This window comes from Homo sapiens, chromosome 7 (genome assembly GCF_000001405.40).
Source record: "Homo sapiens chromosome 7, GRCh38.p14 Primary Assembly".
NCBI lineage: Eukaryota > Metazoa > Chordata > Mammalia > Primates > Hominidae > Homo > Homo sapiens.
Window position 1 is genome coordinate 19,250,225 of NC_000007.14, and position 119,820 is coordinate 19,370,044.

General features: G+C 35.3%; 1 long non-coding RNA gene across 1 annotated transcript, besides 3 other annotated features; it reads left to right on the plus strand.

The window, feature by feature from the left end:
* The first annotated feature begins 49,499 nt into the window (after window positions 1-49,499).
* On the plus strand, window positions 49,500-84,049 carry LOC107986773 (uncharacterized). The gene is made up of 3 exons (XR_001745109.2): window positions 49,500-50,455; window positions 54,177-54,242; window positions 82,311-84,049. It is a non-coding gene; the product is annotated as an uncharacterized LOC107986773 (long non-coding RNA).
* Window positions 86,729-86,929: a silencer, noted in NCBI's record as "peak6419 fragment used in MPRA reporter construct". NCBI's record gives its function as "represses an SCP1 promoter by STARR-seq MPRAs in K562 erythroleukemia cells {active_cell/tissue: K562}" and the evidence as "EXISTENCE:reporter gene assay evidence [ECO:0000049][PMID:32103011]".
* Window positions 88,876-89,539: an enhancer, noted in NCBI's record as "H3K27ac-H3K4me1 hESC enhancer chr7:19378723-19379386 (GRCh37/hg19 assembly coordinates)". NCBI's record gives its function as "activates a minimal SCP1, AML or CMV promoter by ChIP-STARR-seq in naive H9 embryonic stem cells {active_cell/tissue: H9 hESC(naive)}" and the evidence as "EXISTENCE:reporter gene assay evidence [ECO:0000049][PMID:30033119]".
* Window positions 90,998-91,497: an enhancer, noted in NCBI's record as "H3K27ac hESC enhancer chr7:19380845-19381344 (GRCh37/hg19 assembly coordinates)". NCBI's record gives its function as "activates a minimal SCP1, AML or CMV promoter by ChIP-STARR-seq in primed H9 embryonic stem cells {active_cell/tissue: H9 hESC(primed)}" and the evidence as "EXISTENCE:reporter gene assay evidence [ECO:0000049][PMID:30033119]".

Here is a 119,820-nt window from a genome sequence, read left to right on the forward strand (position 1 = left end):
GTCTTTTATTCTCATTTCAAAGATTCATGTATTCTAGGCCTCTGAATTACTTATGTGAGAATTTTTGGAATCTTACAAAAGAGCATGGGATTTTTGTTAATATGTCTTATTCACAGACAACATCTCTGTGGTAAAAGCACTATGTACTACGTAGTAGTACCACATGATATGGTGGTAAGTAATTAGGTATATACCTTTTAAACAGCTATGTCATGAAATATAATATTTTAACTCTTTTTACCTAAACTACCTGTTGAGTGAGGTCTGAGTATTATCAGACTGTCACACCTTATAACAATGGACCTCACACATTACTATTTGCTGAATGGATAACCTTGTTTTATATATCTTATTACATTGATCAAGTTACAGAGCGTTTCTGCTTTCATCATGTCACCATCACAGAAAGCCACTTCATACACAATCCATGACATATGTGAAAAATGCACTTACATGATATTTTCTCTCTGTCTTTTCCTTTCTTGTCTCAGAAATATGATTCTTGTCCTTGCGATAGTTTGCTGAGAATGATGGTTTCCAGCTTCATCCATGTCCCTACAAACATGGCACATGTATACATATGTAACAAACCTGCACGTTGTGCACATGTACCCTAGAACTTAAAGTATAATAATAATTTAAAAAAGCAAACAAACAACAACAACAACAACAAACAAAACAAACAAAAAAGAAATATGATTCTTCTTCTGTTTTTCTACATATGGTGATCATGATTCCTGGGGTGAATTTTAATTTTCTTCGAGTTATCACAAATTTCACCTAAATTACACAAAATGATATAGGTGAAGATACCCCTTGGTATCAATCCCTTAGGTTGATAAAATATTATATGAGAATTACAAGGTTTGTCTTTCACAGATCTTGTTGATTGGCCTTTAGTAGGCTTTTTCTGTTGTAATAGTATGTTAACTTCCATAAGGAAGAGATTATAATATCTTCTAGATCTCATTTCAAATCACAATTAATGTTTTAATCAAATACTTTGTGGTAGTAGTTTGTGTTACTTATCTTAAATACACTAATGTACTTGTTCACATTGACATATATTTGTCATTATCTCTACTCATGCAGCATCAAAAAATCCTGCTTACATTTCTTTCCCCTTCTCTTATTTGGTTTTTTTAGTATATCATTTTATTTACAAAACTTGAAGGTTTTGCTATGTATTCTCACACTATTTCAAGATAATTATAAACATGTATAAGTACCTTAATTCCTCTCACCTCAGTTATATCATCAATGAAAGAGTTGGATGGACTAGTTAATGCCTAAGATCCCATCTAATTCTGAATGTGTGTGGTTTTCTTAAAATTGGAATTGACAGTTCTCTGAAGTTATTATTTCTCCGTTTTCATGGAGGTAAATTTTTATTTATTCTAAACTTTTATCTACCCTTCTAAAAACAATTCCATATATGCAACAAAGGGGTTTCTTATCAATAGTCTTTGGGTTGGCATATTTTCTAAGAATTTTTATAAGCATATTAACAGGTTAATTTGGTATGATTTCCAGTAACTAACGTTGTTTTCACATTATAAAGTATATCTAAGTTGTTTGAGTGGCAAGTCATTATAATAGATATTGTGCAATTCTTTCTATACTATAGCATAGTTGTGTCCTCTTAATGTGTGGTGATTATGGATGTCATCCGAGTGAAATTGTAGGGTTATACTACATCTACCTGATGAATGCCTGAAACTCAATATTCATGTCTTGTTCTTTACTATTATCTTTAGTGTCTAGGCTATTGACAGTATATTTTAGGTGTCAATGATGTTGGTTGAATTAAATAATACTTATGTTATTATTTTCTATTATACATTTTATCTGTGTGTGCAATATAGTATTCAGTACAAATACTGAGTTTTTTATTAGTAGCTATAATCTACTTTGTATTAGTAGCTGCATTCTAATTTGTATCAGTAGCTGCAGTCTTGGATAAGTTATTTCTCCCCTCTGTGATCAGGTATTTCAACTGCCAAAAAAGAAAGTTAGACTAAACCTAAGGTCTCTTTCTTATCTAAATTCATTTGTTTAGTTCAGCATTTCTGAAATATATTTTAATATAAAACTTTTCTTCTTTTTTTGCACTTTCTGATAACCTGATTTTGACACTGAAAGACAGCTCTTTGAGAAACCCACTTTGGAGAATATCGGTTCTAGTAGGAAAAAATATCAGCATGTTAGGTATGACCATGTGAACTGGTGCAAGTTTAATTCCTGGTAGTTCTTTTTGTTCCAGGACCTTTCCTCCATTTCCTCCATTCATTGCCACAGGAGAGACATAATAATGTCAAAAAACAAGACAAATAATTTTGAATTTCAGAAGTTAAAGCTTTTCAGATGAAGCACTTAGCCCTGAAAGCATCAGTGTTTCCAGCTTACACTGTGAATAGGAGACTAGAAAGGCTGGGCATTGATGTCTTACAGTAAGTTTTTCCTGCTCTGAGGAGAAGAGTCCTGACATGGAAAGCAAAATGATTTGAGGTAGTAGTATGTTTCTGAGTAGAGTCATGCCCCCTGATTGATTGTGATCAAGACATACAGCATTTGGGGGTTTGAAAGCAGAAGGAAAGTGTGTCACTTATGGAGAGAAGCTGGGAAATTACTAAACCCTGCAACAAGCAACAGGTCCAGCAAGGGTTGTAAGTAAGAGAGTAGGTATGGTGTTGTGTGGATTTCTAGGCATACAGTCTTGAAATGACTTCCCAATTTCCTTGTGTTGAATACAGTAAAGAGCTATGAGTTGAATTATGACCCCCTCCATTCATATGTGGAAGTCCTTGTGACTTTATTTGGATATAGAGTCTTTAAAGTTGTACTCAAGTTAAAAGGAGGTCATCAAGGGTGGGCCTTAATCTAATATATCTATGACTTAATCTAAGATGATTAAAAAGAAATATGGTGACAGATGGGTACACAGAAATAATGCCAGGTGAAGAGATCAGGGAGATGAGTCTTTAAGCTGAGGAGCACCAAAAATTGTCAGGAAACCGCCAGAAGAGGAGGAGACATGGAACCGATTTGTTCTCACAGCCCTCAGAAGAAACCAATATTTTGAATAATTATAAACTTATTAGTGAGCTTTCTAGCATTATCATTTATTATCATGCACTTATCATCATTTTGAATACTTCGTGAAACTTAATAGTGAGCTTTATATCATTCTGATTGTACAGCTTCTCACCTCTCCCAAACCCTTTGTGTTCCTTTCACTTCAGCCACCCAAGAAGATAGAAAAGCTTTTGCCAAGTTCATTTGTCCCTTTGGCAGGCCTACCTTTGAGCTGTGCTGCAGCTGCTCCTTCCTGCTGGAAGGTACCCAGGAATACTTCCTACCCCTGATTGTTTTCTCTATTGGTTCTCTGGACACTGGCTTATTCCTCAGCATTCAGTATTTGCTTTCGGTATCCTTAGTTTTAGCCATCTAAACTAAAACCCTCTAAACATTAACCATGAAAACATTAACCCATTCCTAGTTAATCAGCCTTCTCTCTGCTTTCTTGATGTTAGCATCCCCCTGAAGCTTCAGGTGAGAAGAATCTCTAAACTCAAGGGAATCCTTCTAATTTTACTAACTCTCTGACACCCTTGAGCAAGAGAAGGCCCAATCAAAATTCTAGACTTATAGTTACACCCTTTGAATTCTAAATGGCCCTCTCTGTTCTCAGTGTTCTGCCTTTTGCACTTTTATTTGTACACTTTGATCACAGATCTTTCAAGGCTTGATTCCACACACTCAACAATTTGGTCCATCACTCTTATTTTGTTTCCATGCGTTTTTCTGAGACCACATGATAGCAATTTTTATAAGGCTCTCATTAGTATTTGTGAATCCTTAATGACTGGCAGCACACCAATTCTAGAGTGTCAAGCATTTACAGAAGTCATTCTTGGAACCCTGTTAATTCAGAAGATAGACTCTTTCTGGCATGACCTTTCTCAGCCATTTTCCTCACCCCCTGAAGAAATTTGTGTATTTCTACCAACTATGAATATCTTTGACTTACCAGGAGACTAACTTTTAACCCAAGTTTTAGACTTAACTCAATCTACTAGAACATGCCATCACTTTTGTCTTCAACCTCAATCTCTTCTTTCCTTATGTTTTCCTTTGGTTTTATATTGTCCATTCCCTAAAAATAACTGGCTAGATAAAACACAACTCACTTAACCTTAACACTCATGCATGCTATTATTTTCTCTTAATGTTTCGTGGTCTGACAGGAGTTGGGAACGCACCAAATGGTAATACTTCTGCCGCAGGAGTTCATCACTCATTTCATATTTTCAATATATGATCTGGCTTCTTTCTCCAAACCCTCCACTGAAACCAAAATCTTAAAGATGAATAGTAACTGTATACAACAACCCTCACAACATTCCTTTATTATTCCCTGTCTTCTTTTATTCCATTATAGTCACTTTAACTCCTTTGTATTCTACCAGCTTTTTCTTCTTCTTTCAATTTACTACTCCTTTCTTCTGTCTGTAGGGGAGGAAAGCAAAAGAGTGAAGAGGGACCTAATAGTTATCAATGTTTTTCTATAATGTCAGGCATGGCGTTACAGGCTTTTATAGATCTTATCACTTGTATTGTTCAGAATGATTTTGTGAGAAAGATATTTTCCACTCAAGAAGTTCTAGAAACTTTTTCAAAGCCAAACAAACCTTGGTGGTACCCAAATCTGAACCTACATTCCATTCTTATTTCATAGTATCACATGACCTTATTGTATTAGTCTGTTTTCATGCTACTGATAAAGACATACCCAAGACTGGGGAATTTATAAAAAAAAAAAAAAAAAAAGAGGTTGAATGGACTCACAGTTTCACATGGCTGGGAAGGCCTCACAATCATGGCGGAAGGTAACAGGCACATCTTACATGGCGTCAGGCAAGAGAGAGAACGACAACCAAGCAAAAGGCGTTTCCCCTTATAAAATCATCAGATCTCATGAGACTTACTCACTTCCATGAGAACAGTATGAGGGAAACTGCCCCTATGATTCGATTATCTCCCACCGTGTCCCTTCCACAACACATGGGAATTATGGGAGCTACAATTCAAGACGAGATTTGGGTGGGGACACAGCCAAACAATATCACTTACATATCTTCCACCACAAAAGTTCTATCCTCTGCCCTGGTTAGCTTATGGTATTTGTCTTCATGTCTTAGGCCTATATGCTCATTGATACAAAATACATATCTTAAGCCTAAGTCTCTCAGAAATCTCTGACTTATTTTCCTGCCTTTCTTCTTCCCTCCCTCCTTCCCTCCTTCCTTTCCTTCCTCTCTTTCTTTTCTTTCTTCTCTCTCTTTCTCTCTCTCTTTCTTTCTTCCTTCCTTTCTCCCTCCCTCCCTCCCTATGTCTTTCCTTCTTTTCCTTCCTCCCTCTTTTTCTTCCTTTCTTACTCCTTCCCTGTCTTTCTTCTTCTTTGGCTTTAAACGTTTATTGAGTATTCCCTATATACTACTCATCATGATAGGTATTTCCCATGCATGATCTTACTCTGATAGCATACTTATTAGTGGCTCAGTTTTAAACAGAGGAAACAGAGGCTTAGAACAGTTACGTAACTTGCCAAAAGTCAAAAGCTAGCAAGTGTGGAACTAGGCTTGGAGCCTGATTTTCCTTTGAAATCTTTGCTCATCTCGTGCTGCTGAGGGGTTACTTGCTATTTTCTGGACTAAACAGTGTTTTCCCACATTTTGCCCCTGCTTTTACTGTTCCTTCCTATTCTTTGCATCGCATGCATTCAGTTTTCTGCATGCACATATATATTTTATTTCTGCAGTAGCATAAATATCTTGAGGTAGGAACGGCCTTTCACATACAGTAGGTGCTCTCAATAATTCTTGTTGAACTGAGATAAATTCCAACTTGGCAAGGCATTGTTTTCTTAAAGAAAAAAGATACAGCAGTCATATAATTCAAATGTAGCATTATTCGAACAACAATAAAAATTAGAATAAATTCTCAACATAATTTAGAGATTAATGGAATATGGGCTGCATCAGTATTTATTCATTTCATGACTCTGCAATTTGTTAAATCTCTTTTCCCCATTACTCAAATGATTATTCTGTCAACCACAGCACAGAAACTGCTAGAAAACCTCCCATTGCTAACATTTACAATGCATTGATTGGAGATAATTTCCAAATGGTAGTGAGCTCATTATATGTGATGGTATTTTAATGTCGTTATAATTTTTCTGGTAATTACCTCCAAATCTAATGAAAGAATTCCAAGCTTGTTGTCAAACTCCCCTAATATAATTCAGCAAGGGCCTGATCAAACATGGCCCTTTTGTATTTCCTTTTTGCTTTATCTCTGAATTCTTCAGTTTCCAGTTTTTGGGGTCAGATTTAAAGATTTACATGGAGGCAATTCCCACAGAAAGCCATGGGGGATTGAACGTGAGAGGGATTGTAGCCTGGCTGTACAGGAATCGTGTTTCACCTTTCCTTTTTTTATTCTCCAGCTGCTGTTCCTTAAATACAACTTTAAAAATAACTTATATAGGGTGGTTAATACATTCCTACCCTGTGGGGACAAGCTAGGTTCTCAGTTGCCCAAGATTTTAGGCACTCTCTAGCAATTTCAGTAAAGAAGCAGACTCTTGTCTTGAGTGTTGAAAAACTGCCACAGGGTCAAGATGAGAGCAACGGAGGGTGGCCCCAGTGAATCCCCATTGTATACATGCTTTTCTAGCTGTTGCAGGAGAAGGGAGGGGCAGAGAGACTAGGTAATGAGGAGTTCACAAGGTTGTAGGGGTAGTCTGAATTTTATGGGAGAAGAGGGAAAGTTATAGTTTAAATTCAGAAAGTTCTATGTCTTTCCCAAGTAGTTTGTTTTATTATTCTTGACCACTCTTTAGTGAGCCAAACTTGCATATTTGGCAAACTGTGGGAATGCGGCCAGTAGCCTATATCCTCACTATGACTCCATATAGAATCCATGTGTGTTTAAGGTTCCCAGTTTTCTTAGGGGAGAAATCCTGGCAGAGGTATATTGGGAGGACCTGAATTTCAGTGGTCCTTTATATAAGAATTACTATCTGCTGGGCACACGGGCACAGCAGCTCTGTGTGTTGTCTTCTTTATCCTCAAACCCTAGGCAGAGATAGTGTTTAATGTGTGAAGCCACTGATTTGGCCATTTGTATGGTATAATCCACTACCCTACTATGTGAAAGAGATTTGTCTTTCATGGAAAAATCCAAACCAAAAGGTGGAAAGCATTCTTGGATATCGTCTACCTACTTCTCACCAACTCTGTGCATTTATGTCTTACAAATTTTATAGATGAGGCAATAGGCATGATATAAGAAGATGGCAGACAGATAATTTACATTTGTTATATGCCTTCTATGCGCCAGGCACTAGTAGGTGTTCAATGTTGCCTCACATCAATTAGGTTTAACTCACAGAGGATCGAACAAGGAGGTTGTATTATCCCCATTTGTTAATTAAAAATAAAGTCCAAAGAAGACCAGAAACTACAGGAAATGAATAAATTTATAGAAATGCACAACCTTCCAAGATTGAATCAGGAAAAAATTAAAAACCCTGAACAGCCAAATTTTGAGTTCCAAAATGGAATCATTAATAAAAAATTCTATCTAACAAAATAGCCCTGGACCAGAAAGATTCTCAGACAGGTTCTACCAGACCTACAAAGTACAGCTGGTACCAGTTCTACTGAAATTATTTTTTCTAAAAAAATTAGGTAGAGAGGCTCCTCCCTAACTCATTTTATAAAGCCAAGATCTCCCTTACACTAAAATCTGGCAAAGACACAATGAAAAAAGAAAACAGCAAGCCAATACCCTGATGAATATGGACATAAAAATCATCACCAAAATACTAGCAAAGTGAATCCAACAGGACATCAAAAAGTTAATTAACCATGATCAAGCAGGCTTTCCTTGTGGGTTGAAAGTTTGGTTTAACATACAAAGATCAATAAATGTGATTCACCACATAAACAATTAGAAACAAAAACTATACGATTATCTCAATAGATAGAAAAAGCTTTCAACAAAATCCAACCTCCCTGTATGATAAAAACCTTCCAAGACTGAATCAGGAAAAAATTAAAAACCCTGAACAGCCAAATTTTGAGTTCCAAAATGGAATCGTTAATAAAAAATTCTATCTAACAAAATAGCCCCGGACCAGAAAGATTCTCAGACAGGTTCTACCAGACCTACAAAGTAGAGCTGGTACCAGTTCTACTGAAATTATTTTTTCTAAAAAAATTAGGTACAGAGGCTCCTTTTTCTATCTCAATAGATAGAAAAAGCTTTCAACAAAATCCAGCAATTTAGGCATTGAAGGAACATATCTCAAAATAATAATAGCATTGATATGGTTTGGCTGTGTCCCCACCCAAATCTCATCTTGCATTGTAATCCCCATAATCCCTACGTGTTATGGGAGGGACCCAGTGGAGGTAATTGAATCATGGGGGTGGTTTCCCCCATGCTGTTCTCATGATAGCGAGTGAGTTCTCAGGAGATCTGATGGCTTTATAAGTGTCTGACATTTCCCCTGCCGAAACTCATTCTCTCTCCTGCTGCCCTGTGAGGAGGTGACTTCCACCATAATTGTAAGTTTCCTGAGGCTTCTCCAGCCATGCAGAACTGTGAGTCAATTAAACCTCTTTCTTTTATAAATTACCCAGTCTTGAGTATTTCCTGATAGCAATGTGAGAATGGACTAATACAAGCATCTATGACAAAACCACAGTCAACATCACACTAAATGAGCAAAAGTTGGAAGCATTTCCCATAAGAACAGGAAGAAGATAAAAATGGCCATTCTCACCACTTGCATTCAACATAGACCTGGAATTCCTAGCTACAGCAATCAGGCAAGAGGAAGAAATAAAATAAATCCAAATAAAAAAGAAGACATCAAATTATCTCTCCTTGCTGACAATCTGATTCTGTATCTAGAAAACCCTAAAGACTCACCCAAAAGACTCCTAGAACTGATAAACAACTTCAGTAAAATTCAGGATACCAAATCAATGTTGAAAAATCAGTAGCATTCCTATACATCAATAATGTCCAAGCTGAGAGCTAAATCAAGAACACAATTCCATTTACAATGGCCACAAACAAATATAAGACATCTAGGAATACACCTAACCAAAAAGATGAATGATCTCCACAAAGATAGCTACAAAACACTGCTAAAAGAAATTATAGATGACACAAACAAATGGAAAAACATTGCATGTTTATGGACTGGAAAAACCAATATTGTTAAAATGACTGTACTGCCCAAAGCAATCTACATATTCAACATTATTCCTATCAAACTACCAATGTCATTTTTCACAGAATAAAAAAAAAGTATTCTAAACGTTTTATGGACTAAAAAAAAAAAAAAAAAAAAAAAGCCCAAATAGCCAGAGAGATCTGGAGCAAAAAGAACAAGCCATGGGCATCACATTTCCCAACTTCAAACTGTACTATACGGCTATAGTAACCAAAGCAACATGGTACTGGTACAAAAACAGACACATACCACTGGGACAGAAAAGAGAACCAAGAAATAACGCCTCACATCTAAAATCATCTGATCTTTAACAAAGTTGACAAAAGTAAGCAATGGGGAAAGAACTTTTTTTTTTCAGTAAATGGTGCTGGGATAATTGGCTAGCCATATGCAGAAAAATAAAACTAGACCCCTACCTTTCTTTTTCATTAATTTTATTTTATTTCAATAATTTCTGGGGGATAGATGGATTTTTGTTACATGGATAAGTTGTTTAGTGGTAATTTCTGTGATTTTGGTGCACCTGTCACCTAAGCAGTATACACTGTACCCAATGTGTAGTCTTTGATCCCTCCTTTCAAAATGTACAAAATTTAACTCAAGATAGATGAAAGATGTAAATATAATATGAATATCTCCAACTATAAAAATCCTAGAAGAAAACCTAGGCAATACCATTCTGGACATTGGTCTTGCAAGTAATTCATGACTAAGTCTTCAATAGCAATTGCAACAAAAACAAAAATTGACAAGTGGGACTTAATTAAATTGAAGAGCTTCTGCACATCAAAAAAGACTGTCAATAGAATAAGCTGACATGTACAGAATGGGAGAAAATATTTGCAAACTATGCATTCATCAAGGGTCTATTATTCAGAATTTATAGGTAACTTAAGCAACTTAACAAGCAAAAGACGAATAACCTCATGAAAAGCTGGCAAAAGTCATGAACAGACACTTCTCAGAAGAAGACATACATGTAGACAACAAATATGAAAAAATGCCCAATATCCCTAATCATTAGAGAAATTCAGATCAAAACCACAATGAGATATCAACCTCCAAATGTCAGAGTGGCTATTAGTAAAAAGTCAAATAATAACAGATGCTGGTTAGGCTGTGGAGAAAGGGGAACACTCATACACTGTTGGTAAATTAGTTCAGCTGCTGTGGAAAGCAGTTTGTAGATTTCTCAAGCAACTTAAAATGGAACTACCATTCAATGCAACAATCCCATTTCTAGGTATATATCCAAAAGGAAAACAAATCATTCAGCTAAAAAGACACATGTACTCACATGTCCATTACAGCACTAATTCACAATAGCAAAAACATGGAATCAACCCAGGTGCCCATCAATGGTGGAGTGGATAAAGAAAATGTGGTGCTTGTGCACAATGGAACACTACACAGTCATAAAAAATGTATAAAACTCTTTCCTTTGTTGCAATATGGCTGCAGCTGGAGGCCTTTACCATAAACAAATGAGGAACAGAAAACCAAATATTGCATGCTTTTATTCACAAGTGAGAGCTGATCAATGGGTAGACTTGGATGTCAAGATAGAACAATAGACACAGGGGATTGCTAGAGAGGGGAGAGGAGGAGAAGGTTAATAGCTGAAAAACTACCTATTGGGTACTCCACTCCCTGGATGACGGTATCATTAGTATCATTTGTATCCCAAACCTCAGTATCACACAATATACCCTTGTAACAAATCTGGACATGTGCACCCTGAATGTAAAGTAAAATGTGAAATTATTTTTTTAAAAATGATAATGTTATCACTTTTTACAGCACATTGTAATATTATCAATAAAGGTGCTTTTATTTATATTACATGACTTTCATAATATTCATATGAGATGCACAAAGAAGACATTCTTATTCCAATTTTTCTGATGTAGATACTAAAGTTTAAAGATTTCAAGTAATGTTCAGGTTTATAGTTAAGAGGTCAACTAGCACTCAGATATTTCATAACTTCAGGTTGCCTAAGCACAGTAGGTGTTGAGCATCTTAATAATTATCTACCAAATTCTTGCATTTTGAAACCATATAAGAGAGTTTTTATTTGTTAAGAACTAGTCATTGTCCATACAGAAAATACCCTAAATTCCACCACATTAGATTATCTTTATGGTCTATTTCCTTTCAGTTTTTTTTCTATACAAATGCAAATTGAATAAAACTGGGATCATACAATGTAATTAGATTTTTATCCTACCTTTTAATATACTGTTGTGTTTTTCCAGGGGCTGCAATATATATATATATTATATATATATCTATATTATATATATAATATATATATTTTATATATATAATGTGTATGTAATATATGTATAAATAATGTAAATAATATGGTGTTAATATTGATATTAATATGTGTATATATGTTAATATTGATATTAATATGTGTATATATACATATATAAATATAAATATAATAAACAGTTGACCCTTGAACAATGTGGGGGCTAGAGGTGCCACAGCTGAAAATGCACATATAACTTTTGACTCCTCAAAAACTTAACTGATAATTGCCTACTGTTTACCAGAAGACTTACCAATAGTATAAACAGTCAATCAATGCATATTTTACACGTTATATATATCATATGCTGTATTCTTACAATAATGTAAACTAAAGGAAAGAAGATATTATTAAGAAAATTATAAGGAAGATAAAATATATTTATATTCATTAAGTAGAAGTGGGTCATCCTCCTTGTCTTAAAGTTGAATAGGTTGAGGAGGGAGAGGAAGAGAAGGGATTGATTTTGCTGTCTTGGAGGTGGCAGAGGCAGAAGGAAATCCACGTATAAGTGGATCCATGCAGTTTGAACGTGTTATTCAAGGGCCAACTGTATGTGGTAAATATTATGAACATTATAAAACTGTATATAGTTTTAGTATTATGTTTCTATTATAGTTTATTTAACCATTTCCCTATCAATGTTTTCATTTTTTGTACTATAGGAAGAAATACAGCTGTTATTTAAATACTGTATACCATAATTTTTACTTCCTTTCCAATTGTTTTCTCAGACAAGATTCCTAAAAGTTAAAAGAGCGGGTAGGAGAGTATGGTGGACATTTATTATTTTTATGTGCACAGCATGCATTTTCCTTCTTCTGGAAACAGCACCTGAATTTTCGTTTGTGATCCATCTCCATCTACTGTCCATCACTTTGATTCAGGCAGTATGATTCTCATACCCTGCTCTTTGCTGAGGAGTTGAACTCATTCTCTGACTATAGTGATTGTTTCAGAGAGACACACGTGACCAAAGTTTTGCCAATAAGATATAATGAGGTATTATCTTGTGATTTTACAGAAAATCATTGAGAAGTTGAAGTCCACTTTTCAGTCAGCTTATTAAACTGGTAGAATGTAAGCCTAAAGTTTAGCTTGCCATCTTTCATCTTGAAGGAGAGCCATCTGCCTGTTGAAAACAGAAGTGACATGAAGAGAAAGAGCCATAATCACATATTGGAGCAGTGGTATCCAACACAAGCACTGCTGGAATTTTTCCCTATGAGTGAGCCAACCCATCGCTTTTCTCATTAGAGCATTTTGAGTTGGGTTTTTGCACTTGGAAGCAGGGGAGCTGTTTTAGTGCATTGACTCAAAAGGGTATTAATATGTTTGAAGATCTTTACACATGTTTTAACATTAATTTCCAGACAGCACTACCAGCCATGTAGTACTTAAATCTGCGCACCAATATTGACACAAGTAATATGTATTTTTATATGTGAAAATATTCCTTTACATTTATGGAATTCTTTTCACATGCTTAGGAACCTTTTATATTTCTTCTGTGATTTGTCTGTTCATGACCTTTGTCTGCTTTGAATTCGAAGGATGCTAGTATATTTCTTCATTTTTTAGAGATCTTTTTCCCTTAAACATGCAAATAAGTCTTATATGTATTTGTGTCATATTTGGTGCAGAAATATTTCCTGTTTGTCATTTGTTTATTTACTGGAGTAATGCTTCATGTGTGATATATTAAATAGGTCGTTTCTTTTTTATTGTCACACAGTTTTTACTATCAGGATGTTCTTTATGTTCCCAAAATGAACTAAAATATTTGCCAATATTTTTATAGTCACATTATGCTTCATTTTAAAATGTAACCTCTACTGCTTTTGGAATTTACAATTTCATTTTGGAATATTCTGCTTGCAAGTCACAGGAATTCTGGAGCTGTCAAAGGTGGGGGTATTCTTATGAAAAGGACAAAGAGTTTCACAGAACCCATGTTCTGGATGCAGCCACAGCTCAGGGAGATATAGGGAAACAGGGCAGGCATGCCATTCACTGGTACTCCGTGTCTCTGTATCTTTTTCTTTGGCTTGTGTTCTCAGTGTACTTCCTCAACCATCTCGCTTGTTTTCTCTACTTCCCTGTCCCAGTAGGTACCATCCAATCATCCAAAACAAGATTAAATCTGGCTTTCGCTCCCAATCCAAATTCTTAGCAAAGTGACTCTGTTTTTCTAATTTGGATACGGTGCTAAATATCACTCTGAAACAAGGTCACGTTGGATAAATCCTGGCTGCTAGGAGCCCATTCTCTGAGGATCATATTCCATATCCCAATGAATCAGGGAAGGATAGTTACCAGAGGAGGAAAAATCTTTTGAGCTGGGGAGATGATCAATAGGTGAGTGGTCATTAGAGATGCAGACCTAACCTGATTATTTTTCAAATAGCTTTCCTCACAAAAAGTATTGGTGCTCTATCATTTCTTTACTAATTTATAATATTTGCTTTGTCTTATGTTAAACTCATAAGTGTGTATATTGCTCCACTAAGATTTCCTAATACATTAGTCACTTTGTCAGTTATTAGAACAATTTTTATTACCATTATTATAGTAAGATAAATTTATATTTATTATTCTTCTCTTCAAATTTGTTATCTATCCTTTCATTTATTCTTCCAGGAAAATTTTGTTAAATATGGGAATGAAATATTTTTATAATTACTATTATAATTTATTTAGAAAATAAAGTACTTTACTTATTTATCTTATAGTTGACCACTTTTCTAGTCTAGGATAATTCAAATAAATTTGTAGTTCTCTTAAATTTTGGGTACATAAATCATATAATTGTCAATAATGATAGTCATTTAATCCATTCATTTCTCATCATACCTTTTATTTCCATTTGACATCTTATAGAATTGGTCAGAATGTCCAACACACAATGAATGTGCTGGTACCTGATACCTACTGACACCATGTGTCAGATGCTGTCAGAAATTAATGGAAATTATCTTATTTAATGTGCTGTTTTTATTTTTCTTGTTTTGCTGACAAAGAAACTGAGGCTTAGAGAAGTCCAATTACTTGATCAAAGTTGCACATCTTGCACATGGTGGAGCCAGCATGTAAACATGGGCCAGTCTGACACCAGTAACAGTATTCATAACGATTATCTACAATATAATATATTTTAAAAAATGGAAAATGGCTGGGCTTGGTGGCTCACACTTACAGTCCTAGAACTTTGATAGGCTGAGGTGGGCAGATCACTTGAGGCCAGGAGTTAGAGACCAGCCTAGTCAACATGGTGAAACCCCATCTCTACTAAAAATACAAAAATTAACCAGGTGTGTTGGTGCATGCTTGTAAACTCAGCTACTCAGGAGGCTGAGATATAAGAATAGCTTGAACCCAGGAGGTGGAGGTTGCAGTGAGCTGAGATTGTGCCACTGCACTCCAGCCTGGCAACAGAGTGAGAATGTCTCAAAAAAAAAAAAAAAAGGAAAAAACTAAAAAAAAAAAAAGGAAAACAAAGTTATCTTTATTTGCAGAGATACGGTTATACACTTAGAAACCTCAATAATTTTACAACAAATTATTAAATGTTTTCGCAGTTCTAAAAAGGTCACTGGTAAAGCTTTCTGTCTTTGAAAGCTTTGTGAAAATAATTAGTTGATTTTATTTGCAATCTTCTCTATGGTTAAGTGTTCTATTCAAGTTATTTGTTTTTCCTTGGGCTAATGTTGATAACTGCTGTTTCCCCCTAGAAAATTGTCAATACAATCAAGAATCTCATAATTACATTGAACAAACCTTCTGAATTTTAATTTCAAGAAAGTGTTATAATATTCTGGATAGATCTACTCTTAGAATGATGTGTTTGGGTGACAGATGGAATCTCAAAAATGCTCTTAAAATAAGAGAAAAGAAAAATAGTACGCAATTGTTCAATCATATGCCAAAAAGGATTTTCCTTTTTATTCTTTGTTTAAGAAGGCTAATGTATGTAAAAATCGTTCAAAGAATGTAAACCGTTACCTTTTTGGCATTTGTTCATGTTTTTACTTTACAAAATATTAAAACGTGATTTTTGAAAAATGAACAACCCCTATACTAATTGAGGCAGATTTATGTTGGCATATTATCTTCCAAATAAGTTAACGTAGTAACTGTGAAATTAATAGGCTCTATAAACATATGTGTATCTAATTTTAGGATGATGGGGAATGGAAAGATTAAGAGGGAACAGGAAAGCCAAGACGGGCGGATCACGAGGTCAGGAGATCAAGACCATCCTGGCTAACCCGGTGAAACCCCGTCTCTACTAAAAATACAAAAAAATTAGCCGGGCGTGGGGGCGGGCGCCTGTAGTGCCAGCTACTCGGGAGGCTGAGGCAGGAGAATGGCGTGAACCCGGGAGGCGGAGCTTGCAGTGAGCCGAGATGGCACCATTGCACTCCAGCCTGGACAACAGAGCGAGACTCCATCTCAAAAAAAAAAAAAAAAAAAAAAAAAAGAGAGAACATGAAATACAATGGGATATACCAAAAATACAATAGAGTGGACCTATGGCAGTCTAGTTTAGTAGATCTTGTGTGAAACAGACATGGAAGTAAATTTCTAGAGTGGCCTGCTGGCATCCTTCAGACATGAATCTGGCAAACATGGGCAAGCAGGATAGGCCTAGATCAATCGTATCATCAGTGTGACAGAAACAGAGTAATTACTGACCTTCTCAGTAACACAGATGTGAATTTGCAATCAGTTTTGTAGTCACTCTAGATATAGTTATTCTAGATACAACCATGTTGACTTTTGGTTTTTTGATTGAATAGGTTGTGCAGTTGAGAGTAGCACGCTTGGAGTTAAGTTCAGGTCTTAACTTTAATGCTGGTTTTTTTTTATTATAAACAAATACAATATCTCCTTGAATTTTTTTTGCTTCATCTCTAAAGAAGAAATATCTTCTCTGCAGTCAAAGAGAGAGAATACAACATCATTCAAGTATATAATTTTTTAAAAAAGACTTTTTACTGAGGATCAAAATAAAAGACCCAGGAATTTTAAATGTCTTTCTCAGGGCTATGTTGGAGACAGAGATCACAACAGAACTCAAGCCATCATCCTCTACTAGTAGATCCACCCACAGATTCCACACCCCTAGTAGCATTGCCATGCTTTCAACAAAACCTTCAGTAGCTGTATCAATCTCACCTGGGAGACATGTTAATAATGCTACTAACTTTGTAAAATAATGCATTTCTGTTTGTTTCACAAACTGTAAATATAGTGACTAAAAAGTCTACTTATAATAGCAATAAATGAAATAATAATACATTTATGCAAGTATTACTTTTGATGCTGTATGTTAAGAAGACTTGAGGGAAATATAGAATAGATAAATAAACATGTGTGATAGTTTGTATTTTCCAAAGACAGCCACAATGATATCTCCCATCCTGTATTTCCGTTACATTGTTACTTTGAGAAGTGAGTTTATGTTCTTTCATCTTGAACCTGGGTAGACTTGTAAAATTATTTTTAAACTTTAAGGAAAGTTTTCTGTGAAACTCATCTGTTTCCAAAAAACTTATCCCATCATTCCCAGTAAATAAAAAGTCTGAAAATATCACCATAGCTTATAAAGCCCTCAAGAAAAGCAGCAACATAAAACTGAAAAATATAAGGAAGCGCCTCAGATGCCTAATGATTCTATAAATAAAAGAGCTAAAGTCATTTATAAAAGCTATTACAATAAATGTCAGTAAAACACACTCTATGCTACATTACATCATTTCTGAGAAAACATTAACCATGAACTTACCTGAATATGCAAAATTAAAATACTAACTCTGAATGGTGTTGATGGATCATAGGTTAAGCACTGGAGGGATTCATGTAGGCAAAGACACTTTATTTTCACATGGGCTACTCCTGACTTTATGAAACAGCCTCCAATTTTTTACATTTCTAAAACATACCAGGGTCTGTGCCACCTGTTGCTTTATAGGATACTTATACAGGCTGGCTTTTTCCTGAATCACATTTCCATTTAGAATTATGTGTGGCCTATGTATAACGTCACACCACAAGTTTTCTTTTAAAGTTTTATCTCATTTAATGATCACTTTTGTACTGAAGGAAGTATTTGCCAAGGTAGTTTTCTTAGTTGGATTTTTGGTTTTTCTTCATAATGCATGGTGAAATCATTAATACAACCATCACATTTGATTTGTATGCTCTAATTTGTCTACATGTTTATTTTCTGCCTCAGGAATCATTGCTTTCTTAGACCGCTCTATTTTCTTTTCACTTTTATCAACAAGACTTGCTCTTGGCATTCTTTGGTATTTGCAACAGAGACAATGCTTTATTCATTGACAAGATTTATTAAAAATCTCAAGGGAAAAAGATAAAACTTTGAAATCAGTGCACTGAAGACATATATATATATATATATATATATATATATATATATATATATATATACACACACACACACACACACACTGTGGGTGAGCATTGAAGCTCACTCTACCACCTCAGCCTCTAAGCCCACAAAATTTAAATATTTTGCTCAGAAAAAATATATTGTAGTTTCAGAGACTTTTAGGAATGGTTAAAGTTTTCTTTTGAGTTTAAATTGGAAATATCAATTGTTGCTCAAATGCAATGGACCTACTATAATTTTAGTCAAGGCTCATACATCAAGGGATTTGACAATCACTGGGACTGGCAAGTAACTCTCTTGGAGCCATTGTCAATAGTCAATATCTAAGTTCTGTCCTAATTGAGAAGTTGTTTCTCTTTGCTGTCATTTTAAGAGGAAGAAAATGTTTGTGCCCTCTAATTTAATTCAAAACCTTGGAAGACACACTCTGACCACTTTCAAAAATCTGGTTTTGGAAGTAAAAAATGAAAGAATGTTAAATTTCACACTGTGCTAATTATAGGTGCAACTTTGTAATTTCTCCTCTTAGATTTGACAAATGTTACCTAGTGCTTTCATAATGACATAATAGTTCTTTGTAGTACACAATCAAAATGTTATTACTGCATATTACTCAACCACTGAACATGTCATTCTTTGCCAGCGAATCTTTTCTTAGTACATGTGTTTCAAAAGCACTTACCCTGTACATGAAAGATTAAGGCTTAGCTGAGCTAGATTGAGCTATGGGGATTTAAAACCCAAAGAACAATCATTGTGAGTCTACCTCCAGTCACTTTTTTTTTCAATTTTTTAGATGACTCGGTGGATTTATTTCAATTTTCTGAACAAAGAAAAGCTTCTATGCTTGCTTAAAAAAATAAAATGAAAATAAACAAAATGTGACGAAATAAGCATTCCCTTTTGAATACGATACCAAGAGTAACTTTCATTTTATATTCTGTTGCAAAAAACTAAAAATTCTATTGTTGTCTCTGAAGCTGCATTGGAGATTGACAGAGAAGTCCCAGAGAGATGAATAGTTTTATTTGTAAATAAAATTGTCTTCACAAAAACAGCTCCTTTAAGCTGTGAATTGTTTTTCATAGCATATAACCTCTCTTACTCTTAAACTGTGAGATGAATAGAAAATTATTTTAACCCTTATCTATAAATAACCAAGAACAGAGAGACCCAACATAGGCAGAGATGTTGCATTTGCCCTTCAAGTCCTGCCATAAATAAAATAACAAACATAAAAGCTTTGAAGAGTGCTCATGCTGAGTAGGCATGGAATTTCAAAAATGCAATCCTACATGGGGGAATTCTTTTTAAAAAGTGTCATAATTTCTAATTCTGCTTACATTTTAGGAAGATAAAATTATTGAAAATATCTTTAGAACTTTAAAATCTCAATTTCCACTAGAAAAGGAAAATAGAGTTGAATTTAAGAACACTTTTTGCTCTAAAAATCCCACTGTTATGTAGCAATTTGATTACATATTAAGACGTATGATTAAAATATACAATGAAAACAAAGTTTCAAATACACTTATTTTCCTGGAAGACTTTATTTGAAATTTTACTGTGCATTGACAAGATCTTTAAATAGAAATAAAATAATTAAATTTTAAGATATTTTTTGAACATTCAATAACACACTCACAAATAATATAGACTTTCTTTTTTCTCTATGGTAGAATAATGGGGCCAGATTTATTCTAAAACATTAAAAACAACTAGAAAACCAGACAAAACATGAAACATCAGTTTTTAGACATTGGCCAAAAAGAAGCATAGAACATTGATCCCTGAGAGAAGGAAAACAATGGAGATGAGTCCTACAGCTGTCCCAATTCATGGCCTGGAGCATCCAGGAGGAGACATAAGAAAGAGAGAAGTCTGAATGATATTCAAAGAGCTTGTGAAGCTGAGGAGATAGAAATTGAGGAGGCCAAGGCACCTAGGATTTTTAGAACAAAATGCTAGATATGAGGGAACAGCACCGATACAGGGTTCCAAATATTTGCAGGGATCCCTTTGAGGTTCTAGCTCAGTATCGCTGTGCACACACATGTGAGGCAGGGCAATCTCTGTAGCTCACACAGGGCCAGTAATAATCCATATTGCCCTGAGGAAAAGTGCAACTATCTAGTATACAAGACTTTGGGTAGAATCTGTTGAAGAGTATTGTCTTAGTGGTGAAACAAAATTATCTTCAATTAGAAGAATTTCTGGATCTGAGCTTAAAAAATGATTAAAAGGAAGCTTCAAAGGTTAAAATTGATCTATTTAAGTTATCTGCATCTTTGTGCAAATAAACTGAGAAATAGAATTCATGAGAACTAAAAAAAATTGTAAATAGAAGTAGACCAAGAAATGAGCTCAATTACATTATTAGCAAATAAGGATGTAAGAACTGTTTTTATAAATGCACTCCATATGTTCAAGAAGATAAAGAAAAAATGAACATTATTGGCATAGAAAAGAGATATAGAAAGACCCAAGTGAATTTCTAGAGATAAAAAGTATAATATTTGAAATGAGAAATACACTGTATTTGATTAATAACAGATTAAACATTGCAGAAAAGTTCATTGAAATTGAAGGAACAGCAATGAATACTATCCACAATGAACGTAAAAAAGAAGCCTAAAAAAGTTAAAAATTTGCTTGTGCGACCATACTAAGTGTTCTAACACGTGTAATAAGAACCCTGATAAAAATGTGGAGGAACAGAAATGATAATGGAAGAATTAATGACCATAATTTTTTCAAATTTGTTGACAACTGTATAAGCATAGATCCACAAAGCTCAATAAACACCAAGAAGTAAAAATGTGAAGAAAACGACACCAAGCCATATGATAGTAAAATAGCAAAAAACAGCGATAAAGAGAAAAACTTAGATAGGTAGAGATAAAAGGGTATTACATACAAAAAATAAATTTAAAAATAACAGCAGATTTGTCATCATGAATTAGGGAAGTAAGAAGACAGTGGAGAAACATGTTTAAAGTAATGAAGGTAAAACAAAAGTGCAATTTTCACCCTAGAATTGTATATGCAGCAAAACTGTCTCCCTAAAAATAAAAAAAAATAAGGACTTTTTCAGATAAACACACACAAAACTCATCAGCAAACCTATACTATAAAAAGTTGTAATATGCTAAATATTAAATTCAGGTAAAATATGACAATGGATGAAAATTCGTAACTTCACAAGGGACTGAAGAACACCGGAAATAATAAATATTCATTAAATATAAAATTTAAGTATAAAATACAAAATATTTCTCCTACTTTTAAAAAACTATAAATAAAACTGATGACTTAAAGCATAACTAATAAGAATGTATTTTGAAAATTATAAAATATGTAGCAGTGAAATACATGACAAAAATAGCATGAAGGATGGGAGGAAGTAAAAAGTATGTTCTAGAATTCTTTCAATATATGTAAGGTGGTATAATATAATTTAAAGGTAGACTGTGATAAGTTAAATAAGCAACCAATAAGAAAGCAAATTAAGTGTTTAGGTGATAAGCAGATAATGTTAATGATGTGGAATTCCACATTAAAAAATTTCAGTTAATTGCAAAAAGAACAGAAAAAGAGGGAAACAAAAGCAACAATTGGGATAAATGGAAAATCAGTTGTAAGATCCTAATCATTTCCAGAACTACACTAAATGCTAATGTTCTAATAACTCCATTTGAAAGACGAAGACTGCCAAATTGAATAAAAAAGCAAGAAAAGCTGTATGTATTTCTTAGAGAACCACTTTTCAAGATACTGGTCAAAGTTAGTGGCATTAGCTCAAATATGTAATTTTATCTTTTGGTATCCTCATTCTCTTACCAATTTAATTAGCTAAACTATTCCTTAATTACTAACTGGCTTATTCTTATTTTTCCTCTCAAAAGGATGTGAACCCAATGTCTAAATAATATTGAGATACATACTATAAAAATTAATGCTTTTATATTATTCCAGAAGTAATAACAGAAAAAGAGACAGTAAATGGTCACAGGAGAATAGAAAATTTCAGGCAACTGTTTTACATGACTAGCAAAAGAAAACTGTTGTAATAGCTGAAGAAGCCACAGGCTGATAAGAATCTGAATAACCAGAATGGAGAACAAGCTGGCTGAGACTAACTGGACCCAACATGTTACTGGATTTGACCTAGGTTTCACCTAGTACTTCATTATATGCTCATTAACATACCAAATAACACAACTGGCCGGGCGCGGTGGCTCATGCCTGTAATCCCAGCCCTTTGGGAGGCTGAGGCAGGTGGATCACTTGAGGTCAGGAGTTTGCGACCAGTCTGGCCAACATGGTGAAATCCCGTCTCTACTAAAAGTACAAAAATTAGCTTGGTGTGGTGGCGCATCCCTGTAATCCCAGCTACTTGGGAGGCTGAGGTAGGAGAATCACTTGAACCTGGGAGATGAAGTTTGCAGTGAGCCATGGTCACACCACTGCACTCCAGCCTGGATGACAGAGCAAAACTCTGTCTCAAAAACTTAAACTATAACTAAAATGAAATGACATACCCACCAGCAAAATGACAGTTCCAGAAACACCAACATTTGGTGTAAAAATGGGTGGCACCACAGTTCCCAGGAGTCTACATGAATATTCTACCCTTTGGTTAAAAAAACTCATAAAGGTAGAAGCTCCAAACTCCATTTTAGGACTTTCTCTTGAGTATGCCCAGTCTTCCCTTTCCTGAGTAAGGTATACTTCTTACTTTGCAATAAATCTCCATACTTTCACTATTTTGTAACTCATCCTTGAATTCTTTCTTGCAATGGTGTCAAGAGCCGGGATACTGGCTAAGGTAGAGGTTCTGTTGGTGTTTGAACACCTCCTCCAGCCTGCTGGCATTCAAACACTCTTTGTTTTTACACAGGTCTCACAGATCCTTGGTCACACTGCAAGAGGTGGGCTCCCATTGTCTCGGGCAGCTCCACCCCTGTGGCTTTGCAGGGTACAGCCCCCCTCCAAGCTGCTTTCATGGGCTGGCATTGAGTATCTGCAGCTTTTCTAGGTGCATAGTTCAAGCTGTCAGTGGATCTACCATTAAGGTGTCTGGAGAATGGTGGCTCTCTTTTCACAGCTCCATTAGGAAGTGCGCCCCAGTGGGGACTCTGCTGGGGGGGCTCCAACCCCACATTTCCCTTCCATACTGACCTAACAGAAGTTCTCCATGAGGCCCCTGCTCCTGCAGAAAACTTCTGCTTGAACAAGCAGGCATTTTCATACATCCTCTGAAATCTAGGTGGAGGTTCTCAAACCTCAATTCTTGACTTCTATCCACCTGCAGGCTCAACACCACATGGAAGCTGTCAAGGCATGGGGCTTGCACCCTCTGAAGCCATGGCCAGAGCTATACCTTGGCCCCTTTTAGCCATTGATGGAGCAGCTGGGATGCAGGGCACCAAGTCCCTAGGCTGCACACAGCAGGAGGGCCCTGGGCCCTTGCCAGTGAACCATTTTTCCTCCTAGGCTTCCAGGCCTGTGATGGGTGGGGCTGCTGCAAAGGTCTCTGACATGCCCTGGAGACATTTTCCTCATTGTCTTGGCAATTAACATTTGGCTTCTCATTACTTATGCAAATTTATGCAGGCAACTTGAATTCCTCCTCAGAAAATGGGTTTTTCTTTTCTACGCATTATCAAGCTGCAAATTTTCTGAACCTTTATGTTCTTTATGCTGTCAAATTTTGCATTTACTTTTGCTGTTATATAACATTGCATTGTATGAAGTAACCAAATATTTAATATTTTCTTGTATTGACAGACATTTTTAAACAGCTTTTTTGAGGTATAACTGATATACAATGGACTAAACATATTTAATGTCTACAAGTTGATGAATTTGGGCATATACAAATACCATTATACGTTTTATTGTAAGAGTACTTAACATGAAATCTACCCTCTTACAAAATTCTGTAGTGTATACTACCATATTGTTAACTATAAGCAGTATGTTATACAGCAGATCTTTAGAACTTACTCATCTAGCATAAATGAAACTTTTATACCCATTAAACAACTCTCCATGCCCATCTGCTAGCCCTCATAAACTGTTATTGTATTTTCTGCTTCTAAGAGTTTGGCTATTATAGATACCTCACACAAGAGGAATAATATAGTATAATTCCTTCTGTGACGTGCTTATTTCACTTAGAGTTCCAAATTTCAGGATCATCCATGTTGTTGCAAAAGGCAGGATTTTCTTCTTCTCTAAGTTTATATAATATTCCATGGTATGTATTAATATATAGCACATTTTTAATCCATTCATTGGTCTATGAATTCTTGGGTTGCTTCTGTGTCTTGGCTATTGTGATTAATGCTGCCATGACAATGAGAATGCAGGTATCTCTTCAATATCCTCTTTTCAATTCTTTTAAATATATATGTAGAAATGAGGTTGCTGGATCATCTAGTAGTTCTGTTTTCAAGTTTTTGAGCAATCACTACACTGTTTTTCATAGGTACAGAACTATTTTACATTCTTACGAAGAGTGTAGAAGGGTTCCAATAAATACACATTCTTGCCAATATTTGTTTTCATTTTTTAATAATACCCATCTTAACAGATATGAGGTGATATCTCATTATAATTTCAATTTGCATTTTTCTGATAATTAATGAGTTGAGCATGTTTTATACACCTTTAGGACATTTGTATGTCTTCTTTGAAAAAATGTATATTCAAATACTTGGCCCATTTTTAATTGGGTTTTTTATTTTAATTTTTTTGCTATTGAATTATAGGAGTTTCTTACATATTTTGAAAATTAACCTTTTATCAGGTATATGGTTTGAAAGTATTTTCTTTTCCATTGAGTAGGTTGCCTTTTTTAGTTGATTCCTTTGCTGGGCAGAAAATTTTTAGTTTGATGTAGTTTCACTTCTCTATTTTTGCTTTTGCTGCCTGTGCTTTTGGTGTTACATCCAAGAAGTCATTGCAAAAATCAGTGTCCACCTCTTCACTGTGTTTTTTTTCTAGGAGTTTTACAGTTTCAGGTCTTACATTTAATTCTTTAATCTATTTTGAGTTTTTCTATGTATAAGGTAAATTAGGGATTCAATTTTATTTACTTTGCTGTCAGTTTTCTTTTGGATATCCAGTTTTTCCAGCATAATTTATTGATGAGATTATCTTTTTCCCATCTGTATTCGGGAAGTCCTTGTCAAAGACAAATATGTGTGGATTTATTATTTTAGCTCTTTATTCTGTTCTATTGGTGTATATGTTTGTCTTTATGCTGCACCCATACTTCAGGTTTTACTGAATAATTGTGGCATAATTGAAATTAAGGAATTTGATATCTTCAGCTTTGTTCTGGCTCAAAATCTCTTTAGCTATCTGGATTTTTTAGTTTGTGGTTATACACAAATTTTAGGACTTTTTATGTTTCTGTAAAAAACCACTCAAAATCTTGCCACTGAGATTTTGGCGAGATAAGAATGAATCTGTAGATTCCTTTGGATAATGTGGACCATTTAATAATATTAAGTCTTCCAATCCATGAACATGGGATGTCTTTCCATTTATTTACATCCACTTTAATTTCATTTGTTACAAATTTCGTTTTTTTCAGTGTACAAATCTTTTATCTCCTTGATTAATCTTGAGTCTATTACTTTTCTGATGCAATTGTAAATGTAGTTGTTTTAATAATTTTCTTTTTGAATGGCTTGTTTTCAGTCTATATAAGCACAACTGAATTTTGTATGTTGATTATGTGTTCTACAAGTTTGCTGAATTTATTTATTAGATCTAATACTATGTGTGTGTGGGGGTATGGTCTTTAAGGTTTCCTACACATAGGATCATGTCCTCAGGGATACTTTTGCTTTTTATTTCTGATTTAGATTCTTTTATTTCTTTTCTTTGTCTAATTGTTTTGCTAAGACTTCCAGTATAATGCAGAATAGAAGTGGCAAGAGTAAGAATCCTAGTCTTCCTCCTGATATTAGAGGTAAAGCTTTCAATTTTTCATAGTTGAGTGCATTATCTTTCTCTTATCCTGGAGAATATATTTCAAAACCCCCAGTAGATGTAAGAAACAATAGATAGTACTAAGTCTCATGTATACTATGTATTTTTCTATAAATATATAACTATGATAAAGTTTAATTTCTAAACTAGACACAGTACTCTTATGTTTTGGGACCTTATTAAGTAAAATAAGGGTTACCTGAACACCAACACTGTAATACCATAACAGTCAATTGGATAACTGATACAGCTACTAAGTGACTAATGGGTGGTTAGTATATGTTCAATAAGGATGTGCTGGAAAAAGGGATGGTTCACATCCTGGCTGGGATGGAATAGGACAGCAAGATATTTCATCATACTAAGAATGGCACACAATTGGAAACTTATTCATTATTTATTTCTGGAATTTTCCATTTAATATTTTGGACTGTCGTTGGCCACACTCTACTGAAACTTTCTACTGAAACTGTAGGAAGTAAAACTGCAAATAAGGGGTGACTAATGTATGATGTTAGCTGTGGGTTTGTCATATAGGGACTTCATTATGTTAAGGTACATCCTTCTTCACATAGTTTGTTGAACATTTTTATCATGTTGGTGTAATTGTTTATGGTAGTCTCTTATGATACTTTGTATTTATGTGGCATCACTTGTAGAGTCTCCTTCTATTCTGATTTTATTTGGATCTTGTTTATTAATTTATTTATAAATTCAATTCTAATTTTATTTGGATCCTGTTTATTAATTAATTTATTAATTTGGATCTTGTTTCCTTTTTCTTAGTTATTCCAGCTAAAGCTTTGTCAATTTTGTTTATCTTTTGAAAAAACAATTTTGGTTTAGTTGATTTTTTTTCTATTGTTTTCCTAGCGTCCATTTTATTTATTCCTTCTCTAATCATCATCATTTCCTTTCTTCTACTAACTTGGGACATAGTCTGTTCTTTCTTTAGTCCCTTGAAGTTAATGTTAGAATGCTTATTTGAGAAGGCTCTTCATTTTTAATGTAAGTATTTATAATTATAAACTTCCTTCTTAGTACTGCTGTTGCTGCATCTTATAAGTTTTGGTATACTGTGTTTTTATTTGCATTTGTCCCACGATATTTTCTGATTTCCCTTTGTTTCATCTTTGGTCCACTGGTTGTTTAGGAGTGTGTTGTTTAATTTCCAAATATTTGTAAATTTTCTGATTTTCCTTTTATTATTTTTAGTTTCATACACTTGTGGTTAGAAGAGACATTTGATGTGATTTCAATCTTTGTAAATATTTTAATATTTGTTTTATGGCCTAATATGTGATCATTTCTCATGTGATCATTTCTGGAGAAAGTTTTATGTGCAGTTGAAAAGAATGTATATGTTGCTGTTGCTGGGTGGAATGTTTTGTATGTATCTGATAGGCGTATTTAGTCTACAGTTTGTTTCAAGTCATGTGTTTCCTTACTGATTCTCTGTTTGGATATTTTATTCCTTGTTGAAAGTGGGGTTTTGAAGTCCCCTACTAATATTATACTGCTTTCTATTATTCCCTTCAGTTCTATTAATATTTGCTTTATATACTTAGGTGTTCTGATGTTGGTCGCATATATATTTATAATTGCTATATCTTCCTGATGAATTTATTATCATATGATGTCCCTCTTTAACCCTCATGACAGTTTTTTATTTAATGTCTATTTTTCTAAAATAAATATAGCCATTTCTACCCTTTAGTTTATCATTTTCATGGAATATATTTTTTCTTCACTTTGCTTTCAGAATATAGCTGAATTTTGTTTATTCATTCAGCCACTCTATGTCTTTTGATTGAGGAGGTTAAATGTTTACTCCTGTTTACATTTTACATTTAAAGTCATTATTGACAGGGAAGAACCCACCTTTGCCATTTTGTTCTTTTTTTTTTTGGCTGTTTCATAGTTATTTTGGTCCTTTTTTCCTTTCTTGCTGTTTTTCTTTTGTTGATTTTTTTCATAGTGATGTTCTTTTATTTCTTTCTCTTTTTCTTTTATGTAGCTTCTCATATATTTTTTGTGGTTAACATTCAGCTTACATAAAACATAACATTCTGTTTTAAGCTGATAGCAACTTACCTTTTATTACATACAGTAACTCCGCATATTTACTTTCTATCCCCTCATACGTTATATTATTGGCATCACAATTTACATCTTTTTATGCTGTGAATCCATTAACAAATCTTCTAGCTATATTTTTAAATATTTTTCTTGTTTTAACTAAAATCAAAAGTGATTTACCCACTATTCTTACATTATTATAGTAGTCTATATTTGTTTACACATTTTCATTTACCTGTTAGTTTTATATGTTTGTATATTTTCATGTTGCTGTTTAACAGCTTTCATTTTAATATGAGGAACTGTCTTAAGCATTTCTTATAAAGCAGGTTGAGTGCTGTTGTACTCCTTCAGCTTTTGTTTGTGTGGAAAAGTCTTTATCTCACATTTTCAAAGCTAAGTTTTGCTGGGTATGATATTCTTGGTTAAAAGTTTTTTTTTTTTTTATTTCAGCACTTTGAATATATCATTGTATTCCTTCTGACTTGCAAGGTTTCTGCTGAGAAATCTGCTTATAGTCTTATGGAAGCTCCCTGGCATGTCATGAGTTGTTTTTCTCTTGCTGCTTTTAAATTATGTGTTTTTATGTAGACTTCTGAGGGTTCATTCTATGTTGGATCCCTTGGACATCATCAATTTGTATGTTCATTTTCTTTCTTGGATTTGAAAATTTTCCAGCTGTTATATCTTTAAATAAGCAGTCTTGCTCTTTATTCTCCCCTTTCCTGTAATTCTCATGATGTGTATATTGGGATACTTGATTATTTATCATAAGTCTCATATGTATTGTTCACTTTTTTCATTATTATTATTATTATTATTTGCTTTTCCTACTAGGTAATTTCAAATGATCTGTCTTCGAGTTTATTAATTTTTTTTCTCTGCCGGATCTTGTCTACTTGCAAAGTTTTCTATTAAAATTTCCAATTTAATTGTTGTGTTCTTTAGCTCCAGAATATCTGTTTGGTTCTATCTCTTTGCTGAAATTCTATTTTTATTCATTTATTGTTTTCTGGACTATCTGTTTAGTTGTCTGTGTTCTCTTGTAGCTCACTGAGTTTCTTTCAGATTATAATTTCAAATATTTTGTCAGGTGTTTCATAGATCTCAATTTATTAAGGGTTGGTTACTAGTGATTTATTTATTTTTGGTATTGTCCTTTTTCCCAGATTCTTCATGTTCCTTGTAGCTTTGCATTGATGTCTGTGCATTTGAAGATGTAGCCACCTCTTCCAGTCTTTACGGAATGGTATAGGCAGAGAAAGACCTTCACCAACCAGCCTGAGTAGAGATTCCAAGAGCCTCTCAAACGTCTTCTATGGAAGTGCATGCTCAACTTCTTTCTCTCCCTCTTGGGGGAGGATTTTAAGGGTGTATAACCTCTCTTTATCTCATGGGACTGTAGTGGTCTCTGCAGTTCATCCTTTTTTCCCCCGTAGAGCAGAACAGCAAAAGGATTGGACATAAGATGCACACTCTATTTCTCTTCCTCTTTCCTGGGGAAGAAGTTTCAAGATTTTTCTCTTTCTATGTAAGGTCACAACCTTACATAGCTGTGTGGACCATGGTAAACCTTCTGCCCCTTTCTCTAAGGTAGTGCACTGAAATGCTGAAGCATTTGTGGCAAATTCGATTCCTTTCCCTTCCTCCGAAAGAAAAAGTTCTGGGTTTTATGCTTTCTCCCTATCCTGCAGAACTGTGCTGTATGCTGAGAATTACCCATCTGTTTTACCTAGAGCAATGCGGCCGAATGCCAGAATGTTGGGTGCTAACTTCACTTTCTTCCTCTTTCCAAAAGGATAGATCTCAGAATTGTATACTCTTCTCAGTTATGCTGAGTTGTGCAGGCTGCTGAGAGCCTCTGACCTTATTCTTTTTTCCTAGCTGCTTCCAAGTGTTCTAACTGTGCCAGTTGCCAGAGTACTCTCAGTAAGGTAAGACAGAAATAGGTCTTTGGGCAGTGCCCCCCAAAGACTGGGGATGTTGAATGCATACTTCACTCACTCTTTTTCCAGAAGGAGAAATTGTCGGCCAAGTGGATCTCTCTCAGCACTGAGCTGTGCTAGCTTGAGGAGAGGTTGGCACAGGTAAAGTGAAACTACTCTTTTTACTCATTTCAAAAAGATTTTTCTTGGTTTTGTGCTTGTCTGAGTTGTGTCAACTTCTTAATTGGATTCTGGAGCTCTCATAAAGATATTTGGCCCAGTTATTGTTATTTTATCAGTGTTTTTATGCAGAGCCTAAGGATGGGGACTTACTGTCCCACCATCTTGTTGACATTACTCTTCTTATACTGGTGGACTTTTAACTTTTAAAAGTCTTTGATATTATTAGCAATCTGATAATAAGCCTTGTATATATCTCCTTGTGTAAGAAGTTTCCCTAAGTTCTTTAATACTATAAATAGTTGGACTTGGAATATTACTAGATGAAAAATTACTCTTCAGAAGAGATGCTTCAATTTTATTCCTACCAGCAGCCTATAAGAATGTTTCTTCACACCCTAAAAATGTTTGGTATTGCCATATTTAAAAGTTTTTGTCAATTCACTGGACATACAAGGGTGTATCATTGTAGATTTAATCTGCATATCTCTGATTACTGATATATCAAAGATCCTTTACAGAAATATTTTTCTTATTGATTTGTGAGATTTCTTTATGAAATTTCAGTAATCATTTGCATGTTAGAGCTTGACAATCTACTCTCAGTTTCTTGCTTGTGTTAAAAATAAGTTTGTGATATATTGAAGAGTTTCATTTTATTGAGTCAAATAGAGAAAATAAAATGATTATTAAAACATATGGAGTTCGAATCAAGTCCTGGCTACATGTAAGTCCTAAATCCTTATGTAGCTTTATTTACCTCTCTGGGCCTTATTTGGAAAATGGTGATAATAATACTTATATGGCTATCATAAATATATCTTCTTTTTTAAAAAAAGTTTAATGCTCTATTTTTAATATTTCGATTTGTATTTAAATCAACTGGAGTTTATTTTGTGGAAGATATGTGGAAAGCATCTAACTATTTTCCCTATGGGTAGCCAATTTTCTGATCTTTATTTGTTGAATATAGATGCTTTTCTTTGTTGATTTATAATGCTATTAATATCTCTGTGATATAATAAGTTCTTATGTTTGAATAAGTACCTTTCTGAATTCTCTGTTCTGATCAATTTTCTTAAAACATGAATTATTACCAGGCCTTTTCATTGATGATAGTGCCCCTTTATCTACAGGGGACAAATTCCAAGACTCCCAGTGGATGCTTTAAGCCGTGTATACTAACTACCGAACCCTATATCTACTATATACACTATGGTTTTTCCCGTACATATATACATATTTATGATAAAGTTCAATTTATAAATTATGTACAGTAAGAGATTAACAGTAACTAATAACAAAATAGAACAATTATAACAAGATGCTGTAATAAAAGTTATGTGAATGTGATCTCTTTCTCTCTCTCTCTCTCTGTTTCAAAACATTGTACTGTACTACACCTAGCCTTTGTGATGTAGTATTGGGCTATGATTGACCTTCTGATGACATGTCAGAAGAAGGTTCATCTGCTTCATGAGATCTTGGATCTTAGAGCCTTGAAAATGTAGATGATTGGGTGTCAGAGACAAACAATGTTTATTGCTAACAGACAAGTAACAAATACAGCATAGAAACACTCGTGATAGGAATTATTCATGGCCCCAGGTGGGACAGAGTGGGGCAGTGTAAGATGTCATCATGCTACTCAGAATGGCATGCAATTTAAAATGTATGAATGTTTATTTTTGAAATTTCCATTTAGTATTTGTAGACCATGGTTGACCATGGGTAACTGAAACCATAGAAAGTGAACCTACACATAAGGAGGGACAACTATACGTTAGCTTTATAACAAGGTTTAATAAACTTATAAACGTAAAGCAAATAACTCCTTTTACTTTTTCTTCATGCTTTTTTTTTTGGTTGTTTTTTTTCCTGTCATGGTTCCATATACATTTAAATATAAGCTTATTAGGTTGCATATCACCTCCCACACCCTTTTGTTGTTACAATTGAAATTCATCCTATTTGAGGATTAATTTAAGGAAAATTGAGGTCTTTTATATACAAAATTTCTCCACAATGGACATGGTATAATACTGCAGTTATTTAATACTTAAAAAAAACCTTTCATTTATTACTTTCCTCATAGAGAAATCTCACAGCAAACTTTTTATGAATTTCAAATGTTTTTAAATTATCTTTTTCAAATTACTTGTTTCTCCTGTATAAGAGTGCAGCTTATTTTTATATGTTAACCTTTAATTCAGAAAACTTGATGAACTTTCTTATTGTTTGTCATAATTTTTCTTTAGATGTCTACACATCATTTATTCATAAAATCACACTGTGTGCAATAAATAGCAGTTTAGTTCAATTCTTTTAATTTTCTATAATTTTATTTGATTTTCTTGTCCTACACTGTGTATGTGTGTTTGCTATTAAATGTTGAGACTTTTTTTTTAACAGCGTACACATAGATTTTCTTTCTTTTATACATCTAGGCTGAAACTGTATCTTTTAATGGGTAGGATTTATTTCTTTATGCTTATAATTACTGATGTATTTGGAATAATTTCAACCACTTTACTTTGTAGATGCTATTTGCCTATCCCTTATAATTCCTTCTTACTTTTATTTCTCTCTACTGGTATGAGAGTTAAGCATTTGTATTGGAATTAACAAGTCTAAACTTAATTACCCTTTTTATTCTTCCCTGGGACAATAAAATAATTCAAGAATGCCTTAATTTTGATTTCCTCCATCTTATTTTCCTATTTTTGTCAAGCATATTAGTTAACCTTTTATATTTAAATCATCCAAATTAGTTACTATTATTGTTTTTTTCATTTTTAGCAAATAATTATTTAGTGTTGCTAATGTTTTCACAATTGCTTTGTTCACCATTGCATAGCACTCCTTTCTTCTGTGTTTACTCATACATTTTTCTGATGGGGAATAACATGATGTGAAGTAAAATGTATAGTAAAATATAAAATTATGTTAACAGTATTTTAGGAATATATAGACTTAACAATTTAAGATAAAAGGGATTTTAACCAAAGCCAATACAAGAAAAAACAACTATATAAGAATAATAAAATTAAAATAAAACAGTGTAAATTCAGACTTCATACTCATACTTGACTTCTTAAAATTTTTGGTTTTCTGTTTTTTGTTTTCCTTTATTTTGTTTTTTATGATCCTTCCATAGACCAGAGTCAACAATTGTGTTCTCTTTTCAAGGAGAAAATACGCTTTCAGGCTTCATTAAAGATGCTCTCCTTGGAATGGTGTGGTCATGTTTCTCATCTGCCATATACACGTAAAAACAGAATTTCCCATCAGACCCGTGAATGTCCAAGTGTGTTGAAATTCTCGTGTGCTCCTACTTCTTACCACTCTAAGTTTGATTTATCTATCTCCATAATTGTAGAACCTGGTATTTCCCTTTCTTTTAAAATCTAGTATGTATTTTTTTAATTTTAATATGATTATTTTTATACAAAATTTTAATGTATTGAAGTAGGAAAGAGTTCATCTGTCTTAGTTCGGAATTTCACATTGCCAGACAGCTCATGACTAGTTTCTAAGATAAACTTAATATATGACTTTTTGTTTTGAAGTTTTTTTTAAAGGTACTTTTGCTTTTAGTGTGGTGACAAAAGCAATGTTTTTCTCTTGGTTCAAACCACTGTGAGCTTTCCAAAGTACATGGTTTTAGTAGTAATTTCATCACAAAAATAAAACTGATATATGTGACTTTTAGACTGCTTTACAAAACAATTCTGTGAGTTTGAGTCTTAAGTTATGTTAAAATTGATATGTCTCAGCTAGCATAAGGACAACCCTAGAGAAGAACCTCTCAATAAAAGAAGTAGTTTGTCAAGAATGACAGCTGAAATTTCTTAGCCTTTAGTGGCAGAGTTGACTGAAATCAAGTCAACAGCCACGTCAGTGGTAGTACCCATGGCCTATGTTTACTAGCACAAATCACAGAGATATAAATGTTAAAATAGCCACTCTTTTCAATAGTTTTGAGCAATAAGCCTCAAATTGTTCTATGGAAGTAGCCTATCATGCTTTAAAAAATATATATAGTGACACTTTCTACTTCATAGCAGTGTGTGTTTAAATCATTTAATCAATTGGGTTTTTTTAGAAAATATATTCCAAATATTTTTCTATAATTAAAGTTTTACATAGATTTGTTGCAGTTATTCTGTGACTTTATACATTCTCTTGGAATTTCCTTGTAGGTACATATAATTCTTTTTGGAAAATACGAGTTTAGATAAAACACTTTATGAATACCTCAGCAATGCAGTATTGAGTAAGATATAATCTTTGGAGATGACTACCTTGTTATTCATGTCTTTTTAGAAGTTTAAAGGAATGTGCACATTCTTAGAAGTTTAAGGGAAATTGACCAACTTAAGTGAGAATTTAAGGGTAAGGAGACACAGTCCAGAACTTGTAAAGTTTTTTGTCTTAAAATCTTTGTAGAACAAATTACATTACAGAGTGAAAGAACCACTCATAGTATTTATTCAGTAGTTCTTTTTGCCAAGCATTGCTTTAAATCCCTTTAAATGAATTAATATGTTATATATTTAAAACACACTTAAAAATTATACCCTTATTACAGATGAGCAATCTGATGCAAAAGGAGGGGGAGTAACTTACCCAAGTCACATGACCAGTAAATATTTGAGCTGGGATATAAACACGGTTAAATACTGGACTCTCACTATTTAAGAATAGAATAAGAATAATCAAATAGAGGTGAGACTTCAGTGACATGTCCTAACACTTGATTTATTGCATTTTCTATGGCATCTATTTCCTGTGCATACCAAGTATGAGTTGTTGATGTCCATTCGTTTCATTTTGCTAAATTGAAAGGTAAAATAATTTACACTTAAATATTTGGGGGTTGGAAGGCAATACTAGCACTTAAGCTTTAATACACTGAACATGCCAGTTATATTGAGAGTGCTGAGAATTAAATTGTAATTCATTTTGTAGACTCTTGCACTCTTGCACTCTGTATTAATTGCTGGGAAAGCAAAGAAATGTGGTTTGTTCATTATAAGTTTTTTAATTCTTCATTGTCCGTGTTCCTTTTTCTCTAGGTTTTAGTATGAATGCTGAATTTCCTAGATGGATTTCTTTTATGATATTTCATGTCCATATTTCATCAATTACAAACATGTATCAGTACCCTGTCAAAAATCTGAAAGCAGTGCTTTATAAATTTCCAGTAGAAACTAACACAGAACCATTCAGTGATGAGTATGCCATGAATTAAAATGAGAAATCAATGTTTTTTTGCATTTCATTCAGTTGCAACATTGTAACTGGGTACATTGTGGGCTTTCCTTGTTGATTATCAGCATTCTCAGAAAATATGATCTTTTTAACAAAGATTTGAGATCTATTGATACAATATTTTAATCAATTTATCATTTTTTCTTGGCAAATTTATCTGATAAATACATTTCTGGGTTATTTCTTAATATTTAAGTTGATCTGCCACATTTGATATAAGAATAATTAAAACCAATTGAAAATAAAAGGGGCATTTTCTGAGATAGTAAATCCACAGCAATCTGCTTCCATAATTGTAGGGTAATCACACGTTGTTCTGCACACTAGTAAGAAATGTCTTAGTTAATTGGGATCCTTGTACAATTGGTCAGGTTTTAGATATTCCTGCCCTTGAATAAGAGGGTATTTAGCTTTATTTATGATCTTGAAAATGCATCTTTTCATTTTCAATTGTAATCTACTTACCACAAATGTTATGTTCATAGGATCCTTAGCCATTATGGTAACAATGATGTACTAAGAAAACACATCATTGCCAAAACTGTACCACAGATCTACTATCTATTCAAATGAGAGCTCTAAATCTTTTTATTTACTTTCAGAAAACAGTAACTTAGAACTAAATGATGACCTTGAATCATATTGCTACTAACACATTTTGGTGTAGATAATATAGTTGAATTTTTGGCATTTAGGAAGCATTAAAATTCCATCAATGTAACTATTAATTGCAAAAAAAATTGTGATAGGGATTCAAAATGTTGATTAAGATTTAATATTGGCTAAAATATGTTTGATTTTGATGATTGATTAAATACTACCATAGATGTGACTGGATAAAAAGCGAGTTATTTTGATTTTTTAAATTAACATATTTTTTGGATTAAGTTTTTGAATCAAGGCACTTTAAAATTTAGTTTTGATTCACTTCTGCATCAACAATACTTTGATTTTTAGAACTGGAGCATCTTCTATCCTCTTCTTTATTAAATTACAAGATAATCGTGTAGAGAAGCTAAGACTTAGAGATGATGGGCCACAGATTATAGGTTTGAAAATATATTTGATTTCTTCCATCAATTATCAATACCAATTTCATTATTATATAATATTTTTTTAAATATTGGATGACATATCAGGATGGCAGAATAAGCTGGTAACCTTGAGACATCATAGATGCCAGAGGCTCCCAAAAGAAAAATTTCCCATCTCATCTCTGTAAAAACTGTCAATGTGGGGGTCTATTTTCAACAAATAAACATATGAAAGTAAAAATGCATATGACTTGTCCATAGACTGATCATATAGTTTATTGTCTAAACCCAGAAACCTTTGAGAGTTAAATAGGGCATAATTACACTGAGACAATAGGCTTAAATTGATACTGTCTTAGATATACAATCAACTTACAGCAAAGTTCAATGAATCGAAACTCTTTGCCCTGTTATGTGTTCACATCAGCACTTTGAATAAAAGGTTTATTCAAAGCAAATGCAAAATTCCAGAGCAACATTATGCCTTTTTTTAATTTTTTTTTTCAGATTTAGAAATGGGGTCTCACATGTTGCCCAGCTGGATTGGAGTGGCTATTCACAGGCCAGATCATAGCACACTGTGGCCTTGAACTCCTGGCTTCAAGCAATCCTTCCACCTCAGCTCTAGAGTTCCTAAGATTACAGATATGGACTACCATGCCCAGTCCTAGCATTAGGTCACCTTTTGACCAACAGCATTCAAAGATATGATTGGATAGACCCCTTAAGGTTAAGCCTCAAGCATTAAGGCTATAAGTCACAGGTCTTGCTAGAGTTAGAATGCTTTTTAACTAGTGTATGTGAATCACCTGGGGATTTTGTTAAAATGGGGATTCTGATACAGTAAGGCCAAAATGGAGCCTGGGATTTTACATTTCTGACAAACTCCCAGGTGATGCTGATGCTGTTGGACCTTGGACCTCAACTTTACTTGAGTAATAAAGTTGTAAAGTTAATTTAAGCAATCCATGTCTTGATGACCTCTAATCTCATCAAGAAAAAAACCCATTTCATTACTCAAGTTAGCAAGGTATATAACTAGTTTCACCAACAAAAACCCATTTTAGGTATCCAGTAACCTATTAGCAAAATATTGGTTATTGATCAAAGACAAAAATTTCAGAAGAGCTCTGTTAGTCACTGCTCAAGTATAACCCTTTCTGATAGCATACTGCAGCTAGATTGCATCAGGACTGTGCATTCGTGATTAACATGCCAGCTGACCACTGCTCACATATGCTTTTTTAATAGGTACTAGGGTGTTGGTTTAATATGTTATATATATGCACAATATGTCAGATTGCTTATACCAAAGAGTTTCAAAGTAAATTTTAGGCATCGTGACTTTTGGTCTATTTTGCCTTTCATCTTTTAGTAACCAGTATACACAATCTGTAATTTTACAATTGTGTGATCATTTGATACTAGGATGAGGGAGAACCCAAATACTAAAAGGTTGACCTGAAATGGTACATGGAGATATATAGAATATAGATGTGACCTGCTAATACATAGCCCCCAAATAAGCAATGAAAGTCTTCATGGTCATCTGAATTTTCCCTAATAGTAATGAGAGAAGCTATTTGAGCTATTTGGTACTTTCAAAATGTATTCTTTGAAGGCAACAGGATGTGTCTAGAACTAGGCTTCCATAGTAATCATAGGCTTTTGGGCCTAATGATTCAAAGACTGTGTAAACCAGCATAGATAATTTCTAGGAAATGATTTAGAATTCGTGTCAGAAAATATGATTGAAGAGGTTGGACACATTTGGATTCCTATTAGTCATTTGATGATTTTGTCTTTGTGTTTTTTTTTGTGCTGTAACAAAGCACCATCACTGCATTGTTGAGATGATCAAAAGAGTTTACTAGAGATAACATGCTTTGAAAAAATAAGCATAAAATTAGCATTTCACATTTAAAATAATATTCAACTTCTCATAAATCATTACAAGTCACTTTTTGTGGCTATAAACCCATTAATATGTTGAAGAAAAGCAAAACTATCCTTTCTTACCTTCCAATGTTTTAATAATTAGTGATGTACTATGGTTGGGAATAGAAACAAATATATGAATGTAAATAAGGATGTGTATAGATATGGCCTGTTCAGTTTGTAAAACTGATCGTGTAGAAAATCTAGAATAATGAAGCTTAAAATTCTGTAGCTAACACTATAAAATGTAACCATGCAATCTAGTTTGTTTTGCGTCCTAAAGAAGGAATAGTTACCTTCTTTCTTTTCTAAGGTTTGATCCTCCTGCCTGGACAAAAGATACTTATGCCATATAATTGACCATTTGTTTTACATTTAAGTGGACAGATATTTTCTTTTATTTTCTCTTTATAACCAGGATCACAGACATTATGGAAAGCCTCTTTGAAGTTTTATGCTAAGTACTTTCTGCTAAAGCTTTCATTTTCCTCTGCTTTGCTCACTACCTTTCCATTATGATAAATCACTAAAATCACAAAGCTTATCCTTACAGCAAGCCTATCACTCCTTTCTTTCCTTGTTTAAATTTTCATTTCTTCTATAAAGTTTTGATGACTTAGATAACTTAGACTACACATGGCACTTCTAAGAGTAATGTTATACATACAGTAGTTTTTCATCCATTAAACATGGATTTCCCCTTCTAAAGCATGTCACATGATAATCACATGGTAATTGTAAAATATATGTTAAATACTACTGAAATGAAAGTAAAAAGAATCAGACCATTTTAAATCTATCACCTTTCTACTTTGTCACAGCATCCATCAGTTTTCTTACTTACCATAAGAAAATGTGAATTGAATTTGCTTTCTAAAAGTGCATGTGTTCTTTCCACTGTTATTTAATGGAAATTTTGCATAACTTTTTGTTTCTTATAGAAAATATAATCAATAATCAGTGAATGAATAGTGTACATGTCTCAAAAAGAAGGTCTATAAATCTTTATTATAAAATTCTGAAAAGAAGTAAGAAGTCGGAACTTACTATTTTAGTTTCATATTAGACAATTGCAAAATCATTATAAAGTGAACCAAATTTATTACTTCATTTAAAATAAAATTACATATTGCCCCCTTATAAACTGTTGAACAATAAGGCTTTAAAAAGTAATGTAACTATCTAACTGCTATTATTACAATTACTTTTCATTTTCTGAGAAATTTGTCTATAATTATAGTTTATAAAGTATTGAATTCTGTGGTAGAAAATGAAAAAAACACATTTTATCTTCTGAGTATAAATAATACATTATATTAAACTGATATAAAGAAACATTTCACAAATTTTTTAAGAATTTTCTTTGAACTAGATTAAAGAGACAGTTATTTCTGAATTGCAGTCTCTCAAGTTGCTAAGTCAATTTTCCAAGGTATAAATGTGATACAAAGAGGAGCCTCCTGCCTCTGTAGGCTCTTTGTTGGCAGAAACAATATTTTATTTATCTCTGTGTCCTCAGCATCCAGTATCCTGAAATATGGTGGTTGCTCAGTAAATTCCTCATGACTGAGTGCCTGTATATCTTCAGGGTATCCAGGAGAATACTCAATTGTGGTTATTCTTTCCAGTGCAGTTGCTTTTTCCTTAGGGAAGATATCTATTTTGTGGAGCCTACATCACAAAATAGATACATGTGAATATTAGAGTAGATATATTTGGTTATGTTCAGACCTGTAGTGGTTTATCCGTTCTATCATATTTTTCTAATTGTTTTCAGATCAAAACGAATGTAGTAAAAAGGTACATGGACCTATAAAACATCACTTTTTAGAAAAGTAAGATTATTATTAATCTAATAAAATGATGAGTTCAGTAGTTTTGTCAATTAGAACGAAATAAATCTGATGCCCAATATGATTTCCCAACTCCCCAGATAATTAGATTAATCCCACATCTTGATTCATGATATGCTATCATTGTTCACCCATGAATGGCCATATTTTAAAAAACGTAATTAACTAGCCATAGAATGAACATTAGTGAACTTACCACCTGGACAAAGAACTAGATGAACGGTAACTAATATTTGCCTGGTTTTGCTCCTCTATTGTACCTCTCACAGAATTATCTTGACATTTGTGTTTGTAATTTCCTTTTAACTCAAATATGCATGCCTAAAAATGTGTTATTTAGTTATTAGTTTCTGAACTTACAAAAGGGGTTTTATAAATGTAGTTTAATATGAATCAGAACTGAATAAGTGTATGCTTAGAATTAATTAATTCATACTTACAAAATTCTACAAATAGTGTATTATATTCCAGACATTTTATTAGGCTCTATGAAATGAATCAAAATTTGGCAATCTTCCAGTTTTGCAGGGGTTCTCATTCTTTTGGTGAACACAGACAAGTAAACTTATAGTTATTATGTGATTTGACAGAGAAAGGACTCCTAATGCTTTATGATACATACTAGTAAGTGGACTGAGTTGAGCCTTGAAGAATGAGCAGGATTTACTTAAGCAACAAGGGATAATGGCATTCCAAGGTTTTTTTATGTTTGCATGATATATGTAAACTGGTAGTATAAAAGAAAGCTGGAAAGGAGGCAGAAGCCAGATGGTGAAGAGCTTTGCAAACCATACACAGTGTTAAGGTGTTTCTTTGTAGGTTATAAGAAGTCTGGGAAAATTTAAAAAAGATGGATTAAATGGTCTGTTTTGCTGTTTAGAGAAATCATCCTAATAGCAGCCTGGAGGATAGGTAACAAAGAAGTCAAATGTGGCCACCAGACTATGACAATAATCCAAGTAAGAAATGTTGAGGATTGATCTCAGACAGAGACTGTGTTGATGGAAAAAAGTGAGAAATTTATAAGGACTTTAGATGAGAATAACAAGACTTGTTTACAAATGTGAATGATCAATAAGAATTATGCTGAAAGGTGAGAAATTTAAGATTTCCAGATTTCCAGATTTGATTACTGAGTCACTGGTAAAACCATTAGCCTGGTCTAGAGAATTCTGTGAAAAAAGGTTTAATGAGGGATCATATGAGAGTGTGAGGAAGGAGTTTAGTCTTGGACCTGTTGAATTTCCTAGAACCTATAGGATAACAGCTAAACATATAGTTGAGCACAGAAACACAAGGCGTTATACTAAGAGTTCTGAAAAATTCAAAATCAAACAGCTCTGAGCCTCAGCAATTTTTCTCTCTGGAAAGGAATAATGCAAACACCCAAGTATCTTTCAGATTTCTAGGTGACATCAAACAGGAACAAAGAGTGCTGTGATTTACCAAAGAGAAAACTCTCTTCTGTTTGTGTGATCAGGATGGGCAGCATGAGTGAGATATTCCTTGAGGTTTGCCATGCTGGATCATGAGTGCTTTGGTTAGCAGAAATGGTGGTGAAGGAAGGAAGGAAGGAAGGAAGAAACAGAGGCTAGAGAAAGATATAACAGAAAGCAGCATGGTATAGAGGCAGGGTGTGTGGAATACATTTATAGCTATTCCAGTCCTTCATTCTGACTACAATTTGAGGTTCAAAAAGGAGACTAGTGAATAATAATCTGTAATAAAAATTGGGAACAGGTTCGGAAGAATGTTGAATGCTAGGAATTGTAGTTTACTTAGTTGGCAACCTCCTTGGGGGTTGGAGCTATAAGCCTAAATATGGTTTTAAGGGTAAAATGATCATATCAGAGTTTCACTTGAAGAAAATTAATGAGATACAAATATATGAGGTGAACTGAGGAGGACAGAAAATGCTTGTGAGGACCCTGTTTAGAACCCTATTATAATGATCAATAAAGAGAAAATGGAAGCTATAAAGGACAGCAGAAAAGAAGGAATAGAATGGATGTGATTTCATATTATTTTCAAATTTTTCAAATTAAAGATGAAAGGAAGGAAGGAGCCAAGGACGGTTCTAAGAATTTGGGTCAGGCACTTTCTGGGAAGTTTGATGACAGCTATGTGGGCCTGGGATCATCCCCGATGACTATGTGTTGGAACAACTTTATGGGTCCAGGTAACTGGGAAGAAGTAATTTATCTGAGAAGAAACAACTACCAAAAATAGCAAAGCCAGGAAAGATAAACACTAAGAACAATTTAAGTCATTTAAGACTAGCTTGGGCAGCATGGTAAGACCCTGTGTTTACAAAAAATCGAAAAAAATTCACTGGATATGGTGGTGGGTGCTTGTAGTTGCAGCTTAGTCAGAAGGCTGTGGTAGAAGAATCGCCTGAACCTGAGTAGTTGAGGCTGCAGTGAGCCATGATCATGCCACTGAACTCCAGCCTGGGTAACAGAGTGAGATGCTGTCTCAAAAAAAAAAAAAAAAAAAAAAAAGTCATTTCTTACCTTTGGACGAATAGATTTTTCAAAATTATGGGCATAGAGGAAAGACTACAAAGGGACATGGGATTTTTCCTTTATTTTACAAAATGGTTTAGTTTAAATAAAGTTCCACAAGTTATTTTCCAGCTTTAATATTCTGGAAGTCTAAGATTCTGTGAATCTTAGGTCTTCTTGAGAGATTGGAAAGCGGATAAGTAGAGGTGTTGTGTATAAGGAAGGCTTGCTTTTATTTGTCAATAAAAGGCAATGGTCAGCAAGGGAGCAGACAGTGACAAAGGAAAAAAAAAATGGTAATGATGGAGCAAGATCCCTGGATGAGAGCTAAAGCGGAGATGAGGATATCTGCTATGGCAAGCTGATGCAGCTCCACAGGAGCACTGGCGAAAAAGGAGTTGGGTAAAGATGGAAGAAGGCTAGAGAAGGGATTTGAAGAAGTGCATTTCATTGGGCTCAGCCCAAGTAGTAAATTAACAAGTGACATTTCCCTTCTGGGAATGAAGGGGTATGGAGAGGGAACTGGAGGGATCAGTAACATCTGCTATCAGGAGTGTAATAGACAAGAGATGCACTGAAAATTGCCAAACAGCAGTGAGGAGCAGATTCCTTTGTGTCTACACATTCCTTTGTCTGCATGGCCTCTCTGTATGATTTCCTTAAGCAGAGAGTGTTAATCTAAAATGTTTAAAAAGATATTCATAGATGAACGTACTCGTCCTGTAGCCCTCTTTGGTGAGGTTAATTGAGGCTAAAAAGTCCAGTGACATGCAGGCCTGACATGGGACAAAAGGCATTTGATATGACCTGAAAGGGAGATGATGTTTCTGTGATCCATTGCCCTTCATTTTAAGTAAGTGGTATACATAGATTGTTAGAGAGGATTTTCCTCACCACAATTTTACATCCGCTGAGCCCAAATTATCATAGTCGACAGTTTCTTAGCTTTTGATAGAAGGTAGAAAGGAAAGCAGGGTGAGAAGTACTGAGCCAAACCTCTTGTCTGATTTGATCCTGCCTTAGAGAATCTAGGGTACATAGAAATGCAATGTTTTAAAATATTGGCTACATACAAAGATCAAAGAAAGGGATTACAAAGATAGCTTAATATTTTTTAATGAGAAAATTTATACACATGTAGAACATAGCAGTGGTAACATGTGATGTTTGGACATTTTCAAAGTGAGTAAAGAGAGTCTTCAAGTGAACTCTTAGAAAAATCTTTTCTGTCAGTAGTCATCTGTAAAATTCCCTGGCTTGGAGTCGCAGCTGGGAAACTGGAGCAGGGTCAAGGGCACATAGCATTTCTTAGCACCAACAGATCCACAGTAATTGGACTTCAAAACCATGCTGAGTCCTTGTTTCTTAAAAACCAAACTGAGAATTATGTAGCATTTAACAACAAATAATATTCCCTGGCCAAAATCTAATGCTCCACTTGTAGACAATGTACAATCTGGACCCATTCCACCTGCTTTTGAAAAAAGCTTTTGAAAGCTGCCAAATGTTTACTTTCTTCTAATTTTGTCCTGTGTTGTGTTTTCACTCATGACACATATTTTGCACCAAAAATAATTTAGTGGGTTAGTGGGAATAGAGTCATAAATGAGGAGAAAATGGCGAAACTGCTGGCTGGTGGAACAGCCCACGATTAATAAATTGTGCAATATGTGATTTGGCAGCTCTTTGATTCACCAGCAGAGTCCCCTCCCTTGTAAATTCTAGTTGGCTTTCCCATACATTATTATGTGGATTCCTTATAACCACTTCCCTTTCTGATTTTCCAGAGACAGGGTATAAAGTTTCCCTAAACGCCAATAAAATGTGAAATCTTATCCCTCTCTTTAGGCTGGCTTTGTGTAGTCATCTTCTAAAATAAGAACAGCGCGTGTCTTAAACATTGCTATTTTCTATTTTTATGTTCATTCAATAGTTACAATTCTTCACAGTTTTCATTTCGATGGCAGTTTGTTAAAATTTGAGAGATAGATATTAATAGAAATTGTACATGTTTTCTTTTTGCCTATAAAAATAAAATTAATTTCTCATAATGCTGTGCAGAAAAATCTACATCCTTAAATTAGTACAGATTATATACTAATTTCTCCACCTAATCAAAATCTGTAGATGAATAGACTTGAAAGCAGTACATTAACTTCAAATCCATTAACACATAATTTTAGTTTGCTGTTGTATTCCTGAAGTAACATAAAAACCCTGGGGTTTAAATGTTGATTCTGTTTACATGATCAGAGAATATTTGTTTTTTATGGAGGCAATATATTTAGTCATTGTTATTAATTGTGACACACTAAAAAAGGATGCTTTACTGTATTTTACTATACTGAAGCATTTGTTGACAAGCTTTTAAAAAGAGGTTTTCATTTTGTGCAATGGAGGAGTGGAAGGATATAAATAGCTTTCGTCGTGCGCAGTGTCTTCGGAGAATAATTTTTTTCTTTCTTTTCTTTTTTTTTTAAATGGAAATTTGGCAAGGAAAAGCCTAAAATATATACACAGCATTACATCATTTGTATTAAATCATTTTGTGTTTTGAGGGCTTTCTAGATTCAGAGAGTAAAAATTAGTTAGAATGAAAAGATAAATCGTTCAATATGTCCAAAAGCCTCAGAACCCATGTTCCCAGTATCAAAAAAGTTCATGGCATATTTATATCAGACCTGCAATGTAGAAGCCTTGAATGTTTAGAAGTTGCCTTGGAATGCAACTGGAGAAGCAAAATTTGCAAAAAGATTTAAGTAAGTTTGGGATGAAGGGAGTTGTAGCTTTATTTAATTTTCATTATTATAACTCTCTATAAAATTTAAGTAACGCAAGTAATATTTTGAGGGTTTTGATATGTTTTTCTCTTTTGCATTTCTGACTACATGACTTTCCTGCTTATTGGACTTGAGCATTTCCCTGCCTCTGGGGATGGGATTTGGGGTTGGGTAGTGTTGTATAGATTAATACATTGGACATGTTTCTGAAGAGAGAGAGACTTAATATTTAGCTATGTTTGCACAGAAGACAATAAACTTGAAAGCCAGGTTTAGGGGAAGGGAAAGAATTGTCCAAATTTCTTTCACTCACATTAAGATATCAAAGATCCAGCCTGAAGGAGCCATACACAGAGTTAGGCCTCTGTGTGGATAGAATGTCCCCTCTGCTTCCCCCAGTGAGGCACTTTCATGGTAGAAAACAGGACATATAGAAAGTAAAAGGCAACTTCCTCTCTCTAGCCTCAGGAAAACATGAGAAGCATTGGAGAAAGAGGGAAAGGAAGAGAGAAAAGTAGTCAGATGTGTGTCTTTAATTCATGTGTCTCTAATTCATGGTGTGTCTCTAATTCATCTGCCCACGAGGTATGTTATATAATTAGGGTAGGACATTGAGAACGGGTTGGCATCTGCTAACTCCCCATCTGTAAGAAACAAGGAGGGAGGGGGTTCCAATATAGGGCAGTTTGTTTGGTCTAGCCAACAGGACAGAGCAGCATAGTTACAGAGGATAGGTCGGGCTGGCACACATCAGCCTCCTTCACCTCCTGTGTTTGGTTGCTGAGATGAGATCCAGGGGGCCTGTGGGGTGCAGGCGTTGGGGGTTGGTGAGCCATGGCCAAGATTGCAGTGGGCCATCAGGCTTGGGGACCGATGGAGACCCAGCAGAGACTTGGCTATGAAACCTGTGATAACTGTGGGGAAAGTCAGCAAAGGACAGATGGTGGATGTGCCAGGGGAATCCCCTTCACCCAAGCAATGGGCAATGAGCTAATCAGCTGTGGAGTTTAGAAACAGTTTAGAGATAGATGCCAGCAGGTGCCCAGGAATTAGGTGGATGGGGATCATTATGCTAGAAACAAATGGATACAGCCAGTAAACATGTGGAGGTCTGTTTAAAATAAGAATTGGGATAGGGATTGTCAGATAAGAAGCAGTATTACCTAAAGAGACTATTTGCATAAGTGTACCAGGCTGAGTTTTAAACTGGATAAAGTTAAAGTTTTAATTTTTCCCTCCACTAACCAGTAGGTGATGGCTCAAGAAGAAAATTAGCTTATTTATAAGTTTAAAAGAAGAGCTACATTTTTTTTAGCATGTTTGAGTACATTGACCCATCTATACTTTCAGCAAAGCTCTGGACTCATTATTAAAATTTCTGGTTGTCTATTGAGAAGCATCACTACACCTGTGTCATGTGATGTCATATCAAAACTTTTATTATACTCAGAAAGTGGCAGTAAAACCTTTACTCCTTATGCTTAAAAAAATCAAAATTATTTCTTAGTTCTTTGCCAATGCTAGAAGTCATAAACTAATGCTCTACCGGTCACAACATGCTGTACATATGTTTTACTTGACCCAAGCAGTGTTTTTAAAAATAAAGATAATCATTGCAGCACTATTCACAATAGCCAAGACATGGATTTCAACCTAAATGTTCATTAATGGTAGACTAAATAAAGAAAATGTGGTACATGTACTCCACAGAATACTATGCAGCAATAAAAAGAATGGATCATGCCCTTTGAAAGAACTTGGATAGAACTGGAGGCCATTATCCTTAGCAAACTAATGCAGGAACAGAAAACCAAATACTGCATGTTCTCACTTATAAATGGGAGCTACATGATGGGAACACATAGACACAAAGGGGTAAACAACAGACACCGGGGCCTACCTGAGGGTAGAGAGTGGGAGGAGGGAGAGGGGCAGAAAAAATAACTATTGGGTACTAAGCTTAGTACCTGGGTCATGACATAATCTGCACAACAAACCCTTGTGACAAAAGTTTACCTACATAACAAACCTGCATATGTACCCTGAACCTAAAATTAAAGTTAAGAAAAATGTACTGCACATTGCAGAATTGCTAAGAGAATAAATTTCAAATGTTCTCACCACAAAAGATGTTAAATATTTGGGTTGGTGCATATATTAATTAGCTAGATTCAATGATTACACATTGTATTCATAAATCATAACATCACTTTGTACCCCATAAATATATACAATTATAAATTGTCAATTTACAATAAAAATGTTCAAACTTAATGCCATAAAAATATGACAAAAAGATTCATACCAACAAATTTCACAAAAAAGAATTAGAATATTTTACAAAATCATGGATTTCTGGTTACTGTTGATGGTATCTGGAGGTCTGGCGTCACTGTGCCTGCATTTCTAAACATCACTGATTGCTAGAGCTGAGTATTGGCTGTCCATTTCCTCTGAGTGATAGTGTTTCACTTTGCCACTGTTCCTATTATTGCCTCTACCAGGCATGCTTCACCTATACCTCTAACTCCCTGGCATTCTTTGACGTTGGATATGTGACTTGTATATCCAAAGGATAAATTTCTTCTTTAATCCTATACCCAGCCCCTGACAATGCCCACTGAACCTATATTTTTAGCTTCGTCTCTCTGTCTCTCTCTATAAGTTCTCTACTCTTCAAACACAGCAGAGAACTCTTCATTTGTGTTTGCCTGATCGCATTATTTTCTTTCCTTATGATGTTTGAGGTCCCCCTGCCTCTTTTTAGTCTAATCAAACCTTCCAAATAAAAGAGTTAAGTCAAAGCAAGACAACAGACACTTTCTTAAATGCCACTGTGTGGGAGCCATTGTGTTGGACATTGCTGGAATCCGTTCCCATGAGGAGATTACAATATTTTGGGGATATAACACATAAACATTAAATTAAACATATAGTGCATTGGATAACAGATCACGAGAGTGACAGAATGGTGTAATGAGGCAGTATAACCAATGGCACCATGAAAACCTTCATGAGTTGCCCACATCATCTGCATTTCCTTTAAGCAGAGACTCTAAATCCTGGTTTTTGTCATGGAAGAGCAGCTTTATTTCAAGGTCTCACTAAAATCTCAATGTTAAAAATATATGCATTTAAATTTTAAAAATCTAAGAACACAATGTACATCTCAATTTCATGTATACATATGCACATAAAGAATACATAATGCACATTTACTACAAGTTAATGAAGATTAAAAGCATGCATCTGTAGTTCATGTTTCTTCCAATTTCTTGGTCAGTGGTTCTTCAAAGTTTTGCAATTTTAAACTTAATACTATGAAAACATTTATAGTTGTTTTCTATTAGTTCATCTAAGTAAGAACACGGTATTTTTCTCACTATATTAGAATTTCCCCAGAAGAATTTATTGCCATGAAAAAATATGTTCTAGGAAACAAGAGAAATTGTTTTTTTCTCATTTCTGTCACTGTCAGGACTTGCCTCTCCATGCTTAGACCTAGCAGAGAAATCCTGAAGATATCCTGCTGGTAAGTAAGTTAACTGTTAAATAAGGCTCTAGGGTTAAAGGTTAACAGGCATGCATTCAGCAACAACTTTTTATAATAAACATGCATCACACCAATTAACCTAAACACCCTATTATATTAATCATATTTGATTGATTTTATTTCAATTTTCAGCATTCCCACCTAAGTAAATTGCTGTTTCCCTAATATTCCTGGGAGTCAGTCATTATTATCATGTTAAAATTAGTTCCTCTATTGGTCATATTGACATCAGGCATTTAAATGATTATTTAATATAATAAATAAGGTCTAAATGGAGTTTTGCTTAAACTGAATTAATGCTGCTGCCTCTTTCTTTTTATTGATTTTCATGAATTATTTTAGTTGGTCAAAATAAAATAGCGTATAGCTAAAGATTATTGAACTAGAATATATATGGCAATTCATTTATCTCAACCAACTCGGTGATTAATTAATGTAGGTTAATTAATTAACCTTGCTGTATGGCATCCTGTGGGGTTAATGCTAACCATCCATCTATATACTTCTGCCATTGCTGAGGCAAAGGAGTAAGGCATCACTAGGAACTGGAAGATTTACAATCTTCCACAGTCATACCTACATATGGCATAGCAAAAATTATACACGTTCCTATTTGAATAGACCATTATTCCCAGCTTTAAAATAGTAGAAAAGAGGCAGAGAGAGGCGACAATGCTCCCTCCCTTTCCATAGCTTTCCCAGGTCACTACTGAAAGCTTATCAGGCCTTGGTTTAATAATCTCTGTTCCTTGGCAGTCTGCTACTTAGCAACTAAATCATTCTCCCTTTCCCCATTTGTTCTACTCACCTTGCAACCTAAAAGATGAAAAATATTTATCCCAGATGTGTAAATTAAATACGCAGGCATTCAAATTCAGTAGATTTTCATACATTAAGGGATGTCAGGAATGTAGCTAAATGCTAATGTTATCTAGGGTATCTCTGATGAAATGGGATTTAAGTGTGCTTGAGTAGCAAAACTTTATCAGATAGAATGGGATATTTTTACCAAAATAATTTATTTAATGATCTGTGCTTTCCAAATTTATAAGCAAGTATTTTTCCTTAGTAAAAAGAGTGGAGGGGTTCTTAGGGCTCCTTTTTAGTGAACAACCGACCGAAAGGATAATTCTGTAATAATTTCTTTTTTTTGAGATTGAGTTTCACCCTTGTTGACCAGGCTGGAGTGGAATGGATGATCTCGGCTCACTGCAACCTCTGCCTCCCGGGTTCAGGCAACTCTCCGGCCTCAACCTCCTGAGTAGCTGGGATTACAGGTATGCGCCTCCATACCTGGCTAATTTTGTATTTTTAGTAGAGATGGGATTTCTCCATGTTGGTCAGGCTGGTCTCAAACTCCCAACTTCAGGTGATCCACCTGCCTCGGCCACCCAAAGTGCTGGGATCACAGGTGTGAACCACCACGCCCGGCCAATTCTGTAATTCTTAAAAGCTGGTGTGTAGAATGGGAACATAGTGGGGTTTTCATTACAATAGTTTAACTTTCCCCATATTAGGAATATGTGTATGGGTTCTATTTTATTCATATAAACCTTTATTGTTTAAAAAACACAAAGAAATAAAGATTGAAAGAACATTTTATATTCACGTGTATACTCATTGCAATTTTCATCTTTTTTCAACTTCAATGTTTTTAAACTTTAAAGTTTCTCTAAACATTTGCTTGAGCAAAGAAGAATCTGCACTTTAGATATAATTACCAAAAAATGCATAATTAGAAGGAAACACTCAAATGCACAAACACATAAGTCGAGTAAAAAAATACACTGCTGATAAAGCTTTCTTATCTAAATATTTGTTAACGGTTTTGCCAGAACAACAATTACCACAAAACACACACACACACACACACAATGGAATAAGCTTTAATTTAGGACCACAGATTGTGTAAAGCAAGCTCAGATAATTACAAATTAGGCAAAATTGTGGTTAGCTTAATGAAAAGGCTCAAAAGTGTGCCAGGCCAATGGCAAAGGACCTAAATCTAAAGACAGACAAGCTTTTCTTGATTACAGTGATTACATCATGGTCATTAGAATTTAAAGTAACTAACCCAAACACAGACATCATATCTTCATTTGATAGCTGCAGTCTAGTAAATAGTGGGAAAGGATGTTATGTATGGATTAAGCTTGATGAAATGAAAACAGACATTCTTTTTGAACCTGTCTGGCAAAGAAAATAAAAACTTCAGAATCAGTCAGTAAAGTTAGCTTTTAAAGTTCAGTCTCTTTGATTGGAAGGGGTCTGCGTAGTGTTTTTGGCTATTCTTTGTTTTATAGAGAAGCCACTACAACAACTAGCTATGCATGACTCTTTCAGCATGCAGTCTCTAGTCGAGTCAGATGTTAGAGACCAACTTCTTGATACTTAGGCCAATCAGGAATTTTAAATTTTCAAAGCATGATGAGGTGCTAGCAATGGTTCAATATTTATTTTCTCATCAACTGTAATACAATTAAACCTTGTGTGAGTCTTAAGTCTCCAAATGTTGATCCTCAAACAGTCTGCAGGATCCTATCCTGCTCTGCATGTAGCAATTCATGCTGAGAAGACAAATGCTTTGCTCAGGGGAAAGAGATGCATTGGGTTACAGTTAGAGCTACATACATGAAAGCGAGCCCACTGGCCCCTGACCCTGAACCCCTACTTCACAGCATTACCTGTGGGAACACTGCCTGAAGAGCAGTATTTAGGAAGATCAGGGAAGGGAGGCAAAAAAAAAAAAAAAAAAAAAAAAGGTGGAGGTACTAGAGAAAAATAACAGCATCGAAACAGCATGTTGGAGTTTTTCTGTTTTACCTGTCTTATGGATAGAAGATCCCAGCTTGTTTTAAGAAAACACAGCCATTATTTCCTTTCTTGTGTTTTTGGATTCTGCACTAAGAAAATGAAGACATGGAAGCAGTGGACTAATACATTGACATTATATAACCTTAAGAAACAATGACATTGTATAACCTTAAGAAAAAAGTCTGAACTTTATTTATTTATTTATTTATTTATTTATTTTTATTTTTTTGAGATGGAGTCTTGCTCTGTCACCCAGGCTGCAGTGCAGTGGCTAGATGTCAGCTCACTGCAGCCTCCACCTCCCGGGTTCAAGCAATTCTGCTGCCGCAGCCTCCCGAGTAGCTGTACTACAGGCTTGCACCACCATACGTGGCTAATTTTTGTACTTTTAGTAGAGACAGGGTTTCACCATGTTGGCCAGGATGGTCTTGATCTCCTGACCTCGTGATCCACCTGCCTCAGCCTCCCAAAGTCCTGGGATTACAGGCATGAGCTACCGCGCCAGGCCAGTCTGAACCTTAGTAAGACATTCAGTGTGAGTGAATACAAGAACACTCATGTTGCAACTTCAGCATTATCATCATCAAACAGCATTTATTGAGTGTCTGGACTCACTGAGCATCCTTGAACCTACTAAGTTTAAAGTACTTAAGAAAGAAACTAAATCTCATGGTAAACACAACTCAACCAACATGAACTGATATCAGCCCCTTACATTGCGCCTTAAAGAAACCAGATTGTTTAAAGAAAAACTGTGTAGAGACTACATGTAAATCTTGTATGCTTTATCACTCTGGTAAATAAGTGGTTTCATTTTCTACTTTACTGATGTTTCAAAATGGTCAGAGGAACTCATAAAAGTTTCACAGCAATTCTCAGATAAGGTTTTATCATCAAAGACAACAAACTATAGATAAAAATTAATCTTCCAAAATGCATTTTCTTGGGTCATGTTTTCTGGAAATAAAAGTCAATGAAACTTGTAAAGTTTTACTTTGTGTGTTTTCCATGTATCTGCCACAGCCATTGCCATGAAATTTTCCTCCCAGCTGAGAAAATGTGCAAATACAATTGTATTGCTCGGGAACTTTTAAATCTATTAATATACTACAAACCTGAAACCCTAGCCTGCTCAGTTAGAAGCCAGAGAGGTGGTCATGCACAGAAGTCCCAGGAAGCAAATGTGTGTGTTCGACTTCTTTCAGGACATCATATCCCAACTGATTCTGATTTAATTGCTTGGGTAGGGACCAGGCAGAAGCATCTTATACAATCTCCCTAGGTGAATCTGATATTCACTGTGATCTGGTTTGGATTCTTTTACCTATTTCTAGCCATTAAAGCGATGTTACCAATACGTTAGTGACTGGATTTTTCAAGCAGGATAGAAATCACAATGATGATTCCACTAAGAGATAAGCTCCTGGATATCTACAAACTCTGATCACTCTCATTTCTCCTGTTAATCCCTACAGCCATGCCATGGGAGATAAGAGAGAAACAAGCTCTAAATTATATTGAATTGATTGTATAGAGCTTCTTAGACGCTAGCATTTTTCACTCACTTGGATATAGACTTCACTTAGCTGTCCTGGGGATGATGAGGCCCCAGCTTCTGGGACATTTATCACTTAAAAAAGTGGTATGTTGCTGTGACGATTAGAAAAACTGATAGCACTGTAAGGATAAAAGTCGAGTTGGATTCTAGTTCCAAGGGATTCAGCAGAGGCTGTAGGCAGATGCATTATCACACTGAAGGGAAGACAAACAAACAAACAACATCCATACATATACATAGAGTTCGAGGTAACAGGAAAGGTAAGCACTGAGGCCTGAGGAACCCAGAGCTGGTCAGGAACCCAGACAGAGTGGGCGAAGAAGCCAAACATTAAGCAAGGAAGTCAATGTATGCAGTTGATAGATAACTTGGAAACAGAGGCCATGTTCTTCCCACTTAGAAATGATATTCATGCTTCTAGAGTTGAACAATGAGATCAGGCAAGTGAATAAAAAATATCTGAAAGGGAAGACAGAGCAGTAAAAGTTGATGCCAGTTCTAGGTCATTCGTCATTCAGAATTGCATGGAGCTGGTAAAGAAAATAAGTAAATGACTCATACGCATCTGCTTACTGTTCTAGAGACTTCATATATATTGTCACACTTAATTCTCATTATAATTACAGATAAGAATTATTGCACCATTTTTCAGATGAAGAAACTGGAAATTCAGAGGTGTTAGCTTGTCCAAGGTATGTACTTATTAACGATAGAATTAAATTTGAACTATCTGCTTGTAATAAATGTTAGAAAATTTCCTCCCTTTTATTTTATTGCTTTATATTTTATTGCATTATAATTTCTGTGATCCAGAATAGAGAATCAGATAATTAACTACAAAGTGTCGGTGCTTTCTGTAACATTTGTGAAATTATACAGTTGTTTTGCTCATTTTTCATGTTTTTGTATTTTCATTTGCTGGGTTTTTTCTTCTAGCTTTGTAAACTTTGCTAGAAATATCTGAAGTGCTAATATTTGGCAATATATGTTTAAATTTTCTAACATCAAGTTTAATAACCTTAGTAGAATTAAATATATGAAAACAGAGCTTACCTTTATGATGCAGTGAGTATTTTTAACAATGACTTCAAATAGTAGCATAAGTTTACCAAGAATCTATGACTTTGGGATAACTAAATGATATGATTTCAGGTTTTGTTTAAGCAACACACAAACATGAGCTAAATTACTGAGGTTCTGTTTTATTAAAGATATAGAATTAAAATATAATTATAATTTTTTGAAATTAGTTGTCCGTATAGTAAATTATTGAACTGTTCACACATCTAAAACCTAACCTATGTGGATTAGGAACTCACCCTTTATCCAATCCTTGCTGTTTTAAAACTTTTCTAATATGCTAATATTTGAATTTAGAGAAAATTTAGAAAAATTTTTTTTTTTTGAGACAGAGTCTCGCTCTGTCACCCAGGCTGGAGTGCAGTGGAGCAATCTCGGCTCACCGCAAGCTCTGCCTCCCGGGTTCACGCCATTCTCCTGCCTCACCCTCCCGAGTAGCTGGGACTACAGGCGCCGGCCACCATGACGCCTGGCTAATTTTTCGTGTTTTTAGTAGAGACGGGGTTTCACCGTGTTAGCCAGGATGGTCTCGATCACCTGACCTCGTGAACCGCCCGCCTCAACCTCCCAAAGTGCTGGGATTACAGGCGTGAGCCACCGTGCCTGGCCTATAAAATATTTTAAAAGTCACAGCTTTATGTTTTAAAATAAACGTCTGCTGTAGAAGGCAGCATCAGTCCCAATCAATCAATCAGCCAGAGTTTATTCATCCTTTTCTACTTCCTGGATGCTGTTGTACAACCAAGAGAAGGGCGAATAAGACCTGGTTTTGCTCTCAAGAAAAACATACAAAAAATACAAAGAGAATACTCTAAGGTAGAGTTAAGTAAACGAGTATTTAAATAGATACTTTCAATCCAAGACATGAAGGAAGCAGAAAGTGAGGCTTGGAGATGGGTTTATAAAGGAGCTGGCATGTTCAATGAATGCTCAACAAAAAGGTATTATTTAAGGAAAAGTGGCAACAGCTTGTCAGACATAAACAAAGAATGGAAGGAAAACTATGTCATGGCTAGCCAGAGTGATGTGCTCATTTTGGAGAAGTGATACTGAAGACAGAAAGTAAGCCAAGATTACAGACAGCTTTATTTTCGTAGCAGTGTTTTAGACTTAGAACAACTTGCTGAAGGTTTTTAAGGTAAGAACTATTCTTAAAAAGCTTTGTTATAGATCAACTGGATGAAGTTTTGCAGAATGACTTGGAAAAAAAATGTAGTATCAGTCACGTCAAACATTTATCATTTCCTTGTGGTGAGAACATTCCAAATCCTCTCTTTTAGCTATTTTGAAATATACATTATTATTAACTGTAGTCACCCAGCGACATAATAGAACACCAGAACTTATTTCTTCTATGTATAATGGTATTCAAAGAGGTATTGAATTTTCATTTTTTTCTTGTTTTAGTATATATATTTTAAAAAGTCCTGTTATTGTTGAAAACCAAAAGGAATTTTGAAGGAAAAAATAGGAGCTTAAATACCTGAATAGTATGGCTGTAAATGATAGAAACATTAAATGTGACTCCAAAAGGCATTTGTAACAGTGGTACAAATAACAGAATGGGAGCTGGGTAGTGAGCGGATATTAAAATTCCATTTTGAACATAGTGGCAGTAAATTGAAAATATCTCAGAAATAGCTGAGCACGGGAGACTAGTGGTCTGTTCTGAAGATGGAGATTTGACAACAGGGAAACACTATGACATAGTGAGTTAATGTTCATACAAATTTAGGGCTTATTCTGATCCTTTCTCTTTGTCATCTGGGTGACCTCACCTAAGTCATCTAATCCTTGGAGTCTTAGATTTTTTGAAAATAAAAATTGTCTTTCAAAATTTTGGTGACTAGCACTTTGTAGGCACAATTGAAATGTTAGTTATTCTGAAGAAATAATCATTATCAAAAAATTTATTATGGCATCTCCATTGCTGTTTCACTTTAATTGAAGTTTGTCCTTGGCATACTAGTTGAGAACACCATCATGAGTTAATATGATTTTTTTTAAGTCAGGAATGTGCTAACATGGGTACTTTGGCCTAACACATGCAAAAGTATCGATTTGTGTGGAGAAATCTTTTCTCAATTAGATGCCTGAAAGGACAAAACATCATTATATGAATAACTTCGCTTTTTCTAAGTTCATCTTCCTAAAATACTGTATAACATATCCCAAAGGATATTGCTAATTTGAATCTCCTATTTTTGTAAAAGCTGTCTAAGAAACGAGTAATGAGAAGTGGTCATTTCTATGTAGCTAGAATATGTCTATCAGAAATGATGCCTGATGAAATGTGAAAATGCTGATTAATGAAGGAGAGATCGTATAGGTCTGGAAATGCCAGATAGCCCAGCACTCTAGGTTGCATCGGAAAGCAAAGAACGGGGGGAAATGTTCTGGTTTAGCCTCTGAATAAAAGAACTTCAGTCCCCGTGACTGCCCATCTGGCATTTTTCACCAGCACCAAATTCATTAGCAATGATTAGTCCTTTTCTCCAAACCTTTCACTCAAAATAAGTAAATAGAAGGAGAATTTAGGCAGTAAAAGATCAAGGGACAGTATCTCTATTTTAAGATGTCCTTAAGTTATCCTGATTGGTCAAAGCCTAAACAAGCATTAAAGAAGGAGGTACATGATGAAAAGATGAATTTTCCCTAAACAACCTAATGTTATGTTCTATGTTAGGTAACAGAGAATTTGGTTAAAGTGATTCACATATATTGACATTTCTTCACGTGAATTTAGATCAAAAATGACATGGAAGAATCTTTTTATTTCATTACCTCAGCCTTTATGTCTTTAATAGAAACCCTCACTATATAAAATTTTCATGTTTTTTAGCTCAATTTTTAAAAAATATACAATGTTATAATAAAAGATCTGTTTAATGCTGAGTCATCATATGGTCGATTGGACCCTCCATCATTATATTGGTTGATATCGTAAAGCCAATAGGCTTCCTAAGACTTTAGTAACCGCCTTCAACCTTTATGTATCAGCAGTCAACTCTAGATTTTAGGACTCAGTTTTAAAAGGAGAACAGAGAGAGGGAGATGGAGGGGGAGGGAGAGAAAGAGAAGAAGAGAGACAGAATTTAAGAATAGAGATTTAAGATTTAATAGAGATTTAATAATTTAAATAGAGATTTAAATTATTCACTTCTTAAATAGAGATTTAAGATTTAATAGAGATTTAATAATTTAAATAGAGATTTAAATTATTCACTTCTCAGAAGTTGCTCTTTTAGAAAATGCTTTCTGAAAATCACGATATAATGTGGCTCACCTAGAAAAAAATCAGGATTTACAAAACTGTCAGAAGCCTACATCAATTTTTTGATTAAATGCATATAACATAAAAATTAAAGAAACTTATCACTATACAGTGACCAAAATACTACAGTACTATACAATCATTTTCATATTAGATTTCATATAGGTTGGTACAAAAGTAATAGCCGTTTTGACCATTACTTTTTTTTTTTTTTTAAGACGGAGTTTGGCTCTGTTGACCAGGCTAGAGTGCAGTGGCATGATCTCTGCTCACTGCAGCCTCCGCCTCCCGGGTTCAAGCAATTCTCCTGCCTCAGCCTCTGAGTAGCTGGGACTACGGGCGCCCGCCACCACGCCCGGCTAATTTTTGTATTTTTAGTAGAGACGGGGTTTCACCATGTGAGTCAGGGTGGTCTCAGTCTCCTGACCTCATGATCCACTGGCCTCCAGAAGTGCTGGGGTTACAGGCATGAGCCACTGTGCCCGGCCTGGCCATTACTTTTAATGGTAAAGACAGCAATTACTTTTGCATCACCTAATAAATATGCTAGTTAACAGTGGTGAGAGAAATAATATAAGTTGTTTTATGAAATCCCATAGTATGGTGCCATATCTTTTCCCAAGCATATTTTTATTTATGCCTGGGTAAATTCCTATTACTTATTGCTGTCCTTTTTTTTCATGTATTAACCTTGCTTCTCATATTCTCATGTTCCCTTACACTCTTACTCTTAGTTATATTTTATGTTTTTGGAAATTCACTTTGTAACCAGATTTGTGTATGTAACTACACATTTAATGTCATGCATATTTAATACTATGCACTCCTAATAACATCTACCATATAAAGAACATGCATTTTAAGAAGTATGTTGGCAATAGCCACAAAGCTTTTATTTTGTGTGTGTGTGTGTGTGTGTGTGTGTGTGTGTGTGTGTGTGCGTAGGGGGTCCTGATCTGTAAATGTGTTCTCAAATACAATAATCTTAATATTGTTGGATTTTTTTTAAAGGGATACAATGTGAATAGGTAATACTTATTGAGCACTGGGCTAAGCCATACACACACACACACACACACACACACACACACATACACACACACACAGAATGTCATTTTTGCTCATATAATAACCTTATAAAGATGGAAACTATTTTTATCCTCATTTTAATATTAAAAAAGAGGTTTGAAAGCAAGTAACTAGAATGAAGGTACATTGTAAATGGTGGGACTGTAATTGAAAATCTTGAGCTCCACATGTTTGTAAAACAGAATTCTCAGAAAACAAGATAATTTTCATGTATACTGGCATTAGCTATAGTGCTTATGGCCTACAATTTTGGTTAGTTCTGCCACTGAGAGATTAATTTTCTGCCATTGGATATTCCTCAATACCAGTTGTCTGTCATATTTCCCAATTTGCTGAAGGCTAACAATGAGGGTGTGTGTGTGTGTGTGTGTGTGTGTGTGTGTGTGTGCAGGACAGGTAAGGGAGAAAGGATTTCATTGAGAGTGAGTTCTTCACCAGACTGAAGGATGCTGAATACTGCTGAGTATGATCTCCTTGCCCTGGTAATAATTCCTTTAGGGTTCTAGGGAAGAAGTATATGGCACCAGAAACAAGCCTTTGGGTTTAGATCATTGTTCAGTTTGATAACTTGGGAGTTGGGACTTCTGACTGTGATTAACTGGTTGGTGCACACTGAAGTCTATCTTTAGCATGCTTCAGCATCTCTCTGATGGCATTAGTGGATGGGGAATTTACATTTTTGTTTTCAAAAGAGAATAACCAAATGCCTAGAATTAGTACTAGCATAGCAAAATTTTAGTGGTGAGTACCTGTAAATATTTTCTTGAAAAATCAATTATTTCATAACAGTGGTAGCAAAATTAATTTGTCAAATATTTATGACAAAGTCTGTGCCAATTCCTGCCTCATTTTTACCTTGATCAGGAACCTCCAATGCTGCTAATGCTCTGTTTTCACTGAAGGAAACACCTGTTGCCTAAAATATTAATAACTCAGGTCAATTTTAAGACTGTGAAACCTCGGAGTCTATTCCATGGTTATTTTTATTTGTTTAACTATTACAAATAGGCACTTCATCTTTGAAATGAGAACAAGTTGTATAACTTTATTAATGAAAACTAGAAGTCTGAACTATTCTACTACTTGGCTATGTAAGTGGTTTGTGATAACCAATACATCTTCCTTTCATGAAATGTTCTAGAGATACATTTTCCTGACGTCCTTAGTCAGTTGATAGCTTATCTCTGCAGGAGCCATGATTTAGTTTTGCAGATCTAGTAGAAGGAAGAATTTCCAATATATTTTTTTAAAAACTAAAATTTGATTTCCATCTGGGCAATATGGATTCTCCATTCACAAGGCTGTAAAATATCTATGAATAAAAATTTTCTAGCATGAGATCTCTATTGAGGAGGAGTCTGGGATAAAGACTATTGGATCAGAAGTCAACAGCTTTAAATTCTTGTTCTTGTGTAATGTCGAACCACCCTGACACCTTGGTTACATCGCTTAATTTCCCCGACGCCATTCTTTTCATTTGTTAAACAAAAACTTCAGTTTCTGGGGACTCTCCTTACTCCAACTCAATTAATGACTACGTGTTCCCTCCAGTTTTGTTTGGGACCAGAGTGTGCCCATTGCCATTCCTGTGGCTGTGAGCGCTTGTCACTTTGATACATCCTGAGAAATGAGTATTTGGCTTGTTTAGTGACACTAGATGAAGCCTAAAGTTTATGAAGCTGCTGTAGGTTTCGTTGTTTCGGCAGCACTTTTTATTATCACATCTAGGTTTTATAAGTACTGATTAATATAGAGGAGATGACAGATTTTTTTCTATGAATGTTTTATATACTATAATCCTATTTTTTAAAAAAATCAGTTATTTAATTGGAACATTTTAAAAAGGATTTGTTTTATTTGAGGGGCTCCAGTTTTTAAAGAAGTTAAAAGTAATCTTAAAAAGTTCGAAATAGGGCCGGGTGCAGTGGTTCATGCCTGCAATTCCAGCACTTTGGGAGCCTGAGGCAGGTGGATCACCTGAGGTCAGGAGTTCGAGATCAGCCTGATCAACATGGTGAGACCCCCGTCTCCACTAAAAATTCAAAAATTAGGTGGGCATGGTGACGGGTGCCTGTAATTCCAGCTACTCAGGAGGCTGAGGCAGGAGAATCACTTGAACTCAGGAGGCAGTTGCAGTGAGCCGAGATCGTACCATTGCACTCCAGCCTGCACAACAGAGCAAGACTCGGTCCCCCCCACCAAAAAAAAGCTCAAAATAGGTATATGATAACATCAAATAAGAGAATTTAAAAAGCTGACTTTTCGCTATGTTGAACTCAGTCTTATTCATGAATAAATTTGGTAGTATACATAGTTGGCTCAAAGGTAATTATCTGGCGAAGCTGAAATTTTATTGTGATAAATATTATTAGTCATTGTATATTTATGCTAAGATGGACTATTCATATGTAAATTAGTCAAAAGCTGAAGAAAATGAGGAGTTAAATCAATGAAAGCATTTCAGAGTTGATTTATATGATATTCAAAAGTAGTAACTTATTTATCAAAGACTATGAGTCTAAAAGCACATGTAAATTCCCTTCCGTTAATGTATCTCTTTCCTACTTCCCCATCCACCTCTAAAAAACTCCGTAGTTTCTAGACTGTGACCTTTGCTGAGACTTAATATTCTAAATCAAGTTATTATACTAGGTTTCCCAGTGCTCTCCTTCACTCTGTTGAAACTCTAAGTTGATATTTAAGAACAATTCATGCAAACTTTGAAAAAAAGTACCATTTCCAGTTTAAAAAAAAAATCTTAAAGCTACTTTGAGTGCTGTCCAGGAAAGAAAACAGATTACAACTTTTGATAACATAGGAAGAAAATATTATTATCACAGCTTGAAATCTGTTAACAGGAACTTTCTTTAGGGAACAAACATTAAAGTACAACAGAAATTTAATTACAAGAAGATTTTCCACTTGTCAGAAATATTTGCATTAATGTCAGTAATAACTACAATAAAGAGACTATTGTCTGTTGCTGGGAGAAAAGGAGATGAAAGGATCCCTGAGTCCCTGTTACAGACACACTAAAGGCACGTTGAATATTGAGATTTTCTTTTGGATAAACCAAAACAAAATATTGAGTAAAAAAATATTAAAGCAATATTCATTCATTAGTATCATATTGATTGTCAATGTTTACCAGGGAATTGTCGGGGCTACTATTTGCCCTTTTAGCCTGGTATGAAATTAGCTCATTCAGTATATAATATTTGTGGAGAAATGTGACAGCAGCATAGAAGAACATTGAGATCTTTTATTGATTCTTCCTTTGCTTTCCACCCCTGAGTTCAGGGCACTGCTTATAGCATAAGTTTCAAGAGCTGTATCTAATCTAGATATTGAATTTGTTTAGAACCTCTATCATAATGACATTGCAAGAGTGAGGGGCAACAGGAGGTCCCTGGCAGATGAGGTAATCCTTTCAAATGCAGTGTTTATAGGCCTCTTTGTGCTAGTGAAATGAATGTATTGCAAGGAACTAAGAGTATTCTCATGAATTAATTTTCGTTATCCATCTAGTATCTATTGGAAAAAAGGGAGCACTTTGCAGAGCTCTTACTATTTGTGAAACCCTTTGCACATATTGTTTCACTTGTCCTTACAATACTTTCTTTCCTTTTTTTTTTTTTTTTTTTTTTTTTGAGACAGGATCTTGCTCTGTCACCCAGGCTGGAGCGTGCAGTGGTGCAATCTTGGCTCACTGCAACCTCCACCTCCTGGGTTCAAGTGATTCTCCTGCCTCAGCCTCCAAGGTAGCTGGAATAACAGGCACCCACCAGCATGCCTGGCTAATTTTAGTATTTTTAGTAGAGACGGGGTTTCACCATGTTGTCCAGGCTTGTCTCGAGCTCCTGACCTCAAGTGATCCACCCGCCTTGGCTTCCCAAAGTGCTGGGATTACAGGCATGAACCACCACACTCAGCCACAATACTTTCTTGATGTGGGTATAATTATGTTCTTTTCAGATACTTCAGAGAAGTAAAGTGTATTTCTTAAGGCCATTTAGCTAGAACACAGTGAAGCCACGATTCAAATGTAGGACTGCAGAGTTCACAAAACATGCACTTAACCACACCATTTTCTATAGCTTTGGTGAGCAATTTGAAATATCCTTTGAGACCAATTTCAACGTCAACATAATAAAGACAAAGCTTTTATCTAGTGTTTCCCAACCTATGGATTATGTACCCTTGGGAGATACCCAAGTTAATATAATGCATCCGTAAATCCAAATATACATCAAGCATTATCTATATGCAATGAAGCTGTTACATCCTACATTTATTAAATGTAAATATATGCATATAAATAATAAGATATAAATCCAATTATTAATCACCATTGATTTTTAGGAGCTTTGTTCTTTATAATTTTCCTAAGCAATTTTGTCAAAAAGGAATAATTCTAAACATGTGGGGTTAGCAAAGTTATTGTTATGATTTTTTACTTTCAAAAGGGGTTCTTGTTCTTGAAAATCCTAAGAACTGCCATTTTGTGGGGTAATGATTTGGACTACTTTTACTCATATCATTCATTGTACATTCATTCATTCAGTAATTAAATTCTGGTTGAACATCAACCATATGCCAGACATTATTTCTAGTAGCAGTAAAGAAAATGGACAAAGATCCCCACTTTTGAGGAGCTTAAATTTTGGTGTCATGTATATTATGTTATAATGTATATGTTGTAGCACAGCCAGAACTGTTTTCTAAAATAATCTTGGCCCGACATGAAGATATTGCCTTGCTAACCTTTTTTGTAGAGTTAGAGTGGGAAATGATTCAGACTAGAATCCTGTAAGGTTCTGACAGAGGCGATTTTGGAAGTTTGGATTGGATAAATTGTCAATCAGGATCAGCTGTATGCAATGCCTAAACTCTAGGGTATTGCCATAGAATGTAGCCTTGGTGATCCAACTCTTATTAAAGCTCGTTTTTTGAAAATTAATACTAAAAAAATAGCCTGAAGTATATGCATCCTGATCCATCTAGTCTGCTAAATAGCATAAAAATGTATCCCTGAATAAAGTTAGGCAATCAGAAAGCTGCCTGCTTAGATTGTGTGGTTTTGGCAGTCCTTTCGAATTCTGTACATTAAATTGTGCTTTGGCATGAAGTTGGTGAATAAGGTGGGGCAGCCACAGTGAGAAACAACTCTATGGAGCTCTCTGTGTATTGCAGGTTTATTATAGAGGATGACGCTCCCCAAAATTTCCTCAGTGTCCCTTCTGTGATGAACCGTAGGAGAGTTTTGTGTAGACTTCAGTGTAGCAAAATGTGTGTTTCTCTGGAACAGCTGGTATTTTTTTATCTTACGCACAATGATAACTTATAACTGATCATATTTCTCAATTTATTTTGTCTGATAGGGGAGTCAGAGCTGAATTTATGATCCATTTTAAATTCTTTTGCAGAAATATACACATTTATTTCCGAGTTCTTACTCTCTGGCATCTTCATAAAATATGAGCTTCATTTTCTCTGTGTCCTGATTTTCCTAATTTAAAAAGTTTTATTTTACTATGTGAATTTTTATAAGCAACTACAAATACTTTTGAGAACAAGGCAGGCTACGTGGTTATTAATGAAATAAGTATAATAAGAGCTAGGAGAGATTGGAGAAGTAAAAACTCTAACCCCCAGCGTCATAACAAAAGTCATAACAAATGTACCATAATAGTGTAAATTAACCCTGTAAGGTGACTGCTCACCATTTTTTAAAAACTGTTGCAAAATCAGCCCCAGAAAATCCCTTAAACTGTCTTCAGATTCTTGCCCCTACGCTAGCACCCTGTGGTTTGCTGTTCTCAGGGCTTTCCATTTCTGTATAGGGTGGCTCAAAGAAAACAGTTTACCTGAAACAAGAATTTAAACAACTAAAGATAAAGTTGGATGATATGTTTATAATATTTTATTTGAATTATACCATCTACATCTTTAAGGACCACATATTCTTATAACTCAGTGTAAGACAGAGTCTTTATTTCTGATAAGAGCTTGGATAGAATATTTTGACATTTACACTGAGTTTTACATTCTATGCTTCCTCTAATTAGATTACTTTTCCAAGTTGTTTAATTTCAGTCTCCTACGAAATAGAATTCATATGAATAGAAGTATTTGCTTATTTAACAAAGACATATTTTAACAACACTCTATATCTAAGTTTCAGAGACCCAGTTACATTGAGAGAATAGAGATAACTTCATGCTCTAGCCATGCTGGTCTATCTTTATTTTTAAAATAAGAATTTAAGCCATACTCCACTATCAGTTTTGTTGGTTTATTAACTGTAGAATACTAAAGTAACTGATGATCACAGGAGGTTCCTGTTGAAGTTCATTGGACTGAGGATGATAAATCTCTTAAGAGGAATTTAGATTAGTAAATGTACAGCCCTCACAGGTCATATTAAGCTTATTATTCCCAAATATGACTTTGGTTCTTTCCATAGAGCACAATTCATACTCCTCCATGGTCCCAAGGAGATTATAGATGTAAACAGGAATTTTCTCTTGTGGAGTGAAAGAGGAGTCCAGCAGGATGTGAACCAGGCTAATAAAATGTGAATTTATGGGCGTTCTGCTTCTGAACCCACTTTCTGTGTCTGTTAAGTCCAGGTCTTCCTAATCCTTCCCCACTGCAGACAGGTGCTGCTCTTCTTTTTATATAGTTATTGAATATTAACTACAAAAGTGTGTTCTAAGATAATATTAGGATTCTGGCATTCATAGCCACTGAAGGCAAACAAATCAGTGCTCAGGTGAATTAAGAAGAACCAAAGCCCCAGTCGAACAATCTCTGAGACAGTGTTTGGCCATGTATTTGAATAAAGTATAAACAGCTTCCTTAAATTTTTAAAATGTTTTAGTTAGTTCTGAAAAAAACTTTTGTCTTGATAATTGTCTGCATATTTATTTATAAAGACTGATAATTGATCTAAAATATTCAGAAAGAATTAAGCAGTAGACATTATCCCAGACCCATATGGCAACCATTTTATGAAACTTTATTTAGCACTCAAACAAACAAACAAACATTCCCAGTGAAAAAAATACTGAGCACTGTATTTCTCATACAGTCACAAATAAATTTTGTGGTTTTCTAAGATACCTAACACTTTTCTCAAAGTGAGAAGCTTTTCAAAGTTAAAGTCAGTTATTCATGTGGAGTGATTCTTAAAATGCGTAAGAATGTAAATAGCCAAAAATTGAAGTTAACCTCTTTTGACAATTCTGTAATGTCTACCATTACAGATTCAAAACAAGACAATAATTCTATATGAAAACTTTACTAGTTTGGTCCTAAAAAAAATCTAGGATAAAAAGATATGTGGGATGCTTCCACATACTATTTCATAAAATTATGCGATTTGATCTGCTTGTCGTAGTCTGGAATGTATTTTCCCTGGTGTTTGGCTTTTTCCCCCTCATGCCTGAAATGAATTTTCTGCAGTTTACATCTTTGCTACATACTATGTAGTCTGAACAAAAATATCATCCTTCTCTACGGAGTGAGTGAAGCAAATGCTTCTTTACATGGGGTATTTCACCACCTATACTTCTTCAGGTGCTTTTGTTTAGAAATGTCACTCAGTTCATTTTTACTCCTTACTGTATTTTTAATGTAGTAAAATCTCCTTTGTGTCATGTCTATTATGAACTCTTTTAATTTCAACCTGCTGCTTGCATAAGTCTTAACCTATCTAAAATACTGCCACCTATTTCCTATCATTTCTCTTCTTTGCTTTTTTGTTTCTTCCCACTTTTTATTGCCTTTCTTAGTGTAGGCTCTTTGGAGATAATCAGCAAATATTTGTTGAATAAATGAACAAATAAACAAATTCATCTGTTACATCTACCATATATTGCCTCATGTTGTAATTAAATTGTGTACAAATAAACTGTAAGTTCCTTGAGGGATATAATGTAGAAATACATCCCCTCCTCCACACTTATAAGTGTGCACACCCACATACATATACACAGTACCTTGCTCAGAATATTTCCAAGGTAGATTGTAGATGTCAAAATGTTTATATTGAATATGTATGTCAAGGTAGGTTAGTGGCATATCAAAACATGGAATATACTGACACCACATCTTAAATGTGATGCTATTCTTTTTTATTTATTCATTCAACAAACATTTAGGGAGTTCCATAGTATGCCACACATTGTTTCTGATACCAACACAGTGGTGGTGAATGAAATAGATGGAGTTTCTGACTTCATAGGTCTTATATTCTAGTAGAGAGACAATAAACAAAGAGATGAATAAATATGTGACATGCCATTATTAATAACATGCTATAAAGAAAATGAAACAGGGTCCTTGCAGTGACCATGAAGAAAAGGGCTACATCAAATCAGGCCTCTCCACAGTGATATTTAAGTAGAGATATGCATGAAGCAAAGGAATGAGTCATGTAGCTATTTGGTAGAACAATGGTTTAAGCAGAGAGGACAGCAAATAAACAAGTTCTTAGGCCAGAATGAAATTGGCCAGTTCAAGGATGAGCAAAATAGCCAATGTGGTGAGCTCATGTGAATGAGACAGAGGACTGGATTATCTACCTGGGCATATCCACTTGAATGTTACACAGGCAACTCTAATGAGAAGGAGCCAGCAAAGGAGCCTGCGATGCCTTGGCCACTGAGGAAGAAGTAAAATTAGGGACTATGAACCCTTGGAGCACAAAGTGTCCAAGAAGAAGGGGATGATCTTCCGTGTTCAGCACTGCAGAGAGATCATTTAAAATGAATATTGAACATTGATCAGTTGCTTTGGCCAGAAGAACATCCATGGAGATCTTTAAAAGAATGGTTTCCATAATGAGTGGGGATGAGCACCCAACAGGAGTTGGTGGAATAAAGAAGGAGAGGTGAGAAACTGGAGAGAGTGAATATAGGTATATTTTGAGCAGGCAGGAGTTTCTTTAGAAAGGAAAACAGCAATGGAGAAGTTCTGTGGGGGATACTTAGGGCCTGGAGAATTTTTTGTTTGCTTGTTTATTTTATAAGATGGTCAATATTACAGCATTACAAGTTGAGCATTTCTCATCCAAAATCTGAATCATCCAAAAATCTGAAATCTGAGATGCTCCAAAATCTGAAACTTTTTGAGTGTTGACATGATACCAGAAGTGAAAAATTTCACACTATACCTCATGTGCTGGGTCATATTAAAATGCAGGCACACAACACACAATTTATTCAGCATCTCCAAGGGAGAAAACACCCTCCCAGCCCGCATCAGCCGTGATAGATCTGTTTCCCACACGCCCAGATTCCTCCATGCAAGCACACCCACAAAGGGTAATAAAATGGCACGTGTGCAGGCCGGGTAAGCCAACAGCAGGGTCTTCTTCATGCCCCACATGGGGCCAAGACCTACAGACATTGCTCACTGTACTTTTTGCTTATTCTCTGCTCTGTGGTGTAAATATATTGTTAAAAATGTCAAAAAGGTGTGTACATACCCCAATGGCTAACAGGAATAAGAAAAAGAGGAAGAACTTATGTTGATCTATGGCACAGAAGGTCACACTGTTGAAGAAACTAGACAATGGTATAGTGTGAAATGTCTTACAGAAGAGTATGGTGTTGGACTGACTCCTGTATATAACCTGAAGAAACAGAAGGATACACCGTTGAAGTTCTTCTGAAAGTGATGAACAGAAGTTAGTGAAAGATAGAGAAACACTACATAAAGTTAAAAATGAAGATCTCAATCATGTATTGAAAGAGTAAACCCTAAGTGTTGCAGTGAACACATCCACTTTCTTGCATACTGATGGTAAAACAAGAAAAGATCTATCACAATAAACTGAAAATTGAAAGGGACTGTGAATATTCAACAGACTGGCCACAGAATTTTTTTTAAAAGACATGACATGAAAATTTTAAGGACATTAGGTATATAGCAGCTGCTCATCATAAAACACCAGAGAAATTCATTGATGAGTGTGCCAAGGCCATTGATGATGAAAATATGACACCAGAACATATAATGAAAATATAATGCTGATAAGACTTCATGCTTTTGGCTTTATTACCCCAGAAAGACACTGACTACATCACGCTTTTGGCTTTTTTACCGCAGAAAGACACTGATTACAACAGGTGAGACAGCCTTTATAGAAATTGAGGATGCCATGGACAAAATAATTGTGCTGAGATGTGTTAATGCAGTAGGCACTCATAAGTGTAAACTGGCTGTGATAGACAGACTTTTGCACCCTTGCTGTTCTCAAGGAGGGAATGTCTTACTAGCCCGTTATTATGCTAACCCAAAGGTATGGATCATCAGAGACCATTTTGCTGGTGGGTTTCACAAGCATTTTATACCAGTGGCTTGTGCTTACTGCAAGGAAGCTGGACTGGATGACAACTGCAAGATTTTCTTATTCCTCGACAACTTTTCCACTCATCCTCCAGCTGAAATTCTCATCAAAAATAACGTTTATCCCATGTACTTTCCTCCAAATGTGACTGTATTAATTCAACAATGTGACCAACATATTCTTAGAAGAATACCTTGAAGAGTAAATATAAATACCTTGAAGAGTAAACATAAAAACACCTTCTCAAACAGCACGCTAGTAGCAGTGAACAGAGGAGAGCATGTGGAAGGTTTTCAAAAAAGTTTAGCATGAAGGGTGCTGTATATGCTGTTGCAAATGCTGGGAACACAGTGACTAAAGACACAGTTGTGCATGCCTGGCACAATATCTGGCCTGAAACTGTATTCAGTGATGATGATGAAAAAGGTGGCGATGTAGAAGGATTTCATATGCCAAGTGAGAAAGAAATACTGTCTGACCTCCTTAAATAGGCAAAAAAAATGTACCTTCGAAGTCCATCAGTAAGCTGGCAGAAGTCAATATTGAAGAAGTTTTTAACATCAATAATCAAGCTCCGGTTGTTAATTCCTTAACAGATGGCGAAATAGCCAGGGAATGGTTCTGAATCAAGGTGATTGAGATAACAGTGACAATGAAAATGACATTGTTAACTGTAGAAAAAGAGTCTATAAATGGCATGGTGAAATGTGAAAATGTGTGGTGGTGGTCTTTTTGAAGGACTAGAGCAGTGTGCGTTTGTAACAGAAAAATAAATGATGTAAGCGGATAAAATCAAAGAGCTCTCTAAAACAAAACCATTGTTAATGAGGCAGATGACTCTGGAGGAAACATTTAAAAAAGCCATCCGGGAGGATGCTTCCTCATCCCTGCAGGACCCACTTCCTGGTCCCTCAACTGCTTCTGATGTTTCTTCTCACCTAAAAAAAAAAACAAAAAAAAAAAATACAGTGCACAGCAACCTTTTCATCAAAGCACAGCACTGTAGGTGGGGACTGAAAGCCTGCCATTGTTTGTTGTTGCTGTTGTTTGATAGCTGATACAGGTATTCTGGTCATACTACTGGGCTGCTTCATTATCCTGAACACATTGTTTTTATCATTGTATTAATAGTATGTCATTTTTTAACTGTTAAGTACTTATGTGTGAATAAGTATAAGAAAATGATGGCTTATAGGTAGCATACAAATTCAGAGTCAGGAATGATGGTCATGCCAAATAACCACAGATTGCCTCATGGGTGGCTGAGATAGTCACACCTTTGTTTCTGAGGGTTTAATGTTTACAAACGCGGTTTCATGCACAAAATTATTAAGCCTATTGAATAAAATTACCTACAGGCTCTGTGCATAAGATGTATGTAAAACATAAATAAATTTTGTGTTTAGACTCGGATCCTATCCCCAAGGTATCTCATTATGCATTTGCAAATAATCTAAAATTAAAAAATTTTTAAACTCTGAAACACTTTTGGTCCTAGCTATTTCGGATAAGACATACTCAACCTATATATACAAATGTTATAAAGAGAACAATATATTCAATAATAAATAATCTCTGTTCTCTGCCTGTAAAATAAGGGTGAGAAGTTGTGATTGGGTCACAATCAGCTTGACTGATATCATTTATACACACACACACACTCAAATGCATGTTAGTTCAAGGTTCCAGAGATTGGCTTTAGTAACTGAGAGAATATTTAATATTGAGATAAGGTCTTCAGATTTTTTAACTTCCTTCATCTCATCTCTGCCTCCCTGAAAAACCTATTGATGTGTTTGTGGAATATTCATTCATTCATGTAATAAATACTTCTAAAATTCATTCAACACTGTTCTGGGCTTGGAGTGTGGAGAAGAGAAATGAACAGACTTGTCCTCTACCTTCTTGGTATTTGCACTGTCTGTTGATTCAAAGAGAAGGTAGCCTATTTTTTATCATTTGCATCTCGTAAAGTTTGTCTAAATAGCACAGGTCTAAATAGCACAGGTTGAAATGTCTAATTTAAAATTTGTTCATTTTTTTTTAACTTTGAAGTTCAGGGTTATATGTGCAGGATGTGCAGGTTTGTTACATAGATCAATGTGTGTCATGGGGGGTTGTTTAAAATTTGTTCATATTTCTATGGGACTAATTTAATTTCTATTTTTATAAGAACATTAAAATGAATAAATTCCTTTGTTGTGTTTCAGAGGCTGTCAAGAAATTTTGGAGTATAGTTTAATTTTATTGTGAAAATTATTTTTAATTACTTGCAGCTTCTGTGATTATTAATTCCAGTGATAATAAGTAAAACCTTTAAGATATTGAAAAGAATATATTTGGCATAGGATTGTGAAATGAGCTTTCCAAAAAAGATTCTGTGAGAAAAAAATACTTTCATTCCAGTGAACATCCAAGACTAGGACACACACACAAATCTCATATTATCTGGGATAAATATATGCATTACAGTCATAACTAACCATTATATTTGCTAGTGACTCCTCAGGCAAAAATTATTGACTGTGTATTATGTGTTTGAGTGACATTTTTGTTGTCATTTCTGCCTTAGCTTTTACCAAAAGTTTTTTGAAACTTGAAAACTGAGCTACTTGCAATACTCTGGGGGCCAAGTGCAAGAGGAAAAATTTTATGTGAATTTGTTCCATAATGATATATGCCCAGCATGGGGTGGAATGCGAAGAAGGAAAAAGGTTGAAGACATTGAACAACTTTATTGAGCCTCCTGTGTGGTGTCTTTACAGTAGGACATTATTATTTCCCTTGGAGTGGATCCCCAGCGCAGCAGATTCCATCTTAGTCAAATGTCAGTGTAAAAACACAATTGCTTGATTCAAAGTACAAGCTTTCCTAGGATGATTTGCCAGCTTGGGTTATTTTCTTTTCCGTTTGCTTCCATTTATAACAACAACCGACAGTTACTTGCACCTATATAAGACTTATGACAATTTTTCCTCTTAATTAATTGCATGGTTTTATTTGCTTATCTTTTACTTGCAAAATCTGCAATAAAATTCCAGTCTCACGTGTCCCATGTGTTTTAAGTTTATTTTTTCAGATCCCATAAATGTTATTTAGTTTAGTAAAATTGAAGTCAACTTATAAATGATAAACAATTTCAAGAAAGTAAGATATCTTCCTGGATTTGAGGGAATCAGTAATATTTGTTGAGGACCTAACACATGCTGGATACTGTTCCTGGTGTCATGGGAGAAACAGTGACATCACAGATGGACCTTGGCATCACGAAATTAGAATTAAACTGGGGAAAGACACATACACATACCGAATTCACTGAATATAAGAAAGAATGCTCCTTTGGAGTAAAGTTTTCAGGTTAATAGTTTGTGAGTTATTTTTTCCCCACATTCTCTCTTAAAATGCTTAAATTTTTTTTTAAAGTTAAAATAGTCTAGTAACGAGAAAAGACTGTGGTAACTTTTCAAGGGGACTTACCTTGGAAGAGGAAATAGTTTAGCCGGGGAGAGGTGAGATACAATGGCAATACAAATTTCAGCCTCAAAATAAAAATGTTAAACCTTTAAGTATTTTGTAATTAAAAAATAGAATCTTAGTTCTAAGGAAGCTGATCCATTATTTATCCAAGTCTTTTTAAAGAATGGTGAAATACCAAAGAAGAAAATTTCAGACAAACCAGAGCATTTTTACCCAGAAAATTATACACCCATAAAAGAGAATAATGATTAAAAATTGTGACTCTTATGATAGCTTTTTTTTCCCCATAAACAACTTGCATAATTGTATCTGGAGGGAGAGTTCAGCACAAGTCTTTCGTACCTAGACTCTGCGGAATCAAAGTCTTGCACCCTGGCAGACTAAACTCTGCTCTTAATCCTTCTGGGGTGGATAAATTAAGTTTCACACATTTAATTTTTTAGATCTCATTGATACTACAGTGCATTCGTGATTTGAAATCTCATTGGTGCTACAGTGTATTTGTGATTTCATGGATATTGTGAACATCACAGATCCACTCTGCTGTCCTTGGCCTAAACATCTGTGAGGCAGACAAAATGCGAGGGAATACTGAGAACTTCAGTTAGGTACAGGGTAATGAAAACAAATGCTCTCTTCACCTCATCTCATTTGTGTAGAAGTTATGTTAAAATTAAACAGAAGGGAAAAACTGTAATGACAGTGGTCTTGATCCTTTTGTCTAATTTGATCATAGGCAAAATGTTTGTCAGTTCAGTTAAGTATACTGAAGGTTCAGGGGAGAATCTGGTAATCTTCAATGTCAGCAGCTTCAAATTTTTTCTTGAAAATTTATTGGTGGCTAAAGGTACGTCTCCTATCAGAAATGGAACAAAGGGAGGGAGGGAGGGACAGAAGAAAAAAGAAATTTTAAAGGAAGAAAGAAAGTCAGGTAAGAAGGGAGGAAGGAAGGAAGGAAGGTAGAAGGGAGGGAGGGAAGGAGGGAGGAGGGAGGGGAGGAGGAAGGAAAATCAAACATGTTAGCATCTAATTAATTTTTCATCACCGTCTTGCTTCTCTTAGAAGTTCATTTGCCACCTGTCAGCCAAATTTCAGATAGACCCTTTCAGCAAAGTCTGTATTCTCTGTAACCAGCTCACCATGCCAGCTCCTTCATGCAGCTCTGAAGCGGGTCTTGCAACTACCATTATCTTGGGATTGACATTGTAGTACTCTTATGCTTAGAACATGATTGGATAGGGTTGGAAAAACAGGGATTAGGGAAACCAACTCTCTGTTTCCAGAGGCATGAATGAGCAAATGAGGCATGAATGATGTTTTGCAGGATCCTGCCTCATCATGGGATTGTGTTTTCTTTATTCTACTGTAATCTAGCAACCTGTATTAGTATCTCATTTAAAATAACCCATTAAGATATATAATATATATTATATTCATACACACACATACATATACATACATAGTATATATGTATGTAAGTGTATATACATATATATGTGTATATGTTATATATTATATAGCTCAATGGGATATTTTAAATGAAATTTTACATATATATATATATATATATATAGAGAGAGAGAGAGAGAGAGAGAGAGAGGGAGGCATGTAAGCACTACGAACTCATAGATAATTGGTTTTAAACTGCAGTCCTTTCATTAAGGGGTTCCTTTCTTCGTAAATTGTTTCTAATCTATATGTCATTCAGTGCCATGTAAAAAATCTCATGGTAATAATTTCAGCATTATTTACATTTTCTCCCCCAAACTAGAAGTTAATCAAGTATTGTCCCCACTTTTTTTTCTGATTCTCAAACCCAACATTAGCACGAGACCATTCATTTAAAAATGAGATGATAATATAATCCACACCAATCATATACCACTTCATCTCTATTTGGTGGCATTACCCTCTATAATATATCCTAACTGAGGATATTTATAATTAGAAAACTACCACTTCCCACTCAGGTTTTATTTCAACTTCTCTTAATTGGTAACTTGACTCAGCTTCCGCTGTGATGACTACTCTGTCTGGCTTCTCTCCCTTCCACCTGTGGGGTGCACCTTCAAACCTTCTGCTTTTTATTGCACACATTCCACTCTAGAAAACTACTCCACCTTTGACAGCTGAATCCTTTTCTTTCTTACCTTAAATCCAATTCATAACTAACCTTAAAATTTCCCATTTGACAAATGTCACAAGGACTCTTAATGGATATTTCTTTTATTTTCTTTAATGTATTGTAAATGCTTTCATCTAGTGATCTATGTCTTAGGCTTCTAATAAATTTCTTCTTCCATTCCTAATGCAAGGTATTATATGAAAAAAATAAATAAATAAATAAAAATAAATACAAACATTATATATGTGTTTTACATTATGTATTATATGAAATTAGTAGACAAAATTAACTTTTTTCTCTATTATTTTTAAACTGGGGCAAATGACATTTTGAATTGTGTTCTATGCAATTTTTAAATTTGAAAAATCTTTTTTTAGATAAAAGGATAGACATTAATTTAAAATCCCAGTTCAGTATCTATTTTGTATTTCATAAGGTTAGTTTTTGACAATATTTATTTTTCAAACCAAGAATTCTGGACCACCATATTTGGTATTTCATATTAAATAAGGAATTATCTTTAAATACCCAATCATCTGAAAGTATTTAATTTTGAAAAATAAAAAATCTTAAAACAGATAATTTATTGATTATTGTTAGCCTTATGATGATTATATGGATATTTAAACTTAATTGAATGTGTATTTTGAACCCAACATTCCTACAATGTGGGAATAAAAATAATTTCTATGAAAAATTAAATACATCTTTTGTAGTTATTATGAAGGTGGATTTGGACTGACTTTAGAAATTGGCTGAATTGAATGACTTTCTGTGCAAATGGAAAAGAACCGACCAGTTTTGGGTGTAGCTGCACTTTTAAGAGAAGAAAAGAAGAAATGGAGAGAGACTAGAACTCCAATTAAGATGGCTTTTGAGAATATAGCCCTTGAGTATTCTTTGGAGTCTTGAATTTGATTCATTATTCTAATCTCATTTTATTTGTCTAATCTCACAGCTTCCTCCCCTCCCATATTTACAAATGAAGCTTAATAGTGAATTATGTTAAAAATACTTTCTGATTCTATACAGTTTAAAAAATATCTATACATATACCAGAAACATAGAATAATTGACTAAATCTGAAGAGGGTCTAAAAATTTAGATTTCTTTTTATGTGAGATTAGATTCCCACTGGCTAAGCCATACCAGTACTATGGTTTGTATGCACTGTAAAACGAGGGTAACAAGTAGAAAATTACAGACAAAGTCACTATTTCATGTACCCTTTTTGCCACATACATTATTTTAGCTATTTCCAGCAAAAATGATGGCAGTTCTGATTTCTTCTCAGTAGGATATTTGGAGTAAGTTTAACAGCTTAGGAAGAACCCATTTTGTTTTTTATAGAAGAACAAATTTCCACACTTAATATATATATATACACACATGTATATACATATATATATATAGACACATATATATGTATGTTTTTGGCGTCTTTGTAATTAATAGCTCTACTGTCTGAAAAGAACATTGTCTGTATCTAATATTTGTATTCCTTAGATTATAGTCACTGTATATGTGAATGGGACATTAATGATTTTAATATATCAGAGTCTGTTTTTTTTAAACAGAGGCCATGGTCCTATCATTCTGAATAAAATACCTGGGAAATTTATTTCAAAAGAGCTTTATCTTCCCTTAGTGTGAGAAACCTTTCAGCTCATTACCAGACAGCAATTTAGTGAGACATCATTCAAGATGACGATAATGGTTTGAATTATTTTGATGCCCCAAATAATGAGGATTCTCCTGCAAGTGACCAAAATTTATAGCTGTGGCTTGCATAGTAGCTTAGCAGTTCACATATGGCTTATGTCAGTGGCAGACACAACGTTATTTTCTAAATCACATTGATTAGTTATGTGGTATTGAAAGATCTTAAACAGAATGAAGGTCTATAAATTGCAGAATGGAGTCCTCAAAACTTCTTATCTCTATTTCAGTTCTGTCAAAATGAACCCAAGAGCCAAGCATTCCATGTACACAATGCTACTAGTCAAAGAATAAGAACTGAGACCATTCAATTTCCTCTTTTTCTGGCAAGGAGCCAGACTGACATTTTCTTTTCTGTTAGTTTTGGCAAGGAAGAAAGAGAGAGGAAACTTTACTGCACAGTTACTGATGGTTTTTCTATTTTGTTTTTATTAAAAATGTTGAAACATGGGCCCTTTGTCAAAATTATTTTATTATTGAAGGGTTGGTGGGGTGAATGAACTGGCAACTGTTCAGAAAACCATTAACAGCACTGATAATGGTCAATCTCATTTGGGTTCCCCAACACAGAAGTGCTTAATAGCAATAAATTATGCTGCAGTACGGTGACTGATGTGCATGTTTAATGAATTGGTACAGACTTGGAGGTTAATCTGCTGGGAGGTAACAAACTTAGCCCATCTGATATTGCAATAAAAGTATGATCTTTTTAAGTTACATGATGATATATTTTGGGCACGAAACTAAAAAAATGAGTTTTCATTGGCTGCAGATTTGTTGGGTCTCCAAGACTAAAACATTGAAAAACCAACAACCCTAATAGTGACATTTGAATGAAATACAAAACTTAAGTACATCAGCAGTGGAATGCAACCCACCCAGAATGAGAGACTGGTGGCCATCAAAGCACTTACAGAAAATGCAGTGTGTTCTCAGAAAACAATTGTTCTTAAGTTAAACCCTTTTTACCTATGCAATGGATTATATTTTTAGTTCTTAAACTTATTTGTATAACAAGAAAACAACTACTCTTTCTACATGATTCTACAATAAATATTCCTTGGAGTTTGTAGAGAATATGTGACTTTTCTCAGGAACCACAGAGAGAAAATGACTTTGTAAGCCTAAACGTAAAGCAGTTATCAATTTGAAAAACATTATAAATGGTTCTGTTAGCTGTAGGGTTACTGATGAGGTGAAAGGAGAAAAAAAATCAGTAAAACTAAGGAACAATACTTTAATATGGGAAAATATTTGCATGCAGGCAAACATGGGAAACAATTACTTCTCTGTTTTGTAATCAAGTGTTTATTAGTGTCAGTTCACACTGTGATATCTAGTCCAGGCAGAAAGTGAGATTAATTGTTTCACCTCAAAACAATCTTTTTCTGCACCTTAATGTTTTAAGTATTCTTTTTCTTCTTCATGGAGTAAGTATTCTGACATGGAGGATATCAGACTGAAACATTTGAAAGCCAAATCCTCTGGCTATGAAATCATTGAAAGCAGAAGTGAATGACTAATTAAAATGCTTAATCTGCCCAGAATTCCTATCTGTACTTTTTTTGTGGTGTCCTTTGCAGATGATTTAGTGACAAATTGCTGACAATTAAGGTCCTTGAGAAAAGTTAAAATATGAAGTACTATGTTTCCAAAAGAAGATAAGAACCATTCTTCTAGATAAATCAGTTGAGAGGCCTGTTTTGATAATAATTATCTAAGTGACTGTATAATAGGTTTTAAAGAATAGAAATGTAATGAGAGGATTTACCTAATTGGAGACATTGTGCAGGCTCTTATAAGATAGATGTCTTCATTTCTTTTTAAGATTTTCTTATTAACTGAACATACTCATGGATACTCTGATACATATCTTTTACAAAGTTTTACAACTGAAATGAAGGAAACTATTTTTACAGTACTTCCTAATTGTTAGTGTTACCAATTCCTAAGCTGCTTGAACCCTATGTTTTCTGAACTCTCACACTGCTGACATTGAGGTCATTTTTGAGATTGTGCAAGGATCAAAAGCATCCTTATATGTTTCTGGCAATTTCACTAATTTGCTTAATTCTTCTATTAAAGAAGGTAGAATATCAGAAGCCATTTTGTTCAAATCTTATTCGTGCAATCATTACATAATCTAATACATATTTAATATAAATATACCAAGACTCTTTTTTTGACCTTCTAACAGAATAACATGGGTTGTAATATAAAATTTAGTCAAACTGCTTCCAAACAATTCCCATGTCTTGTTTTACATAACAAATTTTCTAACTTATGTGCTTATGTGTACTGCTTAAAATTGAAGAGAATTTGGTTATAGCAGTTTAGAAAAAAGAATTTGAGAGAGTAGTTGAAGCCATTGGTCCAATGTTTTCACCTTTGAAGAAAAATTTCTACCAATCTCATTCTTTTGTGGGAGGGAAGATTGCAAGTGAGAGTAACAGTGGCAGGGACAGCTTTTTATGCAATTGTGCAGGCAACTAACATGCTTCCACAAGAGCTCACTCTATGAATTAGTAACTTTTCTCTGGGTAGGGCGAACCATAGATTGTCTTCTGAATTTGCAAGGATCTACTCACAAATCTTTAATTTGCCCTCAAAATTGCACTTTTGAACTTGTATAAATAGATGGCCAACATTAAATTAGCTAAAATGTTTGATTTAATGGCAAGATATAGATATGTACATATGTATATATGTGTGTATATATATGTGTGTACTTAACTGTATAAGAGAATGAATTTCTTATGGAAGGATTTTTGTTTGTTTTTTAAGGTTTAATTTAAATAACAAGTAATATTGGTCAAAAAGTTGAACTAGGATTATATTTAATTAAAAATAAAGCCATGCACTGTATAGAGAAAACTTGGAGGAATTCAAGAGACATTACACATATTGAACTGAATTGACCATTTGCAAATTCTAAAGACTCTAACAAATTACGTCTTCATCAAAGTCATCATGATATTTTCCTTAGCTCTCTGAGGAAATGCCTGCAGAAGACTTGAGAGGACCATCCTTTTATAGTTTAATGTCTCTTCACTGATTAGCGAATATCATGTTCACTGCAAACAGAGGATGAAGAAGACACTAAGTAGAAATGTGTCCTGAAACAGGGGGCAACCAAGTTTCCCACATTCAACAAGAAAAATGGAACTGCATGGAAATGCAAGATGTCAAGATGAGAAGTGGAACAGGCTGTACTTTGTGTAAATATAGGAATTTCTTAAGTTATTTGTGTTTGAGAGGAGAGAGTTGTTTTTGCTTCTTGAAGGAATGTACAAAATAAGGATGGTGATGAAAAGGGAAGGATGAAATATTGCTTGGAGACTGTCAAGATGGTGATAGAATGATGGAATGAGGAACGTCATCGTGATATGCAAGGGGAAAAGAAAGAAAGTGAATACCATGCTAATAAATTCCTTCTCTTTCCTGGTGGTATTTCTAAGGATAGAAATAAATATAAAAATTATCCTATTAAAAAATCAACATGGTAAAAATGTTTTCTGGTAAAACTGTTTAGGTTTTATTTTGGGAAGCAGTATTTATTCACCTATATATCTCAGTATTAATTTTGAAATATATTGAATTCTAATTTATATCAAACCATAATAAGTAACTCAAGATAGTGACTATAATCAATCCTTATATTATTTTGTTGAAATAACATTATGAACATGCACCTTAAAGGATTGTACACAGCCCTCAATTTGTAGTAACAAAGCAAGACTTGAAGAAGTGATATTTCCAAAGTAACATAACTAATATCGATTAAAATTAAAATGAAGTATTTTGATTCTGACGGCAGTGCACTTTCCAATACACAATACTGTAGGTGAAAGATGAAAGTATCCCATGTTACTAATGAAAAATTTGAGATTCAGAAATATCCAAAGCTGTGATGTCAGCAATAGAAGCACAAATATCAACTACCCAGACCACCAGATTGCCAGCCCAGCACTGGATCAGCAAGGCCTGCATTTCCAAATGTTCATTTGTGAGTGTCATGAATAATACTGAGTAAAATTCTTATACATTTATCAACAAATGAATACATAAAGTCTCTCATGGAAGATTTGGTATAAATGATTTTATTAAGGAAAGTGCATGTCTCTGTATACTTTTCTTTCTACACTTAAAAAAAAAACCCCAATTACCTGAGTAAATCAGAATTTCCTTAGTGGTATGGGTTTGGGAGGCCAATAGGCTTGGATGCAAATCTATTCTTCACCATCAATGGGTGTGAGCTTGGGCAGGCAACTCCCCTTTCTGTCATTTAGTTTCTCTACCGTAACTTGGGATAATAATAGTACCCATTTCTGGAGTGAGAACTAAAGAAGATGATGTATGTAACTGATGAACGTAGAAAGCACTCAAAGAATGTTCACTATTATTAGCAACCTGAAGATACCCATAACGATGTACAATGCATGGTATAGCAAGTAGTCCTGAATTTTGAAATCTGTTATTTTCTATTTATTATTATGTTTAATTGTGGCAAAATACATTTAATACAAAATTTACCATCTTGTCCATTTTTAAGTATACAGATCAGCAGTGTTAAGTACATTCTTATTGTTGTACAACCATCACTATTCTCTATTTGCAGAATTCTTCATTTTGCAGAACTAAAACTCTGTACTCATTAAACAACAACTCTCCATTCCTTCCTCCCACTAGCCCCTAACAACCAACATTCTATTTTGCATTTCTATGAATTTCACTACTCTAGGTGTTTCATATAAATGGAATCATGTATTATTTATACTGGCTTATTTCACTTAGTGTAACATCCTTGAGGGTCATCCATGATGTAGCGTGTGTTAGAATTTCCTTCCTTGTAAGACTAAATAATATTCCATTGCATATGTATGCCACATTTTGTGTATACATTCATACATTGATGGACATGTGGGTTGTTTTTACCTTTTGATTATCGTGAATTATGATACCATGAACATAGCTACATAAATAACATTTTGAGACCCTACTTTCAATTATTTTGGGTATATATCCAGAAGTGAAATTTCTTGATTACATAGTACATTTATTTTCTTTTTTTTGGAGAATTGCCATATTGTTTTCCTAAGTGTCTACATCATTTTATATTCCCACTAACAGGGTTCAGGCTTCCAATTTCTTTACATCCTCACCAACATTATTATTTTCCAGTGGGTTTTTTTTTTTGATAGTAGTCATCCTAATGGATTTGAGGTGGTTGAAACCTTTTATTTTTAATATAAGAGATCTTTGAGGATCTGTTTGTCATTTGTTATAGAAAGTGACTGTTAAACATACTCTGAATCTACTGTCATTGTTAGTTTGTAAAAATCACAGCAAAACATTGGGGAGATAATTCTAAATACCTAAGGACTCACTGGTGTTCACATGGCAACAATGGAATGAAATTATCACAAACTAGTAACTAAAATTTTTATTTCACAATTGTTAGGTTTGTATCATTGTCCTAAATTCTAGTTATTACATAAACAATATAACAATTGCAATAATAGGACTCAATTAATGTTGAGAAGATTAGGAAGCTTGAGTTTGTTTGTTTTATAGATGTCAATATTAGGATATCTTCTTGAAATTTCCACCATTTATTCCCTTTCGTCCCCCATTAATAGTGTATTGTGTAGAGCCTGGAGTATTCTACCCAGCACTGGATACCGGAGTGGATTTTTTTTCCCCTACTTAATGTAAGTTTAAGGCTTTGTGCTTATTTTTTAAAAATCAAAACCAGGTATTTCATTCTTTTACTATTGATTCTTATATATATCTGCATATAGTGAGTACTATTTATAGAAATACATGTGCAATTCAGAAATATGTATTTCATTGTTAAAATAAAGATTAAAGCAGAAACTTATTTATTAGACTCTTAATTAATTTTAGAGAAAAATAATAATGAATAAGTTGTACTATGGGTTTTCAATGGGCAGTATCTATTTCTGGAACCACTAACCAATGATTGAATAACTAAGTCATTAATCCTTCAATGTGCTTAAGCTCTTAAATAAATGGGCACAGAGGATAAATAATTTTTTAAAAAAGTGAAAAACTAGCCACCAAAGCTTATTTTGTTGTCCCTCAAATTTACCTAGTAATTAGCTGGCATTTTTCCTATGATATGTTAAAGTCAATTAAATAGATGCTTTAGTCAGGATTAATTGTATCACAGTAAAGTTAAAAAGGAAGAATATGAATGCTTATGTTTTTGTTTACTTGAATGTAAAAGGAGAATCATTTTACCCTAACTTCTAGGATGTTTGGATCCATTTATGACAGTCTGCAAGCTTATCTTCTTATACATTTTTTTGCATATTGTAATGTATGATGGGCTTATACCATGACAAAGATTGAAGATTAATATTGCGCAAAGAATACTCTCTTCCTTTGACCTATTCAAAAATATCAATGAGAAGGTTTTTGGAAATCTTTTCTTATTCTACACAGAAGTGAAAATATGCTACAGGCCTTGGCTTCAAACTCTTTTAATTTCTTATTTAAGTCTTACTCCTTGTTTATAAAAAGAAGATAACTTTAAAATAGTGCTGTATGAACTAAATTTAACTAGAAATATAAAGCACCTTCTATATAATGAATGTACTAAAAATATTAATTCAGGGTCCCCCTCTACATACAATATACATATTCAGAAGAGATGATTTAATTATGGTCAAAAGGAAAATTTGTGTGCTCCTGATTTTGTTTTAATTTTACTGTAAATGCCTTATTTATACATGAATATCACCTAAGATCACGTTGTTTACATTGGTATTACAATTTATCCATTTTATTTCAACTCAAATTTATCAGCGTAGACCACTTCTCTGTAGTCTATCAGGTGCTGAGGAGAGCTGCTTTAGAGTGAAGACTTTTAGATTATCTGGGACTCTTTTTTTTTTCTGTTTGGTTACTGTAAGCAGAGTTGACAACTACCACAAAAGAAAGTATTGTTCAGAAAGCCACAGCTGGGATTGCTGATGATATTATGAGGCCTTCAGCAAGCTGGGTTGAAAAGAGGAGGGGCTGATAGGGCTTCTATTCCAGATGGATCAGAGAGGCTCCCAGTGAGGGGAAGAGTGAGAGCTCACTGACTCCTAGGTGCGGAAAGTAGGACCTTTAAACACAGACAACTAAAACACTTCACTCCTACATACATAACCACAAAAAATAATTTCAATAAAAGTAAGTCACTTTCTCAAGGATATCTTAGAAAATGTTTCTATTTGATCACATACTGATTTTTCCAGAAGTATTTCAAAATTTCATTAGATTATTAGGTATGAGTAAACGTACTAATGATTGAAATCCTTAAGGTTAAATTTGAGTGATTGTAAAGGACATGAGACGTGAGCATCAATGCTGCGGTGGTGTGAGCACTGTTGCCTTCAGATTTTTAGAAGGTAGACGGAGAATTTACCTAGAAATAAATGATATTGCAATGTCCCAGAATACAGAGTTCTTAATTATAGCAATGCATTTCTATCTGTCTCATGACTCTGGATTTATCAACCTTCATCTTTATAGTTGTGATAATTGGCAATAACGAAAAATTGAAAATATAGTATTTAAATATTAAATCAGAGAGAACATTTTTTTCTTAAAATTTATTTACAAGTTATCATTAAATGGAAAATTTCTTATTCTTGCTTTCCCTTTCCTCTCATGATAAAATTTAATAAAACCAAACACTGAATTGGGACACCAAATCACTAGCACCTTAAACTGTATTCACCTGGGCAAGCCATGTTAGTAAGTTAGGCTGCTGCAGTCATATCCTTGAGATACTCTGTGTGAGGCTGATGACTGACTTTACTCAAAAGAAAACCGAACATCAGGAAATTTCCATCCTTAGAAAGATCAAGTTGGCCCTTACGTGTAGAATCATCTAAATGGGTAAAAGACAAGAGATAGGTTGGGAAGTGAGGAGGCTAAGGGAGAGGAGACAAGGTCCAGAACTGGGCAATGGCAAAGGAGCACTTCTTGCCCCTAGGTGACTCGCAACTCAGACTTTGTGTCCCTGCTTGCTCTCTTTGGTGGAGCATCAGCGTGATTTTACAATATAAACTCCATCAGGATTTTTCTGCATGAAATCCTCCCATGGCTTTATCAGCTAGAATACAATTCTCACTTCTCTCCATCTGGCTCTATCGAGTTCTCCAACCTGTGTCGTCTGGAGCTGCTCTCACCAAGCTCAATTACTCCAGCCAAACAAGTCTTTCTGTTCCTCAATCCTTCTTCCTTAGAGTCTTTGTAAATGTTCTTGTTTTCTCTTGGAATTTGCCCCCTGCTCCCTTGCACTGTTTCCCCTTCTCCCCTTCCGTCCTTCTCACTAAGGTCTCAGACCAAGAATTACTTAATTAGGAAGAAGTTTATTGATTAAACCCTGCTATTTTCTACCTCTGCTTCTTGCTTAGTTTCCTTCAGATCACTTCACATTTGCCACCATTTTATTCATTTATTTACTTACATTGTGGGTCTTCTCTTTGGAAATTTTGGCCTGCCATCTTGTTAGCCCACAAAGAGCATTGGCTTCATTGTAAAGCCATGAAGGAATTACAGAGAACAGTGGCTCACATGCTTCGTTCAGTACACTAAAGCAGTAACAAATATGTGTCAAAAACTCACATGCTTTCTGTGAGAATGTTGCTATTCTGTCCATTCTGCTTTTCTGTGGAGAGCTGTGACATGATGTTTATATGTTTTAGCAGAAAGTGTGTGTATCTCCTAGAAATGTGCAAAGGACAGCATTAATGAGTATATGCCCAACATTTAACCATTCCGTATGCCTAAATTAAGGGCTTCCTTGGTATAAGGCACAGGTGCAACCTTTCTACTTATTTTACTTTATTTTCCTTTACTTTTTTGTCTGACATAGATGATCCTAACACCTCTGCACTAGAAGCTCTGTATCCTTTGGAGTGAAGCCCCTTCCGCTAGTTTCCTCAGATGCTGGCAAGACTTCAACTTATTTCTTTTCCTTTGCCAATGACAATATTCTCAATTTTTTAGTTCCTTTGAATATCCGTCTTACAAGGTTTACCTTGCAACAAATGCACATGCGCGCGCACACACACACACACACACACACACACACTAAGTGTTCGTGAGACCCATGTACTTGGCTCCAATTGGCAATAGAGTCAAAGCAGATGCTACACAGATCTTTGCTATATTTGTTATAGCCATGTCATCATAAATTTATTCCTATTACTTCTCTAATATATGTTAGTAGATACAAAAGCCTAAAGTCTTACGTTTTAAGTGGTTATTGGTATCACTTTTATAAAGTCTATAAACTTATACACGAGGGCCACAGCTCATATCTGATTGCTTATGTGCTAGCAATTTCAGTATAGCATGACGTATTTTCTGTGTGTTGAACTGCTTAATTCCCTCACAGTGTATTTTGAGGTAGCTGGACTTCAAATTTTTCTACAAGTGCTTTTTAAATTGTATTTTGAATATTTTTCAAAAAGTTCTTTGAATGTTATTTTCCCAGTAACATTTAAAAATCTGTCTTAACCAAGGGATAACTATCCGTATTTATCTTTCCAATAACACATTTTTTGGCTACTATTACATTTATCTTCATTCTTCTCTTAGACTCTAAAGTCACTGCACAGGAATTGAATCCACTAACTCAATGTAACTAGCAAGATCCCCACTTTTGTCTTATTTCCTTCATGGTTACTATGGGACACAGAAAGGCACATTGTAGATTATAAGTTATACAGGACAGACTTGAGGTAATCTATTCAGTGCCTCTTCAAAAACTTGCTACCCAAAATAAATTTTTACTATGGAGAGTATTATGTAAGATGATATTGTACACTGGAAAAATCTTGACTCTTGTGAGACAGAAACAGTAATGATATATCATAAAATATACATTATCATGTTACTTTAAAATTTAATGATACACATTAGTGACCTTGATTGACTAGAAATTAATTCAAAATTGTACAAATAGAGGAAAAAACCCACTACTGTTATCAAATTTCAGCTTAGGTCCAAGAATGACCTGTCCAATATAATAAAGTTCTTACTGTCTTCAGAACATCAGAGAACTTACTATCCATGGTTTGGTCTTTGAAGTCACCATGACACCATCGCCTCTGATAAAAGAGTTTATTTATAACTTGCTCAGTTTATGTCCTTTCCCACTGAATCAGCAGGCTCTCTAAGGTTTGGGGATATAATTTCAAGGACTGTTAAACCTCTGTCAAAGTTTCCTTGGCCCCCTGAGGGGCCCTGTTTTTCAACATTCTCTTTGCTAAGACAAGACTTCTCAAGAAAGTGCTCAGAAAACTGACAGCTTCAAGTACCAGAGGTTTTGTAATTTGAAGTGGCATTTAATCCGAAAAATAACATTAGCAAATCAGCATATAATTGGCTTTCTATTTCCTTTTTCCCACCCCTTGTTTTTTTTTTTTTTTTCTCTCTCTCTTTGGTCAGGACAAGACACAAGTCAAAATTATACTTGATACGATACAGCAATTTCTTCATTCTTCAGAAGGATGTGCCTATCCACACAATTAAGTAGATGGAATATCATTCCCTCAGAAAAGTAGAAACATGTACCTTTTAATAGGAATTATTTCTATTTCTAGTGTTCTTTTTACATTCTCTCCTTTGTTATTCATATATACACTGACATTTAAAGAAGTCTTTGCAAACAACTAAACTTTGTGAAAAAGTTAACAAAATATGTTTACAAATAAAATATCACACAACCACTTTATTTCTGTATTTAATTGTTCTTGGGTCCCCTTATCATAGTTCAAGTTTTCTTGCTTTTTGGCTCTTGTACTCCACGTTATACTATCTTCACATTTAAGACTTGTCAAACTGAAACGTGGGAAATGCCCAAGGGGCTTCTATGAGATCTAGACCCTCTTAGTACCTCCCTAAATTATTCTTCTTCAGAATTCAACTTTCAACACTTCATTTGTTAATACCCTTTCTCTATCTCTCTTTTTTTAAGCAAAGCAAGGTTTTATTACATATGAATCTAAATGTCTTTTGATGAGTTATTGTTTAAATTTGTATCACAATGATTTGATTGGCATTCACTACTCTGCATGAAATATACGTACACCGTATCATTTTCATCATATTCATCTCCACATGACTGTGCCATTCTACTGCTCCTCTTACTGCTAAGATCACGGAGGGCTATGAAGATACTGGCTTTGCTTGAGGTCACTGTTCTTGATGACAGAATAGGAGTTGGAAATCTGGACTCTGGTTTTATTCTACTAGTTAGTTTTGAGAGTCTTACTGCTGCTTCTTTAACAACCAATCGTTGCTTATTTTATCTTCAACAGAAGAGGTCACATTTTGTTGGTTCACATTGTTTTGATCAGGTTCTCAAAGATCTACTGAATGTCTACCTCCATATACAATTAAGGTTATGTTCTGCTGCTTGTTTTATGTTTTGCTATTAGTTGCACAGGCTTTAAAATTTATTCTTTATTCCCAGTTCCTTTTTTTTTTTTTTTTTTTTTGAGACGGAGTCTTTCTCTGTCACCCAGTCTGGAGTGCGGTGGTGTGATCTCAGCTCACTGCAACCTCCACCTCCCAGGTTCAAGTATTCTCCTGCCTCAGCCTCCCGAGTAGCTGAGACCACAGGCACATGCCACCACACCCAGCTAATTTTTGTATTTTTAGTAAAGACATGGTTTCTCCATGTTGGTCAGGCTGGTCTTGAACTCTGACTTCAGGTGATCCACCCTCCTCAGCCTCCCAAAGTACTGGGATTACAGGCGTGAGCCACCATGCCCAGCCCACTTCCTCTTTTTAATAACTTGTAACCTGGAGCAAATTCCTCAATCTTTCGAAGTCACATTTTCCTTTTCATCTGTTCACTGGGTTCACAATAACTTCATCATAAGATTGTTACTAATTTTAATGAGACACTTCATATAAAGTGGTCAGTAGTCAATAAGTGATGACTATTATTGTTAATAAGTAAGAGATATAAACTTTATTCTTAATTACATTGAAATCCAATTTGGGAAGTAAGAACTATATATTGAACTTATTTAAGAAATAGTAATAGTTACCAATTATTAAATATTAAATATGTAAATATAGTAAATATTTAAGTAGTAATATTTAATAATGTATGCTAGATATTGGGATAGCATTACACAAGCATCTCATTTAATTTAATTCTAATAATAAACCTATAAGAAGACATTATTTATCCTCATTTCTTTGGACAATGAAACTGAAGCTGGAAGAAAGTAAATTCCTTGTTCAAGATGTCTTAGTAATGAGACAGCCAGGTGGGAGGGGGTCCCTGGGGAAACTCTAACCACCCTGCCCACTGAGGTGGAGCCTCAGGTTTGCAGCAGGGAGGAGGCTGGCCCCTCCTCTTCCTGCGTGGAACCTGGGATTCAAGCTGTGGTGGGTAAGCACTCTAGCAGGGACTTTGGCCTACTGAGACTCCCTGTTTCTCCTTTTCTTCCGTTTCACCCAATCAAACCCTGTCTTACCATTCAAATTGTCTGCGAGCCAAAATTTTCATGGACGTGGGACAAAGAACCCCGTCTTTAGCTGAACTAAGGAAAAGTCCTGAAACATTTTTGGCGCACAACATGGGGGCTGGAGAAGCGGTGAGTGAAATGGGGACTCAAAACTTCTCGCTGTTGCTTCTAAGTCTTTTCATCCTCGGACTTCAGAGGGTGGGGGAAACCATGCCCCCAACCCCCGTAGCTCCCGGGCCTTTTCATGGCCTTTTCCTTCCTTTTTGGAGACCCACCGGTGAGCAGCGGCTCCCACCGTTCCCCACTCGCTGCTGGGGCTGGGACGCATGACCCCAAGGGTCCTGCACAGGTGGCTGGCTGGTTCCCAGCTACTGGAGGCTGCCCCAGCCTTCCCCTTCCATGGCCAAGGGGTTTAACTCTATCGGACAGTAAGCTTAAACTTATCTTCCTGGTGGAGGAACCACTTGCATAACAATAAGAGGTTCTTCCCCATGCACTTTTAAACTGTTTCTTTTCTTTCCCCTTCTGTACCCTGTCAGCAAGTTAACTTTTAAAATTTTATTTTCTTTCTAGAAGATTTTGTTTTGTTTTGTTTTGTTTTGAGATGGAGTCTCGCTCTGTCCCCAGGCTGGAGTGCAGTGGCGCCGTCTCAGCTCACTGCAACCTCGGCCTCCCGGGTTCAAGAGATTCTCCTGCCTCAGCCTCTTGAGTAGCTGGGACTACAGGCACATGCCACCACCCCCGGCTAATTTTTTTGTATTTTTAGTAGAGACGGGGTTTCACCGCATTAGCCAGAATGGTCTCGATTTCCTGACCTCGTGATCTGCCCGCCTCAGCCTCCCAAAGTGCTGGGATTACAGGCGTGAGCCACCACGCCCGGCCTAGAAGCTGTTTTACTAGGGCAGGACCCCCTCACCCCCGACCCAACTAGCACTGTTTATATTTTCTGCAAAGTTGTGGTTGTGAAATCAAGCCTCCATCTTATTTTACACCCTGAGGGCATGGCTTGTAACTCCGGTGGCAAGGCTTTGTTTAGCAATCCTGCTTGAGGGGATGAGCCCTCTCAGGTTCAATATCTGCATGTTTTCCTAGCCCTGTCTCTTAAAGGGCCCCACCCAGTGACTGGGTTTTCTTCTGCCTGAATGTGTGTGCACTGTGTGCGATGTCTCTAAAAAGAGCTTTAAATAATTTGGCCAGAAGAAAAGCGCTGGGATCAAGTATTTTGTTAAGGGAAGTTAAAAGCTATGGTACCTTTCATTTCACGTGACTGTGACTTCAATCTTTGAGAAATAAAAACAGCCCTAAAGACTTGGTAAAATGCAGGTCAGATGCTAGGTTGGCTAACTGTTTTGAGGCTACAAACTGCTTTTTAGGTTTTGAGAACTATTTGACTTTCTGGCTTCACTATTGGTAAGGCCCCGGGGCATATGAACTAAAACACACCCTTAACTAAGAAGGTAAACCTTGGCTCCACTTAGCACACAATTAAAGCAATTTACCAAGTTTTACCTTAAAATTAAAACTTGCGGAAATTACTATTACAACTCCTAGTTATAATTGAAACTACTGAAAATAGATTTACATGCAAGGGGTATAAGAACAGTAAAATGTGTTTTATAGTAAAAGGTTATAAGGAGACATGGAAATGTAAACTTTGGCCTAGGGTTAAAGGATTGTTTTGAGTTAGACAGGAAAAGCTGAAGGTTCAAAGAAGTGGTAGAAGAATTGTGGAAATTAATCTTGCAGAAGAGCTTCTTTGTGTGGACATATTGACTAAATTCGAAGGGGATTTAAAAGATTTTTGCTTCTTTAAAATTTCTGAGTAATTGTTTTGGCAAAATAAATAACATGGTAATCTGGAATTCAGTTTCATAATATCAAGTGTTTTAAACCTCGAACATATTTGACAGCCTTCCCAAAATCAAACTGAAGTTTCAAAATTGTCTTCCCTGGCACCTGGCTTTTCGCATACTTCAGAGAGCCCGTGAAGTGTCCAGAAAAGAGAGGTAAACAGGATTGACGTGTTTAGATACATGAGATTGCCAAAATGATGTTCAATCTTCTTTAGGTATATTTTTGTGAATAATGCTAATATATGTTCCAAAATTGTACGGGATTTATAAAATTCTAATGGCTAAGTATATGCCATCAATAATAATTAGGGTTGTTAAGTTATTGTAGACCACAGAGATAACCAAACTTCTTTGTCAGTTGTGTTTCTAACTGTAACTACCCTGGACATTATGCTATTCACAGACAATTGTCGTCTTGTTTTAATCCTTTTCAAAGACGGTTTATAATGAGCTATAGAACTTTTAACAGGTGCTCTCAAATACAGGCTTCTGATAACTTTAGAGACTGTAACATTGGAATAAAGGAAAATGTATAGGACATAAAGAGCTGAAATGCTCATGAATATCAAGCAAAACAAGAATTAACTAATGGACTGACCTCAGAAAGCTGAAGCAACATTTCTGACTTGCTTAGAATATCGCTGATCCATGTTTTGTTTTTCAGAGTCAAGGAAACGGATTTTGAACTGATTACAGCCTTAATAATTAAGTAAGGTATATACTAATGTGATCAAAATTTGGAGCACGTTTGTTCTGTCTGCCTCATTCTTCTAGAATTTGGAAAATATCTGTGAGTATTCTTTTTATTTTTTTTTGAGACGGAGTCTTGCTCTGTCGCCCAGGCTGGAGTACAGTGGCGCTATCTCTGCTCACTGTAGCTTCTGCCTCCTGGGTTCCAATGCTTCTCCTGCCTCAGCCTCCTGGGTAGCTGGGATTACAAGCGCACGCCACCATGCCCAGCTAATTTTTGTATTTTTAGTAGAGACAGGGTTTTGCTATGTTGACCAGGTTGGTCTCAAACTCCTGACCTCAGGTGATCTGGCCACCTCCCAAAGTGCTGGGATTACGGGCGTGAGCCACCACCCCTGGCCTCTGTGAATATTCTTATTCTTATGGCAATATAGTTGTTTGCATCAGTGCGGTAAGAATCCATTTTTGTTTTGCAACAGGACACATTGGAGAAAGTGGTTATTTTACCAAGGCTTTGACTGGAAGGGTATGCTTCCCTTTAAGGAGTCAAGCTCGACTCATAGAGCCAATAAAACCTCATAGGACTGAGTTGTTTAAATAGACTTTATTTAACTAGACTAAAGTTAATGGGGAAACTGGCCTCATACCCTTTCCTACACAGTCCTGAACAGGGTTCCTGACTGTGGTCAGTAAAGACTGTCACTTTCTTACAGGTGCAGGAGCTCCAGGTTTATCTTGGGGCCTTAGGAGGAGAGGATCACCCAACTTGCTGGTATTTGAGGATGCAAACCCTTGGCTGGGCTGAGCTTTAAAAGGTCTTATCAGTGATTCCTTGTGGAACACATGTCCATCAAAGCCAATCCAAAAGGCTTATGTAGAAATAATTATTCTTGCTATACTTTATGCAAGTAATGAGGTCAAGTATAAGACTAAAGTCTATTAAACAACTCAGTCCTAGGATCATTTGTTTCTTAACGAAATAGAGGACTAGAGAGAGAGAAATTATGTTTAAAAACTTATATAGTTGTCATTAAATTCTAAACCCACTAGTTGTTTTTAAGTTTTTGCCTGCATTTTAGACTAACCCTGCTTGTTCCTGTGAACCTACCGAGAATCTCTGGCTGCAGCTCAGAAAGAACAAAAGGGATGGATAATGTAGAAATCTGGATTAATATTTTAGTTCTGAGCAGTTATCCTGCAAAGTCTGCCATATGATGGAATAAACAGGGAATAAATGGGATGCCCATCATGCAAAGGTTTCCTTTTTGGGAAAGTAAGACCAAGGGAACTAACCAAAGCCAAGCACCATACACCCAAATCCTAGCAAGCATAACTGTAGCTACCAGTTACCTGGTGTGTCACAAGACATCCTTTCTTCTCCCTTTTTGGAGGAGGACTCAGTTCCACAGTTTCACCTTAGCATTTGGTTTATAAGGAGTTAGCATTTAGCTTATAAGGAGTTAATGCAACCCCCACCCAGAGACATATTTTTGTCCCAGAGGTCAATTCCAGGCTTCTGGTCAAAGCCCTAGAAAGAAAACTGGATCCTAGAAATCCACAGGAAGATGGCAACAGAGGTTAAAAGGCACAGCACAGGTGAGCGTGGTTGAAAGAATGTCGAAAAAATAATTGACCACTGTTGGTTTAGAAAACCCTCCTCCTTAGAGGAGTATTTGCAAAGGAACTTTTGGAGAAGTAGTTATTCCAGAATGTGGGGAAAGATTCTTCCATTTTGGTGTGTACTTTGTTAACAATTAGACATTTTATCCTAAATATATTAACTTAGAGATTCCATTTACAAAAGAAATCACATGTTTTTGGATCTGATAATAAAGGAAAAATCGACTTGATCATGCTAATAATGACCAAAGTATCTGGCAATTACAACTTTTTGTTTATTATGTACAATATTATCACATATGTGAAAGTCTTAGGAATTATTCAGTTCAACTAGAAAAAATTATGAGGCAAATGAAGAATATAGTCATTTAATGTTAATTATAAATATTAAATGTGGTATTAAACAGGAAGTATTGGGGAAAGTTTTGATTCTCCTGTGCCAATCCTTCTTTCTCCCATTAAGTGTATGTATCCCCTAGTGCATAGTACTGGGCTTCTCTATTAACTCCCATACTTATATCCCTGAGGAAGTCATCTGTACATACGGTTTACATTTTGTCAATATCCACGAAATCATTTGTTGAGATTTGTATTAGGATTGTGTTGAATGTGTAGATTAAGCTGGGAAGAACTGATATCTTGACAATATTGAGTCTTCCTATCTATGAACATGAAGTATCTCTTTATTTCTTTTTTGATATCTTTTATCAGTGTTTTATAGTTTTCCTCATAGATGTTGAACTTTTTTTTTTTTTTTTTTTTTTTGAGACGGAGTCTCGCTCTCTCTCCCAGTCTGGAGTGCAGCAGCGCGATCTTGGCTCACTTGCAAGCTCCACCTCCCGGGTTCACGCCATTCTCCTGCCTCAGCCTCCAGAGTAGCTGGGACTACAGGCGCACGCCACCACGCCCAGCTAATTTTTTGTATTTTTAGTAGAGACGGGGTTTCACCGTGTTAGCCAGGGTGGTCTCAATCTCCTGACCTCGTGATCCACCCACCTCGGCCTCCCAAAGTGCTGGGATTACAGGCGTGAGCCGCTGTGCCTGGCCGTTTTTTTATATTTATACCTTAATATTTCATTTTTTAGCTGCTAAAGTAAATGGTAATGTATATTTAATTTTAAAGTTCACTTTTTCATTGCTGGTATATAGGAATGTGATTGACTTTTGTATATTAACTTTGTTTCTTGCAACCTTCTATCATTGTTTATTAACTCCAGGAGGGTTTTTTTTGGTCAGTTATCTCAGGTTTCCTAAGTAATCATATCATCTGCAAAAACAGCATTATTTCTTCCTCCTCGATATGTAATGCTTTTTCTCAGTGGTTTATCTATAATTTGCAATATACGTTGAAAACTAATCAAAGTTAACTTTCAAATAACACTATACTGCTTCACAGATAGTGGAAGTATCTTATAACAAAACATTCCTAATTCTTCCCTGTCATCCTGTGTATCATTGCTGTCATTCCTTTCACTATACATAAGAAGATACAAGTATTTATATCTATATGCATACATAATCTAATACATTGTGGCAAATATTTTGAATCAAGTGTTATCTGTTGAATCAATAATGAGAAAAATATAAATTTTAATTTGACCCTTATTACTTCTCTAATGTTCTTCCTTTCTTTCTGTAAATCCACATTTCTGATCTATGTCAGTCTCCCTTTCTCTGAAGAAATTTCTTTTAACATTTCTTTCTGGGCAAGTTACTGGCAACAAATTCCCTCAATTTTTGTTTGCCTGAGAAAGTCTGTTTCTCCTTTGCTTTTTAATGATAATTTTTCAAAGTACAGAATACATAAGGTTATTTTCTTTCATCATTTCAAATCAGTCTACTCTCTTATTGTTGGCATGGTTTCTGAGAAGATGTAATTCTTATCTTTCCTACTTGATAAATAAGTTGATTTTTTTTGTCTTTGATGGTCTATAGTTTCAGAATGATATGCCTAGGTGCAGTTTTCTTGTCTTTCTCTCTCTTTCTTTCCTTCCCTTCCTTCCCTCCCTTCCTTCCTTCCTTCCCTTAGCCTGCTTGGTGTTCTCTGAGATTTGTGTATTTGTAGTTTGCTGTTTGACCTTAATTTGGGGGACATTCTCACTCATTATTGTTTCACGTATATATTCTGTTCATTTATCTGTTTCTACTTCTGCTTGTATTTTCATTACACGTATGTTACACCTTTTGTAGTTGTCCCACAGTTCTTAGATATTCTGTTCATTTTTTTTCAGACATTTTCCTTTTGGCTTTTCAGTTTTGGAGGTTTTTTCTTCAGAGCTCCTCAAGCCTAGAGATCTTTTCCCAGCTGTGTGCAGTCTGTAAATAAGCCCATCAAAGGCCAGGTGTGGTGGCTCTCGCCTGTAATCCCAGCACTTTGGGAGGCCAAGGCAGGCGGATCACGAGGTCAGGAAATCCAGACAATCCTGGCTAACACAATGACACCCTGCCTGTAATCCCAGCTACTCGGGAGGCTGAGGCAGGAGAATCGCTTGAACCGGGAGGCAGAGGTTGCAGTGAGCCAAGATCATGCCACTGCACTCCAGCCTGGGCGACAGAGTGAGACTCCGTCTCAAAATAAATAAGCAAGCAAGCAAGCCAATCAAAGGTATTCTCTATTTCTCTTATAGTATTTTTAATCTCTATAAAAGAGATTATAGAGATTATAATTCTTTTTTATTCTTTCTTAGAATGTCCATCTCTTTGCTTACATTATTCATCAGTTCTTGCTTATTGTCTGCTTACTTTTTCTATTAAATCCCTTAGCATATTAATTATAGTTGTTTTAGGTCAGGCACATTGGCTCACATCTGTAAGCTCAGCATTTTGGGAAGCTGAGGCGGATGGATCACTCAAGCCCAGGAGTTCAAAATTAGTCTAGGAAACAGAGTGAGACCCTGTCTCTACTAAAATTTTAAAAATTTGGGTTTGGTGATGTGTACCTGTGGTCCCAGCTACATGGGGAGCTAAGACAAGGGGATCCTTTCAGTCCAGGAGATAAAAGCTGCAATGATCCTTAGTCATGCCTCTACATTCCAGCCTAGATGACAGAGTAAGCCCCTGTCTCAAAAAAATATATATAGTTGTTTTAAATTCCCAGTCTGATAATTCCAACTTCTCCTACTGTATCTGACTCTGATTCTGATGCTTGTTCAGTCTCTTCAAACTGTGATTGGCTTTTTAGCATGCTTTGTAATATTTTGTTGAATGGCGAACAGGATGTAGTGAGTAAAAGGAACTGCAATACACAGGCCTTTAGTACTGTGGTGGTAATGTGTTGGGGCAGGGCAAGTGTTCTATAGTCCTATGATTATGTCGTAGTCTTTTGATAAACCTGTGAAGCTGGAATATGAACGTCACTGGGGCATCTCAGTACCCTGACCCTAGATGGGACAGGATGGCTGGAGGGGGTTGGAGTTGGGTTTTTTCCTAACTTACCTAAGGTAGGTTAGGCTCCAGTAAAATAGTTTCTCCTAAGAGATGACCTTTTTTTTTTTTTGAAGAACAGAGTGCTCTGGTGTATTTCAAAATGGTTTCTTTTCCTGTATCCCTGCTAGAAGCAAAAGGTATTTTCTCCAGTTTTCACTGTGAGGACTTGGTAGAGCTCCTGGAGGTAAATCTCACAAGAGTGTGAGGTTCTCCATGTCTAGGTTTCCCTGGAATTGAATTTTTAACTCTCAAGAGTTGTTCCCTCTGAGCCTCCAGCAGTTCATCACAGTGCAGGCTTTTCTACCCTGGAACAAATTTCCACGGAGGTTCCTGTTGATGGGTTTCTGCCCTACTAAGTTGTGAGTCTCTGTATCTGCCTGTCTGTGTCTCCAATTTTGGGGTCAGTCATTTGCCCTGTGGTCTCACTTCTCTCATGGGTCTAAGAAGAGCTATTGATGTTTCAGGTCACCTTTTTACTTGTAGTGGAGCAGCCGCTTCCAAGCTCCTTACATGCCAGACTGGCCACGATTAATTTTAAGACTCTTTTCTCAATTGCTCCCTCACTAGTAGAAGTGGAATTTGCTTTCAAATCAGACAGAATTGATATCAGGTCCTACTACTTTTGCTAGCATGTTCTTAAATAAGTTAATTGACTTTTTGAGGCTTCAACATCCTCATTTTAAAATGAAGGATAACAATACTCACCTGAGAATTATTTCTGGGCTGTAACAGACTTTCAATATTATCATTTAGTGTTAATTCAACTAACGGTTTGGCCCAATGTAAATACATTTTCTTGCTTATCCCATGCCCTTCGCTCTACACTGAAAAAAAAAAAATTCAAATCACTGTATAATTTTTTTTCTTGCACTGGTATAGGAATGCCTAAAATTTTTATTTTGTAAAAATAGTACTCTATAACCATCATAGTCTTGCTTAATTTTTACAGTGTAAAAGAAAACCAAACAAAACACCCTGCTCTCAATATATGCTTATAGGAATTACATGTTTAGGTAATGATGGCTTTGTAAGTCAATTTATATTATAATCAGGAAAAGAATGAAAAGTTTGGATGTCTAACTTCAAAGCTCACTCCTTTGTAGTTTAATAAAGATGATATCATATCTTCAGAATGTTAAATGGAACAATTCTATTGAGGCCTAGGTTAGTTTCTGATTGTACTCAGGGTCTATCAATTTTGAAGCTGATTTTTTTTTGTCATCTAATTGACATGTCTCAGGATGGTATTTAAGGAATGCCTGAAAGCAATGCATAAATAAATCTGCCAGATTCTCAGTTCTGAAAGACCTTTTGTAATAAGGCAAGCCATATTATTTTTTTACAGTACGTAATTTGCCTGTTATGTTTCAAAATTAGAGAGCTTAAATTTTATGAATCTCTTGATACTCTTATTATGTCAGCTGAAACAAAAATCCTTTCACACAAAGGTAGTAATAAAAAGATGCTGTTCAATTATAATCATTTCTGCCAATGGTCAAATGACAATTACTAGAAAGGAAAATAATTTAACAAAGTAAAATGATATGGACAAGAACAAGTGGGGATTTAATTCTTGCTGTAAACTATCCAAAACCTTTCATTGTTTTTTCCTTTGCAAATGCTATTGCTTGCACTCATTCCTATATAGGAATTCCATGTTTTCTAAAAAAAAAAAAACCTTCAAAAAGGAGTTTATTTGTTCATGAGTTATGTCATTAATATGGACCAGGCACTGTGTAAGGCACCACACTTATGTAAGTGAAGAAATCAAACATGGTAATCTTCAAGATGTGCCAGGTTAGAGTCAATAGAAGACAGAGAAAACACCCAATGTAAAGAGCTTAAATTTTGATTATGCAGAAAAATAACGTGTGATATTTTAGCACCTTCTTTTAAGATTAAAAATAATATTACATATTAAAACATATCCAGATAATAAGTAAGTAGTATGTTTTATATTTCCCTGCCTTGGCCTCCCATTTTCTCATTCTCTCTCAGCTCATCTTCTGTCTGTACTTCTAGATCTCATTCGCCCATTCATTTATCCACAGATAACATATTTTTACTAAATTTTAAGGAGGTGACAGTAATTTTTATAATAAGTGCAGATCTTAATAGAAAAGAACACTAACATCTACCAGATTATAACCTCAGTTTAGAGGCTACGCCCTCAGTATATAAAACTTGTGTGCATTTAATAATTAGGATTCATGATCCTTTTGAGTTAGGACTCCAAATTTCTAATTGCTGGGATGTGCATGTTTAACATTGTCTGGTATTTCTTTTTTCTTTCTTTCTTTCTTTTTTTTTTTGAGACGGAGTTTTGCTCTTGTTGACAGGCTGGAGTGCAATGGTGCAAGGCGCGATCTAGGCTCACCGCAACCTCGGCTCACTGCAACCTCTGCCTCCTGGGTTCAAGCGATTCTCCTGCCTCAGCCTCCCGAGTAGCTGGGATTATAGGCATGTGCCACCATGCCCAGCTAATTTTTGTATTTTTAGTAGAGACAGGGTTTCTCCATGTTGGTCAGGCTGGTCTCAAACTCCCGACCTCATGTGATCTGTCCACATTGGCCTTCCAAAGTGCTGGGATTACACGCGTGAGCCACCATGACCGGCCCCATTGTCTGGTATTTCAATGGCTTTGTTGCATTATGCTACTTTGTAAAGTGTCAGCTGGGCTATGCTGAAGTATACTTTCCCAGAACACCACTTTCTGTATATACCTGGTTAACATAGGTCACACGAGTTGAAGTTGTCGCTTTCCCTCTCGCCAATCTCCAGACTGCCATCTGAGGCCTTCCTTGACTATCCAGTCTTCAGCCAACAACTTGAGTAGATCCCTAGCAAACAACAGAGGCAGCTTAGACAACCCACAGTATTATGAGTGAAGAAAGTGTTTTTGATTTAAGTCACTAAGTTTGAAGTAGTTTTTTATGCAGATGTATATAATAAAGGGGAGAGGAAAAGCCATAAATTGGAATAAGACTAGTTGTAATTATTCTGGCAAAAATAGATTAAATCCTTTAGGTCCAGTGTATAAAAATTTTATTTTGCAGGCCAAAATGTAGAGTACTAGATGAAATTTCAAGTGTGATGAAAGTAATTAGTTGAAGGAAATATGGTGGAAAATAGTGTTCTTATAATGTTTCTAAGTTGGCTTGAATATGATGTACTTCAAACTGAAATTTTATTTCAGAGGTGAAGAGTCATACAAACACTATTCTAAAATTTTAAGGCCGGATATGGTGGCTCATTCCTGTAATCCCACCACTTTGGGAGGCCAAGGAGGGCAAATCACTTGAGGTCAGGAGTTCAACACCAGCCTGGCCAACGTGGTGAAACCCCATCTCTACTAAAAATACAAAAATTAGCCAGGTGTGGTGGCACGTGCCTGTAGTCCCAGCTACTTTGGAGGCTGAGGCAGGAGAATCTCTTGAACCCAAGAGGCCGAGGTAGCAGTGAGCCGAGATCATGCCACTGCACTCCAGCCTGGGTGAGAGAGTAAGACTTCGTCTCAAAAAAACCATAAAAATAAAAATAAATAAATAAAAATGTTAAAAGATGTTATACATGGAGGATTGGTTCCTCAACCCCCTCATGTATACCAAAATCCACACATACTCAGGCTCTGCAGTCAGCTCTGCATAGCACATGAATAGGAAAGGTCAGCCCTCCATGTAGGTAGGCTATATCCTTCAAATGTTGTATTCTCATGTATAACGTTTGGTTGAAAAAAAATCTGTATAAGTGGACACATGCAGTGCAAACCCCTGTTGTTCAAGGGTCAACTGTAATTCAGTTTTGAAGGTCTTTAGATATTTATTCATCATAATAAATACTTATTAAATTATTTGTTTTATGTAACATGGAATTGGATAGAATCTATTCAATTGGAATATCTCGTGAAACATTTTATACCACTTAAATGGCATATCCCATAGTTCTTTTGTGTTGAACGTTTACCTGACTTATATTTCTTTTGATTTTCTTATATTTTTCATTTAAAATCCTTGTTCCATATAGACCTGTGCTTTTCATAGCATGTAACACTGACCATCTGTATCAGAAACAACTAGAATGTTTGAAATGCAGATGTTTGGATCTACCTTAGAGCTTCTGAAACAGAGGCTAGGGATGTGTTTGGAAATTTTCTTCCTTAGCAAGTGTTCATACAAATTCTAGAGTTTAAGAATTTTTGCTATAGACCTGGCACAGTACTAGGTACTAAAAAAAGTGTTTTTTAAAATGATTGATAAATTTAGCTGAAACTCCAATTTTAATATAAAATTTGTCTAAAGAATTTATGTAGCAATAGTTCATGCCAACATTCCCGAATAAATCAATCTCTTAAAGTTTGTTACATTGAATGGATATTTTTTCAAGTAAATAGTTGAATACAATGGAACAATTATGTTTTTATTTGTATAGCTAACTTTTAAAAAATTACTGGATAATTTTCCTCTAACTATTTAGTATAACACTGCATAGATAAAGCGTGGTTTAATATGTAGTTACCATTGCAATACCACAAGTTACCCACCAAGCTGGGTCTATGATAACTAGGAAACCACCTCTAACTGTCAAGTAAGAATTAAAATGAGGAAAGCAGAAGGTCCTGGCCAAATGAAAAGGATTTTGGAGATTGATATTGAAGTTCTTAAACTTGTATCTGTATGGCAGATGTGTGTACAGACTCCGTATAAAACGGAAATTCATAATAACTTAAATCTAAGTACTTAGCAATTTTGCATAAGCCCATCTCTATTTTTAAAACAAAATGATGAAACAAGTTTTAAGGCAGACGTCATCATTATGTTAATACCTTGAGGGAGGAATTGGAAACAGCAATAAATAAACTCTGCATAGATGTTAGTTTAAAAATGCAGTGGTAGAAATGATCTAAAGAACATCTGAGGAGCATGATTAAAATGGAGTCTTGTGTGGTCTGGAAGAAATAAAATGCTCAACAGAGCTTAGCCATTCCTCAAGGGTGAGTCCTTGACTTTATAAATATTTCATTAATTCTGCCCCAACATAGTAGCAAACTATAGTGTGAACTAAACTCTAAGAATCAAGAATAGAAGAATGTTACTTGTAGCTTAGAGAAACAGCAATACCCCTTCCTACTGTGTCTGTACTCTGCTTTGCATATTCATAGTTGCTTCTGTTATCCACTCAAGAGAGTAAAATTACCAAGGCTTTCCTTTTATATGTATTTGATCCCAATTCAAAAATTAAAAATGAGAAAAATTCCTTACACCTTTTCAAATCAACTAAAACAGTATTTTCTAGCAACAAAGACCAGTGACAACCATAATTTCAGGAACAGGTACACAACTGGAAGGAGAGGAGGCTGAGGTTACCTTTCTGTTGCTTTAAGTATCTATATCCTTACCAAGGAGAAATTCCCAAACGAATCCAAACTAAGGAGATGTCTTTTTTTCTGTTGAGAATATGTTTCTTAGTGATGAAGCTTCCATTGAGTGTGTGTCATCCAGAGTAGAAACATGTTTTCCAGTCTGGTTTGTAGATTTCTCAGAGCCCCTTTTGATCCTTTTAATTTTATTAACTGAAGTGGAAACCTCTTGACATCAGAATTTTTGCAAAGTTTATTCCATATTATAGCTCTTGAAGACCTTTAACTGCCTAGCAGTTGATCCAGATTGTCACCTAATGAATAAGAAAATCTTCCAAAGTTCCTAGCATTTGAAGCCATTAGTTGCCATAAACTCAGAAACGATTATATTATCCTTGCAAAAACAAATTGAAACCTTAGGTTTATTCTACTATTTTTCCATTATAAATAGGGGCTTTCCAGCGTCACTAAAGAAGTACACTTGCCAAAAATGTTAAACCTGTCATTTCTTTGGACCAGTTTACAGAAAATACAGGGTATAGAGGAACAAGTCAAACAACAGAATAAGCAACCAATTAAAAAAGAAAAAAAAAAAAAACAGAAAATGAGACCACCTACAAGTCCCAGTCTTTTCAATAAGCTGATATATTGAATAAAAGACAAGTTGAGGAAGGGAAACTTTAGCAAATTAAAAAAGATTTTAGAGACAAAACAACCAGATGAAATATATATTCCTTGAATGAATCCTGGTTTGAATAAACTAGCTGTAAGACATAACTCTGGAGCCATTGCAGAAATTTAAATATGTACTGGATATTAGACAATAAAGATGTTCCCCTTTATCCTTGGTTTTGCTTTCTGAAGTTTCAGTTACTAGCCATCAACTATTGTCCAAAAACATTAAATGAAAAATTTGAGAAATAAACAATTCATGTTTTAAGTTGCATGCCATTGTGAGTAGCTTGATGAAATCTTGTGGCGTCTCACTTTGTCCTGCTCTGGACATGAATCACCCCTTTCTCCAGAAAATCCATGCCCTCTATGCCACATGCCCCTGAGTCACTTATAAGTCCTCTCAGTTATTGATCAACTGTCGCAGTATCTCAGTGCTTGTGTTCAATAATGCTTATGTTACTTCATAATGGCTCCAAAGTACAAGAGTAGTGATGCTGGCAATTTGGATATGCTAAAGAGAAGCCATAAAATGCTTCCTTTAAGTCAAAATGTGAAAGTTTTGCACTGATTAAGAAGAGAAAAAACATCATATGCTGAGGATGCTAAGTTCTAAGGTAAGAATTAACTTTCTATCTATGAAATTGTGCAGAAGGAGAAATTCATGCTAGTTTTGCTGTTGTACCTCAGACTCCAAAGGCGAAGCCACAGTGCTTGATCAGTGCTTAGTTAAGATGGAAAAGGTATTACATTTGTTGGTAGAAGACATGAATAGAAATGATGTTTGATTGATGGCACTGTGTTGAGCCAGAAAGCATCGATCCTATATAAAGGAAGACTTTAGCAATGGGATCTCCTGAAACAAGTGACACAGAGCGATTTATTTCACATAAGGGGTGGTTACTAAGATTCAGGAACACAGAAGGTCAGTAGTAGCCTAACACTACATCACTACGTCACTTACCTCACTTCATATCATCGGATAGGCATTGTATCATCTCACATCATCACAAGAAGCAGTGTAAGTACAGTACAATAAGATATTTTGAGAGAGGGAGAGAGGGCACATTCCCATAACTTATTACAATATATTGTTCTAATTCTGTTTTGTTAATTATTGTTAATCCTTACTGTGTCTAATTTATACGTTAAACATAAGTATGTATGTACTTATAGGAAAACACATAGTATATATGGGGTTTGCTACCTTCTTTGGTTTCAGGCATCCACTGGAGGTCTTAGAACATATCTCCTATGGGTAAGGGAGGACTATATTTAAAAATTATTATTTTGTCACATTTGATAAAGATGTTGTGATAATTAAGTTTATGTCTCGACTGGGCTAAGGGATAGCTGATAAAACATTCTGTTTCTGTGAGGGTAATTCCAGAAGATATTAGCATTTGAATGTGTAAACTAAGTGAGGAAGATCACCCTTACCAATGGAGGTGGCCGTCACTCAATTCCTTGAGGGCTTGAATAGAACAAAAAGGTGGAGAAAGGTCAAATTTGCTCTATCTGCTTGAGCTGTGCCATCCGTCTTCTCCTGTCCTTGGACATTAGTTCTCTTGGTTCTCAGGCCCCTTTGAACTCCATTTCTCAGGCCTTTGGACTCTGTCTGGGTGCATTAGTCTATTCTCACATTGCTATAAAGAATTACCTGAGACTGAGTAATTTATAAAGAAAAGAGGCTTAATTGGCTCTTGGTTTCACAGGCTGTATGGGAAGCATGGCTGGGGAGGCCTCATGAAACTTATAAACATGGTGCAAGGTGAAGAGGAAGGAGACATGCTTTACAAGGCCACAGCAGGAGGAAGACAGTGAAAGGGGCGGTGCTACACACTACAAACAACCAGATCTTGTAAGAACTCACTGTCACGAGAACAGCAAAGGGGAATTCTGCCCCATGATTCAATCACTTCCCACCAGGCCCCTCCTCCAACATTGGGGATTACAATTCAACATGAGATTTGGGTGGGGACACCAAACTATATCACTGGGACTTAACACTATTGGCTCACCTGCTTCTCAGGCCTTGGGGATTGAATGGAACTTCACCACTGGCTTTCCTGGGCCTCCAGCTTGTAGATACCAGATTGTGGAACTTCTCAGCCTTCATAATAGTGAGCCAGTTTCTCATAATCAGTCTTTTTCTGTGTATGTATATATATATCCCATTGTCCTGGTTTCTCTGGAGAATTCCAATCTATACAAGTGTCACAGTCATATAGAAACATAGCTTACTTTCTAAATATATGTACCTTAATATTTAAAGATAAAATGTCATGATAAATGTAATTAAAACATGTAAGCAAAAAATATCAATTAGATTGATGAAGCAAATATGGCATAGTATTTATTAATGATTAAATCTCAGTTTTAATTATATGGTTTCATTATACTATTTCATATCTAATTTTTTGAAAATGATAGTAAAATTAAAAAAGGCATACATAACCTTTCATAGTGCATTAATTATTTAGAATTTTTTGAATGAGAATAGGCTTTATATATAATCTAGAAAGTATGAGTTTTAGTAGCAAAGGATGTTTACCTTAATATTTAGAGATCTGCATTCAGGTAAAATCATGGATAAGAGTCTAGTCCAATTGCTTTTCACTCTCAAACCAGGATTTAGTCAAGGACTTTTCAATCCTATTTAAAATAAGAACAATAATCCTTGTCACCCTCCCATGTCAAAGGGGTGTTATAATGATGAATGAGCTCCAGGAATAGATTTAGCCTGCTGATATATTTGTAACCCATATGGCTACATCACCCTTTGACTTTTCTAAGAGGAATGGAAAATCGCTACATTTGGTATGCCACAAATTAAATTTCTGTCAAGTTTGGCTTTAAAAACCACTCTTCTAGCACCTCAGGTTTTCATAAGCTGGCAAAGAATCTTCATAGGATCCCAAGGAGGTAACTAATGTTGTAACACTAGTAGTGAATGATTTTGTGTAAACTGAAATAAAACATTGTTGGCATTTGAAAAAGAACTACTTTTTCTTTTTAAAAATAGCTTCATTAAAGTATAATTGACATAAAATCCTATATATATTTAATGTATGCAATTTGATAAGTTTGGGCACATGCATACACCCGTGAAACCATCACCATAATCAAGCTAGTAAACAGTTCCATCACCTCCAAAAGTACACTTATCCCCCCTTTCAGAAAAAAAATATATGTATATATTTTTTTGAGACAGAGTTTCACTCTTGTTGCCCAGGCTGGAGTGCAATGGCGCAATATCAGCTCACTGCAACCTCTGCCTCCCCAGTTCAAGTGATTCTCCTGCCTCGGCCTCCTGAGTAGCTGGGATTACAGGCATGTGCGACCACCCCCGGCTAATTTTGTATTTTTAGTAGAGACAGGGTTTCTCCATGTTGGTCAGGTTGGTCTCAAACTCCCAACCTCAGGTAATCCACCCACCTCGGCCTCCCAAGGTGCTGGGATTACAGGCATGAGCCACCTCACCCAGCCATTTTTTTTAAATTGAATCAGCTTTAAAAATTATTTGGCAGTGCTATGCACCCTATGTAAGTACTGAAACAACCAGAGATATTTAGTAGAGGGTCAATATTTTTAGTACTGATTACATCACAGCAGTAATAAGTTAATAAATAAAGTACAGAAAATTATTACTTAGTTGTAAAATTCCTTAACTCCTAATATCAAAAGGTATTTATTAAGTACTTTATATGTGTATAAATGTAGTGAAGATTAATCCAGTACATTTGCGTTAGAAACATAATTACACTGTAATCTAGTAGAGGATTTTTTTTAAGTTGTTCAATCCAGTTTAGATAATATTTACCATAAATCTTTATCCCCCATGTCAGGTGGCATTTTCATAATAGCCTGTTTAGGAAAATTCAGCTATTTTTCTTTTGGAATTAATGTCTGTGGCTAGTCTTAGAGAAAATTCTTGGCTTTCTTTTCATTCAAAGAGAAAAATAGCCTGGGTATTTATTTATTCTTGATTCCGTGAGCTGAGATTACATGGAGTGTACCCTAGGTACAGGGTTTGAAAATTAAAGGTAGAGATATCCTAAGTACAAATGAACTTGGAACTGAAGAGTATCCTAAACATCCAAACAAAATGATAGAGTAAGAGAAATTAAATTTTATTCTACTCAAAAATGAGAGGTTTTCAACAGAGGTCAGATTGAGAACAATGATTAAGAAACAAAAGCAGAAGAGACAAGGGCTTTGTAAACTCCTCCTCACTCCGTCAGGGAGGGTGCTGTTTTGGGACTAAGGCTGTGCAGATGTCACTAGAGCTGAGCGCTATGTGTTAGTTGAGCTGAAATACAGTGTAATGGATAAATTTCTTGTACTTAGAATGTCCTGAGAGCAACCCACTTGTAAAAGAGGACCTCATATAAGGAATGTCCTCCTAGGAAAACAGTATGTACCAATCAGGAGGCCTCTGGGTTCTGTGAAGAAAATATTTGGTAATTAATCATGCCTTGCAACAGGGTGAGAAGTTTTACTGAATGGTGGATCTCTGAATTGATATAATCTCAATGCTTACAGTCTTACTTTAGAAACTAAAGAAGTTTAAAAGGCCAAATTGAATAGTATTTGGCATGCAGCAACAAAGTCAGCAATTGCTAAGTAGTGTGATCAATGCTTCCACTCCACAATTTCAGAAAAAGAATAATCATTATAGCATACACAGAATTGACAATAATCATAACCATAATAACTTCTACTTGGTTTATCTATCTGATATAAGGTAAGTAGAGATTTGGTTATGTTATAGTGCTTCTAGTTGTGACAGCATAACACAGATCAAAGAAATTTTTTATAAAATTCATTGAATATTAAATATTATTAGGGTTTGATAGTGTTCACCAATTTCATGTGTTGAAAACTTAATCCCCAATGTGGCAGTATTGAAATTGGGGCCTTTACGAGGTGATGGGATTATAAAGTCTCCACTCTCGTGAATGGATTCATCCATTCATGGATTAATGGAATAGTGGGTGTTCACGGGAGTGAAACTGGTGTCTTTCTTTTTTTTTTTTTTTTTTGAGATGGAGTCTTGCTCTGTCGCCCAAGTTGAAGTGCAGTGGCACGATCTCAGCTCACTGCAAGCTCCGCCTCCCGGGTTCACGCCATTCTCCTGCCTCAGCCTCCCAAGTAGCTGGGACTGCAGGCGCCTGCCACCACGCCCGGCTAATTTTTTGTACTTTTAGTAGAGACGGGGTTTCACCGTGTTAGCCAGGATGGTCTTGATCTCCTGACCTCGTGATCTGCCCAACTTGGCCTCCCAAAGTGTGAAAGTGGTGTCTTTATAAACAGAGAAGGAAAGACCTAATCATGCATTCTGGCATACTCAGATGCCTTGCCACGCGGTACTCTGTGCCACTTCAGGACTCTTCAGAGAGTCCCCACCAGCCAGAAGTCTCTCACTAGATGTGATCCCTCCACCTTGGACTTCTCAGCCTTTATGAATGTAAGAAATAAATTTATTTTCTTTACAAATTATCCAAGTTCAGGTATTCTGTTATAAACAGAAAACAGACTAAAACAAACATTTACTAGTGGGTGGAAACAACATATCAGCAAACATCCCTAAATGATAATAATATTTTCGTTGCAGTTACAACAATGCTTACATTTGCATGTATAACTTAGGAACACATTCAGATGAAAGTCAGAAATCCTGACTTAAGGTGACTTAAAAGAGAATTTATGCTTATATATTTTTTTCATGTAGCAATTATATCTGAAAATAAGAGCTGTGATACATGAAAAAATGCTCATCATTACTGGCCATCAGAGAAATGCAAATCAAAACCACAATGAGATACCATCTCACACCAGTTAGAATGGCGATCATTAAAACGCCAGGAAACAACAGGTGCTGGAGAGGATGTGGAGAAATAGGAGCACCTTTACACTGTTGGTGGAACTGTAAACTAGTTCAACCATTGTGGAAGACAGTGTGGCGATTCCTCAAGGATCTAGAACTAGAAATACCATTTGACCCAGCCATCCCATTACTGGGTATATACCCAAAGGATTATAAATCATGCTGCTATAAAGACACATGCACACTTGTGTTTATTGTGGCACTATTCACAATAGCAAAGACTTGGAACCAACCCATATGTCCAACAGTGATAGACTGGATTAAGAAAATGTGGCACATATACATCATGGAATACTATGCAGCCTTAAAAAAGGATGAGTTCATGTCCTTTGTAGGGACATGGATGAAGTTGGAAACCATCATTCTGAGCAAACTATCACAAGGACAGAAAACCAAACACTGCATGTTCTTACTCACAGGTGGGAATTGAACAGTGAGAACACTTGGACCCAGGGTGGGGAACATCACACACTGGGGCCTGCCATGGGGTTGGGGGAAGGGGGAGGGATAGCATTATGAGATGTACCTAATGTAAATGACAAGTCAATGGGTGCAGCACACCAACCTGGCACATGTATACCTCTGTAACAAACCTGCACGTTGTGCACATGTAACCTAGAGCTTAAAGTATAATAACAACAATAATAATAAAGAATTCTGGTAAAAAAAAAAACAAGAGCTGTGATAATGGTTACTATGTGCAACGACATCAGGAGAGGTATCTCCACAATTTTCTTGGTCTTTTCCTTATGATGGCAAGATGGCTGCTCCAACTGTAGAAATCATGACCGTATTTAGAATATAAAAAAGGAGAGCCATGTTGCCCCAAACATACCCATCTCCTTTAGTAGGCAAGCTAAAGATTTCCAAGAAATATCCCTACTGAACTTTTCCTTATGTCGGTGAGCTAGAACTGAGTCACATGATCAGTTGTAGCTGTAAGAAAAGAAATATCTTGTGTCTGACAATGGGAAGCAGGATTATCATGCTTAGTTTGGATTAATCATAATTCATTGCTAGGGGCTTCGTATATTACTGCTCTGAATATAACCAAATTTCTGGTATCAAGGAAGGGCAGAGAAAACGGAGATATTGCTGAATAGGTAAGAGAATGCCATGGTTTCCTCAAATATCCGCTATATGTAGAAGGTCATTTTATGCTTATTCAACACAAAATCTTAGGCATATATGCCAAGCATGGTAGTACGTAATCTGTTAGGTAGCTAAAATATATGCAAAATAATGTTAGAGATAAAATACATTTTAAAAGTACTGGTTTACATAGTCTAGAGAATTAAAACGTAAGAGTTTATTTGAACATTTTTAAATTTTGTTTTACTGTAAGTTCTGGGATACAAGTGCAGAACGTGTAGGTTTGTTCCATAGGTATATGTGTGCCATGGTGGTTTGCTGCACCCATCAACCTGTCATCTAGGTTTTAAGTCCCGCATGCATTAGTTATTTGTCCTAATGCTCTCCCTCCCCTCACCCCTATCCCCCTCCCCTGCCCCGACTGTCATGGTGTGTGTTGTTCCCCTCCCTCTGTCCATGTGTTCTCATTGTTCATCTCCTTCTTATGAGTGAGAACGTGCAGTGTTTGGTTTTCTATTTGAACTTTTTTATGTTTGTGTTTATATAACTCCTGTGCTATGTAAAGGAAAATATCTAAAAACTATAAAACAACCATCGAATTAATATGATCAGAAAACCAATGTAGTACAATAAAAACAACAATGGCATAGTAGTTAAAATATACAAAATTCTGTAATATCCACCACTAGTGAGTGGTATGACTTTGGACAACTTCTGTTTCCTGCCTGGTGTTTGGTTTCTTATTGATAAGTTGTATCTCTGGAGTTCTAATTAACTCACTCTAAAACTCATGATGCTAATTAAATAGATATAAGGCCTGACCTAGATTTGATTATCATATATGATTCTGTTGTTTAAAATTAAAAGATGATTAAACATATTCTTTTACGGCTTAAATAAAAAATTATATGTTAAAGTTACTATTGAACTTAATAAATTATAATTGAACTTATATTAATAAGCCACATTAAACTTATTTTGTACTTCAAAAATATTTTTAGTGTAGCTTATTATGAACACTCAACTCTATAGAAGAAATTCTCTATATATTAAACTGAGACTTGCCAAATATTTAGTTGTTTTCATGTCTTAAAATATACCTGTTGTGAAAACAAAACAAGAAGATAAATATTATAAATTTAATTTATTTAGCATATCATACAATTATAAAATGATTATAGTTTTCCAAAACTAGAAATATTACACCTAAATTTTAATAATTTTCTTGTAGTTGTACTATGTTTTCAAAAAATATAGCAGATTTTGTGAAATTATCCATTAGTATTTTTTATACTTTTCTTACACTTAGGATTCAAAAATGTAGTATATGAGTCACTCTACATTTGTTACATTAATTAATTATGGCTAGGAAATATTTTGTTGCATTTCTAGAAGATATTTTTTCTTCCTGCACTCTCTGCCTGTTATCTGCATTGTGTGTATATAGTAGTTACATTTGAAAACCCATTTATAGTACGGGTTATAGTTGAAAATGTTCTTGTAGTTTAGCAACATTGGCATTATTTTCTAATGTCAAAAATATAAATAATGAATAAGGTGGAAGGAGTTGAATGAGAAGGCAACTTTAAAGTTCAGGGGTAAAAAAAATTATGTCTAATTTTATAAGTACAAGCATTGTGGCTTGTTCAATCAGTGCATTCAAATATATTTCCTGAAATTTTTAAGTTGTGCTTAATCAAATGGCTGTGGAAATAGCCCTTGAGCAAAACTATATGCAGCTTTTAAAATTAAGTCCTTAAAGCTATAGAGTCTAACAAGTAACCTTTAGTCAGCAAAGTTAGGAAATATTTGACACCTGGGAATTTTCTTTTGGCATTATTAGGGTTACAGGTATAGTCAAAATATTCATGTCAGAAAGATTTTTCAATGAAAATTCCAGATGTTTGACAAATGTGTTGCCTTCTAATCCTCTTTAGACATATGCTATACGTCCATTCTTCCCAAGAATTTCTCTTAAAAAAATACGTTAGCGTCAGTAACTACCTTGACCTAACAAATGATGGATAGAGATCATTTAGAATTTTCAGAAATAAAGAAATGTTGAACAGTATACCTATAACTGACAATTTTGGAAATACTATTTTCATCTCTTCTTAGTGGCATATTGCTGTGGATATTTGTCATTCTTTTGTCTGCCTGGCACCTATCTTTCAAATATTTCTCATCTTTGAGTTTTGGTAAGATGCAATGCCTCTCACCAGATGTCTGACACTTGATTTCCCAGATGTCATGCTAGGTAGGGTGTGGACCAATGACTTAGACTTCAACTTTTCTGACTCACTTGGCACAGACATCAAATCAGGAGTTGGTGATGCAAGGAGTGCCAGAACTCCTTTCTGTTGGAGGTTGCAGAAAGATTCAGTTCCTAGCGAATCAATGTCTGTGCTGCTAATGGTGGCATCTAAAATCTAGTACTGTCCATTATTAGTAATGCAAGCTGCCTTATGCCATCCTAAGAGGTGACTTGATCGGGTCTTCACTAGACAGTTCTGAAATATAATTTTGAGAGTTATTCCTGGTTTTATAACTCTGACACTTGTTTGTTAGTCCACTTGGTGCTTGGTGCTTGTGGTGGCCATGAGAATGTTTCTCACAGACCTCCAACTATTAAAAGCTTAACTGAGCAAGGGTATAGCTGATATGCTCTGAATTCATTACTGAATTTGTCCTTGCTTTCCAAAAAGGCTGCATCGAATCAGTGACTGAACTCAGCAACAATGGGTCGTCTGTTGGCCCAAGCTTTCTTTAGCCTGTATTCAGAATCCCCCATTTGATCTTTCCCCTTCTGTCCTTCACAGGCATGGAATTGCTGCAAGGTCTGATGGCTCTCCAAGCTGACCCAGATCCCTTCCTATTTTATTTAAAGGGATATTTTCCCTAATGAAATACTTGAACTTTTAATCCTGGTGTCTCCTTCTTGGAGGACAGAAACTAGCACAGAGATCCTGTGATTGAACACACATTTTTTAAACACATTTCTTTTCTGCTTAAGTAAGCCAGTGTTGGGTTTTGCTACTTTCAGAGCATTGAGGGATATATATGCATTGTAGGACCCTTAAAAAAATGATGTTAATTACTTCTGAGTATGACTGTAGTCACCCCTCCTTGCCCTGAGATTTTAATTTAATCAGGCATATATTAACATATCAGTGAAATAATATTCACTTAAAAGTATCCAAATAAAGACCAAAAATTATACAAATGTTCTGGTCTGTTTTAAATGTGAAGTACAATGTACAAAAATTTACCATGTCCCTTTCTACAAAAAGGGTTTCTTGGATGAGAACACATTACTTACTTATTGAACAATTAAATTTCTTCTTTAAGGATGACTTATCATGGAACAATATGTAATGTAGACAGTGTATGTAAATGGAATATTTCAATAGAAAAAGTCGAAACAGTAAGGTACAGTGTGCTTTTGTTTCTTTTTTATTAAGGTACATAACAAAATGAGCAGACTTGGTATAAAGTTTGAAGAGTTTTGACAAATGAATGCATCTTTGTGACCAATTAAACATGTAAGACTTTTCCATTACACTAAGTTCCCAGAGACACTTTCCAATTTATCTACATTTCCCCAGGGTAACTTGTGATTTCCATTGCTATAGTTTATATAGAGTTGTCTAGAATAGTCTGCAGACCGAAAAATTTATACAAATGAAATCAAACAGCACATCTTCTTTTGTGTCTGACTGCTTGAGGTCAACAAAATGTCATTGATAGTCAGCCATAGTGTTGCATATATCAGCAGTTTAATCTTTTTATTCATGAGTAATATTCAATTTTATGAATACACCAATTTGTTTAGCCACTTTCCTTTTACAGAAATTTGGATAGTTTGCAGTTTTTGTAGATTATGATTAAAACTACTGTGAACATTCTTGTAGAAGCAATTTTGTGGACATGTTTTCATTTTTCTTGGGTAATTACATAGGGATATGTCTTATGACAGACGAATTACTGTGACTTGGGATAAATGTGGGTTCAACTTTGTATTAGAAATGTATGAATTATTTTCCAATGTGATTGGACAATTTTCTGTCTACACCAGTAATGTATAAGAATTGTAGTTGCCCCACATCTATTTTTTCCCTTTGGGCCTCCGTTCTGTGTTTTAAATTTCTATGTATTCTAAATGTATTCCATCCTATCTCTTTTATTACCTTTTTAGCTATCTTTCTTTATATTGTTTTATAGTGGTTATTGCAGGAGTTGCAGTATACATTCCTATCTTATTACGGCCTGTCTTACGGCCTATCTTATTACGGCCTGTACCCCTTTGTGTACAAGGTAAGAATCTTACAGCATTATAATAATTACATATTTTACTCTCTTGCTATTATTTTTATATATGTTACTTCTTCATTTGTTATAAACTTCATAACATATGGCTATTATTTTTGCATCTTAATTTTCATCTGGTTTCAGATTGCCTTAATCTTTAGGCAAAAATGCTCTTGGCTTGTATAATACAAATATTTTTGCCTCTCCTTCATTAAACAAAAAAAAACCCAAGAGAATTGTACGTAGAAAGATATGTACATATCCAAAGTGTTCAATTTGATGAGCTTGACAAATGGAGACATGCATGTAACCAATGGTCAACTCAAAATATAGAACATTTCCAAATCCCTAGGAATTCACTTTGTGCCTCCATTTAGTCAATTTCTATACCTCATCAGGTTTCTCAGACTCAAGAGACTGTTGCTTTCTTTTCGAGTTCTATTCAACCGGTGCCACAGGACTAGAGTTTTCCCACAAGGGAAAGGTCATAAATATGTGGATCTCATCCGGGGAGATTCTTTACTTTTAAGGGTGAATCCTCTGTGATCCCTACCTGATTTTCACTGTACACCAGAGACTTCAAAATGTTTTATTTTCATTAGTCCGTGTGTGGTTTCTCATTGTCAGCTGTTAGAGAGTTAGTCTGTTGCATTACCAGAACTAGAGATCCTGTGGGGTAGTTTTTATTTATCCTGCTGAAAGATAAAACAAATATACTGTAGTTAGAGATATTTGATTGTGTGTAATCAGAAATGACATTTAAGAGTGGTGTTTCGAGGAAAAAAAGCATGCTTTCAAATAACAGGAGAAGAGATGACAGAAGAGGAGTAAACAATACAGGTCGGGCAAATATTTCCCTAAGCTAGCCCTAAACAAATATTTCTTCAATCCCCTCGGTCCTTCATTTACTAAATATCTCCTGAGTGACTCGTCACTCATTTGTGTATACAAAACTCTCAAAATTTGAAGACAATTTAGAATATCATTAGCACAAGAATGGCTATGGTAATATGCTATTCCCCTTCTATTTACTGCACCCAGTGGTTTCTAGGGTATTTGGAGGGAAGTCTAATAAAACAATTTTGGGTAGAGTCAAAAAGAAGTCAACACAAAATGGTTGTGTTAAAGCAGAGATATGCCAAAAAAAAAAAAAGTATCCTTTCTAACCAGATCATCCTCCTCTGCACCCAATTAAAGATTTTACTATGTAACACGTATCTTTAAAATGTTCTTCCTCCATTGTCTTATTCTGGCATTTTTCTCTGCTTATTTTATTTTCTCCCAAAACACTTGGGGAATGCTTTCTTTGCTCTTGATATGTAAAAATTCTAAGGTATATCTATTCAAGGATTTTGTGATGTAGTTGTTTGGGAGATAGTGAAACTTTTCCCTCTTATGCTTAAATTTGATTTAAGTCCAAAAATGTTGTCTTAAGTTATCTAAAATAATTTTTATATGTGTGATTATAATTTCTCTAATAAAAATATCTATATCTATAATTCTAAAGTTTGGTATCCAATCCCTGTCCCTCTAAATCCCCAGCCCCTCCAAATAGCATCCTGTCTTTTTGTTCTTGCTTTCTGAGAGAATTTCTTATTTGTTCTACATGATATAAGTTTAATGTTTTGCCATTTGTTTAGGCAATTTTGCCTATTTTCAGTTCAGATTTCGGTTTTTCTCTTCAGCTTTAAATTTCTGATATCATCAATTTCCCTTTGCAGCACATGCTATTTTTTCTTCAGGACTTTTGGCTCTTGTCTTATGAAGGTCAAGTCTTTTATGCTAGTGATGATTGATAAAAATTAACAAATACTTAGGAACTGGTATTACTTGCTAGACACTGTATTCTCCACTGAGTATAAAATAGTGAACTTGCAGTCTACTAGGGAGAAAGAGACATCAATAAAACAGAAACAAAAGCATGATTCTGAATACTAAGTGCAAGCTCTTGGGAGAAGCTACAATGTGAGAGAGCAATTATTAATGAGTCTAACAAATACAATTTATCTCAGAAATTTTAAAATGAGTTAATAGCAGAAAATGTTTCAAAGTAGATCTGACCTTAACAGCATAAAAGCCTAGAATGACCAAGAAACAACTAGAAAGCCAGGTAGTGTTATAGTATACAGGAAAGGAGTAGAAGAAAAGATAAGAGAGGTCAAGGGAAGGAGAGCAGATCAGGAGAGGGCTTGTAGGAAATTGTAAAAACTGACTTTTACTCCAAGGGACATGTTAAGCCTTTGGAGTGTTTTGAAGAGGGAAAGTGACATGATCTGACTTCTGTTTTTAAAAGGTCACTCTGCTCTTTAGGAATGGAGGAGCAGGAGTGGAAGATGATCATTATGATTTTTTAATGTTGCTGAGATCTTTTGCTGAAGTTTTGTTTAACATTTTTTCCATTCACTTTCATCAGTAAGATTAGTTTAATATGACTGTCCAGTGCTGCCTTTGTCTAGTTTGATCTCATCCTAGATTTGGTGAGTAGGAGTCACTGTAAGCTGGCTCCTGGGTCCTTTTGACATGTCCCTCTCACTCCTGGAACATTCTTATTCTGTGGCACTTCAAGATGTGCTAGGCTTGTCCTGTACTTTTCTAGCCACATCCCTGGAAACAGCAATTATTCCCCAAAACCATAGTTCTTAGTAGGTGAGATAGTACTTAGAAACCAAGGTTTTAACATGAGGTGGTTTATATTGTTGAGTCTTTTTTTGTAATTTATTTTTTCCAAAAAAACTTATATTTATAACTAAATGTTCAAATTTATTGACAAATGTGTTCATTTGGATGATTCTTTTATGTTTCTTAAAAATATTTATCTTACCTTTATTTCTTAAAGAATTTTAACTAGGCCTTTAAAATAACATTCTAAAAGAAACAGGTTTGAGTTTTGATCAACTCTTCTTTTTGAGGTCTTCATTTGTTTTTTATTTTAGTAATTTCTGCTTTCATCTTAATTTTCTCAAATTTATTTTGTGTTGATCATATTTATCTTCAATTTTTATTTTGATTTTTTTTTAGAGATGCAGTCTTACTCTGTAACCCAGGTTGGAGTGCAGTGATGCAATCGTAGCTCACTGCAGCCTCAGACTCCTGGGTTTGTGCTATCTTCCTGCCTCAGGTCTCCAAGTACCTAGGACCACAGGTGCACACCACCACCTCTAGCTAATTTTTTTTCTTTTTCTCATTATCTCGCCCAGGCTGGTCTCAAACTCCTGGGCTCTAGCAATCCTCTCACCTCAGCCTCCCAACGTGCTGGTATTACAGGCACGAGCCACCGTGCCTGGCCTGGTGTTCAGTATTCTTAAGTTGAGTGCTTAGAATATGTTTTCAAATTTTCTTTATATAAATTAATTTCATTATGAAATAAAAGAATACCTATGGCATGTATGGAATATTAAATATAATGAAATTGACAACCTTTTCTCCAGCAAATGAAGATTATTGTTGCTATTGCTGTCTTATTGATAAAGATCAAACTTGGTTGTCCATCCTAATCTCCTAGGGAGCTTTTAAAAATCCTGGTGTCCAGTTCAAGCCCATAATGATTAAATCAGAATATTAGAAATTTTCTAATCACCAGATAATTCCCATGTGCAGCAAAGTTTGGAAACCACTGGGAAATATCAGTCATTTGTTAGCTCATTCATTCTTTTCTTGCTGATTACAAGAACAAAACATTTTTGTTTTGTTTTTTGAAAATATTATTTCCTGTAATGTATGTTAAAATCTACTGTTTCTTAAAAAGACTGTCCCTTAATGCCTTTTGGGAAACTCATAAATTGTACATTTCACCTATACTTGTTACATGAAAGCCACAGAGTACTGTAGAAACAAGTTCTCTATGAAATCAGGGGTCCTTTGTTTAAACTAAGAAATAATCAGAATAAGGGAGAAAATTAGAAACCCAAATTTGTAATTAATAAATCAATAATTATTGCTTTTAGACAATTCATTTAAATACCAACAAGTTTTTGCTTTTATGAAGAAGAGTTGTTTTGGCAGGGGGAAGAAAAAGAATACATTCATTATAAAATTGATCCCAGATACATGAGTATTCACCAGTAAAATAAATTCACTGCGGTCTCATGCCAAGTTCTTCCTTTCCTGATTGGTCCTACTTCCAGAGTCTTCTCTCTCCCGTTCTTTCCCTTCCCCCTCCTTACTTAATTTTATTCGCAAATTCTTGCCATTTGGAACAGTTTTTGGAGAACAGAAAAGTGATGCTTGAGAGGTGAAAGGCAATCACAAACTGGCCTGGAATCAATTGATAGGGAGAATTCTTGACAGCACTCCCCAGCTGATTCCCAGCTGTACTTGGGATGCGGCTGCTCGGCAGCAGTCTTAGCAATTTGGGTCCGCTCATGGTAATTGGTTTCAGATGAAACCAGAACAACTCATTTCACACCGTCCTCATCCCACTGCCCGAGGAACAGAAGGACGTAATATAACATATTCAGGGCAGAATCCCAGCTTCATGGAAATCCCATCACTAAAATTCTGGTCTGAATTGGATGCGATTGTGTCCTGGTAGTCCCTGTGTGGTAAGAAGGATTAGTCTAGTGTTATTGCAGTGGTTAGCTGTGCTCACCCTGCTGCTCTGGCTATTACTCTTATATTTCCCTCAGAACATCTTGTTTTACACATACTAAATGTATCCCTAATCATGTAGTTAAGGAAAATGTTAGTGATCATATTCCTAACTTAGAAAAGAAATAGTGGGTGCAGTTTCACTATTGTTTTCACTTAATGCCCCCACCCCTTTTAAATTTAAAGCTTCAAATGAAAATACTTTGCAATAAATACTCTCTTTTCTTACCTCTTTTAATAAAATGAAACATAATTTCAGAGTTTCTTTAGTGGAGAAATTGAGTCCATTCTATGTCTGTTTTCACAGACTGTACATGCTACTTTCAGCTTCAAGTCAAGTAACAAGATATTGAGCAGTAGATATTTAAACAATGTAGATCTATTAGTTAACATAAGAAAGGATCTGAAGGTGAAGTGCTTCCAGGGCTGGTTAAGCAGCTGAAGAATGCTATAAAGAACTCAGGATTTCTCATCACCATCACACTCCCACCTCCACCATCTGCACTCTCAGTGTGCCACTAATGTCTGTATTCCTGGTAACGAGATGGTGTCACTAGAGCCAAACATCACACTTCCAGAGACCACTCAGTGATGGTCTGGTAAATGTTTAATCACCTTTTATCTGGAAAATAAAAATAAAAAGCGTTTTAATTTGCAGCATTTGCTGATTTTCATGTTGTAAATTTTCCCACCAGGGTCAAACGATTCCCAGGTCCAACATGATGTCTCTGAACGTGGAGCTGGGAAGAGATGTGCACCATCACGAGTCAGTATCTAAGTTGGTTCTGACGTACCGCTGGATGCCATCCAGGCAGGAGCAAGCTATATTTTACAATTTGTATTTAGGAAGGAAAAGCTTCCCCACAAATCCGTAAATTCTCTTATGCTTCATTGGTCTTGCTTACATCTCATGCCTACCCCTAAACTAATTACCATGAAAGGGACTGGAGTGACCATGATTGCTTAGAAAGAATAATCTGCATTCACTCTTCGGGGCTGGGTAACTTCCTGTAAGCTTATGAGAGAGAACATACCTGAAAAAAATTGGAGCAGTTCAACAAATAGGGAGGAGATGAGATGTACCTGCTGGGTGAGTAAACAATAGCGTCTGCCGGAGGCACAAAACCAGACATAATTATGTTC